The following is a 105,336-nucleotide window of genomic DNA, read 5'->3' on the forward strand; positions in this document are numbered from 1 at the left end:
AAAAACCAGCATTAGGTTTCCATTAAAAAAAGTTCAAATGCCCCGCAACAACACAAGATTTTGAGTGGTATTAATTAGCAACCCGGGTTTGAGGCATCACTGAAATGCGCATTTTTGGGGTGCTGCGAAACATGAAGGTTGGGCTCTGCAAAACTTTGGCACGGTTTGGAGTAAAAGGGAGAAGGCTGAATTCTGCGTGGTGTTACTACGATCCCTGGTTGGACATCGCAGTTACTCAGTTCGGAGGAGGGAGTGCAGCAGCAGCAAGCAAGGTTTGCGCTGGAAATGCTTGCAGAGCTTTGGCGGGGGATCCCCGATCTTGGGGTTCCAAGTTAATGCAGCAGGAAAAGCTCCCCGGGGCAAGAGCCGGCCTTGCGCGCCGCCCTCGCCCTCGCGCCTCCCGGCCTTTCCTGGGGTGCGCAGGCCGAGGGGCGGCCGGCGAGGGGCGGGCAGGAAGCAGCTGGGCAGCGGAGCTCCTCCCGGGCCGGACGGGGAGGGGCTGCGGGGACTCGGCCCGGCGCCCCGTCCGCGCCTCCAGGTGAGGCGGGTGGCCGGAGGGCTCCTCCCCGTCCCCGCTCGGCCCTTCCCGGCGCCTCGCGCGCCCCTCGCGGAAAGACTTCCTCGGGAGTAAGCCCCACCCGCCGCCGGAGTTGCTGCCGGGAGGAGGCGGCTTTCCCCTCGGCGGGGCGGGGCGCGCTTGGCGGCGAGGAGGCGGCTCCCTCGCGCTCGGGGCGCCGCTGCTGGTGCTGCTGGTTGGGCGCGCTGCTCTGCGCTCCGGGAGCTGCTGCTCGCCGACCAGAAGAGCGAGGGCGCGGCGGCGGCGGCGGCGGCGGCGGGCGAGGTTGAGGCGAGGGGCGCCGCGCCGGGTGGAGGCCGGGCGACCCGGGGCTGCTCCGAAGAGGCGGCTCTGCCGGGCGAGGTAACTCTTTCGCGGGCAGCGTCGAGGGAAAAGTCTCCCGGCGTAATGTAGGTCTCTTACTCAGCATATTTTGGAGCGCTTCTCAAGCCACGCTTGCTATATTAATGAGAAGCAGCCACATGAAAATAAATCCCCAGCGCGTCTTTTCGGGCGCCCTCCGCTCTCCATTTTCACTCCCAAGCGCAGAACCAGAAAGTTGTCATTTCTTCCATCGCACCCTCGCCTTTTGTGGAAACCTCTCTTAGCGGGGTCGCTGTCTGAGCAGACCATTGTTCCGATTTCATTTTGAACAGTCACTTTAAAAATGTGCCTTTTCCAAAATCTTTGGCACCGAGACGGTTAGTTCATTTTGGCACGCGGAGCAAGCTGCTTATTTATTGGCGGCGGTGAGGGTGAGGATAAACCTTTCTTTCCCTCATTTCAGCTTTCCCCTTGCAGCGCCCGCTTCTTGCATTGAGAATTTGCCCTTGTTTTATAGTTCTGGAAACTCTTTGCAGGAGCTCTGCTTGGGCCACGAGCAGAAATGGAAGCTGCTGGCTGGAGCTCTGTCTCTCTGTGCGCAGTTAGCTGGCTCCATGTCCTCCGAGAAATTCAAGAACTAAACCGGACAGCTGCAGAGGCAGCTTTTGTAGCTTCCGTATCAGCATGGAAAACTCTGAACAGTGTCCGCTGAACTGACCTTGTAAAAACAATTCTGCTTGTAACAACCTAATGTCCGACTGATATTCTGAAACTTGCAATAGCTTCATATTTTCGGATTTGTTATTTTATCGGGCGTTAATACTTGTAGTCTGCTCTTTGCATTTGAGACTGCCTATCCTAGAGGAAAAACTGGCTGTCAGACGAATAATTATGCCCCTGGGATAACCAGACTCCAGTTTTTGCCCATAGTTATCTCTATGGAATCTTGTAAACAAGACTCCTCCCCTCTAGTTGCCAACATGAGTAGCTAAGTGCTGGCAGGATTGGAGCCGGATCTGGGTGACTGAGAAGCAAGAGGCAGGCTTGGGTGAATCCTGAGGTATGTGGAAGTATAAAACTTCTTTTTTTAATCCCAAAGGGGCACCCCCACCCCAGAAAAATCCACCGACGACTGAGAATGCTTATGGTCTTCAGGGGCAACAAAATGTGTCATTTCTGTTGGGCAGGGGGCAGAGAAGGAAATTGCCCATTTTGAGCTCCTTATTGTGTCCTGGATAGTACTATTATTGTAGTCTAGCTGGAATCCTGAGCAAGAACACTCCTGATAGGATACTGCAGCATTTTTCTGTAGGTCCCTCTTGTGTTTCTTGATCATCTTAACTGGCAGTAGAGGTTAGTCAAGTATTTTTTAAAGCATCAATCTAATCAATATATAATATTGATTATATAAGCCACTAGAAGCAATACAATCATCAGCTGGTTTGAGACTTGCAGTTAGCTAAATGCAACAAAGTGTTTCAGTTTGGATTGCATCTGTTCGGGGTTCTAGCTCCACACCTGGTGAACATGCTCAGTCCTATTGGCTGCTTGTGTTGCTGTTTTCTCTATGGCCAAGACACATTTATGCCTGCCTCAGTTTCCCCACTGATGTTTATGGACATTTATTTCTTCCTGACATTATTTAAAAACAGCTTCTCATTGTGAACCAGGCAGCTCCCTTTCCAGACAATGAGATTCCCCCCCCCCATGGGTATCTAAATACCAAATAATATAGCTATGGTTCTCCATACTCGCATTTCAACTGCTCCATTTCATTCCCCTCACCACCCAGTTTACAGGCTGCTGCTGCTGCTTCTTTGTTTTCAACCTTCCATGCCACTGACCTGTTATGGGGCTCTTTGAGGGATTCCTCTGTTAGGTTCCCCTTCTTTTTTTATCCCCTGCACAAAATGTTCACTGCCTGTAGTGTATTTTGGTCAAGCAGCTGACAGGCATGCGAAGCCTCATAAGGAGGAGAGGGTGACTACTAATTTCCTCTTCTTGCATGCAGATCCTTGTAAACAGATATCGGGTGGGTCAAAATCTGCGTGTGTTAGAACTTATTACACATCCTGATACGAGCAGCAGTCAATGTTATGAGCTTTTTGCTCAGTAAAAACATGTACCTTGAATGAAATACATCTTGTAGTTAGTTTGCTTTTCTCTCAAAAGATAAGCATCATTTCCATATGCATTACTGTTTTATTATGTTCATGGTTAAAAAATTAAAAACAGCACACAGTGGCTATAAACTTTCTCCAATCTCTGTTATTTCTAATCTGTAGCAGAAATGGATTCCAAACAAGATCCTGCTTCAGGCATCCATTACACTCAGCTTGGAAGATCCCAACTAAATGCAGCTGCTGGTGCTGAAGGCCAAGGTGAGGGAAATCAGAAACCTTGATCGTCTTCTGGGGATTTAGTTCTTGTCTACTTAGTTCCACCTCAGTTTGCCAAACAGGCAGAAAGGGATTGTTGAGATGAACAGGATGCATGAAGCGTGAAATGGATTGTACTTGCTGTGAAATAGGGTTATGTCACTTTCTCAGGTCATCCTGGCACTCCCAAGACAGGGGGAAGCCTGGGAGGAGTGTGGCCACAGGATTGCTGAGGTGGTTGGAGTATATTTGTGGCGCAGGGGCAACTTTCCTGCTTGGAAGGAGGAAAGGCTGGCAGGGGGCTTCCTTGCCCAGCCAAAACACCCAAAGTGCCTTGGCCAAGCAGGAGCCAGCGGGATAGACCCTGCACCTCTTTCCTGTGGCTGCCATGTGCACCTCAGCCTCATGGTGGCCAAACCAGCCTGGGGAGGGACAGCTTGACACAGGTTTGGGGTGGGCTACAAAGGCCAGTCATAAATCTTGGACCGCATCAATATCATTGTTTCTCTTAATTATCCCCTCATAGTCTAATATCAAAGGTTTTTATCATGTTTCTTAGAATGGAAAAGTTGCTCTGAATTTGGGGTGTCAAGGGAGGCAGTGGTCCACCCCCCCCCCAGAAGTATTCATGCTCAGATTCCACTCACCCAAATGTCTCTCCCTGCCCTCCCGAGCAGCCTGGGTGGCATATGGCAAGACTGCTGTGGGTTGCTGGTTCAAGTCCTGCTGAGGGAGACTTTACCCTTGGGGACCTGTATCTGGTCTGGTCATCCTAATCCAACAGCTGTGGGAAAACGTGGCAAGTGTAGACCTGATCATCACAGTTGCTAGGAGTCCCATTAAAGCTACTCTATTCTGAGATTGCTAAAATAATAAATTAATATTTCTGGATGGCAACTGTTGAAAGCGTGGATCTTGGTCTAATCTACTCTTCAGTGTCCATCAATGCAGGCATTTGATGTGCTTATAAAGTCTTCAAATTGTTTGAAAGTTTTGCTTGCATTGGGTCTTGCTAGAAAGTGGATAACTTAAAATTACTAAAAAAGGCATCTGGAGCGACACAGAAGGGTCCTGTCAGATTCACCCAGTTACCTGATCTGCACCATGAACGACACACTGGATTAATCTTTAGACTGTTTGCTAGGTTTCAACCAGAGATTTGGGAAAGAAAGTTACAGTGGTGCCTCGCAAGACGAAAAGAATCCATTCCGCGGGTCTTTTCGTCTTGCGGTTTTTTCGTCTTGCGAAGCAAGCCCATTAGCGGATTAGCGCTATTAGCGCTATTGACATTTTAAGGGCTAAAAATGGCTTTTTAACGCTTGGGAGATTAGCGGTTTTGCTGCTAAAATGCTTTTAGCAGCTTAGCGATTCAAAATAAGGGGTTTTGGAGCGGGGGGAAAAATCAAATTTTTTCGTCATTTTTCGTCTTGCGAAGCAAGCCCATAGGGAAATTCGTCTTGCGAAGCGCCTCTGCAGACGGAAAACCCTTTCGTCTTGCGGGTTTTCCGTCTTGCGAGGCATTCGTCTTGCGGGGCACCACTGTAGTTGGATGTAGAGTTGCCTCCTGCCAGATGGTTTATTTGTGAAAGAAGGAAAGAGTGCGCCTGTACAACACAATGAAGATTGACTAGTTCCTGTATTGTCATTGTTTACTTATACAGTGGTACCTCTAGTTACGGACTCGACCCGTTCCGGGGCGCCGTTCATGCCCCGAAAAGTTTGTAACTAGAGCGCCGCTTCTGTGCACATGCGTGGCACGATAGAGCGCTTCTGCGCACGCATGCGGGGTGAAACCCGGAAGTATACACTTCCAGGTTTGCCGCATTCACAAGCCGAAAAGACGCAAAATGAACCTAACGCAACACGAGGTATGACTGTATATTGATTAGGTGAATACATCGAAACAGGGCCCTGTCCTGGTTTCTGATCCATAATTGACTTCTGACTTCTGCTCAATGATTGAAACTAAGATCTTCACGTCAAATCTTACTATGGACTAACATGAATTTATCTCTACTCATAAACTCTTATCTTTAATACTGTAACAAATTATTGTGTTATACATATCTTTATGAGTTTGAGTTTGTAATCTCTGTTTGAGTTTGTAATCCTTGTCAGAATACATACTTTTGAACGGATTAGTTTTTGTTACAATTGGCTATTAATTTGCGAGCAGGGACCACTCCCACTATTGAAACTTAAATTGGCCAGAGTTCTTGGTGTGCTTTTTTCTTGTACAGTGGTGCCTCGCAAGACGAAAAGAATCCGTTCCGTGAGTCTCTTCGTCTAGCGGTTTTTTCGTCTTGCGAAGCAACCCCATTAGCGGATTAGCGCTATTAGCGGTTTAGCGGCTATTAAAGGCTTAAGGGATTAGCGGATTAGCTGCTAAAAGGCTATTAGCAGCTAAGTGCCTTAGAAAAAGGGGGTGGGGAGCGGAAAAAACCACCCAGGAATCGCAAGACATTTTCGTCTTGAGAAGAAAGCCCATAGCAAATTCGTTTTGCGAAGCACCTCCAAACGGAAAACCCTTTCGTCTAGCGAGTTTTCCGTCTTGCGAGGCATTCGTCTTGCGGGGCACCACTGTATATTGATTAGGGCTGAAGATCTCCTTTCGTGCTTAAAAATACTCTGTGTGTTGGATCCAGGGTTTCCCATCTGTAAACAAAATGCCTTCAGTTCATGGAAGGCCCCCAGATCCAGTGGAGGAAGTGATTTTTGCCGCATTTCCCCTTTCCTGCCTGCCATCTTACAACCCTTTGGAGGAGATTTTCTTGGGGCTGCGGGGAGATGGATGAATCGCCTCCTCTGTGAGCGGAATTGTGATGATTCCAAATCTGGATCAAACTCTATGTAAATGACTTTCATTGTTCTCTGAATAATTGGTGCCACATAAAAAAAAAAATCAAATTATCCTTTGTAACATGTCTTTTTTATTTCATTCTTGTGAAGTGTCAAGTGATTTGGCCCTTTTATTCCTCCACCTACATATCTTAAATGTGCTTCTTATTACTGTCACTGTGGGCGTAGAAATGTCATCCCCTTGGCACTTAGTGTGCCTGATAGCTTTTAGTTGAGGTGTGACTAACCCTCCAGTGATCACAGATGCTTGCGTAGCAATATCTCAGAATTCTTTCAGTGACTCTTGCTTCCGTGTAACACATTTAGAGTGGGATTTTAAGGATGCCAAAACACCTGTGGATACTTTCCTCCTGACACAAACATAACAAAATCCCATTCTCTAGTGGGATGGCATGTTTGTCATTGCTGCTGAAAACTGAATATAAGATGTTAATAATACTGTGTGGATTTCTCTCTTCGCTCTCAGTATTGCTGACCAGTAGATACATCTACTTTGCTTATTGAATCTTTAGTTAAGTAGCTTTCTTTTTTCGCATTTTCATAATTACAGCAAAATCAACTGCATTTCTTGTTTAGTCTAGTAAATAGCTAATCTCTTCATCATTTTTAGGGGAGAGAACACATTTATTGCATGTGCTGACTCCTACTTTGCAGAGGATTATTTATGTATTTGTTTATTTGAGGGATGCTGAAAGACATTGCCAAAAGCAGGTGGGATATGGAACCTGGCTCCAGAGACAACGACACTTTTGCGGCAGTTTCTTACTTCCTGATTAGAGAGAGACCTGAAGGAGCTGAGCAACAAAAAACACTTTTTTTTTTACCCCAGTGGGGATAAAATAATAATAATAACAATTTATTATTTATACCCTGCCCATCTGGCTAGGTTTCCCCAGCCACTCTGGGTGGTGTCCAACAAAATATTAAAATACAGTGGTCTGATAAACATTAAAAGCTTCCCTAAACAGGGCTGCCTTCAGATGTCTTCTAAAAGTCTGGTAGTTGTTCTTCTCTTTGACATCTGATGGGAGGGCGTTCCACAGGGCGGGCGCCACTACCGAGAAGGCCCTCTGCCTGGTTCCCTGTAACCTGGCTTCTTGCAGTGAGGGATCCGCCAGAAGGCCCTTGGAGCTGGACCTCAGTGTCCGGGCTGAACGATGGGGGTGGTGGAGCAACAACTTGGAGGGGGGGTTGAGTTTGAGCAAGTGGCTACTCTCCTCCCTCTAAGGCAGGCATGGGCAAACTCAGCCCTCCAGGTGGTTTGGGACTACAATTCCCATCATCCCTGACCACTGGTCTTGTTAGCTAGGGATCATGGGAGTTGTAGTCCCAAAAACGTCTGGAGGGCCAAGTTTGTCCATGCCTGCTCTAAGGGTATCTCTAAATGGAGCAGTGCCCTGGATGGCCACGAAATTTTACAGTGTCCCCTGAAACCTGTTTGCTGGTGGTAATGGAGCATGACTCTCCTTCCACAGAACTGGCAGGCCCAAAAAGAATTTGAGGTAGTGTTGTTCTACTTAACTCTTGCAAATGGTATATCTTTCAAGGGTCTTTGGGAGGGGGGCCTGAAAGAAGTAGCAGTGGAACCTTGCACCCTCTTTATTCTGTGGTGGCCAGACATCTGACCATGCAAGAAGTAAGCGAGTGTCCCAGCATCTCAGATCCGTGGTGTGTCTACTGTGGGCTTTAGCAGGTGCCCATCATACTAACCCTGGTGACATTCGTTTGGGTACAAGTTGCAGTGTAAGCACAGATAATTCTAATCAGGATTTATCAAAGCTGTTTGATCAGTGTAGTTTAAGAATGGAACGGGACTTGATACGTAGGATGCGGCCTGGTCCCTCCATGTGTAGCAGAATATTTATTCAGCCACAGAACTCACTTCAAGGAGTATAAATAGACTCTGGAGAAGCTAAGAGTCTGTCCTTGTTAGATGAAATATCTACCAGTGATTCGAAAGCAGAAGTTTCTATGTTAATTGCAAAGGGCTTGAGGGCCCGAATAGCCGGTGTGATGAAGGCATGTCTGCCACTAATAATGAAAGCTTTGCACCTACTTCCCTGTTGTAATGCCTGCTGGAACTCAGGGATTTTCCTCCACCTTGTTGGTTGCTGCTGTTGGAGGCTGAGGAAATGCCCTCTTTCCAGCTGTTTCACCCCTTACTATTTTTTCAAAAAAAATGCTTGGGAATTATAAACCACTGAGCCTTGGGCTTGCCAATTGGAAGGTCTGTGGTTCGAATCCCCGTGACGGGGTGAGCTCTCGTTCGGTCCTGGCTCCTGCCAACGTAGCAGTTCGAAAGCACGTCAAAGTGCAAGTAGATAAATAGGTGGGAAGGTAAACGGCGTTTCCGTGCGCTGCTCTGGTTCGCCAGAAGCGGCTTAGTCATGCTTGGCCACATGACCCAGAAAAACTGTCTGCGGACAAACGTCGGCTCCCTCGGCCAGTAAAGCGAGATGAGCGCCGCAACCCCAGAGTCGTTCACAACTGGACTTAACTGTCAGGGGTCCTTTACCTTTTTAATTAGATAATCTGTTTGAAAATAACTTCTGCATAAAAATGTGATAGTACTGCTTAGTTTTCCTGAAATTGTCAGAGCTGCTGCTAATAAGGGGACTAGCCATAGAACCAAGTGAGAAAAAGATGAGGACGTCTGATGGACTTGCTTCAGATTGAAGAGTTTCTTCATCGTCCACTAAATTGCAGGAAGGTGTATTTCAAAGAGTTAAGAAGAAATTCTGCAGCCGGTTTCTTCCCTTCCAAGAATTAAGAAGGTGACCTTTGTAAAGTATGTGCTTGTTTTGAAGACCGGCCGTGCATTTGCATGAGTCAGAGCTTTTTGAAAGGCCCAGTTTCATGCTGAACATAAACTTATCATCCAAACAAAGATGAATTGGCTTCCAGAGGAGATGGAGGAAGAGAGAAAATGAAAATATACAAGCAGCTATGGTGGTCCTGAGACACAGTTTTTCAGCGCGTTGCACTGTTCTTACGAAAACAAACCATGGCACTTTCTGGCCTAGAGAGAAAGTCGAAATGGTGACTCGCTGCTGTTCCAGTGTAGCAGAGCTAGTACTATACAGTGGTGCCTCAGGTTAAGAACTTTGCTTCAGGTTGAGAACAGAAATCGTGCTCCGGCGGTGTGGCAGCTTCGGAAGGCCCCATTAGCTAAAGTGGTGCTTCAGGTTAAGAATAGTTTCAGGTTAAGAACGGACCTCCAGAACGAATTAAGTTCTTAACCAGAGGTACCACTGTATCCACAGATCCACACCATCCCTTTAAAGCACTTAGACCACTTTAACAGTCATGGCTTCTCCCATAGGATCCCGGAGAGATTCTTAATGGTGCTGTCCACACAGAGCTAAAATTCCCAGCACCGTTGACAAACTACAGCTTCCAGGATTCTGCATAAATCTTAAAGTGCCACAAGAGTATTTTAAATATGTCACAAGATATAGGACATAAATATACAATTTGAGGATTGGGAAAAGTTGTGGAAGGTGGATTTGAAATTTACAGATTGTTCTCTCTTGAAAGAAAACTATATGAAAATGATCTATAGATGTTATATCACAGCAGTACAAATGGGGAAAATGTACAAAACTGGGTCAAATACATGTTGAAAATGGAAAGGAAAAAAAGGTACTTTGTACCATATGTGTTGGGAATGTAGAGAAGTTAAAAAAATTGGGAGATGATACATAACAAATTGAAAAAAATGTTTAAAATGACATTTGTAAAGAAACCAGAAGCGTTTTTGTTAGGGATTTTAGGACGAAACCTGCCAAGAAAAACAAATAATCTATTTATGTATGCAACAATAGCGGCAAGAGTCTTGTTAGTACAAGGATGGAAGAATGAGGAAACCCCAACGAAGAACAATGGCAAGAAAAACCGATGAGTTATGCGGAGTTGGCAAAGTTGACATATAAATTACGTGAGAAAGGCAATCGTGACTTCAAGGAAGAATGGGATCTTTTTACAAACTATCTAAAAAAACAACAAAATGATTTTGACTCCTTGGCAGGTTTTGAATAAACAACCACAAATTTATTAGTAGAATATATGACAGATAAGGCAAAGATATGTACAATTTTTAACATGCAGAGAATATGTTCAAACAAATCAGAGTGGGGAGCTGAGGGAAGTCTTTAGCGGATGGGAGAGGGAGGGGGGAATAAAGGGGGGGGAGTACCGGGGTTTTTTTTGCTCTATAAGACTCACTTCTTCACTTCTAAAAAGTAAGGGGAAATGTGTGTGCGTCTTATGTAGCAAATGCAGGCTGCGCAGCTATCCCAGAAGCCAGAACAGCAAGAGGGATTGCTGCTTTCACTGCGCAGCGATCCCTCTTGCTGTTCTGGCTTCTGAGATTCAGAATATTTTTTTTTCTTGTTTTCCTCCTCCAAAAACTAGGTGCGTCTTGTGGTCTGGTGCGTTTAATAGAGCAAAAATACAGTAATTGGTTATTTTGATTGATAATTTGTTTTGTTAATAAAAATATATATTTTTTAAAAAGAGTATTTTAAATATGTGGTGTGCCTGTGACCAAGATCCGGTTTGGGTTAACAAATTTATTACTAATGCCAGGCGCAGCATCATTGTTTGTAAAGACTCTTTCTTGCAGCTGGAGATTTGACTTGCATTCCTGAAAAACTGAATTTCAAGCGTCAGTGAGTACATGATCTGCTCAAGCTGTGCAGGTGGCCCGGTGGTGGTAGATGGGGCCAGTCTCAATGCTCCTTTAGTAAACGCAAGTCTTTCTTTGCCTGCCTTCTGTAGAGACTGTGATGGAGGAACCAGAGGAGCTCTTTGAAGAACTTCTGGAAAGAGCAAAAGCTGGGGAACCTAAAGCACAGACAGAGGTAATTTTTCATGGTTGTCACTTTCCTGTATTTTTGTTGTTGTCGTTTAGTCATGTCCGACTCTTCGTGACCCCCTGGACCAGAGCACGCCAAGCACTTCTGTCTTCCATTGCCTCCCGCAGTTTGGTCAAACTCATGCTGGTAGCTTCGAATACACTATCCAACCATCTCGTCCTCTGTCGTCCCCTTCTCCTTGCGCCCTCCATCTTTCCCAACATCAGGGTCTTTTCCAGGGAGTCTTCTCTTCTCATGAGGTGGCCAAAGTATTGGAGCCTCAGCTTCACGATCTGTCCTTCCAGTGAGCACTCAGGGTTGATTTCCTTCAGAATGGATAGGTTTGATCTTCTTGCAGTCCATGGGACTCTCAAGAGTCTCCTGCAGCACCATAATTCAAAAGCATCAATTCTTCAGCGATCAGCCTTCTTTATGGTCCAGCTCTCACTTCCATACATCACTGCTGGGAAAACCATAGCTTTTACTATACGGACCTTTGTTGGCAAGGTGATGTCTCTATTTTTTAAGATGCTGTCTAGGTTTGTCATTGCTTTCCTCCCAAGAAGCAGGCGTCTCTTAATTTCGTGGCTGCTGTCACCATCTGCAGTGATCATGGAGCCCAAGAAAGTAAAATCTCTCACTGCCTCCATTTCTTCCCCTTCTATTTGCCAGGAGGTGATGGGACCAGTGGCCATGATCTTCGTTTTTTTGATGTTGAGCTTCAGACCATATTTTGCGCTCTCCTCTTTCACCCTCAATAAAAGGTTCTTTAATTCCTCCTCAGTTTCTGCCATCAAGGTTGTGTCAACTGCATATCCGAGGTTATTGATATTTCTTCCGGCAATCTTAATTCCAGTTTGGGATTCATCCAGCCCAGCCTTTCGCATGATGAATTCTGCATATAAGTTAAATAGGCAGGGAGACAAAATACAGCCTTGTCGTACTCCTTTCCCAATTTTGAACCAATCAGTTGTTCCATATCCAGTTCTAACTTTCCTGTATAGCTCTCTTTAAATAGTGCTGGATGCCCTAATTAACGACTAATTAATTGTTTAAAGTATTATGCTGTAGTTGTAACTTCATAGGATTATAAATGGCGTTGCGCTGAATTTTCAGAGATTCCATTTTTACTACAGAAGCTTGCAGTTTGGGAAGATGTGAAACACAGGAGGGAAAACATCCGTTACAGCCGTGGGGTAACACTAGTCTCCCCCCCCCCCCCCACTGCCCAAGTGAGGGCTGACCAGGACTTCATCCTGTCTTTGACTTAGAGCAACATATTTGGTCACTCTTACCCATCTGTGTTGGGACGCGGGTGGCACTGTGGGTAAAAGCCTCAGCGCCTAGGGCTTGCCGATCGAAAGGTCGGCGGTTCGAATCCCCGCGGCGGGGTGCGCTGCCGCTGTTCGGTCCCAGCGCCTGCCAACCTAGCAGTTTTAAAGCACTCCCAGGTGCAAGTAGATAAAGAGGGACCGCTTACCAGCGGGAAGGTAAACGGCGTTTCCGTGTGTGGCTCTGGCTCGACAGAGCAGCTTCGTCACGCTGGCCACGTGACCCGGAAGTGTCTCCGGACAGAGCTGGCCCCCGGCCTCTTAAGTGAGATGGGCGCACAACCCTAGAGTCTGTCAAGACTGGCCCGTACGGGCAGGGGTACCTTTACCTTTACCTTTACCCATCTGTGTTACGTAAAACATCAGAATAGATGTCAGCCGGGTTCATTTTGAAAGGAATCCTTGGTTCGCTGGTACTTTTCTTTCAATATGAAGTATGCTATGGAATATGGCTGTTCATAAGGCGAACCCTGATTTGGACGCAGAAGAGAATTGTAGGATCATAGAGTTGTAGTGGTGGAAGAAACCCTATTTAAATTAAAACAAAAAATAAAAATCTTTTTTCTATGTTTGTATAGGTGGGGAAGCATTACCTGAAGCTTGCAGAAGACCAGGATGAGGAGCTGAACAGTTGCAGTGGGGTGGAGTGGTTGATCCTTGCTGCCAAGCAGGGACGAAGGGAAGCTGTTAAACTGCTGAGGAGATGTTTAGCGGAAAGAAGAGGTATACATCCCTCCTGGTCCTTGACAATTAACACCTCCATTGTGAATTTCAAGAAACTTCTGTTGAGCTACCTCAAGGATAAGCATGTTAGAAAAATCTCAAGATTTATTTTTATTCTATTTAGTTTTATAATATTTATCCTGTGTGCTATGATCCTCCTTTCTAGGTGGAATCTACACACATTTTTAAAATGCTGTGAAAATGCTTTTTTAAAAAAAAGTTTTGAATTTTCCATAGCTCGCCATCGCCATCTAATGTTACATTTGTATATTGCACTTTACAACACACTTAAAACGTTGAGCGCTGAGTCCCTAGTCCCTGTTCAGCGGTCTAGCAGCTTCGTTTTGAACTTGTTGGAGCATGTGGGTTTTCATCAAAAGCAAAACCCAGCAAAAATGCACGGCAGCCATCTAAGCCTGCAAATTACTAGACAGAGTTTGAGTAACTGAGGTTATTCAGTCTTTCCACAGTTAGTATATTAGCCTTGGCTAACAAAGGGCAATCCATAACACTGAAGCCACTTGATCCTTTAGCAACAGTTATAGATCCATGAGCTTTCCCAAGCTGCACTCCCCGTGGTTATGGTGGAGTGAAGCCATTTGCACAAGTCATTGAACAACATATTCCTGAATAGACGAACCACCCTCCATCAGTACCCTCATGGAATGAGTTTCCAGTTTTTGGGCTTCCTCTAGTCCAGGGGAAAATGTGTGTGGCTGGTGGTTTGCTTGGCTACATTTTTGTTCTTTGTGCGCAGCCACTCACAAGGGGAAGATGAGATTCTTATATTCTAAGAATCTGCAGTTTTGTATACACCTTTAAAGGCCAGATGAGCAGTATGCAGAGGATTACTTAGTATTTACCAACAGAAAGAAAATAATTAGGTTTTTTTTTTTAATGGCATAAGGTTGGAGAAGGGTTTTTGGTCTTGGCTACAATGAGAACCAGAAAGTGCATGTGATTTTTGCAACTCCATTTGCCTAGCTCTCATGATCAGACTTGGCATCAGCCCCGTGTCATGATCAGGCAAAATTCACTTCTCTACTCATCAACAAAACTCTTTTGGGTATGTAATTCATTAAGAAGAGTCTTTGTTCCAAAGGGTATGTAGAGATGCCTTCTGTAAAATACAGTGTGAATTAAGGAGTTGCCTACTTACTTTAGCTATGTAAGATGTGAATTTAGAGTCTATGCGAGTAACCTAACTCTGGTTTGAAATGTGAGTTAGTTTTTGCAAGCACTTTGATATCTTTTGAAGTGACAAATTATTAAAAGGTGTCAACTCTTCCCTCAGCCTAGAAGGTGGGATAATCGTACCCAATTCATTTTTTTCTTTACTTGAGGCATCACTTCAGAGAATGAACAAGAAGTGAAGAAATTATCATCAGAGACTGATTTAGAAAGAGCCGTGAGAAAGGCTGCATTAGTCATGTACTGGAAACTCAACCCAAAGAAGAAAAAGCAGTTGGCTGTTTCAGAACTGTTAGAAAACGTTGGCCAAGTTGACAGTGAAGGTTTGTATCCAATATAATATAAAAGATGTACTGAACGTGAGTAATTCTTCCAAAATTAGAATGGTGTAATTAAACCTTTGCTGTAGGGAAAATTGCTTAGGAGAAAAATTTTTTGCAGTGATAGTCATAGGTATTATTTCATTAAAACATGCAAGCGAAAGAGCACATGAACTCCACTGTGCTTTCTGAGAATGTAAAGTGTCTGGAAACAATAGTACCTTATCTATTATGGCCATAAGAAACAGTCTTTAAACTGAGTAAGACCATGATCCATCTAGCCTAGTATTTTCGCCCCTGTCTGGCGGACTCCTCCAGATTCTCAAGAAGAGACAGGTCCTTCCCAGTCCTATTTCCCAAGAACTGGAGATGCCCAGGAATCATAAGAATTAGTTGATTGATCTGTTAGGTAAATTACATATTCTTTTTCATTAATTGGGATATTATTATTTTTTAAAACCCTATTATTTTTAACCCAAACCCTTATAAAACTGCAGGTAGCATGCTTAGGCACAGTATTTTATTTCTGATGCGTTACTGTAATATAAAGTGGCCCTCAAAGTTAAAGTGACAGTCTTTAGTTTTTCACACTATCTTCGCTCTCTTTGATTTCTCAAAAATTGCTCCTTCCTATGGCAAAAAGGTTTCCATCTAAACAAGAGGCATTTTGGATAATTAATCAACTTTACATTCTAATCCATTGAAAGCTGTTTATTGAATCAGCCTTTACATTGCTTTTTTAAAACATGGGGGCCACAGCTATTTTGAAAGAGCAGATTCCTATGCTACACAATTGACTGATGCAGTATGTATATCATTTGGGTGAGTTTCTCTTTCTTTGAATTTTCCCACTGATGCTGTGTGAAATACCTTGAACAAACAGGTGGCGAGGAACAGACTGGCGGCCCAGTTCCAAAAGCCGTACAGAAGCAAAGAAGGATGCTGGAACGGCTGGTGAGCAGCGAATGTAAGGAAGCATTTCTTCTGTTAAAATTGGACCTTATACATGGTTTGGGCTAATTCTTTTATCAGTTACCTTGTGAGAAAGATGTTGGAGATCATGTCCTCAGAATGTTTTTGGTTGGGCTCAGGATGCGGTTTTCTAACGGTCAGTGGCGTAGCGTGGGGGGTGCAGGGGGGCCCGGCCGCACCGGGCGCAATATCTGGGGGTTAGGGTTAGGGGGCGCAAATCCACGGGTTAGGGGGCGCAAATTACTTCGCTTGCCCCGGGTGCTGACAACCCACGCTACGCCACTGCTAACGGTTGCCCTCCAGTGTCCTGCTGCGCTGCTCCAAATTGTTGTCCTTCACGTTTGAGTCTTTTCCAAAGTGGGGAAGCAAAAACTTCCCATAAAGAGCCAGCAGTGTTCAGCTGGTGTGTGTGTGGGGGACTTTGTTGGGGGAATTGATGCACGGTCGCTGAGTGACCTTTGACCATTCACACTCTCATCATCATCATCATCATCATCATCATCATTATAAACTTTATGGCACTGGCATGGCATCATTCACAAAGGGAAGAAAAAGAAAAGCAACAAAAACCATAAAAACACCAGGCACTGCAAATACAATAAACCATGATCACGTCTCCTAGAAGTTATTTGTTGCATACGATAGAATAGCAGGGGGATCTCAGGTAGAATATGCCACCTTACCGGGAAGAATGGCAGATGAAACTGATGGACTACATGGAAATGGCGGAAATGACTGGCAGAATCCGAGACCAGGGAGAAGAGTCGATGGAAGAAGATTGGAAAAAATTCTGTAAAGTATATTTACAGAAAAATTGCAAAATTAATGAATGTTAGAAGTATATTGGAATGAAGTTATATGGTTTTAGCAGAAGGGTTATTAAGAATTATATGAATATTAAGTGTTAATGTGTTAAATTGGAAAATTGAAAGTTAAATTGTGTTATGATAAATTACAGAACAAAAATTGAAGAAGAGGGAAAGGATTTGTTGAACTAGATAATTTGAACTAGAATACAAAAAAGGGAGGTGCGAGGAAGTTGAGGAAATAAGCTAATGAAAGATTTGGATATAAAAATTTGGATGTGTGTTTTTGTTCTTTTTTCTTATGTTGTATTGCTGTATTGTTGTTTTTTTTTATTGTTGATGTATTGTTTGTTGAATTCATGTATTGTCTTTTTTCATTGTTTTTCTTTTTATAATTATAAAATATCTAATAAATTTTATTTAAAAAAATAAATAGAATATGCCGGCTTAAATGTTCGAATCACCTGCATCATAACCTTACCTCTCAGGGTTCTTATGGGGGAAACCTCAGGTGCTTTGCTTCTTGAAGGAAGGGCAGAAGGCAGAGGGGGCCTTGTGTCCATACATTGAGGCAGAGGATGGGCAAATAGCTTCTTTTGAGTATCTGAATTGACCTGCCACTTACCCCCTCAGGGGGTTGTATGCTGCTAAAGCAGGGGATGTCATGCTTATTGAGCAGTGCACAGTTGCCCTTTTCCAGCCGTTTAAGGGTTTGGATAATCATCGGGGCCCACCAATAGCATCCTTAAGCCTCTGGGAAAGGGCCACCTCCACCTTAAAGGGGGAGGTGAACCTTTTCTCTTAGCCTTTTTTATTCCAAGTGTCAAGACAGCTGTTGCTCAATATTTTCCACCATAACTGTTAAGTTTGAAGTTACAATTCTTTTTCTTTTTTCATAAAGTCATTATTCCTAAACTTAGTTTTATACATTCTCCCAATTTGCCTGACAAGAAAGGCATAATTACTAGTCTGAAACTTCCTTGGATTATCACTTGGATCCTAAATGTAAACAACAACAACAAAAAAACAGACAAGAACTAAAAAGACTAAGATCCTATTTATTTCTCAGGATGTTTAAAGGGCTAGTTCATTCAGAGTTCCTGAAATCCACTTTTTAAAAATAAAGGCATAGCAGTATTTTAATTATCTGTTTGGAACTTGGGAGTCACGAGCTCATCTTCATTTAGTTTAGTCATTGGCCATGATGACTGAAACTGATGGAAGCTGGAGTCCAAGATCTGGAGGATCACAGCTTCCCCATCTTTGGTTGATGAGATCAGCAGTTCAGGCCCATCGTTCAGGATTTGCATTTACTGGTGTATGTGACTGGCTGCCTTTGCAGAGTTTCATTTTGCTCTTCATCCTTCGATCGCCATGATAATTCTGAATATTTTCTAGAATTTTATTTCCTCCACAGGCCCCTGCGGCAGTCATACAGTTGAATAGGCTTAAAGTTGCATAGTTAAGGACATTATAATCTTGAACTCATGACTTCAATGGGAGAGTCAAAAGGAACAGAGTTTTGCCACGGTTAAAATGTTGATATCGGAACCAACTTTAAATCTAGTCTTGTTGGTTTGTATGTGTTGTCACTGGTTAATAATCCACCGTTAACCATTTTCTCTCAAGAAAAATCCCTCCAAAAAATGTTTTAGTAATGCGTTTTGTGTTTACAACTTTCAGCTAAGAATTATATTGCCTTGGATGACTTTGTTGAAATCACCAAAAAGTATGCAAAAGGCATCATCCCAACCAACCTTCTGATGCAGGATGACGATGATGATGAACTGGCAGGAAAGAGTCCAGAAGACCTTCCTCTTCGACTCAAGGTGAAATTTTGTTTAAGAATAAGTGAGGAAGGCCAAGGTTCTAAAGTGTGAAAATTGAATGTAGCCTCATTTTTTCCTTTCCTTTCAGTTGCTCTGTGTGTGTGTGTGTGTGTAACAAGAATACTTGTTGTAAAAAGCTTTAGCAGGTCCATTTCTACACTTTCCATTCTCCTTTTGAAGAGGTTGCTTTTCTACTGGCAGCCGAAATTCTGTGTCTCATCTGTTTCCCACTACTGTATAGACTTACAGTGGTACCTTGGGTTAAGTACTTAATTTGTTCCGGAGGTCCGTACTTAACCTGAAACTGTTCTTAACATGAAGCATCACTTTAGCTAATGGGGCCTGCTGCTGCTGCGCCGCTGGAGCACAATTTCTGTTCTCATCCTGAAGCAAAGTTCTTAACCTGAAGCAATATTTCTGGATTAGCGGAGTCTGTAACCTGAAGCGTATGTAACCCGAGGTACCACTGTAATTGATAAACTCATATAATCTGCCTCTGGTTTCTTTACACTCTCTTTCGTTTTCTCTATATAGATTCTCTATCACCTGGTCCTTGTCAGGCATTTGAGTGTTGGGTTTTTAAAAATTCCTTTAATTTGCAAACCTCTGCATATGTGGGGAGCCCCCCTTCCCCAGTGTGTAGAACACAGGTTGCCTCTGCAAAAAGATATATTTTTAAAAGGACTCATTTCACTTCCATCTCGTATGTACTTGGATCACCTGAGTTCACCATTTCAATGGGATGAAATGGTGACAGGTTTTGCAGTGTCTGTGGGCACTAGTTGAGAGCCCAACACAATGGCTATCACAATCAGCTTGTTTGTTAAAAAGAAGAAGAAGCTTCTGAAACAGCTGATCAGGTTTGGCTTGATTGTCCATTCTGTCCAGGGGACATGGGGTGATACGTGATGCTACAAAAGAGTTGTTGCGTGAACTGCATTTTCTTTCTTTCCAGGTGATAAAGTTTCCACTTCATGCCATTATGGAAATCAAAGAGCACCTTATAGATCTTGCATCTAAAGCAGGAATGCATTGGCTGTCCACTATTATCCCAACACACCACTTCAATGCTCTCATATTCTTCTTCATCATCAGTAACCTGACCATTGACTTCTTTGCATTTTTTATCCCACTAGTTATCTTCTATCTGTCCTTCATTTCTATGGTGATTTGCACCCTGAAAGTCTTTCAAGATAGCAAAGCCTGGGAAAACTTCCGCACCCTCACTGACTTGCTCCTTCGCTTTGAACCCAACCTAGATGTTGAGGAAGCGGAAGTGAATTTTGGCTGGAACCACTTAGAGCCCTACCTTTACTTCCTCCTCTCGGTGTTCTTTGTCATTTTCTCCTTCCCTGTAGCTAGTAAGGACTGGATACCCTGCTCAGAGTTGGCCACTATCTCTGTTTTCTTCATGGTGACAAGTTACATGAGTTTGGGCACAAGCGCCGAGCCCTACACACGAAGAGCGTTACTCACGGAGGTCGCGGCAGGTTCCCTCTCCTTATTGCCGGTTATACCTGTTCATTTGGGCCATTTGAAGCTATTGGGGAAAACCTTTTACAGCATTCCTGTTGGCCACTTCTTTGTCCTGAACGTGAGCGTTCCTTGCCTTTTGTTTTTGTATTTGTTTTATCTCTTCTTCAGAATGGCACAGATGAGGAATTTCAAAGGCACCTATTGCTACCTGGTTCCTTATTTAGTGTGTTTCATGTGGTGTGAACTGTCAGTGGTGATTTTGAAAGAATCCTCTGGCATTGGGCTAATTCGTGCCTCCGTTGGCTACTTCCTTTTCCTCTTTGCTCTTCCTGTTCTCATGGTAGGCATTGCACTGATGTGCCTCGTCCACTTTATAAAATGGTTCATAACATTAGAGCTCATGAAGATTGTGGTAACTCTTCTGTTGTGTGCTGTTCCGTTGCTTTTCCGATGGTGGACAAAGGCCAGCATCTCTGTGGTTGAAATTGTGAAATCCCTAACAAAGAGTTCTATAGTTAAGCTTATTTTGGTGTGGATTACTGCCATAGTGTTGTTCTGTTGGTTTTATGTGTACCGCTCAGAGGGGATGAAAGTGTATAACTCTACCTTGACGTGGAATCAGTATGGGTTCTTGTGTGGTCCCCGGGCTTGGAAGGAAACTAACATGGCGCGCACCCAAATCTTATGTAGTCATCTGGAGGGCCATAGAGTGACTTGGACGGGAAGGTTCAAATACGTGAGAGTTACCGACATCGACAATAGTGCAGAATCGGCAGTAAACATGCTTCCTTTTTTTATTGGTGACTGGCTGAGATGCTTGTACGGTGAAACATACCCAGCATGTGATCCCCAAAATGTAACCCTGGAAGAGGAGGAACTCTGTCGTCTAAAGTATCTGACGAAACACGACTGCCACATGAAAAGGTTTGACCGCTATAAATTTGAAATAACAGTAGGCATGCCTTTCAACGGAAGCAAGGTTATGGAAGAGGACGATGTGACCAAAGATATTGTGCTGAAGGCAAGCAACGAGTTTAAGAAAGTGTTATTGAACTTGAGGCAAGGAAGTGTCATTGAGTTCAGTACCATCCTAGAAGGCCGTCTTGGCAGCAAATGGCCTGTTTTTGAGCTGAAAGCCATTTCTTGCTTGAATTGCATGTCTAAACTTTCTCCCGCAGGAAGGCATGTGAAACTAGAGCATGACTGGCGAAGCACTGTCCAGAAAGCTCTCAGATTTGCCTTTGATTTTTTCTTCTCCCCATTTTTGTCAGTTGCATGCTGAATTTTAATTGTCATATCTACACAACCAAAGATTTGGCTTAAAAACAAGTTATAAAAATGTTTCAAAGGAATGAAATTAGTTTTGAGTACAATGCACAATGCCATCTTAGTAATTTCTGTGCTGGACATGTCTGTATGTGAAAAACATTATTTGCCTATTAAAAGCATGAACAGTGTTTCCTACAAGAGCTGATTTTTAACATCAGTCGGAGATATTAAAGCACTTTATTTAGATAATTCACTCTTCCACTCTCCTATACTTAAAGCTGACTTCATGGGTGACAACTGTCTAGTGCCAGTTATGTAGTGATTCATACAAAAATATTAACTGTTCTATGAGATAGAAATCGTGTATTCGGTGTTGGAGAATGACAGACTTTTAAATCAGTCATCAGTTTTGCTGAAAGTATTCTTGAACAGAAAAGTACTTGAGTGATCATGGTGGAAAGTCTGAATGGCTACTGTGTCGGGATCTGCACTGAAGCTGGAAATGGACATCTGTCTAATGGTCTGTATATATGAATACAAACACTAAATTAAACAAGGATTCAAAATCTGCATTATAAAGATTTGTAGTCTTATTTGAATACGCTTTTGTCTCACACACGCCTACCTACCATTCTAGATTTTACACCACTTTTACTTAATAAGCGCAGCATCCCAGACTATATGTCCAATAATGGACTACTCTAGAGGCCTGCACCCTCCCTTCTTATTGCCTTCAAGTATGAACTAATGGGAACTTCCTTCCTGCTCTGTGCGAACTTCTTGAATATGCCAAAAGGAAATCCACAATTAGAGGGCAACTCCACAGATTGGGATAGCAGTGTGGCCACGCCCAGCATTTTAAATTGTGCTTCAAGAAATATGGCACCTGTCCTTTACCCAAAACCATTTCTGCTGCCATTTTCCAAGTAAAGGATTGGGGGGGGGTGTTCTTTCGGCCGGTGGGGACAGATGAGAAGAAGCTGGTGGAGAGCATAATTATTAAATTTGGAAGTGTCTTGCGTGTGTGAGTACAACTTCTTGGTTCCTTACATACTTCTGAATAGAATAGGGTTGATCTTGTCGTTAAATGTACATTTTAAGTGCTTTGATAACAATAATTGAATCAAAGGTGCAATTATTTGATTTAAAGGAGTAAAGGAGCAACTGCTGGAGTAGAATTAAGCACAGCTCAGCTTTTTAAAGAAAGTGTTTATTGAAAAAGCCAGTATCAACATATTTATATATATGTTCCAACAACAGTCAGCTAATTTGTGCAACACAAGAATACAGCCATGAAGCTTTCCAACTAACTGGATTTACCAACTGTATCATTATTTACCTTCTTAAGTTCAAAACCAAAGCAAAAAGATGTTCTTCATGGATTTGGAATGAGTGACATTCATTTCTTACATTCACAAAATTAGATTATAATGGTGATATCGGGAGACCCAGATAGATCACTACTGTCTTGAGTTTAGTTCCTCCTTTTTAACAGAAAACTTTGTATTAATGTGGCCTGAAAACCCATTTTATGTAGTTAGAAAGATTTTATAGAATCCCTGCATAAACCAGTTCGGTAGTTGATGAATAAGATAATAGAATTGAAACTGGGGAAAAGAGTGTGAAGAACAATTGCATCATTGGTTACTGCCAGACAGTGCCCCCGCCACCCCACCCCCCCAAAATACAATTTTTAGACATAAAATTCCAGTGTGCAGTTATCATTTTTTAAATCACTCTGATTAATGAATAAAGCCAAAAGGGTTTTTTTTGTTAAAAAAAGAAAAATGGTTATTTGGCTTTAACAAGAATTCTATACAGTATTCATATTCCTAAAAGTTTTTACAAGAAGACTGGATTGTTCAAATTTCAATTAGAATACAGTGTACGTAAATACTGCCAGTGTCTCGTAGAGTATGCAGTAGCTTTATAAACATTCATTCCCAGGTAAAATTACTGTATACATTTCATACTGTATGTGGATTATTGGAATTGATGCTTCTGTACACAATGTCCAGCATCAAGAAAATGGCAGGTGTCCTTCATTTCATGTAGTGTTAACAAAGCTTCTGATTAAAATCATGGTGTCACAGAATCCGTTTGGATTCACTTTCTCCCCTTCTCTTTCCCCGCCCCCCTCCAAATCAAAGTGCAAAGGCATGCAAGTTTCTTTATGACGCCCTCCTCTCATTTATCGAAAGGTCTATGCAGAATAGTGCAAAATTAATTAACAGCAGAGGGATCTTGAGAAAGGCAGCCTGGCCAGTTAGGTGATTGTGCTTTCCTCCATTTCAGTCAGGCCAAGAAATAACTTGGAGATGGTTGACATGAGACAACTCACCCTTGCAGGTTTCATTGAGCATGCTGCAGGTTTTTAAATCTCCACATTTGGTGTCCAAGGGGCTAGCATTGCCGACTCAGTGAGTTCTGGTAGGAAGAGCCGAGTTCTGACGGAAGAGAGATTTAAATGGCTGCGTTGTGACATTAATTGGGATAGTCATTTATTTGTTTTGTGTATCCTAGGTGAGCTAGTGCCTGGCCCTTTTACTTTCTGAACTTTCAGAGTGAACCTTTCAGATGTAACAATGGCAGCTATTTTGAAAAGTCATTAGATAGCTGTTATCATCCTATTCTACCCACCTTACTCAAATTGAGCGGAAAATAGATCTCCTTAAAGAATAATTGCCAGTCCCTCCATAAACCTACTCTGGTATTGCATAGTGGGGGAGTGCTGCAGATTGAAAGAGTCATGCAGCAGTTTTGCTTGACAGGCTGCAGGTGGTCCTCTGCTTTGTGTGTCTCCTTAATGGTCCCACCCCCTTAGCTGATACCTTATGATAGGGCCAACCATGCGGTCCTTAGTCTAAAAGCCTTCTTATCTACCTTTGATCTCCGCCACATCTCTTTCTGCTTGCATATGTGCTGTTAGCTGCCCTGGCCCAAGCAGTGGCTTCCTGCAAGGTTTCCTTATGCCCCAGATTCTGGCTTAAGGCATCTTTGGGGCCATTTCTGTGCTTCAGTAACCCCTTGCTCTTGGAACTACAACTGTGTTAGTGGGCTAACGCAAAAAATATAAAAACTGGGATTAAAGCCCTCCCCCACAAGGGGGATATCCTTTAAAAAAAATCACGGAGGACCTTGAACTACGTAGGTGTCTGATTCTTGTGGGCAGTCTTTTAGAAACAATATAAAATAATTAGTGATGAGTGGGACACAGGGCCCTTCTTAACAGAATTTATTTTGAAACATATCTGCAGCAATTGCAATAAATTAAAACATTTGAGTGGTTGTCTCAAGGGGTGGTAGGGGTAGTTAAAAGGGCAAATCCATCTCCATCACACCTGCAGACACTTAATGGGGAGTAAGACCCATTGAATTCAGTGATGTTTGCTTCCAAGTAAAAGGGTTAGCATCACATCTCAAACAGCGACCACACCTGTCACCTCTTGGACGGCTGTTTACAAAGAGGAATCCTAGTGCATTTCAGAGTTCATTTTGTCCTGAAATATGTACAGATTGTTTGTAGCTGCGATAGCAATGATGTTCTCTGTTGGGTGCCATGCCGTGTGCAAGATCTTCTTGGTAAAGTCCAAGCTGTCAACGCTGATGTCGTCTTTCCTCCTCTTGCCTCCAACACACACTCGCCGAGGTTTGAGAATTGCTCGGGGTTTGCTACTCTCTCGGGAGGCCTCCAACGTAACATCGCGCTTCGTGTTCCGGTCAAACATTCGGAAGAAATTGTTATATGCTCCTGTCATAATGACACTGCAGAGGAAGGAAAACAGGGAGAACGTTACGAAGGGCACAATCCAGTGGGGAAGGCCTCTGCGCAGGAGCCACTGAAATCAGTGTTGGAATTATTTTTAAGATCATTCGAAGATGGTTTTCATTCTTTTATCCATGTTTGTTGCCCTAAGCTCCTTTGAGAGGCAGGGTGGGGGATATAAAATCAATAACTATATGAATAGATAATATGTGGAGGTTTTTTTTTGCTTTGCAGCGCCACTCTTCCTGCCCCCACCCTCCACTGAAGGGAGCAGCAATATATTTCGGACTTTCCAAACATCTCTTAGAGCATGAAATGTTCCTCTTCATATTCTAGCACATCAGAGAAGCCTTTCCCCTATAATGGTGTTCTTGACTGGCTCATCTTATCAAAGTAGCATTGTATGGTAAACAAGACAGTTGGGTGGCTATATTACCTGTCAGATCCATTCCACGCACATTCAAACTTGTCAAAGATGCAATCGTTTTCATAAAGGGAACACAGCTTGCTTCTAAGGTAGTCATGAACCTGTTTTGTGAGCAAAAAGCAGGTTAGACCTTTTCTTTTTCCATTTGCCCTCAAAGAACACCAGTGCCAACAGCTCTTGGTGGAATCAGCTTTTTAAATGTTGCCTGTACACAAGCATTGATAATAAAATTAAGAGAACAGAACATCTTTCTTGAAGTAGCTTTACTGATGGATCATGTTAAGAGATCCAGACATATCTCTCAACCTGCTTTGGCCCCGCTATTAGGACTTACATATGCTTTCATCATTCAGCTTTGGTCTTCCAGGCTGGCTGCAGCCCTGAACTGGAGCATTAGTCTTAGGGCCTGGGGACTAACTGCATAAGAACGTTTGTTGCAAGTCCCATTTGTAAATAAATAGTGAACGTGAAGAAGACTCTCCCTTACCTACAGTGATCCTCTGACCCCTAAAAAAAAAATTTATTTTGAGCACAATGGAGCCAAAGTCAATCCCACTGAGTTAGATGGGACAAAATTATATATGTGATTAAGCACTTGGGGGCCTGATCCTATACATGTCTGCTCAGAAGAAGGACCCATTGAGTTCAATGGGGCCTGCTCCCAGGCAATTGATACGATTATCTTAGTTTTAGAGACTGTGAGCTTATTTCTGTTTTGAAGCAATGGCCCTAGCAGCAAACCTGACATTGCTGATTAATTTATTTTGTTTAAGTTCCTAGCTGTGCTATTGCTAATTCCAAACGAGCTTTTCTCTTCAACATTTAAAATGAATTTCTTTTAAAAACAAGGAGGGCACATTTTGGATAATTTTTAAAGACTCTTCATAGATTTACAGACCTAAATTAATATTTTAATCTTTGAACCAACTTTCCATTATTTGAGGAAAAATTGCACATAACTTAAACCAGTACTACATAAAAAAAGCCAGATCCCATATCTTTTCTGAACTATATTTAATTTATTTGGGATGTGACACTAGTTTCCCTGAAAGAGACTTCTGTAATAAGCTGAATTACACAGCTCAATGTCCTTGCCATCCCTGCTTCAGAGGTGAAATTGGAAGAGGCCTGTGCTCAGTTTCAATGCAATGGCACAACCCTATACTCCTGTTAGGTGGGGTTTACTCCTAGGAAAGTGGCTACAGGATTTCAGCCCAAATTCCTAGGGAAAGGGGCAATGTGAAGTGCAGTTTCCACTGCAGATTGCTGGTGCTTGTTTCAGTAGCCATGTAGCCACACACAACACTCACAATAGCAGCTCTGCACTTCCACTAGTCACATGCCTAGAAAGCAGTCTTCCATTTGCCCTGCTGCTTTCCCCGGGAAAACCTGCTCTTTACTGCTGAATCAGAACAAACATTAATCTGCAGGAAACCCAATGGACGTTTGCTCCACTTCAGCAGTAAAGAGCAGGTTTCCTCCAAGGGGAAGTGGTAGGACAAGCAAAAGTGTGGATGAGCCCAAAGCCCCTATTGCTTGCATGGTTCTCAAAGAGCTTCTATATATTTTAAGCCCTACCGGCATGTTTCCAGGCTTGCCTTAACAGGAGAGAGGAGACTGAAGTAAGTTAGCATCCCTGGGAGCTGAAGGACATCACAGGTGCAGTTTAAACAGCAACAGCAACAAAGAGGCATTAGGTTTAGGATTAAAAAGATAGTATTGGATATATGATGGAGTTTAATGACAGGCACATTCACAACTCCTACCCATGTTCCAGAGGATTCACTTGCATGGGAGTGATGGGAAAATTGCAAAATCTGTCAGTTAGCTTTCCTTCTCAGTGGCTCTGAATCATTATAAATTCTTTATGTAACCCCCTTCTGTTTATTTAACGGTTTATATAGCAGTTGTAGCTACTTACTTTTAAGTAATGTCAGAAGAAGCGCTGACTTTTGGCCCTGGAAGAGTTTACTGCTACCACATCCCTTGCTTTAAAAATATTGTCCTACTTGTCAAAGGTAATCCAGTCTCCTCTGTATCACAGAGTTTGAGAAGATTTTATCCCAGACTGCCATTTATTAGACCATCATGGTCTAATAGAAACAACAAACACTTACCTGGTATATCTCTACTGGCACTGTTTCCATGTTCAGATCCCAAACCTTGACAGTGAGGTAATCTCTTGCTAGCATATATCGCCCACTGTGGCTAAATTTGACATCAGACACAGAAGAAATAATTTCGGAGAAAAACGAGCGGCTACTGGGGTCTTCAGGCTCTTCAAAAACTGATGAAGTGAAACAAAGAGAAAAATATGCCTATTAAGAAGTACACAGCACTTATTTTGCCATGGCATTTTCAAATTGATCAGAATATTACATTGTAATTTCTTATCTGATTTTAAAAATCTGTTATCCACCTTGAACTTCTAAAAAGAAAAGGCACAATAAAGGTCTTTTTAAAATGTATTTTTAATAGCTGGCTCAAATAACAAACACAGCTCTGTTAACTCAAACTAAAACAAGACATATATCTATAGGATTGTCCTGTTAATGTAAAACTGATTTAATGTTTAAAATGCTAACATTTCACACAGTGCCTCCAAGGTGCCTAATCACTGCCTAGGTTCTGGTTTTTTATTATTTGTTTAATTGCAAAGTAACTCAGACCAGTTTACAAAATGATAAATCATTAAAACCAGAACCCTAATTTAAAACATACAAAAGTTAAAATATCAAAATAGATTAAAATTACCCCAACTTTCTAAGCACCTGCTTTGGCTTGTCTAGACAAGAATGTTTTTAGCAGGCGCTGAAAAAGAGTTCATTGAAGGCTCCTGCTTGGTATCAATAGGCAGGGAGTTCCGCAGTGTAGGTGCTGCCATTAAACAAGTACAGTGGTGCCCCGCAAGACGAATGCCTCGCAAGACGGAAAACCCGCAAGACGAAAGGGTTTTCCGTCTGCAGAGGCGCTTCGCAGGACGAATTTCCCTATGGGCTTGCTTCGCAAGACGAAAAATGACGAAAAAAATTGAATTTTTTTTTTGCTCCAAAACCCCTTATTTTGAATCGCTAAGCTGCTAAAAGCATTTTAGCAGCAAAACCGCTAATCCCCCACCCCTTAAAATGCCGTTTTTAGCCCTTAAATTGCCAATAGCGCTAATAGCGCTACTCCGTCAATGGGCTTGCTTCACAAGACGAAAAAACCGCAAGACGAAAAGACCCGCGGAACGGATTCTTTTCGTCTTGCGAGGCACCACTGTACTTACAAAGGCAGAAAGTGTATTATGAGGCACCTGTAGAAGTGCCATTTTCTCCAGTCAAATTGGTCAAGTGGGTACATGTGAGGGAAAGCAATCTTTTAGGTAAACTGACCCAAGTTGTTAAGGGCTTTATATACTAACAGTAAAACCTTGAACTTGGCCCAGTAGCAAATGGGCAGATCTTTGAACATGGATGTTACATGCTGGAGAGGCCCCACTCCTGTCAGCAATCATGCTGCAGCATTCTGCACTCACTGCAGCCTCCAGATCAAGCGCAAGGGAAGCCCCACATAGAACGCATTGCAGGAACCCCAGTCTTGAAGTAACCAGCGCATGGACTACTGCGGCAAGGCTTTCCTGGTCCAGGAATGGCCGTAGCTGTCAAACCAGCTGCTGCTGGTCCAAGGCACTTCCAGCCACCGAGGCTCCCTGAGCCTCCAGGGGTGGAGCTGGACTGTCAGGAGTGCATGCAGGAGCCAGGCCCTGTGAGTGGTAGGGCTTTGCAGGACTGGGGCTTTCCTAAGTTTGTTCTCAAGAGGCAAGGCGTGGCTGCACAGGTGAGGCTGATTGGTAACTCACAGCACCTGGTAGCAAGAGCTGGGGAGGGATAGAAGGTCAGCATTGCGCTTTGGCTCTTTGCCACAGTAACACGCTTCCTGCCTTGCCACATTTGGCTTCTTGACTCCTTGCTTCCGGATCCTCGGACCCTTGGCTTCTGGACTCCCGGCTCTCTGACCCTTGGCTTCCTGACTCCTGGCTTCCAGACTCTCATTCCTCCTCCCACCCCGCCGTCTTGCCCCCGGTCCCAACGTCCTCCGCCAGGACTTCGACTGCCCGTAAACCGGACCATGACATGGACCCAGAAGCACTCCCAACTGCAAAGCTGCTCCTTCAGTGGGAGTGCAATTCCATCCAGGGTAGGTAATGGGCCAATTTCTCGGAGATGGGAGCTACTCGCCCACCGTGCCTCCATCATGCCAGGATTCAAGCTCAGCTTGTGTTCCTTGTCCATTTCACCCCTGTGCCCATCGGGGGGGTGGGGGTCAGATCTGACATGACACAAGGGCTTTCAGGCAGCCCACACACTCCAAGGTGAGCCTCTAGTTTCCTGGGTTGCTTGAACTAAGCATGATTCAACTCCCACTCATCATGCTGAGAAAAGTCCCGCCTATAGCCAATGCAGGATTTACCGTATTTTTCGCTCTATAAGACACACTTTTTCCCTCCTAAAAAGTAAAGGGAAATGTGTGTGTCTTATAAAGCGAATGCAGGCTTAGCAGATATCCCAGAAGCCAGAACAGCAAGCAGGATCACTGTGCAGTGATCCCTCTTGCTGTTCTGGCTTCTGGGATTCAGAATATTTTTATTGTTTTCTTCCTCCAAAAACTAGGTGCGTCTTATGGTCTGGTGCGTCTTATAGGGTGAAAAATACGGTAAACCTGTCCTCTTGCCCCAGTGATGTTGGCTGTTGGGCAGGTGGCTGTGGCGAGGGGGGGGGGCGGAATGGTCATGGCGCTTATTAGTGAGCCATCTCTACTACTGAGCGCATAAACAAAAACCTCCACGTTCAAGTCTGCCATATGCAGACGTCAACGTTTTTTTAATGAAAATCTCACTCGGTAACTTACGTTTAAAATGCTTGTCACAGAGCGCTGATGCCCTCATGTCACAAAGTCTCAAAGACCCTTTGCTACTGCTGTAAACAAAGAGATTGCAGTGGTGAGGATGGAATTCTGATGCAGTAATAACTTCTGTCAAATCCTCCATGTTGGCTGGCTTTATATCTACAATGTCTGAGTGGAAATATTTAGTAAGGAACATGTTCAGAGACAAACTTATCCTCCACCATCTTTTCATGTATGCTACATTACTGATTTCTCATTGGAAACGCTACTGAATTACAGCCAGGATGCTAAAAATACCTTTTATTAGCTAATCATATCGGCTATGTACATTTTATTAGTCAAAACCGCTTGTTCTGCTAAGCTGTTGAGGATGCAATTGATACAGTTATGGGACTGACAGTGAAATCTGAGAGTTTGAAAAAAATCTCCATTAAAACCCATTAAAAAGAGGAGGAAAACTGGGCCTTTTATGCATCAAGTATTGCCTTGGCAACCAGGCTGAAATGCACCCCTCCAATGTTCAGATAAATATGATTTTGTCTGTGAAGTAGTGATCCAAGTTCTGTTTGGGGATTTTGAAGTCCACAAGCAGCCTTTTTGAAAGAACTCCTGGGCTGATTCAGACTCAGCTCACAATCAGCAGGAACCTCCTACCAGTGCCGTAGGCGCCAGCACTCATCCCATTATTTGCTAATATCTGCCATTATCTGTGTGTGAGAATGAGAAGAACTATCATTGCACTTTGTCATAACCTTTTGCTACTGCTTTGAGCTTCAACATCCTTGAGAAATGTAGTTTTTCAAACATTATGGGTCCTTAATAAGGCCACATCAGCAACCTATTTTGTATTTTTGTAGGGATTTAATTCATTGACCAATTTAGTTATATCTTTCTAACCTTAATCCAGTTTATAGCACCTGCCAGGAGAAAGCGACATTACCTCTTCTGCTGGCCTAGACTTCTAGAGAGAATTGCTGATTTGTTACTTTGGCCATAACCATCAGACACTATCTACTAGATATTTTAGAAAATAGTTTGTCTGCTTGGTTGTATTCTCTGCCTCTTGAGATATTGCCACCAAATTTGTCTTGGGGGTTCCCAGAGTGGAGGCAATGATCTTTGCTGATGCTTGGACACCAGGCACCATTTTGAATCAAGATGGCAGACCAAAATGTGAGTTTGGTGGGACTTTACCTGTTTTCTACCACAGCATAGGTTTGACCTTCTCTCTATATCATCATCAAACTTGGAACAAGGGTTCCCAAGGTAACGTGGCAGACTTTGTCACCATTTGGACACTGGATGTCATTTTTAATCAAGATGGTGGACCTAAACATCATTTTGGCATGGCTGCCCATTTTTTTTATACAAGGTCAGCTGCTTCTTGAGATATTATCCACTGCTAGCTAAATTCTGGGGGAAATGGAATGGTGTTTTATGAGATGGGGAGGGTGTCACCATAAGCAGTGCCATGAGGTGTACTGAGACTGCGGCCTTGGTGGCAGGCTCCTAGGGTGGCACTGCCACTGTCTCATGACTTTGGGCTCCTGCCACTTACCATGGCAGAGCCTCCTGCTCCTCCATTGTGGTGGCTGTGCTCTGCCACAATGGCCAAGTCCTCCTGTGCTGTCCTGGAGGTGGCCAGGGGAAGCCCTGGCGTGCTGGCGGCAGCTGGGGGCCATGGCCTTGGTTGGGCAGCAGAGGAGGCAGCAGGCACCCATTTGTGGCAAGCAGCGGGTGCCTGGTGGTGGCAGGGGGCAAAAATCAAGAGGGGGGACAGGGGGAAGCACTGGTGATTTTGCCTCTAGTGTCAAAATCTCTTGAGCTGGCCCTGACAAGAGGGTTAGTAGTGAAAAAGACTTGATATCTCATTGTACTTTCCAGCAGAGAGTGGATATTCAGTTGGGGTCAGGGGTGCCAATGGGGGCGGGGAGCTAAGGGCCCCCCAAATTTTCAAGGATGGGGCCGGGCCCCCTCAAAATTTCATGGCAGCTGTGCGCACACACCGTGTGATGCTCTTGTGTGTGAGTGACGTCAGGATGCCCTGCAGCATGTGCGCACAGAGGATGCACATAGCACGGCCCTGCTCCCTTCAGTCACGGGGGGGTGCTTGAGTGGGGTGGCAATGCAGAAGTCTCCAGGTGTCGTCAGTGTCAGGGAAGAGTGTTTGTTTGCTTAGTACATTAGTTACAAACCAGCCAGAGACTGAGATGTCGGAAATGCATTGAAACAAAAAACTGTAGTAGCTGACTAGTGCACGTAACCATGAGAAAGGATACTGAAGCTTCGATCTGTAATTCCTAAATGCCAGAGATTAATCCTAAGATCATCTGCTGACATGTATGTCTCACAGTCACTGTTGACAGAAATTGAATTGACATGATAGGTGTGGCCGTTAGCAAAAATTCTTCTGGGGCTGACTTCTACCATCAAGTCCGTGGGTTTCAGTACAGGCACCTACATAAAAAAGTAATGAATAAATGTATTTTAAACAGCATTTCAAACTTGGAGCTGTTCATAGATTTGTGAATTGTAAGTTGAACTTGGTATATTTAAAAACATTTGTCACTATTTGAGAACTTCTCAAAACATACATACAAGACAATATTACACAATACATAAAGCTTTTTTTTAAAAAAAAAAATCCAAGTATGAACATGCGTTTGAATCACAATGCCAATTGTATTTAGCTTGCTCAAATGAACAAGTCACCTTGACAAACCTTTACATTTGGTTCAAGAATTCTCACTTGGATTTTTTTTCACTGCAGTTGTAAACAACTTGACGGGATATAAAGGTAAAAGTAAAGGGACCCCTGACCATTAGGTACAGTCGTGACCGACTCTTGGGTTGTGGCGCTCATCTCGCTTTACTGGCCAAGGGAGCCGGCGTACAGCTTCCGGGTCATGTGGCCAGCAGGACTAAGCCACTTCTGGTGAACCAGAGCAGCGCACGGAAACGCCGTTTACCTTCCTGCTGGAATGGTACCTATCTATATACTTGCACTTTGACGTGCTTTCGAACTGCTAGGTGGGCAGGAGCAGGGACCGAGCAATGGGAGCTCACCCCGTTGCGGGGATTCGAACCGCTGACCTTCTGATCAGCAAGTCCTAGGCTCTGTGGTTTAACCCACAGCGCCACCCGCATATTCCTCAGATAATGAGTAAATTACTACGTTGTATATTGGCTACCCACTACATTGCAACACAAGACAACAATTTCTTCAGTAATGCAATAAATACTGTACTATGTCTGTTTCTTACAGGAATATGACGACACCTGCTAGTCAAATCTGTGGAAAGCAACTGTTGAAATCTTAATTCTGTAAAAACTTTTCTCAGTTGTTGGTAGGTAATGTTAGAGAAATATCTCTGAATTTGATGGCCCTTTTTTAATGGCAACATACCATTGAGAGGAGTGGTTTTTATGAAGGTCATTAATCACTTCCTTATCCCGGGATAAACTGAATTTTCTAATTCTCTCAATACATGTTCATTTTGCCCTGACAGATCTTCGCCTATCCCCCCACAATCTCACTTGTTCACCCCAACTCTCCTTTGGGGGTCTTGAGTTGCCCATTTCATTCAGTCTGCACCAATACTGGATCAACCTGCTATAACTCCTGATTCAGTAGAGGACACAGCGGTCTCTGCTCCCAAAGCTGCTGGTGTATTCAGGATTAAAGGAAGTAGTTTTCTCAAGAACCCATTCTGAAGTATTTCTAGTGAAGTCCATCTTGGACCAAAACACCTTTGAGCAACTGCTTTTCCTACAAATATATTTTAGAACAGACTCCACCAATCGGCCGCCTTTAGAAATAAAAGCTGTTAACATCCATTGTGTAGTTCTGCATACCGTCATTTTGACTGCTTATATAAAAGAGCTACACTGCTCAACAGCAGAGACATCCACGGTGCACTTATGCTTTCTGTGTCCTTTCACAAAAACAACTATATCAGATTTCCGGTAATCAATGCTAAGATGTCCTTTATTGCAAAAGAGCTTAGTTAGCATGCGTCACAATCCTATCTAACTGACCGACAGCAGAACTACATACCATATTTTTCTGTGTATTAGACGAGGTTTTAAGACTCAAACACCGTGTAAAAAAACTGGGGTCATCCAATACACGGATAGTGGCACACGCCAGCCAGCCAGTTGGCAGGAACGCAACTTCCCCCGATGCCACTGGGAAACGATCTAGGGAGTGTTTTCTGCCCGCAGCTGCATGGGGGGAGAAGCTCAACAACTTTGGGCCACCCCCCCCTCAATTTCTTAAAATTGAGTCCCCCCAAATAGACGAAAAAGTATAGTAACTCATGTACATAAAGTTTGGAACCGTGCTTGTTTTAAGGGAGGGGTAATTAATCAGAAATGCATCCTTGCTAGACTCCCTGACAAATATTCTTATCTTCCATAAGATGCCCATTTAAACCCACTAATATATGGGTAACATTATTCTGATGGAGTTTTTGAATTCACCAAAGCTATTTTCCGTCAAAATCGGTAATAACAAGCTTCTCCCAAAGGCTCCTGTTTTCTGAGTTGAAAGCCTATAAAGTCTATAAGTCTATAAAGTCTATAAAGGCGGAAATAATTTTTAATATTATTGGCTTGCTCAGAAGGTATCTGGAGAACAGTTTAGAAGGTACATCTAGCAGGTTATTGGTCTGTTGTTACCTTTTTAAAAGACTAGAACAACAAAACTAGATGACTAGCCTGGAATTAAAATGCCTGTTGAGTTAATGTAACCCTGTTCCATAGGAAGGTCAAGAATAGGGGAATAGACATTCGAGGGTTCTCCAAAACCCTTACTACAATGCAGAAACCATTCATGTGGGGAGATCGAGGCCTCCTTTATGGTTCTCCCTTCACCCTCTCCTACAGCCATAAGTCTCCAAAATTTGGCTTCATTACTTAGGGTCTGCCACAAACTTTTCCACTCTTTCATGTAAAATGCCAGCTTCCTTTGAATGTTCCAATCTTGCTTCCCTAATCTGCCTGGATTTTATCTTTCCCCCATTCCTGTGCTTCTTATCATAGCATATGGCTGATGGGTAAGTGTCTTTATTTACTCTCCAAACATTGGTTATGTGTGGCCTTAAATTAGACTATCTCCTGTTAATTTTTTACAACCCTTCATCTTCCAGGCATTGGAGCCTAAGATGGCACCTAAGACGTACGTTTTACTAATAGAACAGACTCAAACTGCCTGGTTCATCTCTGTCTGTACAGGTTCCTCAGTTGGCTTTAGACACAGGAAATGGTAACATCCAGGGACTACTGGGAACCATGAGAAATTTGACACCCTTAGTTCCCAGCTTCCCTGGCTGCTGTTGTACATTCAAATGCCTATTCCCATGTTGTTGTGTTGCATTTCAAGTGTTTTCCATTGTTTGAAGCTACGCAGCACATAAAATATTAGAACATCACAAGTTGTTCTTTCAGTGAAGAAAACAACTCTCCATCTACCCACCTGAAGTGATGTCACCGTAGACAGATCTTTCAGCTTCCCCTCTTCATCCTTTAAATTGTACCCCTCAGGTTTCTTATCTCGTTCAGTGATCTTCCACAGTTTAATAGTTTTATCTTTTAAAGAAAGACATCAGCACTGTTATGAGAAGTAACTGTCACATTTTTCCTCATTTTAAAGTATTATTATTATTATTATTATTATTATTATTATTATTATTTTATACCCCACCCATCTGGCTGGGTTTCTCTAGCCAGTCTGGGTGGCTTCCAACAAAATATTAAAATACAATAATTAATCAAATATTAAAAGCTTCTCTAAACCACTGTATAAGAAGTGTTTGTTCTACAAAAGGAACAACATGCAGATTGTATGTACAGTGGTGCCCCGCAAGACAAATGCCTCGCAAGACGGAAAACCCGCTAGACGAAAGGGTTTTCCGTTTTGGAGGTGCTTCGCAAAACGAATTTCCTATGGGCTTGCTTCGCAAGACGAAAATGTCTTGCGATTCCTGGGTTTTTTTTCCCGCTCCCCACCCCCTTTTTCTAAGGCACTAAGCTGCTAATAGCCTTTTAGCAGCTAATCCACTAATCCCTTAAGCCTTTAATAGCCGCTAATAGCCGCCAAACCGCTAATAGCGCTAATCGGGTTGCTTTGCAAAACAAAAAAACCGCTAGACGAAGAGACTCACGGAACGGATTCTTTTCGTCTTGCGAGGCACCACTGTATTAGTTTAGACACATGGACTGCTGCTCCCCATACAGCAGAAGGCACCTCTCAATGGAATTGGGGAGGGGGCATGGTTCATTCTTCCCCTGTGCATTCCCCAGATCTGCTCCAGATGGTTTCCCATGTCTTCCATCTTTTAATATTACACACACTGTTAATGTAGTCAATTGTGCTGTTTGCCAAACTTTTTATTTATTCATTCTTAATTTGTTTTTATCACTTCCCAAATTGTTTGGTATAACCAATGTAGCCACTATTAGGAAACAGGAAGAGATTATACAATTTATTTCTGCACAATCATTTTGTGACTGGCTCCACTGCCATATTATGACTGGTTCTGCCCATGTGCCACTGTTTTAATAGCGGGCCTCAGTAATTTTCAATGAGCCCCAGGGTTCTAAATTTTAAAAATCTTGAGCTAGGGCAGGGGTTAGCAAACTTTTTCAGCAGGGGGCCGGTACACTGTCCCTCAGACCTGGGGGGGGGGGGGTGGACTATTTTTTGGGGGGGGAGGATGAATGAATTCCTATGCCCCACAAATAACCCAGAGATGCATTTTAAATAAAAACACACATTCCGCTCATGTAAAAACACCAGGCAGGCCCCACAAGTAACCCAGAGATGCATTTTAAATAAAAGGACACATTCTACACATAAAAACACACATTCCGCTCATGTAAAAACACCAGGCAGGCCCCACAAGTAACCCAGAGATGCATTTTAAATAAAAGGACACATTCTACACATGTAAAAACACGCTGATTCCTGGACCGTCCGTAGGCTGGATTGAGAAGGCGATCGGGGGGCCGTATGCGGCCCCTCAGCCCTAGTTTGCCTACCCATGAGATAGGGCAACTGTTCCTGCATCCTCTTATCAGCAGCAAACATTTCTGAGCACTTCTCAGAAATTCTCACTTTATATAAAGCACATCCCAAGTTAATCTACACACTTTTGATCCATTTCCTTGCCTCACCCGTAGCCTGACTCCTCTTTAGACCTTGGTGCTACACCGTGGAACCTTGGTTTTCAAACGTAATCCGTTCCAGAAGTCCATTCAACTTCTGAAACGTTTGAAAACCAAGGATCAAAGGGCTGTCAGCAAGTTTAATGGGGAAAATTGAGAAACGGGCCTTGGAAGCCGTTTGACTTCTAAGGCGTATTTGAAAATGGAAGCATTCACTTCCAGGTTTTGGGCATTCAGCTTCCGAAATGTTCAGCTGCCGAGACATTTGAAAACCAAGGTTTGACTGTACGTGCAAAGGTCTAACAGATGGCATCTGTTATTGTGGCAAGCGGCTTCCATGTTCCCAGCTCAAACTCACATGTGTTTCAGTGGGTGCTTGAAAGAGCTCCTCTTTAATTTGGGGAGGGACGCTGCCTGCTGAGTCCATGAAAAGAGGGGGGGGGGTAACTCCCCACCATCCCTAGCCATTCACCATACTGGCTGGAGGTGATGGGACCTAGAGTCCAAGAGCAGCTGGAGGGCCATAGGTTCCTCATCCTGGGCTTAAATAACCCATGATATTTATGTTATGTTATGTTGGTAAGTGTGCATCAAAATGGAACATTATAGGGGGCCTAACAGTATGGGGAAAAGGAATGGCAGATGAAGCTGATGGACTACATGGAAATGGCGGAAATGACTGGCAGAATCCGAGACCAGGGAGAAGAATCGATGGAAGAAGATTGGAAAAAATTTAAAGTATATTTACAGAAATATTGCAAAATTAATGAATGTTAGAAGAATACTGGAATGAAGTTATATGGTTTTAGCAGAAATGTGATAAAGAATTAAGCAAAAACTGATTGTTAATGGGCTAAAGTGGAAAATTTAAAGTTAGATTAGGTTTAGACAAACTATAGAACAAAAAATTGAGAAAGAGGGAAGGGATTTGCTGAATTGGCTAATTTGAACTAGAATACAAAAAAGGGAGGTGTGAGGAAGTCGAGGAAACAAGTAAATGAAAGATAATGATATGGAATTTGGATGTGTTCTCCTTTTTCTTTTTATTATGCTATTTTGATGTATTGTTCTTTTTTCTTTTTCTTTTTTTCTTATTTTTGATGTATTGTTTGTTAACAAATTGTAAACAATTTTTCATTGTTTCTGTTTTCTTTTACACTTTTTTTCTGTAACTAAAAAACTTTTAATAAATATATATATTAAAAAAAACAGTATGGGGAAAAGATGGCTCCACAGGTACATGAGGGCTGCCCACCCAGTGGCGGAGGAACCCTCTCCGGCACCCGGGGCAGGGCGAACCGCCTGGTGACACACGCACTACGTCCGTATGGACTGCGCATGTGCAGCGACCGTACGGGCTGCCACACGTGCGCACTCCTGCCGTACAGGCTGCCACTTGCACAGCGACCGTATGGGCTGCCACGTGAGCGGCATCCCGTATGGAGTGCACACATGCGGCATCACGTATGGACGCTGTGCCAGAGGCAGCCCATACTGACGACGCATGAGAGCGGCGCTCATACTGACTGCTCGCCCTCAGCTGCTCTACAGCTGGGGGGGATGCAGGGGCCATCTTGTCACCCCCCCCCCGAGTAGCACCCGGGGGTACATGCCCCCCACTTCGTACGCCCCTGTGCCCACCTTTACTCCCATAAAGTGAAGACACATCATAACCTGCTGCCACTTCCAAGGTTCTTTTTTACACTAAAAATGTATATTCAAAATTAGATGTAATTCATCAAATTTTCAGCTGAAGCCCATCTGCCAGAGACAAGGAAAAACTGTGAATCCTGTATTGTTCCTGCTGTCTTACCATTTGTGGACAGAAGAGAGTGGGCTGCATTCTGTTGCGGCAACCACTTTATCTTGTTTATTTTTTCCTCTATTTCCAAGCTCTTCAGATAGTCAAACTCTGGTTCGTGACTCTGGAAGGTGCTGTAAACATTGTATTCACCTTGGCTATAAGGCTCATTTTTACTCTGTGAAGAACATAGGACAAACAAAAAATGAACTGTTGACCTCAGACCTTATCTGATCTTTCCAGTTGACTTGATCCAAATAAACCATATGTTCCACGGCAACCAAGAAGGAAGGGAGCCTATATACTTACCATTACAGCAACAGGTCGGGCCATGGCTTTCGCTGGGCATCTGCTTTCAGAACGCAGGATTTCCATTTGGTTCTGATACCTGATAGCCACTGCTAGATCTGCCCTCCATGACCTTATATAATAATTTCTTTTTAATCTAAACTAGTGACCACCTGCCCTTGTGGTGGTGGTGCATTCTGCAAGGTAATTTGTTATGTGGAAAAGTACAGGTTGGCATTCAGCTATGCTGTACTCAAAGCAAACCCACTGAAATCAATGAGCATGACTAAGTTATGTGTATTCTGAGTAAAACTTAGTTGAATATCACCCACTCTCTTGTCTGTTCTCAGCCTATTGCAAATCAATTTATTTGCACAAAGCTTCTACAAGAGAAGGAGAAAATTCCTCTTTCCACCATTCTGAATGTTGCCTTGTAGCATCACCTAGCTGCACCAGGGAGAATTACTGCTACTGGAAAAGCCAATATTATCTAACTTTGAGAGGACAAACCAAATTTTAAAAATACAAGGCACCAATCCCTTCCAAGCCTTAGCTTAGAATCATAGAATCATAGAGTTGGAATAGACCACAAGGGCCATCGAGTCCAACCCCCTGCCAAGCAGGAAACACCATCAGAGCACTCCTGACATATGGTTGTCAAGCCTCTGCTTAAAGACCTCCAAAATAGAATCATAGAATCATAGAGTTGGAAGAGACCACAAGGGCCATCGAGTCCAACCCCCTGCCAAGCAGGAAGCTTCACTGTTTCTAAACCTAGGGCTTAACATAGTTTTTCTTTCCAACAATCGCAAACAATCTTTTCGGAAAGTTTCGATTTGAACTACAAATAAGAACCTTTACATGTAACCATTACATTATCAAGCATGCATCCAAGCACGACAAAAATAGCCAGTGTGCAATTAAAATAAGCCCAGAACAGTCACATCTATTGTCCTGCAAACAACAGGGGAATAGCAGCTTGTGCATCATGATGTTTTTAAAAAATATTCACAGGGTGCTTGCCGTCAGCAGCTTAATTTGCAAACAGGTGCTTGGTAAAGAGGGTTTTTGTAGATATCAGATTTTCGTAGACGTGTGTGTGCGCACGCACGCACAGATGAGCTGGCATTTTGTTGCCAGTGACATCGTGAAGATGCTGCAAAAAAGAACTTGCAAAAGCAAGGCGCACCAATGCCACAATAAACACTCTGGGCAGGCGTCCAGAGCTAGAGTAGCTTTGGAGAATACTGTGTCAGCATTTTGTGTGTGTGCACAGGGCTTGTGGATCAGGACATGGAAGCTAATAATATGGTGAAACAGAGGGTGGGGTTATTTGCTGTTGAATACTGTAGTAAGAAACATTCCTTCAACAATCAGAACACCTTTTTAAAAATTCATACCTCTGCCTCCCTTTGGAATATAACAACTCGACCTCCTTTATCCCCTGTTGCCAGCAACTCTCCTGTGTGGTTGAACTCAACAGTTGAAATAATGTCAGCTGTGAAAGAAAAAGTAGAAAAATCAAATTACAGAAAAAACTGCCCATCCAAAATACCAAATATTTCACAATGAGTTACTTGGGGTTTTTCTTTTCCTGAGCCCCACCTTCATTCCACCACAAGAGAACTTTAGCATTTTAAGCCACAGAGTTACAGACCTGGTGGGTACCTCAAATGCCATCTTGTCCAACCCCCTGCCAATGCAGGAAATCCCCAACAGCACGCCTGATTGGTGGCTATTTGACCTTTATGTAAAAACCTCTAGTGAAGAAAAGCCCAGCACCTGTTCCATTTTGAACAGCTCACACTGTCATGCAGCTCTTCATGGAGTTCTGTCAGGAAGTAATGCTTTTTGTCATTTAATCCATTGGTTCAAGTGATATCCTCTGGAGCAACAGATAACATATTTGCTTCATCCTCTATGTATCTGTAGTATGTCAAGTATTTGAAGATGGCTATCTTATTAGGGATAGGATGGCGCTGTGGCTTAAACCACACGGGTGGCGCTGTGGGTTAAACCACAGAGCCTAGGACTTGCTGATCAGAAGGTCGGTGGTTCGAATCCCCGCAACGGGGTGAGCTCCCGTTGCTCAGTCCCTGCTCCTGCCAACCTAGCTGTTCAAAAGCACGTCAAAGTGCAAGTAGATAAATAGGTACCGCTCCGGCGGAAAGGTAAACGGCGTTTCCGTGCGCTGCTCTGGTTCACCAGAAGCGGCTTAGTCATGCTGGCCACATGACCCAGAAGCTGTACGCTGGCTCCCTCGGCCAGTAAAGCGAGATGAGAGCCGCAACCCCAGAGTCAGTCACGACTGGACCTAATGATCAGGGGTCCCTTTACCTTTACCTATCCTATTACCTCTTAATTGTTGGTATCTATCTTGAGAGATAATGGAGTACGCCTCTGGGGGTCAAACCTCTGCATTAGCAGGCACCAAAGAGACCTCCTTCATTCTAAATACAGTATATTCACTTCTTTCGGCCTCTTTTAATAGGACCTTGCCATATTTGGACACATTCCAGTTTGCATCATATCCTTCTTAAACTACGGTGCCCAGAAGGAGGCACAATATTCTAGGTGAGGTCTGACCAAAGCAGAATAGAGTGGTACTTACTATGATCTCTAATTCTGTTAATGGAGCCTAGAATTGCTTGAACCTTTTAAGCCACCAGATCACACAGCTGATTCATGTTTAGCTTGTTGTTTTCTAAAACACTGACATCCTTTTGACTTGTGCTGCTGAGAAGCCAGATGTCACCCATCTAGAAACCAGTTCATTAAATACAGGCCACTAAATGGTAACAGGAACTAAACCACCAACATACTCCTCCATATCAAGCTCCCTGACTATTCAGAGCACTAAAAAGGTCAAATATTTTCACTCACTTGCTATGAATACTCTAGCTATAGGGGAATAATTTTTAATCTATTTGTAACTGATGGAGAATACTTTATATGCTATACAACACAAGAACAGTGCAAATTATTCTGAATTTAATTATCTGAATAGTATTCCACCTTCACTTAATTGCACAGCCACTTTCATTATTTTTTATCGCTTCTGACACCCATTGGCACAACCCCCAATGATCCTTGAGAGTAATTGGATCAAGAGGAGGTGAAGTTCTGATGAAGCGCATTAAGAGATGATGGTTATAAAACAGCTTGGACCCAGATGCTGACACGACATCACCAAAAGCTAATTAGCACATCTAAATTCATACGATCGTGATTTCAATATTAAAGAAATATGTACACATAAAATGAGTAGAGGAATAAAGGCAAAAACATCAAACACAGCTACTTTGCATCTATTAAAATACTTTTTATTAATTTTTCCAACTCTGAACAACAAAACTACAAACTACCTGTGTCCTGCCCAAAGAAATAAACATAATCACTCCCAAGCACAGCAAAATACTTATACTGTAAACCGTTAAAGAGATCATATTGAAGAAGGGTATCTTCTTCAAAGAGGACACTGAGAGCGAGAACAATGGATCAAATGATCACTAAAGTTGACATAACTAATAAACTGAAACCAAGTGTCCTGAAATCTACATCTTTGGATTTTATCTCCATGCCTTCTTACATTGCATAGTCAGTTTTTCATCAAATGCTAGTGGCCATATTCAGGAGCAACACCTGTGGGTAGAAAGTTTGCGCACGTCCTTCCAATTGAGCACTATTTCCATGAGCACTACTACCATTAATTTGAATAGATGATCCTTCTATCTCAGCATAGTATGAGTTCCAGCTTGGAAATAAGCGTTAAGGCAAGATCTTTCTCTGCTTGTATAGCAATGGCATAAATGTCATCCTAGGCTATTTATTTTCTGGATTACTGGACAATAAAGGGGCTGCTTTTATGGATTAGTGAAGTATTTTATTACTATTGTTCAACACTTTACAGGCCAATGGTATCAGTAAAATAAATAATAAACATTCTCAAAATATATGTTCCCGATGCTACAAACAGTCACTTTTGCTAATCTGGACTGTGCTAGGCCTGCCAAACTGCCAGCTACAGCAAACGTCAGGAAGCAGGAGAGCAGCCATGATGGACGTCCATGGAGGAGAGGTTCAGTGCTCGACCACCTTTGTGTGGGCCTGTGGAAACGACTGTTGACTCTCAGTAACAGTCACATGAGACCCTGGCAACTTGGATGGCAATAAGATTAATGCAGTGGTGTAGCGTGGGTTGCCAGCACCCGGGGCAAGGCAAGTAATTTGCACCCCCTAACCCGTGGATTTGCGCCCCCTAACCCTAACCCCCAGATGTTGCGCTGGGGGCGGCCGGCCCCCCCCTGCACCCCCCACGCTACGCCACTGGATTAATGACAGCATCATACCATCACTGTAACCTTTTGAAAAGATGCTAAAGAACAGGAAGAGAAGAACGATAGTGTCACACTGGATATGAAATTATAAAGACTGTTAAAGTTTCAAATGAATGTACCAGAATGTATCCCAGTTACACTGATGGTAGTCAGCCACAGTCTACTACTTAAATGGACTAGCCTATATACCATAAGTACTGAAACTTATGTGAAATATAGGAGATTTCACCCTCCTGGTCCTGATCAATATAAAAGGTGTTCAAGTCATAATTCTCTCCATCTCTCCAGCTCTGCTTCAAGTGCTTTCAGCCACCTGATGGCCACAGGACCCTGGCTCACAGTACTTGGAGTGGTAACTACTGGGGCTGAATTTATGACAGCGCTATTGCAGCAATTCTTTCCAGCAGGTGCCCCAGATTCTGAGCTTTTTTAAAAAACGTATCTCGGGTCCTTCTAGAAAGTTATGAAGCATAATGCACAGGCCAGCTTCTAGCAATTTCTGGGAGATACCTCAGACTGACGACTCCTGCCTTTCAGTGTTTTTAGCCAATAGGTGAAGTTAGAACTGTGATTTGTTTGTTTGTTTCATAAAATTTATACATCGCTTGCTTGTTAAAAAACCACAAAGTATTCTTGTACTTGCGACATTTTTCCACCTTCCCAGCATCAAGCAGTTGGTCCCTTACCTTTCCCGCCCCGACCTGGCCACAGTGATCCATGCGGCGGTCATCTCCAGGCTTGACTACTGTAATTTGCTCTACGTGGGGCTGCCCTTGAAGCTGTCCCAGAAACTCCAGCGGGTGCAGAATGCTGCAGCGAGGCTCCTCACGGGGTCTCTGCCATGGGAGCATATTCACCCAGTGCTTTTCAAGCTGCACTGGCTCCCGGTGGAGTACAGGGTCAGATTTAAGGTGCTGCTTTTGACCTTTAAAGCCCTTCACGGCCTAGGACCCTCGTACCTACGGGACTGCCTGTTCTGGTATGCCCCACGGAGAGCCTCAGGGTCCATAAATAACAACACCCTAGTGGTCCCAGGCCCTAAGGAAGTTAGATTGGCTTCAACCAGAGCCAGGGCCTTTTCAACACTGGCTCCAGCCTGGTGGAACGCTCTGCCTCATGAGACCAGGGCCCTGCGGGATCTGATTTCTTTCCGCAGGGCCAGTAAGACAGAGTTGTTCCGCCTGGCCTTTGGCTTGGAGCCAATTTGATTCCCTCCCTCCCTCTCTTTCTTTTTTCTTTTCCTTCTCCTCCTGCAATGAGGCTACATTTTAATATTTTAATGTTGTTGTATTTTAATTTTGTTTCTAAGTTGTAATCATTCAGCTTGTTTTTATTATTGCTTGTAAGCCGCTCTGAACCCGGCCTTGGCTGGGAAGGGTGAGGTATAAATAAAAAATTATTATTATTATTATTACTTTATTTTGAAAAATAAACTACTACGTTCTGCAAGACAGGTGTCCCGTTTTACTTGTACTATATAGCCACATCGATTCTTTTTCAGTTAACATCATTCTGATTCCCAAAGTAATGGGCTGATGTTTTTATTTCAGTAACAAAAAGTGATATGCCGCACACAAGTATTTTGGGTTTCTCAAGTGAAAATGAATGAGGAGGCTGGTTGGTCTGAACAGGCACACTGCCATAGCAACCAATCAGCGGCCCAGCTACCACATGCCTGAATCACAGCTTTATTGCACCAAAGCCAGCAGTGACTGATGCCAATGAGATTATACAAAAAAGTCAGTATTAGAATTGAAGGATAATGGCTTAGCTATTGGTTTTGTGTCCTGTGGTTTTTCTTTATAGCCTGAAAAGTATGCCAGGTAAACCTGTGGTTATGTCCATGGATTCCACAGAAGCATGTATGTAATTTCTTCTTTAATTTCTGCTAATTTAAATGTGGGGACGCGGGTGGCGCTGTGGGCTAAAGCCTCAGTGCCTAGGGCTTGCTGATCGAAGGTCGGCGGTTCGAATCCCCGCGGTGGGGTGCGCTCCCGCTGTTCGGTCCCAGCGCCTGCCAACCTAGCAGTTCGAAAGCACTCCCGGGTGCAAGTGGATAAATAGGGACCGCTTACTAGCGGGAAGGTAAACGGCGTTTCCGTGTGTGGCTCTGGCTCGCCAGAGCAGTGATGTCACGCTGGCCACGTGACCCGGAAGTGTCTTCGGAAAGCGCTGGCCCTTGGCCTCTTTGAGTGAGATGGGCGCACAACCCTAGAGTCTGTCAAGACTGGCCCGTACGGGCAGGGGTACCTTTACCTTTTTAATTTAAATGTATCCCTGTTGTGTTTCATGACTCCCCTGATTTTGTATGTGAGCTGGAACTGGTCTATGACCGAAATAATAAATTCATTCATTCAATTTCTTTTTTAATATCTAGCTTGAATATCATAGAACCAGGGTCCGCAACGCAGCACCTAGATGCCCCAGGACCTGCTGCTCCCTCAGTGAGGTGGCCCAGCTTTCAAATTATCGGAATTTGGTTAGTTAAGGGGAAAATAGGTCTAAAAATAGAGAATCCTTGGATGCCCAAATACAGGTTTGGGGCTTTTGCTTTGTTGAAATCAGTCTCTTCACTGAAACAATACATCTTCCTTCTCTTGATAGAAAAATTGGGAATTCTGCCTTCTGTATGGTTGGACTGTAGCTTAAGAACACGAGAAGACCCTGCTGGATCAGGCCAGTGACCCATCTAGTCCAACATCATCTTCTCACAGTGGCCGGGCAGGTGCCTATGAGAAGCCCATGAAGAGGACCTCAGCACACTCTCTCCTGTTTCCAGCAGCTGGTACTCAGAGGCACTGCTGTCTCCAACACAGCCCTTGTGGCTAACAGCCCTCGGTAGTCTTGTCGAGAACCAGTGTGGTGTAGTGGTTAAGAGCGGTAGACTCATAATCTGGTGAACCGGGTTCGCTTCCCCGCTCCTCCACATGCAGCTGCTGGGTGCCCTTGGGCCAGTCACACTTCTCTGAAGTCTCTCAGCCCCACTCACCTCACAGAGTGTTTGTTGTGGGGAAGGAAGGGAAAGGAGATTGTTAGCCGCTTTGAGACTCCTTTGGGTAGTGATAAAGCGGGATATCAAATCCAAAGTCTTCTTCTTCTTGTCTTCCATGAATTTGTTGCTTTTAAAGACATCTGAGTTGGTGGCCTTCACTGCCTCTTGTGGGAGCTAATTCTATAATTTAACTATGTGTTGTGTTAAAAGGTACTTTCTTTTTTCTGTCTTGAATCTTCCAACATTCAGCTTCACTGGACGTACCTCGGTTCTAGCATCGTGAGAGAGAGTGAAAAACTGTTCTCTCTCCACTTCCTCCCCACCATGCATGATTTTATACACTTCTGTCATTTTGTCTCTTACTCTTTTGTCTAAACTAAAAAGCCCAAAATGTTGTAACCATCCCTCATAAGGAAGCTGCTCCATCCCTTTGATCAGTTGGGTTGCTCTGTTTCGAAACTTGTCCAACTCTGCAACACCCTTTTTGATACGAGTCACTAGAACTGAACAAGACTTTAATTTGTCCAATTTGTCCAAAGGAACAAAAAGGAACTGGGCTAACTGCCCACCATGTTGACTGGGAGCGGCCGCCGGGACCACATAACACTGGTTCTGAGAGATCTGCATTGGCTCCCAGTACGTTTCCAAGCACAATTCAAAGTGTTGGTGCTGACCTTTAAAGCCCTAAACGGCCTCGGTCCTGTATACCTGAAGGAGCATCTCCACCCCCATCGTTCAGCCCGGACACTGAGATCCAGCGCCGAGGGCCTTCTGGTGGTTCCCTCATTGCAAGAAGTAAGGTTACAGGGAACCAGACAGAGGGCCTTCTCGGTAGTGGTGCCCACCCTGTGGAACACCCTCCCTTCAGATGTGAAGGAAATAAGTAGCTATCCTATCTTTAAAAGACGTCTGAAGGCAGCCCTGTTTAGGGAAGTTTTTAATATTTAACGCTGTATTGTTTTTAATACTTGATTGGGAACCGCCCAGAGTGGCTGGGGAAACTCGGCCAGATGGTTGGGGTATAAATAATAAATTATTATTATTATTATTATTATTATTATTATTATTATTATTATTATTATTATTATTATCATGTCTCGCTGAGGATCACAAGTCTCCAAGACAAAATCCAACCTTCTATGTATGTCTGCCCAATCATAACTTTTCAGGTTTTATAGCCTGACAAGACATTATAGCATCACTTCAATTAGCTCGGGGTTATTATTTCTCTCGGAGAAGCTGAAACAAAATGCACCCAACAAGTCACCTCTCTTTCACGCTCACAAAAGCACACTTGCACACAGATTTATCAGAGCTGTTCAACCACCCAAATAAACTAATAATACCCATACTTCCTGCATTACAGATGTTCATCACTACAGAATCTATGTCAACAGTGTGATGGCTTCTTTACACAACATGATTAATTTCCAAGACTCCTGGGTAGATCTCTAATGCAAGAGATATCAAAGCAGCAAATGCTAAATGCTGGTATTAGCCGAACTCTTTTTTGTGTGCTTTGTTTTTGCATCAGTCGTCTCTGCTAAGATTTATTGAGCCCTTACGGAAGTATACAGGATCTGCAAGCAATCATTATGCACTTGGTATATTGCCACTTTGCAACCGCTATCTTTGCTCGGTATAATAGATTACATTAATGCTGAGTTACTTGCCATAATCTGAAGACTGCACACACAGAATAAGGAAGGGAAACATGGTGCATAACACAATACATGAAAACAGCCAAAACCTAGAAGAAGACTTTCAGTCTGTGCAACACTCAGTGGACACAGGGAGCCTAACAGAAACGTCAAAGGAACTCGCTACAGGCTGTACCATCAGAATTCAGGCTGGGTATCTTCCTTGCCTACGAAAACAAGGGATTCCAAGCTGTTTAAGCCACATCTCCTTGTTGGACTGCCTTAGCTCCCTCACAGGCCAGCCTTGGAATGGTGACCTCCACCCACGAAACACAGCACACCTACGGCTATCTTTTATGAAAGGGGCAAGTGCTGTAGTGCCGTTGTGGACTAAAACTCTCATCAGTCCTGACTATTGGCTAGCTAGGGTGGATGGGAGCTGCAGTCCAAAGCACCCTGGTAGGCACCATGCATGCTGCCCATGCTTAAGGAACAAAAACCTACCCTTGACAAAGTGATTTGTTTAAAGCAAACGGAGTTTCCAAGATGCCCCACCAGATATTTGGACTACAACTCCCAGCCGCAGAAGACTGTCACCTCATAATACCAAAGACCTTGAACACCAATGCGCTCAAGGAAAGATTAACATGAGTAAACATAATTGTGTACAGTGCATATAGACAACTTATTAAATGTTAATTAATCACCTCCCACATATATGTCTCAAGGTGACATATGCAATATGATAAAATCAGTTAAAAACCAGCACAGAAAATAACGGCAAATGAATTTTAAAAAGAAAAAAAATGTGACACTCATGCCAGAGACCTATTCATCCAGTTGGGAAATATCATTGGGAACAAAAATGAATTCAGATGTTTTCCAAAAATGCAGAGAGTGGGCCCCTGTTGTATCTCGACAGGGATGCTGTTTCACAGAATGGGCAGCCACATCAAAAGCCCTGCTCCGAGATACTGTGGAGGATTCTGATCTCTTTGGAACTGCTAGGAGAAAAATCTCCCAGGGGCTGCTGTGATCTGCTGGGTATATAATAGATAAGGCAGTCCCTCATGTAACCTGGTCCTAAGCTGAATGGGACTTTATGGGATAGTACCAATAGCTTAAACCTGACCTGACACCTGACCAGTAGCATATTGGCAGCCAGTGTAAGTCCCCAATTAAGATGCTGTATGCTGGGAGTAGTTTCAGCAGCGTAGCTAGCTGCATGGGTGCCTGGGGCAGAGCGCCCACCCTGCAGCTGGGGGCGGAGCGAGTCACCCATGGGGTGGGGCAAGCTGCCCATGGGGGTGGGGCAAGCCAAGGCAGGGCTGCATGGAGCCTCTCCACAACCTCTCCCTCGGCTGTAGGGTGGCTGAGGCGGTGGGCAGATGCAAGCCCTGACACGCGTGGCTCAGGCACACTGCAGGCCCCACGGTGTGGCACCCAGTGCCCCCCGCCTCACCTAGCTATGCCTCTGGATTAGGCAGATTCATGGAGGAGAGGGCTGTCGAAGGCTACTAGCCATAAAGGCTGTGCTGTGCTTGCAAAGTTGGAGGAAGCAATGCTTCTGGAAACTACTTGAGGGGAGAGGGCTCCTGCAGTGGTGTAGGTGGGGGTGGGAGTTATTTTTTCTCCAAAAACACATATTTTTGCCATTTTGTCACCCCCTCAGTGATGACACCAGGGGCAGCCTGCACCCACCGCACCCCCCTTCCTACGCCACTGAGTAGTTTGTTCGCCCCTTCCAGGTAACCTATGTTCTGCACTCGCTACACCCGCTAGACGAACCTCCAGGGTAGCTCCACATAGAGCACATTGCAGTGATCCAGCCTTGAGGATTTATGCAAACCCGCAGGTTCTTCCTCAGAAGAGATGCTTAGTTAGCACTATTGAGCATATATGCACAATAATGGAATTTGGAATTTGCCCAACATCACTTACTGGCAGCTATAATGCAAGATAGTGAGGAGACAAAAGCCCAGGCTAGCTGCAAGCAAGCTGCACTCAGAGAGTGAGTGCAACTCTTCTGCAGCCCATACAATAAGTGTCAATTAATATTGTTCTTCCCCCACGATTTGTAGCCCAGCAGCAAAAGGCTTTGACTATACAGTGGTGCCCCGCAAGACGAATGCCTCGCAAGACGGAAAACCCGCTAGACGAAAGGGTTTTCCATTTTTCAATGCGCTTCGCAGGACGAATTTCTCTATGGGCTTGCTTCGCAAGACGAAAATGTCTTGCGATTCTTGCGATTTTTTTTCGCTCCCCACCCCCTTTTTCTAAGGCACTAAGCTGCTAATAGCCTTTTAGCAGCTAATCCGCTAATCCCTTAAGCCTTTAATAGCCGCTAATAGCCACTAAACCACTAATAGCGCTAATCCGCTAATGGGCTTGCTTCGCAAGACGAAAAAACCGCTAGACGAAGAGACTCGCGGAACGGATTCTTTTCGTCTTGTGAGGCACCAGTGTACTGTCACCATAAGCCAAGCCCATTACGTCGCTCACAGGGCCAGCCCAAGACATTTTGGCATCTGAGGCGAATCACAAAATGGCGCTCTCCCCCTGCCAGGGAAGAAGGGAGGAGCGAAGCTCTACATTGGGAGCAAGCAGGGAATAAAGATCTTCTACGTGTGATGCATTCCTCGGAGGCCAGATCTGCTGCCTCTGTGGATCCTGCTGCCCGAGGTGGTCACCTCACCTTGCCTCATGGGAGGGCCGGCCCTCCTCTCATCCAAGTGGATGAGTGTCCACGGAATACTAACACATTGGGCAGCTTCATGAGTCACTGGCATGCAGGCCACTGACTGGACAGACATAGAGACTGACCTTCCCACTCACCTCCAGAGGTGCTCTCTTCAGAAGAGGGTTCAGACACATTGGCATGGCAGTGTGGGGAAGGTTGCATGGCTGCCGCCGCCCATGCTATGCCAGTCCTGTGGAGAAATAGAGGACTTCAATTTCCAGTGCTGCCAGTTCAGCACCTGTCAGGTTACATGTGCAGAAAAAGAAAACAAACAAAATTCTCTAGCCCCATCTTCATTAGGAACAACGATGAAGAGCCCTTAACTTCATATGCACTGCTCTTTTTTTGAACAATATTTAGGCAAAATATTTGCAAACACCATTATTTTAAAGAATTGAGTTTGTAACATGTGTTTGCAAAGGATGTGTTGGGGGAAACTGTTTGCAATAAGGAAAATGGCATTTTGTGCCTTTCCCCTTCCCTAAAATATTTCTTATGGGATGAACTCTTTCAGTAAAATCTTTTGATGAGGATATGTATATCCTCATATAATATATATATATATGGTTTTCTAAGAACAAAGAACAAATGTGACCAGCTTAATCCTCACATTTCTACATGAACCTCAGCTGTGACTTGCCTCTTCAGAAAGCAGATTTGACCCATTAATGTGCCATGTTTGCTAGCGTGACTTACTTGTTTTTGATACTGACTCTCCTGTAATGAGGAGATGCAGGGCATACTCTAAGGCAGGCATGGCCAAACCTGGCCCTCCAGATGTTTTGGGACTACAACTCCCATCATCCCTAGTTAACAGGACCAGTGGTCAGGGATGATGGGAGTTGTAGTCCCAAAACATCTGGAGGGCCAGATTTGGCCATGCTTGCTCTAAGGAGATAAAACCCAAGTTTTCTGGTCCCACGTTCTACTTGAGGCCTTTAAATGTGTGGTTGTTACATCAAAAGAGTTCTGGTGGATCAGACAGGGGCACCACCTTGTCTGGCCTCCTTTTTCCGAGAGAGCTGCCTACACAAAAGGAAACAAATGCCCTGCCCTGTTCTCTGTTTCTAGCATGTGCTGTTCAGCCTTTTAACACCACGCCTCTTTAATAATCTCCCTTTCAAGTCTTCTAACCTAGAGGCTGTCAGCACATCCTGTGGCTGTGGCAGTGGATCTGGTAAGTCAATTATACATTACATAAAATTCACCGCCACAGGATGTGGTGGCCCCTGGCTTTAAAAGAGAATGAGACAACTCATGAGCCTTCCTTGATTATTTAATATTTTATAGACCGCATTCCTATGGTCCCTGGAAGAGTGTCCCAGGGGGTCATTGAATGCTCAAGACCTGCCTCTCTGAGAGGGTGATCTGAAAGTGTAGGGTCTCTCCCCACTGCCTCAGATACCTCAGTGGCCCTTGCCTCACTAACACCAGAGCTCTGACATCAATAGAAACAAAAGCTGAGCGTCTCAGGAAGTGTATTAGGGGGGACGGTTTGAATCTGAAGGATCCAAAACCTCCCCACTCAACCCAGCACGCTCTCAAAACCGGGGCAAATATATACAAGCCCAGGATATGGCATATATATTTTGGAAACCATGGGAGAGAGACATTCCTAAAGAAAACAACAACAGGGCAGTTCCACACTAAACATTTAAAGCACATGTAATACACATGGATAGTACATGACTCCCCCCCCCCCCAATATAATCCTGGCAGTGGCATTGCGTGGGTTGTCAGCACCCGGGGCAAGGCAAGTAATTTGCGCCCCCCCCCCGCTGCACTGTCCCTCCCCCAGATAGTCCCTCGCTCTCTCTCCACACTGCATCGCACGCCTGGCACCCTCCCCTCCACAGTGGGCGGCGACCCGGCGGCTCGGATCGGATTCGCACAGCCAGCACTGCAGTGAGAGAGAGAGTGAGCCAGGTAGGGGCAGAGAGCTGCGAGTGCGAGTGCCCCCCCCAGATGTTGCGCCCGGTGCGGCCGGGCCCCCCTGCACCCCCCACGCTACGCCACTGAATCCTGGGGACTGTAGTTTGTTAAGGATACTGAATTGTAGCTCTGCAGGGGAGAACTACAATTCCCAGGATTCTTTGGCAGAAGTTGTGTGCTTTAAGTGTGTGGTATGATCTGCCCCCCGAAAGAAATAAAATAAGGGGAAATGCCATTCCTCCTTTCCTTCCACCTTGCGCCTGGCAAGGGTTTGCATCGTCCCCTGGGAGGATTGCTCTGCCAACTAATTGATGTATTCCAAGCCCTCTCCCACAATAATTCAGTTCCAACCTCAACAAAATAAATGGTGTTGCTTCTAAAAGTCTTCAAAGATCATGCAAAAGTGCACTTAGGTCTATGGGAAATCTTCCAATTATAATTTCCCTGTAACAGTCTAAGTGCAAATTAATCTAAAATGCCTTGTGTATTGCACTAGAAATTAGTCCATCAGAAGTCCAAAGTGATTTCCTCCATGATCCCAATGAGAATGTTCAGCTCTTGTAATCCACATCCTCTGTTTTATTTCAACATTTAATTCGTATGCTATGTTTAAGCCTGCAAATCAGGGGTGGGGAACCTTAGTCAGGGGACTGAATTCAACCCTCCAGGCCTTTCTAGGCCACAACCCCCCTGCCCAAGCCACACCCTTCGCCAGTCCTGTTCCACACCCTCCTTAGAAGAAAGAAGATTCCACCTAAACATTAGGAAGAACGTCCTGACAGTAAGAGCTGTTTGACAGTGGAATTTGCTGCCAAGGAGTGTGGTGGAGTCTCCTTCGTTGGAGGTCTTTAAGCAGAGGCTTGACAACCACATGTCAGGAGTGCTCTGATGGTGTTTCCTGCTTGGCAGGGGATTGGACTCGATGGCCCTTGTGGTCTCTTCCAACTCTATGATTCTATGATTCTATGATAGATTCACCCCCCCCCCCAATTTGGACTGTGTCTTTGAATGCCTCTTCCTTGCCTGCACAAAGATGGGGAACAGTGGGTGGGTGTGGCCCTGTGACTTTTGCATGGGTGAAATGTTGCCTGCTGTACATCCATTGATCCCCTGGCTGTTGCCCCTGCTTACCTCTTACCACCCCCACCCCCTGAGCATGCAGCCCTCAGATTGGAAAATGTTTCCCACCCATGCTGTAAAAAAAAAAAATGATACAAGACAGCTAGAAGCTGTCCTCAAGCAACAAAGTCTGATAACTCCTATCGTTACACACATTTTTGTTTATCTCTTGCATGTTTGCATGTATCTCTCAAGGATTTCTAGAAATAACACAGTACTGATAGTTTCTGGCAATATGCTGGCAACTGAATCACAAGGTGTGCTGCTATGTCATCTAGAAGCTCAAATAACACAGGCAACTTTCAAAGCACCTCAAACATTAATATTCTTCAGTGAGGGCAGTTTGCATACTGAGGTGCGAACCAGTTAGGGTGGCATAGACACATGGGTGTATTGAGCCTTAGGTATCAATTATGCACTCGGTTATCTTACACAGAGTTTTTACTAATCCTGTGCAGATGACTACAGTGTGGCTGTTATGTACTGAAGTTCTCACCCTGAGCCAGCAGGGGGATACTGTAGATAGTTATGCAAATGAAGGGTTGAAAGTGACGTTCAGTGATTGGATAGTTTTAGAAAGTTGCTACTGTAACGTTGTACTGGAGCTCTATATAAGCAGGCCGACTGAGGAGCCCTTCAGCTCAGTTCTGTTCTGGTCTCTGAATAAACAAGAGCTGTTTGAAGAATCGCTGTGTCGTCTGATATGTTCACCCACAACTTAACAGTGGCCATCTTCAATATGTGGAAGATGAAGCATGATTATTCACCAGCCATTGTTCAGAGCTCCTTCACAGTGCCTTTGCACACTTCTACTCAGATTACACAGACACAGCCTACAGTTTGTGTGCATGAAGTCTGTCTGCAGGAGACCTGGACAATGTATGAAGTTTGGGAGCAGGTCCAGGAGTTGCAACCGTGTAGTAGAAAAACAAAATATATGTTTTCAGATTATTTGCAACAAGTGGTAATGCCATCCGGAGTGCCTATTTCTATCTCTGGCTGGTTTGCTGCCTCCATTGCCCCTTAGACGATTACTTGGTCAATGTGCTCTATACTCTGGTGACATCCAGATTGGAGTATTGTAATGCACTGCCCTTGAACACAATTCAGAAACTTCCTGTGGTGAAAAATGTAGCAGGCAGGCTGAAGGGGGAGATGACTTCAACCAGTCACTTTTGCTTCAGACAAGAATGGAATCTGAAAGTAGCAGTTTCCTATACTAATAGTTTAGGGACTTTTACCATCTTGTAACCAAGCTACATTTTACAGCCTGCAGAACTTTGCTTACTGCTGTATGGGAAAGTATGTGAATATGATCTTTGGGGAGTTTGTAAGTAAACTATTTTATAACTTACCAAATGTGTGGTCTTCTTCTATGCTAGGGGAAGAAGGAAATTTGGAAGTAGATTTTAATGTGGAATACTTTGGAATTAACTGAAAGGGGCACCTTTTAAGGATTTAAAGCCTGTATTTCCACACTTCTATTTACCGGTAGTTCATGTTTTGCCAAAGAGCACAGGAGCTGACTAATGAGTTCTTTGTCATGTGACTGTGTGTTATTGTATTGGGAGATATTTAGTAGGGCAGTTCTGGAGTTGCTTCTATTACCTGTTTTGTTATTTTGCAGATCTATTGTAAAACTGATATCCTGAAGGATTGAATTTTGGAGCATTCCCACCATATGTGGAGTTATGTGCCCTTGGTGGTGCAGCCTCCCCAGCACCTAGGTGAAGTTCCTGGATGTATCATCGCTAGCTTACATGGTGTTAGGTATCACCTGTAGATGTCTTTATATTGTTAACCATGCCATGTTCTTCAGATGAAGGGCAGTATAGAAATTTAATTAATTAATTGCACTTTCATCCAGTATTTTCTGTTTCACTGCAACTGGTATATTTTGTTCAAGTCTTTCTTCCAGTTCGTTGCTGATGAGGAAATAAACATATTTTTTACATATATTATACAATACACGTATATCCCTCTACTATTTATATACAAATCAGTTGCCTTCCTTTCAAAGTTAATGACGTTCCAGATGGATAGCTCTGTTAGTCTTTTGCAGCAAAGAATCTTATGGAATTTTAAACACAAATTAAATGCAGTGGCTAATGGCCTTTCAAAAACCATCTACAGTTGCATGTCTACTCAGAAGTAAGTCCCAATGAATTAAATTGGGTTTACTACCAGATAGGGATAGAAGGATCTGTCAATTTCTGCTCTCAATTTCTCTTTCCCATTTTTCAAATCTTAAATTCAGTTTTCCTTATTTCTGCAACCATTTATTAATTTTTTAAAATCCTAATGAAATGCCTTCCTCATTTTAGAGTGAATTTCTCCTAAGAACACATTTTTGTAATGCAGTTTTGACTAATGTGCACATTTTTGCAAGTGTTTTCTACCTTTATAATGCATTTTGTACCTTGTTTACACTAATATATTCAAGTTTATGTACACGTTTACCTAATTTGTGATTTTTTGTAAATACTGGTTGGTTGGAAAACTGCACTGCAAAATTCAGGTACTGTAAGTGCAAAAACGGCTATGTTTCACTTCTCATGTTGTTTTGGAAACTGCAAATTTGACAAATTCAGCTTAATTTAACTCTCAACTGAATCAAATTTCTTCCCCAGCCGCACCAGCTTGATTTTACACACTGACCGACCTTATTTCTCTCACTCAGGCATTAAGGAAGGATGTTTCCTTGTCATAGCTGTCAACTTTTCCCTTTTCTTGCGAGGAATCCTATTCAGAATAAGGGAATTTCCCTTAAAAAAGGGGAAACATTGACAGCTATGTTCCTTGTACGTTGATAACTTATAGTATGTGAATTGCCTTTTTCATTTTCATTTTTTTGAAAGATGAGACATGGAATAAGTTATGTGATACACCCAGTAGTGATGGATTTTCTTTTTATGAGTTTAATAAAAGACAGTCATTTCTAATTTTTCTACCATAAAATATTCAGTATTATTCAACCATATTTCACAGTCACAGACTGAATTGACAACTTGTCTGTCTTCCTCTAATTTCTTTATCCATCCTGAAGGAGACCCGGTTATCAAAGAAAAATATTCTAGATGACTATGATACAAAACGTAAGTGTTCCCTTTCAGAATGATGTGATGACAAAAATCCCCTGCAGTGGAGCAACAGGAAGTGTTCTGCGTGAACTGTGTGTTATTTCGTTTTGCATTATTCAATGCTTTTGATCTGCCAGTTTCAATTACAAAGAGATTAGCATTTTAGACAAGATAATGACCTCACCCTTCAGATGTAGCAACTGGTGTGATTTCAACAATATAGTTCAATGCTTCACACTTTCTTGAGCCACCACCTGTCTAGGTTGATGCTATTAGGTCTCATTTGATAGTGAGAGATTTGGAGATTGCTCTGCTTACAAATACGCGAGCAGAACCAGGGCTGAGCCAATACATTTTGCTGCCTAAAACAAAGGACAAGATGGCACACCTCCCAGTTTTAAATACAGAGGCAGATCAATCTGACAGTTGAATATAATTTCAATTTCACCACACTTGAGATCAGCAAGTTAACCTAGGGACACAGGGCAGGTTGTGTGGCACACCCATGACTATCTTCCAACAGAGGGAAATGGCCAGGGGCCCCAGGAGGAATGGAGGCCCAGCATCCACCACAAGATCCGCCCTCCCCAGCATTCAGCACTCGAAGAGGCTGCCCCAGTCTTCGTAATTGTAGGGCCATAGCTGAGCACACCAGAGTGGAAGCAATTGCATTCTAAAAGCAGATGCAAAATTGCATCAGATTCCCCAATTGTGCGTGGGATCCTTAGCCAAACCCCGACTGCTTCCAGTCCAGATAAAACCAAGCTCTAAAATGCCCCACTCTCTGTCTTTTAATTCACACTGCAAACCCTTCCACTAGTTGAAAGGTGGCATCTTCTAAAGGGACTTTCAGTCATTCGGGAAACAACAACGGATAATCCCTATTAGCAAGAAATGAAAGATAGCAGCCAGAAATCTGAAGGGCTTTTTTTCCCTGGCGGTGCTCAATGGTACACCGTACTGGCACCTCCCCCCCCCCCAAAAAAATATTGTGCTGTAGGGCCACCACCTTCCATTCTTTGGCTGGGGCAAACCATAGAGGTGAGCATGGGCAGTGTGGCTGGAAGAAGGGGAAGGGAGAAGGAAAAAGGGAGAATGCTGGGCGGGTGTGAACAGCAGATGGAGCAAGATGGGGGGAAGGTTAAGGAAGGGGGAGGGGCATGCAAAGTGGGAGGGGCGGGAGAGAGAGAGAGAGAGAGAGAGAGAGAGAGAGAGAGAGAGAAGGGGGGTGGAGAGGATCATGGCAAATACTGGCACCTTTTTTCCTAGAAAAAAGCAGTGCTTAACATCATGTACTCAACACAGTATGTACCGTATATACTCGAGTATAAGCCGACTTTTTCAGCACATTTTGTATGCTGAAAAAGCCCCCCTCGGCTTATACTTGAGTGAGGTGGGCGGTGGCGGAGGGACGAGTGCCTTTGCCTCTGTCGGCGGCGGAGGAATGAGCAGCCCAAAAGCAGCCCTTTCGGGTTGCTTGTTCTTCCTCCGCTGCTGCCACTACCACCAGGTTTGTGGTGTGGTGAAGCAGCTTATACTCAAGTCAATAAGTTTTCCCGTTTTTTTGGGCTAAAATTGGGTGCCTCGGCTTATATTTGCGTCGGCTTATACTCGGGTATATACGGTACTTGTTATCTGAACCTTGGAAACTCCAGTAATATGGTAGGCCTGCATAAGCACACTACTCTGCCCCAACACTAGGAATTATCCTAATATTGTATCTGGCTTGAGTGGATCACACGCGCCACCTTGCCCCCGCGATTGAGCATGCTGCACAATGTCAGCACGCCCCGGGCCGGGCTCTCATGACATCAGCACACCCCAGTGTCCAATCCTCGTTCAAAGCCAACAAACTTTTCTCTATCCACTTCCTCTATGCCACGCATAATTTTATAAACTTCTATCATGTCATCTCTTCCTTGCCTATTCTCCAAACTAAAACATCCCGAATGATGCAACCTTTCCTCACAGGAGTCCTTCCATTCCCTTGATCATCTGGGTTGCCCTTTTCTGAACCTTTTTCAACTCTGCCTGAAATATACTCGGAGTCGAGTGTGGATTTCATGCTCTTTATTCAGCTCATAGTAGTGAGGAGGAATCCTTTTTGATGTGAACCATACATATTACATGAAGGTCCAGCTATGCAAACACTTGTTATATGAACTTTCCGTTATCTGCACGTGAAGGATCTTTACTCTAAGGTCACTAAATGAATGTCTGGTTCAAATATCTGAACGGAAGGACCTTCATGTATACAGATGCAGCAAGAAGTTGTTCAGCGCCCTGACTGAGCGCAATCTATGGAACTATGGTCGGTGAAAATAAAATGAAAGGAAAATGAAATGAAATGAAAGGATAGGAGAATCTTCTTTTAATCATTTGGGGGTTAACCATTCTGGGTTTGGGAATTCACTGGGATTTTCCCAATTAAGAATGGAAATTGTCAGCTCACCATGCAGACACTCACCTTATGAACTGTTTCTCATGAACAGATTAGGTTATACAGATTTGTATAATGCCATGGTATTGACAGACATATTTTCCATTCCTTTCCTAATGATCCCTAGCATAGAATCTGTCCTTATCACAGCTGTTGCACACTGGGTCCACATCTTCATCAAGCTATGACCTGAAGGTCTCGTACCTGATCTGGCCTGGCCTGAGCATGTATGTGAAATTAAGATTTTTTTTGTGTGTGCCAGCATGCGTCACTTTACACCTGTTTACACTGAGCTGCATTTGCCATTTTTATCACCCATTCACTCAGTTTTGGAGAGGTTCTTTGGGAGGCCTTCACAGACTCTTTTTTATTTAATTGTCATGGGCCCTGATGAGATGCCAATGTGGGGAGCTGGCTTGACCAGGACGAGGGGAGTGGGACCTGACATCTGAAGCGGGAACCTGAGAGACAGCTTTCATAGTGGCTACTCCCAGGCTCTTGAACTACATGCCAAGGGAAGGCTGTCCAGCCTCATCTGAGGCAAAAATATTTTTTCATCCAAACAGGCTCTTTTGTCTCATAAGGCAACTTCCGTGGTACCTCGCAAGACGAATGCCTCGCAAGACGAAAAACTCGCAAGACGAAAGAGTTTTTTGTTTTTTGAGTTGCTTCGCAAGACGAATTTCCCTATGGGCTTGCTTCGCAAGACGAAAACGTCTTGCACCTTTTTCTTAAAACCGTCAATGCGTTCCGATGGAAAACCATCAATGCATTTCCTATGGGAAACCATGCTTCACAAGACGAAAAATTCACAAGACGAAAAAACTCGCAGAACGAATTAATTTCGTCTTGCGAGGCACCACTGTTGTTGGAATCATGCTGCCATTGGTTTGGCTGCTGTCTGTACTGGTTTGACTGATTTTATTGATGTGAGATTAACCTGCCTTGTTTTCATGATTTGATTCATTTTATTTTGTATTTTTCTTTGCATTACTTCTGCTAGCTACCTTGAACACCACTTGGTAGCAACAAAACAAAGTAGTGCCTTCCCTCAAGTCCCATCCTAGCCAGAAGCATATTATGTTGTGATACTGAATTCAGTTGATACTACAGATACTCAACAGGGCTTCAATCTCCTTTGCTTATTGCCTGGTCAGGTGATCTACTAGGGTAACGATGGTCCACTGGGGTAACAAAAATCAGAGTAAAAGCCAAACTGGAATGGATCTGAATTAGGGCTGCTATAAATCTTGGAATTGGGCTGCGAAATGGCATTCGGGCAGATTTTTGCTGAATCTGCAAAATGTCCAGGAAAACCCAGACGTATGGCAAGTAGGGCGATTTTTGTTTAATTTTTTTTTTAATGTGGCAACCCTATCTAAATAACCAGTTTCACCAAACTATTGCTGAAGTTGTGACTCATCCACAAACGACAATCAAATCCCAGATGGCAGATATTTTTTCAGTGATCGACCTGGCACTAATATGCAGCACCCCATTAATCCATTGTGGTTTAAGGCTTGCTGAGGAAATTTCCAATGCAGTCCAGTTCTTTCAGTAGACCCTTGAGAAGAAAACCAGGGTCATCTTGTTTGAAAAAGTTGAGGAACACTGCTTTGGAACTGACACTGTATCTAGAGTGAAGTTGGCATTTATCACTCAGCATTTTTAAAAATTCCCATGTTTGGCTTCAGTGGATACGTTAGGTACATAATTACAGGGAAATAAGTTTCCATAAATATCCTCAATCATTATCTACAATTATACCCTTTCCCAGTGCTTTGGCTGTACATGGCACCATTGTCTGATATTCTTTTGGCACTAGGTGCATAACTTCTTAATTGCCCAGACTTTAGAGCCATTATATGTTATTTTTCAATCTGCATTGCTATTTACTGAATTATAATGTTTTATTTTATCATATTTATTTTTCTTTGATAGTGCTTCAAACTTCTTTGCTAGACCTCTTGGAGTATTATTTCTGAACAAAGAGCAGTACATCAAATAAATAAAATAATCCCTAGTAAGTTTGGGCATAGCATTAATTCCTAAAATGTGAGATATATTCTATTAAGAAAAGTCTGCAGGAATCTATGTTTTTTTCCCCAGGAAAGGCCCCCCGCCCGACCCCAATGTTTTCTGATGCAACATTTTCCATGTTTTGTCTCAACAGGAATAATTCCCAAACAGGAATAATTCCCAAAGCACTCCTGTGGCAAGACTGGCCCTAAGAGTCCAATTAAGTCAGCTGATCTATATTCATAACCTAGGTACACTTTTCATCTACAGCTCCAGATAGAACTAAGAGGTAACAGAGATGCCAAACACTGATGTCTGATGGTGGATGCCCTCCATTATTTTTTCTCCTTTTCCATACAGAATACTTATGTGCACCTCAATTTATTTATTTCAGGAAGATTTCAGGTTCTCTTTAAGGGCCAAATAAGCCAAACAGTAGGTGGAGGTCACAAAATGAAAGGAAAAAAACTTGAGACATGTAAATTATTCCCAAATTAACTTCTGTTTCAGCCATCAATTTAAAGGTGCTCAGATCCCCCACCCAAACACACAATTGTGGCATGTGTGTGAAGAGATTCTACATATATATACTAATACTTTGCATATGATGTAAGCCACCCAGAGTGGCTGGGGAAACCCAGCCAGATGAGCGAGGTAATAATAATAATAATAATAATAATAATAATAATAATAATAATTGCTTGGGCCAGGGTCACCTCCACATGTAAGATTTCCATATGTGCATGTTGTAAAGCCACCTGACACATGGTGACATGGTGTGCGAGTGCGTCAGCAGTGGGGGCGATGCGGCCGCTTTGTACCATCCCCATCCCCTCTTTTATCACATGAAGGGTATTTTGCATGAACACCCCTCGTGTTAAAATAAAATAGGAAGTAATGAAGAATATGACACTTCGAACCTGTTTTGCCATGAGAAAATAACAGTTAATTTGTAGTAATATTTCTATGAACGGTATGGTGGGGGAAGGCAGCTCTACATTCCCCTTCAAGGCTACTCTAGCAGGAAAGTGACTAAAGTTTAAAAATAAATGCAACTCAAGTATTAGCCACCATGAAAGCATGAATCAGCAGTATGCTCAGCAAAATGAAAAAGAGCTATAACAATACCCATTTTCTGGGCATGAGATATTTTTAATATATAAAGATATAACTGAGCAAATTATTTTCTCCGGTGGTAATTACTGAGGACACCAAATACTGCTCTGGATCCTTGAAGAATTCAGTTTCTATTTAACCTACATCTGTCCACATGTACAAGCCTACATGGCTAAAGCGAGCACACCACAGTTGTCCCATTGCACATTTTTTGCCATCCTTCATACCCAATAAAAACGACCTTACCACCCGATTGCAAAATATGTGTAAATAATATTTAATATAAAACAAAAATTGACATGCATAGGACAAAAAGCGCACAGATGCAAGACTTCAAACAACAACTCAGAACATAAAAGCAGAAGGCCTTGGAGTCAATGCTTGTAGAAATGGCTGTTTTGACTTAATTTTTATATTGCTCCTTAAGTTCAGGCAAGTGATGGGGGTTTCTCCCAAAATTGTGTTTGTAGTTCCAGTAATAAAGCTGCTTTATACTTCTAGAAAAATGCATATCGTCAGTAATCGAGCATGGCCCAGTTGATTAAATTTATGTAAGCTGCCATCCTAGCTGAGAAAATACCACACGGAAGATGCTACAGAAACAGGCTACATGCAACACACGACAACGACATGCTTGGGAAGTTCACAACCTGATCACACAGTGACTGATAGGCATGTTGCTCAGTCGTGACCGACTGTTTTAAAACCATATTTCCAGTATTATGCTACGCAGCTATACATTGTTATGGATATAAGCCCTGCTTGCCTGTAAAATATATTTGTTCACTATAAATATTTTAGCATCCATGACGTTTACAGGAACAAGCTTTTTACATAACATTCCAGACAGAAAGTCAGAAGAGACTCAAAGGGAAGGGCTCAATTAAAAGAGATCGGGTGTAAGGTGAAGAATACATATTTCCAAAGGTGTATGGAAGCTCAGCCTATCATATTAATTGATCTCTCAAGTTATTTCCTAGGCATTCAGTTCCAGCTGCTCACATTCCTCTCAACAAGCTAATCCAAGTGCTCCATTTACTTCGGATTTTTACAGGAACCTGGCAAATTTCCTTGCATTTTAGCAAGACCAGAGAGATTTGGCTTCTTCATCTGCTAAACATAAAAATTTTGCTTTCATTATATATAACTTACCCAAACAAGTGAATACAGGTTTTGATTATAAGGCACTAGCATTCAAAAACAAAAAGATAAATTATGTCGGCATCTGCATTACCTTCAGTCACATAGTTGTGGTCTCGAAGAAAGCCATGGTTAATTTTCCGTGTGTCTGTGTCCTCGCCCATTTACAGCAGGATTACTCAGCATGCCTGTCCGCAGTGGACTGATAGAATCAGCAGAGGTCGTCACAAGAACACCATCCATGCTGCCACTGCCTAGCAGAGGCAAGAAACAGACTGTGGTATGATGTGCAGCATAATGAGAGCTTGCGATGCAGCCAAGATTTGAAGGTGAATGAGAGAAAGAAGAAGCACAAGATCGGCTCCAAAAATCAACAATGCAGAACTCAAAATGCCAGAAGGGGTCCAGATGCAAAGCAAAGAGGCCCTGCTGACATAGCTAAATTCTCTAGCCAGCTGCTCCTTAAATGAGCTCCTGTGCGCAGGCAGCTCCCAAAGCTTGCCGCTGAGAAATCTTGCAGGATGTGAAGAAAGTGGCAGGCAGCTGACTGCAGCAAATGCTGCCTGGTACTAGCTCAGTGATTGTTGCTGCAGCTACTGCTGTCATCTGCCTATGCTGCATCTGAGCAAGCCCCTCCCAGCCAGCATCTCACTATCCAACCAGGAAAGATTTGCATGGAAGTAAAACTGAAAAATGAGAATGCAGGCGAGGATTTCAGCTTGTGTGCCTGGAAACCAGGCCTTGAAATTTAAAGAAGAAAATAAAACAAAAATACTAAAATCAACCTGCTCTACATTATCCCATTCTAGGATACGATTAATCTGATCTTATTCATTATTTGTTATAGCTGTAGCAATTGCGTTCTCCTGTGCTCACGTCTTTCTTTCTGCATTATGTTGCAGTCTGGGATTTCTAAGGTAGGAGGCCCTCCCTACTTGCTTTGCCATGCTTCTTGGGAGAGAACCCTGACACTCTAGATGTTGTCGACTCCAGCTCCCATCAGCCCCGGCCAGCATAGCCAATGGTCAGGGATGGTGCAAGTCCATAAGTCCCTAGTTCATAGCATTTTCAACATCTCCAACACAGCAATGAAGATGGAACCCAAGAGAGAAAAGTTCAAATAAACAACTTCTGTATGGCCCAAGTCAGCAAAAATGGGTGGTTTTAGCAAAGGGGTGTTGCTTATAATACTCATTGTATATAGATGCATTCCACATTTTTGACATTCAGTGTGTTTCATACAATCACACAACTCAAATATCCTGAATCAGCCATATTACAAACTGAGCAAGATTATAGTTGCTGTGCACCCTGCCCCATTTATCCACCAGTTCTCTCTCGCACATCTTGCTCACCTGTAATGGGGCAAAATCAACACACAAGCAATGGAGGAAGTAGGTTGTCAGTTATCCATTCAAAGCATACCTGGAGTCCTTTCTGCAAGTGGAACAGCAAACAAAAGGACCAGCAGAGGTAAGTATTCACAAATTTTTGCTTCCCAGTTCAGTGGCAGCTTTAACATAGCTGGAGAAGTCATCAGGCTGGAGCCTGAATGAGAAATACAGAGCAAAAGATGCAGTGGATGAAGCTTCACTTGGTGCCTTTTGAAACATCGCCTTTTGAAACATCACCTTTTGAAATATCACCGTAACTTCCAAGTGAAAATCTGAATTTGAATTACACAAACACTGTCAACTTTATATGGGCAAGGAAGAGAGGTTCAACAGGTTTTAGTACTATGAGGTCTCAACTATGCTATAAATCAAGATGATTTGTCCAACCATTTAAAATTTGGACTGGATTATTTCCATGGCAAGTGCTAGAAGCTGTCTGTTAAAAAACAGTCACCTATACTTTATCCTTAAAATGCGCATTCAGTTGATCACAGCCGGTATTTGATGGCTGTGGTGGCCCTTCCCACTTAGCAGTAGCCTCAGAACCACCCAAACGAGCCCTGCTGGTCAGCTACTTGAGGCTGCAATGCAAGCTGCGAAGCATGCCTTCTGAGCTGTCCACACTGCTGCACGGTAAGCATGAATATGCACACTAACCAGAGCTTGGTCAAGTTCAAAGCAAGGCTTCTGCCAGCAAGGGAATCCCAATACCTTTTTGCACTCATAGCAAAACATGCTACTGCCACCAGTGGCGTTGCGTGGGTTGTCAGCACCCAGGGCAAGGCAAGTAATTTGCGCCCCCCGCTGCACTGTCCCTCCCCCAGATAGTCCCTCGCTCTCTCTCCGCACCGCACCGCATGCCTGGCACCCTCCCGTCCAAAGTGGGCAGCGACCTGGCGGCTCGGATCGGATTTGCACAGCCAGCACTACAGTGAGAGAGAGTGAGTGAGCCAGGTAGGGGCAGAGAGCTGCGAGTGCGAGCGCCCCCCCCCAGATGTTGCGCCCGGTGCGGCCGGCCCCCCTGCACCCCCCCCCCACGCTACGCCACTGGCTGCCACCCTTGTGATAGGAATGGGTGAGGCTCTGCAAAGGCTTCCCCTCAAGGAAAAGACCTTAGAAAGCCTCGCTGCAAGATTGGGGGGGGGGGTGGCAAAATCCACAAGGGCGTCCAGAACCCCCCCTATGGCCAATACTCAGTGAGATGGGGGCATTCCAGAGAGCTTTGGCACTGACCTCCCTCCACCTCTAGGGGCATAGCGGCACACCAGTGCCAAAACAGAGCTTCTTCCACAGCGGCAGAAGTGGTGGGGTGGGCAGGATGCCGCCTCTTGCATTTCTGCTGCCTGATGAGGCTGCTGCATCCCACCTCAGCTGTGGGCCAGCTCTGTGTGCTGCCATGTGTCTTCATAGCCCACAGCTCCTCAGAATACCAGGGAATCAAATGTGCTCCACAACGCCAGAGCAGATACTCAGGGGTGATTATGCCAACCACCCATCTCAACTAGGGCTGGCCCAAGATTTTTGGCACCTGAGGTGGACCACAAAATGGAACCGCACCACCAGGGAGGAAGGGGTGAGTGAAGATCTACTTCAGGAACAAGGGGTGGGGAGCAGTGGCGTAGCGTGGGGGGTGCAGGGGGGGCCGGCCGCACCGGGCGCAACATCTGGGGGGGGGGCGCTTGCACTGGCAGCTCTCTGCCCCTACCTGGCTCACTCACTCTCTCTCACTGCAGTGCTGGCTGTGCGAATCCGATCCGAGCCGCCGGGTCGCCGCCCACTGTGGAGGGGGGGGGGTGCCAGGCGTGCGGTGCGGTGCGGTGCGGAGCGGAGAGAGAGCGAGGGACTATCTGGGGGAGGGACAGTGCAGCGGGGGGGGCGCAAATTACTTGCCTTGCCCCGGGTTAGGGGGCACAAATTACTTGCCTTGCCCCGGGTGCTGACAACCCACGCTACGCCACTGGTGGAGAGTGAAGATCTACTTCGGGAACAAGCGCAGGGGGCGGGAGGATCTAATCAACCTTACCCAACAGTGGGAATCAAAGGCCATCATGGGCAAGGGTGCTTCTGTGAATCACGCTGGGTATGTGCAGAGCCCAGGAGATCCCAATATTTCCTCCCTAAGGGTGCAAGGAGACCATCAATGCAATTAGTGCCTCCTATTCACTGAGAGGCCACTGTGGAGGCGGCATGTAGGGGGCTGCCAAGGAAGCAGAATGTCTGGCTTCCTGGCAGCGTGTCGCAGTCATTGCTGCCACCACAGCAACAGAAGAAGGCAATGCACTCCTTGGAGGCTGGATCTGCTTCTCTTGCGGCTCTTGCTGCCTGAGGCAATTGCCTCACCTTGTCTCATGGGTGAGCGGCTTGGCCCTGATTTCAACTCACGATTCCACAGTGAGATCAGGGCTTTGACAGGATGTTCTCAGCTGTAAAACCCCCCGGAGCATCCGGGAATTGATCAGGCTCCAGGGGCAGACCATTCAAACCGGTACACCACTCTTCTAATGTGAATTACCTCCACCAACCCAAGCTTCACCAGATATTGGTCAGACTACGACCACAGGCACAGTACCGTCAGACCACAACTTGCATCACTCAGGGGAGAGATTACATTGAAGGTATGATCTGCTTGGTGTGTCAGACCGATGAACATTTGAGACAGCCACATGGTTGTCATGGAAACCACAAAGTCCCAAGCTGGCCCAACAGCAGCCTCTATATGGATGTTAGACTCATTATGAACTATTGCCCTGAGGTCCGCCAGCATAATGCTAGACATTTTATAGCGAAGGAAATGGAACTCCTATTGGTGATGCTCATGCCTTGGCTCTCCAGTATGGCCTGGTGCTGCACCAAGTAGGTCAGACCCACCCAGCTGACCCACTCAGGTCTCAGTAATACATGGCAAGTTGGCGCCTTCATCCATGATCAAAGAATGGCTGAGCATGGCCTTATTTTGTACTGACCTGGCATTACATAGTCCCACTGCCAGACCAGAGGACTTGGTGGATAAGTGCCCACTTGAGTTCTAATCAGGGAAAATAGTTTTCCTCTATCCGCTTTCTCAATGCCATGCATACTTTTATAGTGTACTATCAAGTCAGTTCTTACTCACCTTTTCTTTAAGCCAACCCTCAGCCCCCAATGTTGCAACCGCTCGTTTCTGGAGAGTTGCTCTAGCCATTGATCATTTTGCTTGGCCTTTTCTGAAGCTTTTCTAACTCTGCAATATCCTTTTTGATGTGATCAGAACCTCACTACTTTCTTTCATCTGTCCTGAAAATGCTGTGTGTGACAGCCCTGAAAAAAAGGTGAACTCCATGTTAGGGAACTTTAGGAAAGGAACTGAAAATAAAAGTACAAATATCATAATTCCGTTATACAAAACAGTGGTATGACTACATTTTTAAATAATCTGTAAACTTCTGGTAACTAAGCCTATATAAAAATATTATTGAGCTGAAAATGTGCAGGGAAGAGGAACTTCCTTATGAGGAAAGGTGAAAAGGGGATTTTTTTAGTTTAGAAAAAAGTAAGTAAAGGAGGAGGACATGATAGAGGTGTATAAGATTATGCATGATTTGAAAAAAGTTTAAAGAGAAAAGTATTTCTCCCTCTCTCATGGCACTAGACCTCATGGACATTCAGTGAAGCTGAATGCTGGAAGATAAAAGAAAATACTTATTCACAGTGCTATTTTTCTAGGGAACAAGGTGCTCGAATTCACCATAAATGACTTTCTTGTTCTCTTAAAATGGCAATGGCACCCATCTGAGAGGTGCCGGGACTGAGTTCATGTGAGTTCCCCTGGAATAAAAGCCCTGCTTCTTCACATAGCACGTAGTTATGGTAAACTATGGAACTTGCTTCGACAGAAGGCAGTGATGGATGGCTTGTAAAAGAGGATTAGACAAATTCATGGAGGAGAGGGCTATTGATGTCTATTAACTATGCTGGCTATGCTCTGCCCTCCCTCCACAACTGGAGGCAGCGATGCTTCTGCATACAAGCTGCTGGAAACCACAGGAGGGGAAAGCACTATTTGTGCTCAGGTCCTGTTTCCCACTGGGGGATCTGGTTGGCCCCTGTGAGAACAGGATGCTGGACTAGACGGGCCCCTGGCCTGTTCCAGAAGGCTCTTCTCATGTTCTTAAGGCAAACCATGAATTCCTTTTGGCATGTTTCCATCAAAGAGAATGTTCAGAACAATAAAGATGCATAAAAGTATTTAAACTCAAGATTAATAAAAATGTATGAGATTATTTTTAAGGGGGGGGGAAATCATATTTAACATAGCTCTTCGAATGTGTTTCTACAGGTGGTAGATGACTGAAGCTGCTGCCGGTTTCCTATTAATTCAGTGCTGGGAAGCAGTTTTCCATTACGCGTATCCAGAATTTTCAGGGTCACTGCAAATGAGGCAGCACGGAGGGACCGATTTACATTTCGCCCCAGGGTAGCTTTCACCATGTAGCAAATGTTCAGGTTCCTGCGAGTTCTTTCTTCAGAGTCACCAAGACTGCGCTCTTTAAACCTCCCAGACTTGGACCCTCTTGAAAGTTTACGAATAAGGGGTTTCCGCATATGAACCTCCATCTATTTATGTCACTGGTAACGCAAAAGGGAAAAAAACCCCAATGCGGAGGAGGGTGTTGCGTTCGCAAAGTAAAGGAAGGATTGGACCCTGATTAAAAACAAGACACGAGGCTTTGACCAGCAAGGCTCTCGGAGAAAGTGCGTACACCACACCCCTCGCCAGGCCATTTTATTAGCAAAAGAATCTTTTACACAGTGCTCGTAAGAACCAATCATATTTCCTCTGAGCATTTCATCAAACCCCACGTGGGGAAAAAGTTACACTACAACACTAATTAGCATGCATATATTTTGGGGTAAATATGTTGAGAACTACAAAGGGGTAGTAAATAGTTGAGAATACAAAGAAGAGCATCTGGCAACCCCGAGGTAATAAACAAGGAGTACATATGATAAGAAGGAGGGCCAGGAGGACAGTGACCATTATCCCCCTAATGTGAGATCTGTTTCCTGGCCCTAAGATTAACATCCTACATCAAGTAAACTTGCCCACTATCTTTGATGACCCAGGACGCCTGTCTAAGCAACTGGGCTGTGTACTTGACAAGAGAAATGGGCAGCAGAGGCAAAAGGGCATGGAAAGGACATGAATGTAGAATCTTATGGGATTTAATCAGAAATTATCGTCAATATATCAAACCCAGTCAACACAATGTCTTCATCGTGGACACGATGGCTTGATGTATATTTTATAACTCCTCATGGTAATCCCATCTGATCCCTACAGAGGGAGATGAATTTACGACGTGAACGAAAGAAAGAAGAAGAAGAAGGTTTCACAGTTGCGTTGACAATTCGGGCTGAGGCAAGAGGCGCTTCAGGGCTCTCGCGCCTTCGGGGAGCCTGACTCCCAGCCCGGTATCGGGCGCGGGGCGCCATTGCGACGGGCGCCCGGCGCACCTCGAGGCTTCTTCTGGCGAAGGTGTCCCGCGCCGCGTCCGCCTTCCCTCAGCCGCGCAGAGGAGGAGCCGGGGCCGCCGCCGGGCGCTGCGAGGGAGGCGCAAGTCCGCGCGCGAGGAGGAGCCGGGCGGGAAGGCGGAGGCGGCGGCGAGGATGGCGGCCCCGGGGGGCTCCCGGCGGCGCCGCGGCGGGAAGAAGCGCCCCTGACGGGACTCGCGCTATGCGCGCAGGTAAGGAAGGCGGGAGGAGCGGCCTTGGCGCTCCGGAGAGCGGAGGAGGCGCCCCCGGAAGCTGGGGACCGGCGGCAAGCGCAGCCCGCCCGCTTCCGCGCTGCTGCTCAGCGGCGACGGGGGTTGGCTGCGCTCGCAGCAGGTGCTCAGGCCGCCTCTCCCTCGGCGGCGGCGTTTCCCAGGTGCGAGCCCGGAAAGCGGCAGGCCGCGTGTGGAAGCGAGCGCGGGACGGGCGCCGGGCTCCCCTTCCCTCCGGGCGGGCGGAGCCCTTGAGCTGCGCGCCATGGCCGCTTGAAGGCGTCTCCTCACACTTGGGAAACGGCTCCTCCTCGCTCTCTCTTGGCTCGGGGAAGTTTCTTCCGCTTGTGCGAGCTGATAAGGCGAGAAGGAAGGCCGAGGGACCGACTGCAGCAGCGGGGAGATCTCCCCAGACTAGGGCGGGTGTCCGCCGCGCACACACCTAACAGCAGCTTCTCAAGCAGCAGGAGGTAGAAGGAAATCAAGGCGGAAATCAAACGCCCTGCAACTGCGGTAGATAAATTTTATGAAATAAATAAAAAATAAATTATATTGATAGCTCAACTTTTGTGACTTTTAAAAATATATATATTCCAGAAGAAGCATTCATCATCTTCAGTTTGGAGAAATGTCGTTTGGTCTTTTTAGGCATCTGTACATAAGCTTGTACAGATGGTAAGCTTGGACGCGGGTGGCGCTGTGGGTCAGCGCCTATTGCTTGCCGATCGAAAGGTTGGCGGTTCGAATCCCCGCGGCGGGGTGCGCTCCCGTTGTTCGGTCCCAGTGCCTGCCAACCTAGCAGTTCGAAAGCACATCAAAGTGCAAGTAGATAAATAGGTACCGCTCCAGCGGGAAGGTAAACGGCGTTTCCGTGTGCGGCTCTGGCTCGCCAGATGCAGCTTGTCACGCTGGCCACGTGACCCGGAAGTGTCTTCGGACAGCGCTGGCCCCCGGCCTCTTGAGTGAGATGGGCGCACAACCCTAGAGTCTGTCAAGACTGGCCCGTATGGGCAGGGGTACCTTTACCTTTTACATAAGCTTGACATTTAAACGACTGCTGTGTTCTTGACATGGGACAGTATTTGAAGGCTGTCTCTGGTGCAAAGAAAATGGGTCTCCAGTAGGGAGTACCTTAACATACTGCTACAGGATATGTACTGGATTCCTGACAACTTCCTCCTCATGACCAAAAACCTGCTTAGAGAACTGTCCTCTTGCTTATGGCTTTGCTGTAGAGCCTTGGGTTCTTCCTTTCCTGAGACTTTGGGTGATGGCAAGGAGAAGCCTCCTCTTGCTTGGGCTTACAAATCAAAGAACAGGAAACATTTCCATTAGTAAGTAGCCTTGCTTTGAGAGCTGAGAATTAGCAATCTTGTCACCAGTAACCTGAAAACCTAGCAAAGTCTGCATTGGCTTCTCATAGTTGCGGTTGCTTCTCTTGGTTTTGCCTGGAGAGGCGGGCAAGGTCTTGGAGACATCTGAGGTATGGCCCTTGTTGGCTGGTGGCACTTGGAAAGCCGGCCAGCCTGGTCAATAGGATAGCAATGCTGCTTTTTAGCGTTGGATATGTGGCTGCTGTTTTGTTGTTCAATCCCTTCTTGGTGAAGAAGAGCATTAAACCAAGATGACTTGAGCAAAGATTGGCTAGTCTAAAATTTGCCATTTGGGCATAAGGTGCTTGTGAGGGTAGTTGGTAGGCAATTTAGAGTATAGTTTTGAAGAAAGCTGCCTTTTTCAAACATGGTTTGTCAAGTCACTACAATCTGACTATTGCAACCTATATAGCCTAAAATATGAAAAAGAATTTGTTATTTACAGCTCTCAAATTCTGTACATAGAATAGCATATCTGAGGAATGTCTATGAAGTCCCTGTCAGAATCATATCCCTAGATACCTTTTTAAAAACAGAAATTAGGTCTCCCAGCCTGTCTGCAGGCCATACCCCATTCTGGCTCACTGACTTGCCACCGGCCTCTGTTCCATCCCCTCCATTGACTCTCTTGACTGGTGAGCTTTTGGCAGCTGAGAAGCAGGGCAAGTGGAGCTGTGTAGTGCCAAGAGCTTGGTTGGAAACAGGGAGTAAATGCAATGTGATAGTGCTCTCCTTTTCCTGCATCTCCAGTTTGCTGCATTTCCTTTGGCTGTGCTGAGAAAGGGGCTTTTCCTCAAGCACACAGTGAAGAAGCAAAGAAAGGAAGTCCCTTTTGTAGTGTGAAGTCTGTATGTTTTGGCTCTGACATTGCTGATATGCAACCCCTCATCCAGTACAGCCATATTAGTATTAGTATTATTATTTATACCCCACCCATCTGGCTGGATTTCCCCAGCCACTCTGGGCGGCTTGCAGCAAAATATAAAAAATAAAATAAAATTTCAAACATTAAAACCTTCCTGTGACTTCATTACTTGATAAAAGATGACTTGAGTAGCCTGGGGTCCTCAGCAGGTGTGCCCTTTGTCATCCCTGCTTCCTGATATATTTATAGAGCCACTCAGTAGCATTAGATTATGCTACATCTAAATAGTGAGAGATGCATAATGAACTTACTTATGACAGTCTCTTCCACTAACAGATCAGTGTGAGGCAATCCTGAACAAGATATACTTGCTGAGTGAATGTGTTTGCACTGCTTTTCCAACAGTAGCAAATGAATAAATAAATGCAGAGGAGCTTTAAGACTCCAACCCATCATGCAAAAGGTTTTGCTTCTGGGGTGTCTTTGTGGTTGAAAGCAGAATGGCATATTAGTACTTGCACAGTCCATAAACATGGATGTGGGATAGTGTGAAATGGGAATAAGCTAGCAAATTCTGATGGAAGGCTGCTGCTTGGATAACTGTTGCCTGTTGCCATATCTGTTTTGAAAAAATGAGGTGTGTATGACTACAGGCATAACAGGATTGTGCTTCATTGAAGTGGGAACTGGCATGAGCAAGGTGAGGGGGGAAACCAGTATTTTCCTAGAGGTGAAGAAAAATGTAATTTAGGCAGAAATAGTTTGGAGGTAAAAGTTGAGAATCTGGTGAGAACTGAATTCTGCCAGAAAATTAATTTTCAAGGAATCTGGGGAACGTGAATATGTAAAAAGAAAATAATTTTATTACAGGAAATTGTAATTGGGCTTTTATGTATAAGATCTTTGCTGAATCAGTTCAAAATTCATTTGAGTCATCAATACGGAGTCTGGAGAATTCTGCTCTAGGTAGAGGGAGATACAGAATTTCGCTGTTTGCTTGTTTGTCAGTGCTCAGGAATGTACTTCCTTGAAGTGAATGGAATCCACATTCATTCATCCACACTGTTTTAAGTGAAGATTTTATGTAATTAATATTGTAATTTTTGGCTTGTTGCTTTACTTGATGTTTCCTAACACTATTACTGTATCATGAAGCACAATAGAGGTTTAGAACCATGAGGGGATATGGCTGGACGTTAGCTGCTTCATTTACTTTAAAATGGAATGCACATGGAGGTAAATAACACAAGGTATTTGTTTTTGGCCGAGAGAAGGGTTTCCAAAATGTGAGAAAGTCAATGATGTATACAGGTGCCTCTTTGTTTTTCTTATTACATGGAGAAGAATAATCTCTCAATATCTGTGGATTTTATTTGTGATCCTCTTTGTCGGTGTGGGAAGAACCATCCTGATTTGACTACCCATATTTGACCACTGTATACTTCTTTAAAAAGTATAATTAAATCTAAAATTTCCTCCCCCTTCCTTGCAGTTTTCTTGACATAACTAAACTTGACCAACCCTGATGCCCAAATGAGGGAAGTGAGCTAGGATGACAAATTTATGACAACTGTGAAATCAAGATAGGAGTAGATTAGCTTTACAGTCATAAATGGCTTTGTGGTGAGCAATTAACCACTTCATTAACTGTGTCTTTCAGGTGTCAGAAGGCTCTTTGCTGTTTTTCCTGAAAAAGAGTAACAGGGCTACTTTCTGAAAATTCATTAGCTTTGGAAGGGAGCATGCAGGGAAATAAATTCATTTGTAAATATTGAATTAATATGAGATATGCATGTCTATTATGTGCTATGTAAAAAAATCACACCATATGTGTAAAATATAACACATATACTGCAATTCAAACTGCATATATTTTTGCACCAGTGGATGACAACAGAACACAGACTTGCGCAAAATAAAGCAGTTGCAGTGAAATTCAAATACCACATGAAAATGTAAATGATAATCAGAAGGGTTGAGGCATGTTCATACATCGCTCTTCATCAAGCAGCCTTTTCCAGCTGTAGCTTGCCCGGTGTTTCTACAAGCTCACAAGGAGGATGGAAAGCTAATGACAATATTTCCCTTTTTGTCCTTAGTTTCTGGTATTCAGAGGTATTATGTCTCTGAAAGCAGTAGATTCATTTAGTGTACATAGGTAGTAGCTGTTCATTGATACTCTATGAATTTGTCTGATCCTCTTTAAAGCCATTAATATAGTGGTCATTGCCACAGCTTGTGAATTCATTCTATAAGACGTGAGGAGAAATAACATGTGCAGTGTTTTACAAAGTTACATTCATTCCCCTTCCTCTTGCTTCCAGAACCATGGAAAGCCGGGTTGGGGGTGCTGAAGGAAAGAGAAGAAATTCAGAGCACAGCATTCTGTGGTGGTGTAGCAAATAAAAGGTAAAGGCATTTGGTGTTTGGTGCCCAGGCCTTAGCTCTGATTTATACTAACTTAGGCAAGTTGCCTGTCTCCATCTTAGTCCAGCATTTTATCAGCAGCCAGTTAAATGTCTCTAGGAAGCTTACAAGCAAAGCATGAGAGCAACTGCAGTCTCCTGACTCCTAAGAGGAACTTTGTGTGGGTGAGACTGAGGGATTGAATAGCTTGGCAGGATAAGTGTGACTTGGACAAGCCCCACATTTTGGAAGCACCATCTGCCACTGCATTAATACTTAAACCATGAGCACTGTAGATTGGAATCAGTGTTCCAGCTTTTACAAAATACAGCCCCAGATTATAGATGGATAGGTGATATACCTACGGGACCACCTCTCCCGATATGCCCCATGGAGACCCTCAAGGTCCATAAATAGCAACACCCTAGTGGTCCCGGGTCCTAAGGAAGTTAGATTAGCTTCAACCAGAGCCAGGGCCTTTTCAACACTGGCTCCGGCCTGGTGGAACTCTCTGCCTCATGAGACCAGGGCCCTGCAGGATCTGATTTCTTTCCACAGGGTCTGTAAGACAGAGTTGTTCCGCCTGGCCTTTGGCTTGGAGCCAATTTGATTCCCTCCCCCTCTTTCTTTTTTCCTTTCTCCTCCTGTGACGAGGCTGAATTTTAATATTTTAATGTTTCAATATTTCAATGTTGTATTTTAATCTTGTTTTTAAGTTGTATTCAACTTGTTTTTATTATTGCTTGTTAGCCGCCCTGAGCCCGGCCTTGGCTGGGGAGGGCGGGGTATAAATAAAAATTATTATTATTATTATTATTATTATTATTATTATCCATAAACTTGGGCAAAGGGTGGCATGAAAAGAACACTCTATTTCTCTGTTTTGGTGTCTGTTGTTAAGCCACCATTTTTGTCATTAACTGGAGTGCCATAGCATTATCATTGTATAAATTTTCCATGTGGATGTGGAGAAAGAGGTTGTTGTGCCCACAAGTGGGGTAAACCAGTGAATCTTTATATGGTACGGATCCTTGAGACTATAATAAATAATACACGAGACGCTACATATGAATTGATTTTTAAATAGTTTTTTAATTTCAAATACTGAGCAACACTGGACCAACTTTTTGGCAGAAATGTTCCTGGAGATAATACTGCCTTTTGATAAGGGTTTCTGCTCTATTCATGGAGGTTTTACTTGAGGGCTTTCATTGCTAGTTGTTGGGCAAATAGTCCCTTTGTTAGATCATTACGAGAAAGCTAGAGCTTGCAGATTAAATTGTGGATGTATTCTGACTGTGGCAAATGTTGAAAGAGCAAGAAGAACTGGGTGGGGCTGGCTCATGTAGAACAGCACCAAGAAATTATTATATACCGTATTTTTCGCTCTATAAGACGCACCAGACCACAAGACGCACCTAGTTTTTGGAGGGGGAAAACAAGAAAAAAAATATTCTGAATCTCAGAAGCCAGAACAGCAAGAGGGATTGCTGCGCAGTGAAAGCAGCAATCCCTCTTGCTGTTCTGGCTTCTGGGATAGCTGCGCAGCCTGCATTCGCTCCATAAGACGCACAAACATTTCCCCTTACTTTTTAGGAGGGAAGAAGTGAGTCTTATAGAGCAAAAAATACGGTACTTTCACTGAGTAGTAGACACCAATGAAAAACATCTTTTTCATAGGACACCATGTTAAATATAATATACAGACAAAGAAACAAGTGAGCAAAGCTTGTAGGTAGAGTGTCAGGAGGACTAAAGCATAGAATGAGGCTTGGTGTGTGAGAGATGCTCATAAGACGACTGATTTTTTTTACTGTGTTCAACACAAGAGAAAGAACAAGGAAATAGTAGCTTTGCTGGAGAAATGTGATACAAGGTGCGTTTTCCGCCCTGGGCTCTTTTGGGAGGAAGGGTGGGGTAGAAATGTAATGAATAAACTAACGAATAATAACTTTTACTGTGCCTCAGTTTTCTCCCACAAGGTTAACCCGGCGAAAATATAGCAAATTGACAAGGGAGAGTGCTGCAATCCAAGTTGGGTAAAGCAGTATGGGAGCAGCTAGCAGCCTCTCTAAATGAATCCAGGGCTTGACAATTACTCAAGGAACTAAAGCTGTAATCTCAAAAGCCTCTGTCCATTCAGGTTTTCAGAATTGTTAGAGAACAAGAGAAGTAGAGGCAAGCTAATCCCTCCCGCTACAAAGAGAGGGAAAGAGGACCTAGGCAACTGCTGTGTCAATAGCATAATGTCAATAATGTCAATAGTTGGAAATGTTCTTGCTAATCTGATAACCCTGGTAGTCTTTACTTGGACTTTGTCATTTTAAGGCATTGTGCAACTGTACTCATTATATTGCCTATTTTATGGTTTTGTTTTTCACCTTCAAATTTTAATCTGCTGTTATAATTCTTCTCTCTGTTTTATGTACATCATAAAATGAAGTTTTAAAAACTTTGAAAAAAGAAAGAAAGCTGGACTCAGAAAAGTACATGCATTACAAAGAGCTGGCTAGGGTTTCTCAACAATAATTTATGCCTGAGTAACTGTATCTTCTTTTTAAATATAATTACTAGCCCGGGTAGCTAAGGAGAATGCTGTAGATATGGTATACCTTGTGAAAAGTCTTCTTACCCACCCATACTATTCTTTATGAGCTGGCAAAATGTGGGCAAGCTTGTGCTATTGTTAAGTAAATTTGCAGCTGTTTGGTAAGCTATGGTAAGCTGTTTGGTAAGAGTGCCTGTAATGGTTCTAGGGGTTGCTCGTGCGTAAGTTGCCGTTACTCCTGGCTAGGTTGCCTGGTTGAACCCTTTCTGTCTGAACAGCCTCAAGTTCCGTGGCTGCCTCAGTCGCTGGCAGAATCCGTCAGTGGGCGTTTCTTAAACCTCTTCCAGCATAGAAGCTGTTTGACGCCCAGTCTCCTCCCCCTTTGCCTGCGCAAAGTGGGTGTGGGCAGCGGAGTACTCGTGCCCTCTCCGCTGGTCTCCGGCGAAGAGTCCTGGAGCCACCTCTCTGATTCCCCCATCTGCCCCCCTTCTCCACTGGTGTTACGCTGATTTCCTTCCCCAGCGGATGGGCTACCTCTCTTCCTACTGGGACCCTCTCCGCCATCCCTCTGGAGCCTCCTCTCCGCCTCCAGCTCCGATGGCAGTTCCCTGACAGTGCTCATCTGTGGTGAGAATTGACAAGTTGAGTGCCATAGTCTTGGGCTCAGTGGCTTTCAACATAGTCAATAAATGACATGGATGAAGGAGTAGAGGGGATCCTTATCAAATCTGCAAGTGACATCAAACTGGTAGAGCTACCTAACAACCTTAAAGACAGAAACAAAATTTCAGAATTATCACGATGGGATGGAGAACTGTGCCAAAAGTAAAGATTGGTCTAACAGATTATATAAAGTTCTGCATTTGATTAGGCAGAATCAGGTGGATAAATGTTGAGTGGAATATACTGAGCTTTATTTACAACAGTGCATGTGGGAAGAGGTTTTAGTACACCACAAGTTAAAGGTGAGTCACCAGGGCAATATGATAGCTAAGAAAGTTAATGTAACTCTGTGCTTCATCAACAGAATTATAGCTACCAAATCTTTAGAAGTAATGGCACCCTTTTATTCTGCTTTGGTCAGATCTCACCTAGAATTCTGTGCCCAAACTCGATACCATAGTTTAAGACGGATACCAGTGCGGGGGCACTGGAAAGTGTCTGGAGGAGTGTGACAAGGTTGCTGAAGGCCCTGGAAAGATTAAAGGAGTTGGATACATTTGGCCTAAAAAGAAATGAAGAGGCAATTTGATAGCTATCTTTCAACATTTGAAGGTGTTATGAGTTTAGATGTGTGTGTGTCAATGTGTTAAACTGGGTGTTAGCCCTCTCTAATCCCAGGATCCAGAAATGTTTAAATCTGTTCAAGCCAAGCTTGCTTCCTGGCGAATGATCGCCTGGCCCTTAAGGGAGCAAACGATTAAGGGGCTCTGTGCGAGGCAGCAAATAGGTGGGGGGGGGCCCTCCCACAACAGACAAAGCTGAATTTGACATGGCGTTTTGGGGCTGTGATGTGAACTTAGAAATAAAGCAGCAAGCAGAAGAGAAAATCAGAGAGCAGGGTTTGATGTCTGAATCATAGAATCATAGAGTTGGAAGAGACCACAAGGGTCATCGAGTCCAACCCCCTGCCAAGCAGGAAACACCATCAGAGCACTCCTGACATATGGTTGTCAAGCCTCTGCTTAAAGACCTCCAAAGAAGGAGACTCCACCACACTCCTTGGCAGCAAATTCCACTGTCGAACAGCTCTTACTGTCAGGAAGTTCTTCCTAATGTTTAGGTGGAATCTTCTTTCTTGTAGTTTGTATCCATTGCTCCGTGTCCGCTTCTCTGGAGCAGCAGAAAACAACCTTTCTCCCTCCTCTATGTGACATCCTTTTATATATTTGAACATGGCTATCATATCACCCCTTAACCTCCTCTTCTCCAGGCTAAACATGCCCAGCTCCCTTAGCCGATCCTCATAAGGCATTGTTTCCAGGCCTTTGACCATTTTGGTTGCCCTCCTCTGTACACGTTCTAGTTTGTCAGTGTCCTTCTTGAACTGTGGTGCCCAGAACTGTTTGAATCCAAGGCTGTGGCGACAGGAGTTAATGCTGCGAGCCCCTCCACTGTAGGCTCAGATTGTATATGTATAAATAAACCATATATCATAAAGGCACCACAGTCTCCTCTGTGCCTCATTTCAAAGGAACTGGTTCAAATGTCAGGAGAACAAATTTTGACTAAATATTAGAAAAATCTTCATGTGTGTATGAGCAGTTTGACAGTGAGACAGAGTGCCCTGGAAAGTTGTGAACTTTTTGTTTGTCAGGTGGTCATGCAGCCTGCAGTTTAAAACCTTTGAGGTGGATGCAGTACCAGCAAATTACTTGCACTGACTAGATTGGCCTTGAAGCCCCTTCCAACCTTGTGATTCTATAGCCTAGAATAGCTTCCCTCAACCTGGTGCCTAGCAGAGATGTTTTGAATATCAGCTCCCGTTAGCCCCCAGTCAACACAGCCAATTGGTCAGGTATGGTGAGAGTTGTTTAGGCTCATCTTCAGCTAGGGAATGAGGGATATTTTCTTTATAATAACCTGCACTGGTTTTCTGCAAATCAAGTCTCTTTGCTCTTTCTTGTAGAGAAAACGTTTTGTCCACATAAAGGATTTAAGATCCAGTTTTAGCACTTCTCAGTATTTTCAGAGTCAGTAACAATCAAGTGCTTCATAGAGATCATTAAGTTCTTGATGACAGTGAGTATGGAAATTGTGCATCGTGGGAAATGCTAATGATTAATTGGTATATAAATGCCTTAAATAAATAATTGAAAAGAGTAGTGTACAGTATTAGAGAAAATCTTGATTGAGCATTCATATCGTAGAGTGGCTGTTAGCTCTAGAAGAGAAATTAACTCTCAGTGTAGATTAGCTGGTGGGGGATACAATTTTATGGATGTGTGGTTCCCTTTTCTTACTTATTTTAACTCATAGGGAGGGGCTTTTACTAGTTCTGCAGTTACAGGTGGGTAGCCGTATTGGTCGTATAGGAGGGCCGTATAGGAGGGACGCGGGTGGCGCTGTGGGTAAAAGCCTCAGCGCCTAGGGCTTGCCGATCAAAAGGTCGGCGGTTCGAATCCCCGCGGTGGGGTGAGCGCCCGTTGTTCGGTCCCAGCGCCTGCCAACCTAGCAGTTTGAAAGCACTCCTGGGTGCAAGTAGATAAATAGGGACCGCTTACTAGCGGGAAGTTAAACGGTGTTTCTGTGTGCGGCTCTGGCTCGCCAGAGCAGCGATGTCACGCTGGCCACGTGACCCGGAAGTGTCTTCGGACAGCGCTGGCCCCCGGCCTCTTGAGTGAGATGGGCGCACAACCCTAGAGTCTGTCAAGACTGGCCCGTATGGACAGGGGTACCTTTACCTTTACCTTTTAGCCGTATTGGTCTGCCATAGTCGAAACAAAATAAAAAAAATCCTTCCAGTAGCACCTTAGAGACCAACTAAGTTAGTTATTGGTATGAGCTTTTGTGTGCATGCAAGGTATCTGAAGAAGTGTGCATGCACACGAAAGCTCATACCAATAAAAACTTAGTTGGTCTCGCTAAGGTGCTACTGGAAGGAATTTTTTTATTTAGTTCTTCAGTGATTATTTTGGAGGGATTCTGTTGTATATAGGTACTTTGGCTGTCATTATACTTGATAATCTGTCTTGATGTGATTTGACCTTATCTATGTATCTAATCTTCAAATCCCGCACCAGTGCTGGTTGTTTTTTATGCTGTGAAACTTGTTAATAACAATACAGTGGTACCTCAGGTTACATACACTTCAGGTTACAGACTCCGCTAACCCAGAAATAGTACCTTGGGTTTAGAACTTTGCTTCAGGATGAGAACAGAAATCGTGCTCCGGCGGTGCGGCGGCAGCGGGAGGCCCCATTAGCTATAGTGGTGCTTCAGGTTAAGAACAGTTTCAGGTTAAGAACAGACCTCCAGAACGAATTAAGTTCTTAACCCGAGGTACCACTGTAGAATTTATGAAGAGTTGCTGTTTGGGCATATTGAAGTAAACTGCTCTTTTGGTAGATTAATTATATTTTGCTATGTTATTATTTGCATATGAATTGTTATTTCTTTGCTGCACTGATATGTTGAGGACATTTGTGTGACACTTAGAATTGTAGAGTTGGAACCCCAGGGTCTGTTGGTGAGAGAGGGGGAATTTAGTTTTAATTAAGTTACTTTATTTTTTACAGTGGTTCTATGCACAGTAAGCCCACAACTTAAGCACATTTTACTTGTGTGCATTCAGCTTTTTCATACTTGGAAAAATAAATAAATAAAAAGGGGATGGGCGCCCAGGAAAAATGACTTTGGCAATCCCACCCGCCAATAAACCCAATGTGTTTTGACTATACACAATCTTGGCTTTAGGCACGATCCCCAGAACATAAACCCTGGGAAAGTTGCAGGCATGCTTTGTTTGTTTGTTTAGTGGGGGAAGTATAATGAATGAATGAAATTGCATTAGAGTCCTTAATTCAACAGATAACTTACTCTGCTTCTGTATTTACTTATTATTGGAAACCTAATAATTCATATATATATATATATATATATATATATATATATATGATGCTGAAGAGCAATCAGTGTTCATAATTCTGAGCTTCTGAGTTGCAGCGTTTTTTTCTCAACCAGGATGATAAAAGAAATAGTAAAGGTAAAGGTACCCCTGCCTGTACGGGCCAGTCGTGTCCGACTCTAGGGTTCTGCGCTCATCTCACTTAAGAGGCCGGGAGCCAGCGCTGTCCGGAGACACTTCCGGGTCACGTGGCCAGCGTGACGAAGCTGCTCTGGCGAGCCAGCGCAGCACACGGAAACACCCTTTACCTTCCCGCTATAAAGCGGTCCCTATTTATCTACTTGCACTTAAGAGTGCTTTCGAACTGCTAGGTGGGCAGGAGCTGGGACTGAACGATGGGAGCTCACCCCGCTGCGGGGATTCGAACCGCTGACCATGCGATCGACAAGTCCTAGGCACTGAGGTTTTACCCATAGCGCCACCCGCGTCCCATTAAAAGAAATAGGGGAAAGAATATTTCTAAAGGGGTATAGCATTAAACCATGGGTATCGCCAGGATTTTTATTGGGGGAGGGCAGGACTTTTCTTAGAGCGGACAGCACAGATGTGATTGGTCAGTTGGTTAAGTATGTCTATTGTTTTACTTGATCTGGGGACGGGGCCGCTCCCCCCCTTGGCTATACCCCGCCTTGACTACACCCATGCATTAAACCAGGGGTCAGCAACCTTTTTCAGCCGTGGGCCGGTCCACCGTCCCTCAGACCATGTTGTGGGCCAGCTATATTTTGAAGAAAAACGAATTCCTATGCCCCACAAATAACTCAGAGATGCATTTTAAATAAAAGGACACATTCTACTCATGTAAAAACACGCTGATTCCCGGACGGTCCATGGGCTGGATTGAGAAGGCAATTTGAGCCGCATCCAGCCCCTGAGCCTTAGGTTACCTACCCTTGCATTAAACCCTTGTAGGCAGCTAGTTTTCAGTCTTAAGATGGCAATAGATGGACCTATTGCAGAGCAGACCGATTAGATCATAATTGTGTCTTGTTAAAAGAGATCATACAGAGTCAGGCAAGGGCAGAGAAGCAATGAAGACTGCATTTGGAAATACTGTGTGCATTTCTAGTTCCCCTTTTCAGCTCTGGTCAGTTGTCTGTCTTTCCGAAGTGCATAAATAAACTGGGACTTTCTGCTTTGTCGTTTTTTTAAAATAGACTGCAAACTTCCTGGAATTTCTGACTCGTTTTGACACCAAGCATGTACTCTGCTACCAGCAGAAGAATTTGTGTGCCGCTCAGCAGCTGAAAGCACACTTCTGCAACTGGAACAATAAACCCACTGAAAGCAAAAATAAAAATAAAAATTTGAAGACGAATGCCATGTTGTCATGGTTTTTGATATGTGGCACACACTTAAACATTGTCTACCCAGAAGTAACTCTAATTGAATTAAGTGGGGCTTACTCCCAGATAGCTGGGCCTGATGGAGGTCATAGGAGTGTGGAAAAGTCATTCTGGTTTTCTCCCCTCTTTCCTCTCTTGCAAAGATATTGTGGAACGTTAAGCATTGCAGTTTTACACCTAAGTTAACTGAAAGTGTCCTGCTTTGGTTCAGAAGAGGTCGAATCTTCCACGGATTGGATGCCTCTATTTTCATTGAAAGGCTGGAGGGTGTGAGATTCTACTGTGTCGGTTTATACAGTAACTATACATTACTCAGAAGCAGACCACACTGAATTCCATGGGAATTGCTCCACGATAACTATGCACAGCCTCGTAGCCTGAATTGGTTAGCCTTAAAGGTGCCACTCAGGACATCTTTACAGGGCCTCCCCATAAACTTCCACTTATGGGAAACAGATTTATTTTGGCTAAGATACCTTGGGTTAGAGTCACCCTCCTCAGATGCACCATTCTTGGTAATCCATAAAAGCTTATGCAGTAATACATTTTCTAGCCTTTAAAGTGCTACTGGACTCTTGTTTGTTTCTGCTGTAAACTAGCACTAGTGGGCTACCCCTTTGATTGAAAGTGTACCAGAAACCAAAACAAAATGGAGCAGGGTGTGTACTGACTGTGCAGTATGAGGAGGGCGAGTGAAGGAGATTATGGTTTGTTTTAGGCAATCCCTGCCCCCACTGTTTGGTGAGAATGAATGCTGGCTTTTGGTTCCGGGTCCACAGGAAAGACTTCCCTCCCTTGCTTTTTGTTTGCCATCTTTGCTTCCCCCCTCCACCCCATCACTGTTCTTGAAACTTTCCTTTTGCTGCTAAATCCTATGCTTGTTTACTCAGAAGTAAGCACTTCATTCAGGGAGGCTTGTTCTTTGGTAATGTCTACAGTTGCAGTCTCTATATTGGGATGGGGCAGGGGGTACTCTTTATCACTAGGGTGGGAAGTTTATTAGGCCCTTTGTTAACAGTATTCTGTAGCATCTTGTAAGCGCCAGCACTCTGAACTATGCTTGGAAAGAAACCAGAATTCAGTGGAGCTTTTAAGTACAGTGGTACATCGGGTTACAGACGCTTTAGGTTACAGACTCCGCTAACCCAAAAATAGTACCTCGGGTTAAGGACTTTGCTTCAGGATGAGAACAGAAATCACGCGGCGGCAGCGGGAGGCCCCATTAGCTAAAGTGGTGCTTCAGGTTAAGAACAGTTTCAGGTTAAGAACGGACCTCCGGAACGAATTAAGTTCTTAACCCGAGGTACCACTGTATTGGCAAAATGGTTCTCAGTACTCAATTCCAGTTACTAGTGTGCTGTCTTTGTATGGAAGCTAACACAGTTTTACAACACACTGCAGCAGTCTAAGCTAGACTAGTTTCTCTGTTTCCAGAAAATAGATCAGTGTTTGTAGGCTGTATCAAATTAGATAATGCATTACATGTAAATTGGTGTTGGTGTATGTTAATGAAATGATATCTCTAATGTGCTCATTTTGTAAATTTCAGAACAATGACTTCGGAAGAGACATTGTGGCCTGTCCCAATGAAAGCTATTGGAGCACAGAACCTACTGACAATGCCTGGAGGTGTTACCAAGTCAGGATACCTGCACAAAAAAGGAGGAACTCAGTTCCAGCTCTTAAAATGTAAGTTGGAAAACAAGGATGTGCCAACCTCAAATGCTTTCATTCCAAACTGTGATAAAGTACAGTGGTGCTCCGCAAGACGAATGCCTCGCAAGACGGAAAACCCGCTAGACGAAAGGGTTTTCCGTTTTGGAGGTGCTTCGCAGGACGAATTTCTCTATGGGCTTGCTTCGCAAGACGAAAATGTCTTGCGATTCTTGCGATTTTTTCCCGCTCCCCACCCCCTTTTTCTAAGGCACTAAGCTGCTAATAGCCTTTTAGCAGCTAATCCGCTAATCCCTTAAGCCTTTAATAGCCGCTAAACCGCTAATAGCGCTAATCCGCTAATAGGATTGCTTCGTAAGACGAAAAAACCGCTAGACGAAGAGACTCGCGGAACGGATTCTTTTCGTCTTGCGAGGCACCACTGTATGTGCTTATATTTGTACGGAGGCTATATCTGCACTAGGTCAAAGTGGACTAGACTTAATTTTACTGGCATGCCTTATTTCACTATCTGTTTTTAGTGCAGTAAATGTACACTCACCCCCACATCCTATTGCTGAGCTTTTGTTGCAGCTGTGTAGAATGTGGTTGAGTCATCAGCCAATGAAGTCTTGGGCAGATGTAACACCAGCTCCCTGCAAAATAGGGTTTGCAAACCAGGTACATGTGTTAGTAGCATGTCCCTTTTCAGGCACAAATGTCCCCTTCCTTTCCCTAGTTGGCCTTATGGCTACTTCTGCACTGAATCTGATGCTAACTAGATTCTTGTTTAAGCAGTTTCCAGGGTGGAAAGGAGGGGGGGAGCATGTGTTTCAGGGGCAGGTATCTGACTTGCAAAACCATTCACAAGGAGCCAGGATTGTGTTTTCACTAACTTTTATAAAATACTACTTTGCCCCACGTAGGGAGTATTTGGGATGGGGCGGGGGAAAACCGCTGGCATCCCCTAGCATTGTGATAGGCATCTGGGAATGCTATAGATCCGAAGTCCATCAGTGTTGATGCAAGCAAGTACATTTTTTTGGTAATCTAATAATAAATGAAGTCCCTTCCCCTCCCCTTCTTTCCATTTCCTTGATATCGGTCCAGGGCCACTGAGGTTTGTGATTATCCATAAGGGATGTATTTACTACTTTAAGAGCAGCACTTCGGCAGCTCCTCAGGGTGCCTTCTCACTGAAGGGCTATAATAGGTAAGTGGAAATATAGTTTATCCTATTGCAGTATTTCATCATGATAGAAATGAAGTTTTTCTCCCTACCTTATGATACTAGAACTCTTGGGGCCATCCAGTGAACGTTGGAAGATTCAGGAGAGTCAAACTACTTTTTCACGTAGCCCATAGCTAAATTATGGAATATGCTCCCATAAGATGCAGTGACGGCCATCAGCATGGATGACTTTAAAAGAGCATTAGTCATATTCATGGAGCATCTGTCTATCAATGCATTTTAATTGTTGAATTTGCTTTGGGAGCTGCCTAGAGAGCTTATGGTATGGAGTAGCTATATAATAAATTCAATTAATAATGCATGAATTAGCTTAGCAATACAAGGTTATTTGTGTTCTCACCAGCATGGTTTTATGAATTGTTGTTGTAATTATTTACATATATTTAAGCCTGAATATAGTTCCCACAGTGTGGCTTGTTTTGCATTTGCATTTTGTTTTACGCTTGTGTAGTACTTGCCTATTTCGGAGAATGCTTCATGCTGCTGATGAAGTCGGCTGTAGTCCACAAAGAAGCATGCCATGATAAATGTATTTTAAGGTGGTTGCAAGGCTCTTGGCTGCAACAATTAACATGGCTACCCCTTTGGAAGCTATTTCATGTGGTCCTCCTAATTTGTGGAGGTTGTTTCCACCTGTAGTTTAGTAGGGTTACATTTTTGTGGCTCTTTTAGACAAAGCAGTACAGATGTTGTGTTGTACATTGATTTGGTTGGTCTTTGGGACAGAAAAGTCTATATGCAATTGTAGTATGTCAATTTTGCTATCTTTATAAACATGATTTTACCTTAAAAATAATTTCATTGTTACATAGGGTTATGCGGGCAGCAGAAGAAACAACATCAAACAATGTATTTCCTTTCAAGTTGGTTCACATTAGCAAAAAGCATAGGACCTGGTTTTTTTCTGCCGCCTCTGAAGATGAAAGAAAGGTGAAATAAAATTTATTATCTAAATAAGATATCTGAAAGGCAATCAACGCTATGTTCCTAGCCATGTCTACCACTACTGTAGTGGCAAATTAAGAAGTTTAGGGTCCCTTCATGATGGTCACAGTTATGCCCCCTCACAGCCATAATTATATACTAATAATTGTGAAAAGCAGAGTGATATACTTTTAATTTTATTTTTCATTTTTACTATTTTAATTCTTTATAGGTGAAATAGTAAGGATAGTATGTTTCCTAATGGCCCAGTAAAAAAACAAAAAGCCCTACATTTCAATATTCTACTCCAACAGCAGACCCACTGGGATAAATAACATGATTTTTAAATGTATAGAATAATTGTTTTTTATTATTAATAATTTAATTGTGCTAAAATTATTGTTAATTTTATACTCCTCTTTCATAATTTTTAAATAAATGCCTTTATGCAAGATCTGTTTGTTTTGTATGGATACTGACCCCCCCCTCACCCTATGCTCCTTCCCCACAAGCAAGCAAAGGCCTGCAATCCTATTCCCACTTAAAGGTAAAGGGACCCCTGACCATTAGGTCCAGTCGTGACTGACTCTGGGGTTGCGGCGCTCATCTCGCTTTATTGGCCGAGGGAGTGAGGATACAGCTTCTGGGTCATGTGGCCAGCAGTAAATACAAAGAGACTTAATTCTGAGTAGTCATGTAGACCACTGTATTGCATGTTAACTATATGGTGAACTCTTAGAGGCTGCCTGGACTTCAGCTGCCTATTACGTAGCAGCATTTGCAAAAAATACTTTTAGAGATTACCTTACCTCAAACAAAACCACCTGAGGTGATTGAGGGAAGGGCAAAAGTTGGTCTTTAGAACTACTGAGATTCGAAAGACTAGAAAATGAAACAGAAGCAGGAAGGAAAAATGCACTAGAGCGGAGGGGAAAGCAGTAGCTCTTTAGGATCCCAGTAGGGTGTCCAAATAACTCACTTATCAGTTCTAACTTCACTCATTGGCTAAAAACACTGAAAGATGGGAGTAGCCAGGCTGGCATATGCCACAGAAATTGCTTAGAAAGGTGCCTGCATGTTTTTCTTCATCACTTTCCTTCTAGTAGGGTGAGAGGTTTTCTGCTTCCTTTTTAAAAAATGAAAGCTTAGGGTCTGTGCTGCATTGCAGGCATGGGCCATAGTGCAGTTGTATCATTCGTACTATTAAAAATCTGGCCGTGGGGTGAGGTTGGCCCATGTGAGATTACTCCCCTGTATAAATCTTGTATAATAGTGGCTTTGAAAATACAAATTAGTTAATAGAAGAAGAAGAAGAAGAAGAAGAGTTTGGTTTTGATATCCCGCCTTTCACTCCCCTTCAGGAGTCTCAAAGCGGCTAACATTCTCCTTTCCCTTCCTCCCCCACAACAAACACTCTGTGAGGTGAGTGGGGCTGAGAGACTTCAGAGAAGTGTGACTGGCCCAAGGTCACCCAGCAGCTGCATGTGGAGGAGCGGAGACGCAAACCCGGTTCACCAGATTACGAGACTACCGCTCTTAACCACTACACCACATAGAATGTTACATGCTTCATAGCTGTTTGTGTAGTTATATCTTGGAAACATACCTGTTTCAAAATGCTCGGTGCTTACAAATCCCACCAAATAAATGTATCATTTGTCTTTCAGGACTGGATGGCCTCACTTAGAAGAGAAATAGATCACTACCATGAGAAGAAGGAAACTGTTACTGACTTAAGGTCAGCACATGCTGGCACAGGCAACATGGCAGAAGAATGACAAGGAACTTGCCTTAAGCTGCTTTCCTCAATCTGGTGCTTTCAGAAGCTTTGGGCCAACTCCTTTTTTCTCAGACCATTGGCCATGCTAGCTGGGGCTGATCTGAGTTGCATTCCAAAACATCTGGAGGGTGCCACACGGGCTACCCCTAAAGTAGGGAGAATAATACATACATACATACATACATACATACATACCTTCCTTTTTAATTATTGGTACCCTGGCCATCTGACTGGGTTGCCCCAGCCACACTGGGCGGCTTCCAACATATATAAAAACATAATAAAACAGTACACATGAAAAAGCTTCCCTATACAGGGCTGCCTTCAGCTGTCTTCTAAAGGTTATATAATTACTCATCTCCTTGACATCTGGTGGGAGGGCGTTCCACAGGGTTGGAGAAGGCTGCTATAAAGTCTAAAATAAGAATGTTGCCTGTTAATACAATATCATTTTGTCAGTAACATAAGATATAAATAGTTTCCCAGTTACTTTGTATTTCCACAATCAATGTGCTCTAGTTTTTCTCTTCCCATAAGTCCAATGTACAAGTGTCATCTCTAAAACTTCTCTCTTGCTCTCTCTAGTGATTCTGGTTCAGATGTTGACAGTTTCTATGGCTCAGTAGAACGACCCGTTAATATACACTACTCTCAACATTCAATGGAAAATTCAGGTAAGAAGATAATTTAGAAGTTCCCTTTTCATAAAGGTGATGCAGCTGGTAGACATTTTTCCTGTGGAGTGAGGCAGAGGGAAGAAGCTTTCCAGTGGCTGGGCCAGATCCTAGGTTCCCCAACAGGGCTACTTTGACAGGTGGGTTGGCCTGGCCACCATCAATCACCTGACTTCACCTTGGATCTTCCTCTGCAGCACAGCTAGGATTCAAATGCTGCTTTTGCAGTCGCTGCTGGTCAGTTGACAGGTGATGACTTCAAGCTCCGCATTATGGAGTTCCCAACATGGAACTCTCTAACACAGCCAATCCCCACAGGCTTCTTTCACTGGCGATCAGCTGATTGACTGTGGCAGCAAGCCTCTCCTGCCAAGGAACAAACGGGAGCACACGTTAAGTCTCCTGATCATTTGTTGGCAGCCACACTCCTTAGGCACAGCTGCCACCTGTACTTCCACAGACAGCAACGAGTGCAGGAAAACCTCCGAAGTGAATGATGCCCTTTGTGGGAAGGCAACCCTATCCAAATCAGGTTTGACTTAACGGTTGTATTCCACCTTTCCAACAACAATGTTGAGCTCGAAGCTGCTCACAGTAATAGCAATCACGTTTTAAATTAGCAATTGTTACAATCACTATAACCGTATCAAAAACACGATAGCATATAAATAAGGCAGAAAACAAACCATAAAAACAAACTGTTAATGCACTTTAATATGAACTCGTAGTGATTCAAAAAAATATCAGAAATGGCACCAGCTCTGGGGCAGTTGATATATTCTCTCTGGGAAGGGAGAATTCACTTTCCCAGGCAGCTAGTTTTTCTTAGGTTTTAGTCTCCACTTCTGTTTCACCCTCAAATAAAGAAACTGATCAAATAAAGAAATGATGTTGAACGTAAAAGGTTATTAGCAATAAAGTGGAGAAGAAGTAAGAAAATTCAAAGGTTAAAAGGTGTAAAACTAAAAGGCTTAATTTGTAAAGATACTAAGAAGATTAAGATATATTAAGGTATTAAGATTAAGATAAAGATTAAGTTAAGATAGAGGGAAGGGATTTGCTGATCAAATATATGAACTGGAATACAGTGAAGGGAGGTGTGGGGAAGTCTGGGAAATAAGTAAATGCAAGGAATACTATGAAAATGGAATTGTTTTTATTTGTTTTTCCTTCTCTTCTCTTTTGTGTTGTTCTTTTTGTCGCTTTGTATTTTTGTATTTCTGTATTTTTCTGTTGTTTTTTCTTTTCTTTTTTTCTTTTTTGTAAAAACTTTAATAAAAAATATTATTAAAAAAAACAAATAAAGAAACGATGTTGTTTTTGGAAGGGTGGGGCAACAGGTTCCAAAGAAGATCCAGATTGTCTATATCTTTTCTCCACGTGAGAAGCTTAGGAGCATCCTTTCCACAGTCCCTTTGGACTGGCTTCCTTCTCTCCTCCCAGGTGCACAAACCCAGGCAAAGAGCCCTAGAGCTCTTGCCCTTTGGCTCACCCCAGAGAACCTGTACCACTGCCAAGGCAGGAACTCTTAAAGGTACATGGAGGGAAAGAGAACAGACAGGGTCCCTAATTAGTAGCAAAGCTCAATGTGAATGTATCATGGCTGTCCCTAACATGGTGAACGTCATGTTATGGATCATTAAGAAACAAGTTGAAAATGAAAAATCATAGCATTGTTATACAAATCTATAGTGAGACCACACTTGGAATACTGTGCCAGCTCACCTGGAAAACAGGTACTATAGAGCTGGAAAAGGTTTAGGAAATGACAGCCAAAACGATCAAGTAACTAGAGCTCCTATGAGGAAAGGTTGCAAAATCTGGGGCTTTTTAGTTTAGAAAAAGGCGTTCAAGAGGCGTTCAAGATTATGACTGTTGTGGAGAAAGTGAGGAGAGAGAAGCTTTTCTCCATCTCTCATAACACTCTCATAACCTGGGGTCATCCAATGAAGAATGTTGGAAGATTCAGGACAGGCAAAAGAAAAGGCACATAGTTTAAACTGTGGAATTCTACAAGAAGCAGTGATGGTGGTCACCAATGTGGATGGCTTCAAAAGACGGCTAGGCAAATTCCTGAAGGATAAGGCTATGCTGCACTTCCACTGGCGGAGGATGCATATTTCTGGCCACCACAAGTCAGGAGAGCACTGTTGTAATTGGCCCCTTGTGGAATTCCAGTTGCCCGCTGTGAGAATAAGAATCTGGACTAGATGGGCCCTTGTCTTGATCCAGCAGGGCTTCTCTTCTGTCTTTATGTTGGTTGCTTGCCTTTTAAAGGGGCACTGCAGTTTTACCATCCCCAAAGCAAGTTTTGAGAGGCCATGTATAAAGATGTGAGCAGGCTTTGTGTCATTTCCAGCCCAATCATGTTTTCCTCTGGCTGGGCAAGCTGCTGCAGAGCCCCTGACATGTACTGTCAAGTAACTTTGCTGTGCTATTTAATGCATTACCTTGATTTTCAGATTATGACCAGGATGAAGATGATGAATATTTACAGCCAGATAACTCAGATGCTATAAAGTGTGAAGGTATGTAGAACTAGGAAGTTACATCTCCACAGAAACCAGATTGATGATTTTCAGAAATCTGACCAGCCTGTAACTAATTAGTGCAATTTGTTGGTGCAAAGCTTGAAATAAATGAAGAGATTTATTGGTACTTGGTAACAGGAGAAAAACCTTGAGGGTTTAATGAAAACAATATCTATAGCAGGAATGGCTAAAGTTACATTCACCATTGGTAAACCATTTGGCACCCACAGTCCAGCAATAATAATAATAGTAATAATAGTAATAATAGTAATAATAATAATAATAATAATAATAATAATTTATTTGTACCCCGCCCACTCTGGGCAGCTTCCATAGAAACAAAAAATACAGTAAAATATCACAGATTAAAAACTTCCCTGAACAGGGCTGCCTTAAGATGTCTTCTAAATGTCAGGTAGTTATTTATCGCTTTGACATCTGATGGGAGGGCGTTCCACAGGGCGGGCGCCACTACCGAGAAGGCCCTCTGCCTGGTTCCCTGTAGCTTTGCTTCTCGCAATGAGGGAACCGCCAGAAGGCCCTTGGCACTGGACCTCAGTGCCCGGGCAGAACGATAGGGGTGGAGACGCTCCTTCAGGTATACTGGGCTGAGGCCGTTTAGGGCTTTAAAGGTCAACACCAGCACTTTGAATTGTGCTCGGAAACGTACTGGGAGCCAATGTAGGTCTTTCAAGACCGGTGTTATATGGTCTCGGCGGCCGCTCCCAGTCACCAGTCTAGCTGCCGCATTCTGGATTAGTTGTAGTTTCCGGGTCACCTTCAAAGGTAGCCCCACGTAGAGCGCATTGCAGTAGTCCAAGCGGGAGATAACCAGAGCATGCACCACTCTGGTGAGACAGTCCGCAGGCAGATAGGGTCTCAGCCTGCGTACCAGGTGGAGTTGGTAGACAGCTGCCCTGGACACCGAATTGACCTGCGCTCCAAGGACAGCTGTGAGTCCAAAATGACTCCCAGGCTGCGTACCTGGTCCTTCAGGGGCACAGTTACCCTATTCAGGACCAAGGAGTGTGTGTGGAAAGTGGGTGTGACTACCCTAGACTTTCACATGTGCACACTTGCATGAACACATAGCTCCTCATTCTCAGTGTATCACCGCCTCCCGGCCTATCAAATGGGCCAATTCCCATACCTATCAGGACACTGGGTTGGGTAGACAGATTTCAAACTCTCTACCTATCTTAGCATTGTCTACTCTAAACTTTTGCTTTCTGCTGCCACTGATAAAAATCAGGTTAGCATGCCAGAGAAATGTTGATTCTAGTTGGGAGGAAGGCACACAGGAAGAGTCACCTCATGCACCTTCCTCTTTGTGTAAATCATGCCGCACTCAGCCTGCCAAACTGAGGTGAGCTAAGAGAAGTGCTGTGTCTCCCTTCTGGTGAGGAGAGGAGTCTACCCTTCTCCATTCCAGCAATGCTCTACTTTAAAGGGCGATCTCAAAGGATGAGAATGTGCGTGCAGTTTGTAAGTGACCACCGCTGCAGGTGGCCCTCAGGTGCTCACCTCTGTGCTGAAGAAATACATTACTTAAAAAAAAAAAAAAATCCAAATAGAGTGGTGCCTCGCAAGACGAAATTAATCCGTTCTGCGAGTTTCTTCGTCTAGCGGTTTTTTCGTCTTGCGAAGCAACCCTATTAGCGGCTTAGCGGATTAGCGCTATTAGCGGTTTAGCGGCTATTAAAGGCTTAAGGGATTAGCGGATTAGCTGCTAAAAGGCTATTAGTGGGTTAGCAGCTTAGAAAAAGGGGGTGGGGAGCGAAAAAAAATCTCAAGACTCGCAAGACATTTTCGTCTTGCGAAGCAAGCCCATAGCGAAATTCGTCCTGCGAAGCGCATTGAAAAATGGAAAACCCTTTCGTCTAGCGGGTTTTCCGTCTTGCAAGGCATTTGTCTTGCGGGGCACCACTGTATAAACAAGGAAAAGAAATGATTAACAACACGAACAATGCAGCTGCAACTTACATTAAGCATATAATGCTTATACAGTGGTACCTTTCGAACATAATCCGTTCCAGAAGACTGAGTTCTGAAACTTTTGAAAACTGAAAACTCAGTAGTCGACAGCTAGGCCTCAGGATCTTGCACTCAGCAGAAGCCGCGTGGCATGTTCGACTTCCGAGGCACGTTCGAAAGCCGAAGCATTTACTTCTGGGTTTAGGGCATTCAAAAACTGAAATGTTCGTCAACAGAGACATTCAAAAATCGAGGTACCACTGTATAAGCAATCTCAGTTCCCAGCTACACCTGCCACTCTCTAGGCATGCTGCCTTCTATTGTAAGTAATATATTGAGATAAGCTAGATCCTGCTTCTGAATTAAACTAGGTTTCCCAATTAGTCAATCTCACAACCCTTTTAAAAGAACAAGTAACTTTCCAAGTCTCCTCAAATGTGACTTGCAACATCTGTGTTGAAGTCTTGATCACTAAAATCTCAAATTGTACCTCTGTCACTCATTCTTCCCACAAAATATAACTTTGGGATACATCCTGAAGTGTCTTTCCTTGCATACCAGATAATGGTTTGGTAACTGATGAGACTCAAAATGAGCACTTGGACTAGAGATGTGGCCTGCTGAGTGATGGCCAGATCTGGACCATGTCCCTTCCTTCTCTGTCACTCCCAGGGTCTGTGACTTACTCTAAATTACATACTAAATGGACTGTAATGCCACTAACGTCTTGAATACAGTTTTTAAAGTGGTTGTTGTCACTTGTTCTAATTTCTGCATCCCTGTCCTCTATTTGTGCCTCGTGGCATTTCCCCCTCTCTCCCATCTACAATTTAAATGACCTTTAAATAAATTTGTCAGATTCTCCTCTGAGTAGAAGACACTTCCATTTAAATGACGGGCTTGTTCTGCTTCTTTTTTACACAGATCATGTGGTATCTCCACCAGTGTACCCGCCTCCTCCGGTTCCATCGCCGGGAAAAGCTTTCTTTCCAGAGACAAAAGCACACTCGTTCTCTGGCAGGTGTGGCGTGCCGGTGCTTCCAGCGCCCTCCCTGAAAAAAAGCTTAACGGATGTGAGGCCTGAAGTCCTCTTAAGCAGGAGAGGAGAATTCCCTTTTCAGTGCCAAGCAGAGCATGATGTGAGACCCCACCCAGCACGTCATCAAATCACTAACCAGGGTCCACCAGTGCCTCCTATTCCTCTGGCCAAAAAGCCCACCTACCTCACAGAGAGTTGCTCTTCCTCAGGTATACGTCTGCCACTGACCTGCACTTTACGTACTGCTGAAGAGAATCAGAGGTTTAAAGAGAAAAAACTTCCTGCGCCTCCTTCATTGCCAAGCACCAAGCCCAAATTACCACAGTATCTTGTGACTCCACTGGTAAATACCCAGGCACCAAGGAAACCTGGACTTTTGACACCAAAAGTACCAGCTAAGCCTCAAGTGCCTTGTGAGAAACCACGGGTGCCTGTTTCTAAACCAGAGAATCCTTTGCCTCCACAGTAAGTTGGAAAACAATTGTGTATTGATCATGTTGGAGATTCTGATGTTAATTCAATTATGTGGTAGTAATTCATTTGCCATTCCCCCAAATCCTTGCCTTGGAATGGAAAGCTGCCAGAGCAGTCTTGCAAACAATTTGCTGAGTTACCAACCTACAAATAATGCACACAGTCTGCTTATAGATAAACGTGTGAATAGAAAAAAAACACCTTTTAAAAGCCCCTTATAACCTCCGATTTTAGTGGTGGGGGGGAATGGATTAAAAAACTAAGTTGTCCCAGGAATGCAAAATTTAAAAACACAACACAAAGGGAAAACATTTGTGAATTTTTTTTCTTACTATTTTTTCTGTTGATGTAACATCAGAGGTGGCAGAAGAACATAAATTTTTTAAGCCCCTGCTTGCTGCTGCTGCTGCTGCTGCTTCACAGATTCTAACAAATGGCAAAATACTGCACAGTTTTTCCAGGCTGCTGACTAAACCCCTGTCTTGGTTGGCTGAATTCGATTCCTGATTGATTGGTGACTGTATTTGTGGTCCCCTAATCCTAATTAATGGGATGCGGGTGGCGCTGTGGTCTAAACCACTGAGCCTAGGGCTTGCCGATCGGAAGGTCGGTGGTTTGAATCACCACGACGGGGTGACCTCCCGTTGCTTGGTCCCAGCTCCTGCCAACCTAGCAGTTCAAAAGCACGTCAAAGTGCTAGTAGATAAATAGGTACCACTCTGGCGGGAAGTTAAATGGTGTTTCCGTGCACTGCTCTGGTTTCGCCAGAAGCAGCTTAGTCATGCTGGCCACATGACCCAGAAAAACTGTCTGCGGCTCCCTCGGCCAATAAAGCGAGATGAGCACCTTAACCCCAGAGTCGTTCGTAACTGGACTTAACTGTCAGGGGTCCTTTACCTTTAATGCTAATTAAACATCTGGAATGGCTTTAGATAGTTAGCTTTCAGACATTGTTCCCAGGCATTCTAGAGTCCCTTGGAAGTTTTACTGGGAGTCTCTCAATGGAAGATCAACAATGGTGAGCAAAGCGACTTGTCTGCTTTTGCCAATTTTTGCCTGCTGTGTGCAGCCACAAGTGTTACATGTGTATTTATTGGTTGCATTGCGTTATTCAATTCATATGCTTCAGTTATGAAGACTCAGTAGATCTATCCCAGGCTCAGTTCATATGAAGCACTGGGCATATGTGAATCTCCTTACGTAATCTGTTAACAATGTAATATTTCCTTTCTAATTTCAGTTTAGACTCTGCTTCTCCTAGAAGATCTTCTCCAGATGGACAAAGTTTCCGAGTTGCCTCATTTGAGAATCCACTATTGCCTTCAAAACCAGACTTATCTGGAGAAGAGTCCGATGGTGACTATGAAAAGGTAAGGCAGCTCATTCCGTAAGATTGCTCTGCTTTATACAGTCATAGAATCATAGAATCATAGAATCATAGAGTTGGAAGAGACCACAAGGGCCATCGAGTCCAACCCCCTGCCAAGCAGGAAACACCATCAGAGCACTCCTGACATATGGTTGTCAAGCCTCTGCTTAAAGACCTCCAAAGAAGGAGACTCCACCACACTCCTTGGCAGCAAATTCCACTGTTGAACAGCTCTTACTGTCAGGAAGTCCTATCCTGTTGGCTAGTACCAGAACCCTGATATACCTTGTATTTGGAATTGATGGGCAAATCATCTAATGATCTTTAAACAAGCAGAACGGCTTCATATGTTACTGAGTGGCTACAGCAAAGGCACTTGTAAAGTAGGAGTATACACTAAATTCACATGCAGCTCACCATGACATTGCCTTTGCATCAAAAAAATGCAGTGGTATTATTTATTATTATTTATTAAATTCATATGCCACCCTTCATCTGAAGATCACAGGGCAGTTTACAGTCTAAAGTTGTTGGACACCCGACTCCCACCAGCCCCAGCCAGGATAGCCAGTGGTCAAGGATGATGGGAGGTGTAATCCAGAAACATCTGGAAAATCGTTGCGGTAGGAATGTTGTAATGTGTGTCACAGTATTCAAGTATGTAGTCCATAGTGTTTGAAAATGTGGGCTTGTACTTGCAGCAAGTACAGTGGTACCCCGCAAGACGAATGCCTCGGAAGTCGAAAAACCCGCTAGACGAAAGGGTTTTTCGTTTTCTGAGGTGCTTCGCAAGACGGATTTTCCAAAGGTCTTGCTTCGCTAGACGAAACAGCCCTGCCTCTCCTGTCATGGCGATGGTCGCACGCTCGCTTCCCCGCTCCTCCGGCTCCCTCCCACCTTCCTGCTGACGGCTCCTCCGGCTCCCTCCCACCTTCCGGCCGACCTTCCGGCTGCCTCGCGCCGCTGCCCACCGCCCTCGCGCGCTCCCCTCAGGAGCCGTTGCCGCCAGCAGCCAGCGTTGCAGCCGGAGTTGCGCTCCTGAGCCCCGCCGCCCTCCAGCAGCCGCGTTGCGCGGTATCCACAAGGTGAGTCCAAGGACCAGCTGCGGCAGCTGCCCTGCTTCTCCCCACCCCTCCCCGCCGTGGTGCTTCGCAAGACGAAAAAACTCGCTCTACGAAAAAACTCGTGGAACGAATTAATTTCGTCTTGCGAGGAACCACTGTAGCAGATTAGGACAAGAAAGTAATTGCAAGTGTAAGTAGTGGCAAATGGCTTATGACCGCCACCGTTGACCTGAAGGGTATGGCTGGCTAGCCATCTCTCAGGCTTTGAGTCCACAGCCTCAAGCCCCTTAAAGATCCAGAAGGTAAGCAGGGAGCCCACCCTTACGCATCCTGGACAATACATCCTACCAATGCAAACCAAGTCCGGTTGTGAACCGTTGCCACATGATAAGCCCCACTCAAGGGTGGGGGAAAGCCAAGCATTTGGTAGATGTGTTGATTCCGTAAGTGGCTGCAGACAGAGTCTCGTGGTGATTACAGTCCTAAGAGACACGGAGGAGGGACAGAGTTTGGCAGCAGCAGCCCCAAGCCCATGCTTGGTGGCACCTCACCCTCCCGCAAGCCTGGCACAAAGAGGGCACTCTGCCAGGTTCTTATTGAGTGCTAAGTCAAGTTACAGAATTGTTGGTACTGCGGCATCTGCCTTTTATTATCTTAGGGGCAGTATTCTGCATTTCCTGTAATTTGGCATTGGAGACATATAGTAATAAAAAACTTGGGTTGATGAACTGCCAACTCATAATTCAGCTCTCTTAATGTTGCCCTGATGTCACATATGCTTCCCTATGTGTGTGATTTGGGCTTGATCCACAGATGGGTGTGGTCACGTGTGATCATAAAGTTGCTTTTGATAGGCATTTACCTATTGTACCCTTTTTATTCTTTTGGCTTGACAACCCTTTTTTTCATACAGGTTGAGCTGCCTTATTCAGTATTTGTGAACACCTCTGAATCCCTTGAAGTTGAAAGGTAAAATACATTTATTGCAAGCTGTTGTGGTATGTCGATATTTCCTAGTGCCTGCTGCAAAAACCAGTCAGAAAAAGGGATGGAAAACTGAGGGGAAATAGCTGCTGGAAAAGGGCTGAAAACCAGAATTCTCAGCACTTGATACGTACTGATATGTACTATTGTAATATTGATTATTGGGTGCCGAGAGCTTTGAAGATGGGATCCTGTGGCAACTTATGATTAGATTAGGTTGCTCTCATTGATGTGCAGTATGATTCTGTTTTCCATAATGGGCATGTTGTGGTTTCCTCAAATATCTGTGTTCTGAGTGGCTATGCAAATCTTTAACCTGTTCTGAAAATGAGTGCTGTTGCTGAGAATTCATTTGGCAGATTTGTTGCGATTGCCATATTGAAGCTTGTTTTTGTTGTTTCAAAAAAGTAACAATTCAGTATTTTCCTACAATTTTAGGATGTTCAGATCAGAAAATCCCACAGGACACCCGAAAAGCGGATTATTCTGTATTAGGAATTCATCCACAAATCCTGGCAAGGTAATAAACCAAATTGTAATAATTTTGTTAGCAATATACCAACTGGGAAGATGTTTGGGACATGGTTGTTGTTGTAAGGTGTTTATCTTGATTTTTCCCTCCTCCTTTAAGGTATTGGTTGTATGGGATGAATCTATTGGGAAAGTGAGAAACTACAGAATCTTTCAACAGGTGGGTAAAAACATGGTTTGCAACTATTCCCTTCTATTTTATGTGTTTGATTAAAATAATATTCACTGTGCTTCTAAACTAATCTTCCTCCACAGAATTTGGATTACAGTAGTACCTTGGTTTTCAAACGTAATCCATTCTGGAACACCGTTGGACTTCCGAAACGTTTGAAAACTGAAGCATGCATTTCTGGAAGCATTTACATGCAAAAAACTCAATATGGAAGTCATGTGGCACGTTTGGCTTCCAAAAAGTGTTAGAAAACAAAGCAGTTACTTCCGGGTTTTCGGTGTTTGAAAACCAAAACGTTTGACTTCCAAGGCGCTCGAAAACCAAGGTACCACTGTATAAGGAGATGTAGAAGGACCTCATCTGATTTTTCAGATTTAGGTCTTCGTATGTTTGAAAGGAAAGGGACGTGGGTGGCGCTGTGGTCTAAACCACTGAGCCTCTTGGGCTTGCTGATCAGAAGGTTGGCAGTTCGAATCATGGGCTTGCCGATCAGAAGGTCGGTGGTTCGAATCTCCGCGTCCTCTTGCTTGGTCCCAGCTCCTGCCAACCTAGCAGTTCAAAAGCATGCCAAAAAGTGCAAGTAGATAAATAGGTACTGCTCCGGTGGGAAGGTAAACGGCGTTTCCGTGCACTGCTCTGGTTTCTGTGTTCCGTTGCACCAGAAGCAGCTTAGTCATGCTGGCCACATGACCTGGAAAAACTGTCTGCGGACAAACGCCGGCTTCCTTCGCCTGTAAAGCAAGATGAGCGCCGCAACCCCAGAGTTGTCTGCGACTGGACTTAACTTTAAGAGGGCCTTTACCTTTTTTATGTTTGAAGGGAGGAAATACAGTATAGTGGTGCCCCGCAAGACGAATGCCTCGCAAGACGGAAAACCCGCTAGACGAAAGGGTTTTCCGTTTTGGAGGTGCTTCGCAAAACGAATTTCCTATGGGCTTGCTTCGCAAGACGAAAATGTCTTGCGAGTTCCTGTAGTGTTTTTTTCCTCCCCCCCCCCTTTTCCCCAAGCCGCTAAGCCGCTTATCAGCTGATCCGCTAAGCCGCTTATCAGCTGATCCGCTAAGCCGCTAATAGCGCTAATCCGCAAAGGGGCTTGCTTCGCAAGACAAAAAATAACGCAAGTCGAAGAGACTCGCGGAACGGATTCTTTTCGTCTTGCGAGGCACCACTGTATTCTGATCTGAACATTAACCAGAATTAGGCTTGCAAACATTATGGAGTTTAGCCAATTTGTTATGTTTTGCAGTATGTCAAAGTTGCTCTGAGTTGTATGTCTGTTGTATTGTCATAGAATGTTCCTGCGGTGGTCAGTGACTTCAGATGTCCATTTTACTTCCGTAACAGGACTCAAAGTTTTACCTGGAGGCAGATGTTGTGTTTCTAAGCCTGGGAAGTCTGGTTGAGCACTACGGCAGCCATGTCTTGCCCAGCCACCGTAATCTGGTCCTCAAATTTCCTTACGGCTATTCTGGACCCAGGTGACAGACCTACCTAATCCACTCTCGCTCTAACACCAAGCACAGTTACGGAATCCTAGGACACAACTGTTGACCTTCCTCATTAATGAATGGTTATAGACTGATATCCCTTCCCCCCCTCCCCCTGTGCTTTTCATAAAGAGTCTGGACCAATTTCAGAAGAGGGCTGAAGACACCTCCTAACTTGAATGGGTCATATGGACAACTAACAGAGCTACTAAGAGACATGTCTAGAAGCAAAGTACTAATGGCTTCTTGCTATGTGTTTTCCTGGCTGGTTTTTGACTCATCACTGGTGCTTGACAAAGTTTTTAAATAGTTTATAATTTAGCTATAAATAACACAAAACTCCACCATAATACAAACCATGCATGAATGTGCTTTGTCACTTTTGCTTTGTCACAATTGTGATATTTTAAGGGCATTTGGACCCCCTAGGCCTCTAGACCCTCACTATAATTGTCAAAGTAAGCACCAGTCTCTCTCACTCTTACACGCATCACACAATATTGTTGTATTTTGCTCTGCTTAATGAGTTACAAAGCACCTCTGTGCAAGGGTAACTGTGTGAAAATTCAGCTGACACCAAATTGTAATTTTGGAAAAATCTACCAGGAATATTGACGTATATGCACTTTTTGATATTATCACCAAATAATTAAGTTAAAGAAATGTGTTGACCATATGATTAACCATAAGTATTAACCCAATGAATAAATAGAATGGCAACTTGTTTTTAACATGCAAATTAATGTGAAAAATAAGGGTTTTTAATGTCCTATATTTCATTATTTTTATATTGTAAGAACTATACCAACAAACTATGGCTCTTATGAAAGAAGAACTCTCCTGAACAGGGTTTATATAAAGATTTCTCAATCTGTGATTTGTATTGATACATTTGTGATGGTTCCTGTATAATTATTTGGTTCAATATTAAGTCAACAGTGCCATACTACATCTTTCACAATGTATTCATTAGAAATTTGCTGTGCAAGAGACATGTGTGCCATGTATGTCTTGAAGGCAAGGCCTTTCTGTGGAAGTTGTGTCGTATCAAGGTAAGGGAGACTTTCTGCACCAAGTGCTGAATGCAGATGCTTCAAAGATGCTTATAACCAAATCGGTGCATCAGACTGAATAAATGGTTCAAGTCATGGTCATATAGAACAAGCATGAGTTACTTAACATAGATAGTAGTTATGTGTACACAAACCACATATGCACCAAACTTTAATTTAATCCTGTTCAGGTATAAAGAAAATACTGTTGTATGCTATTCCTATATAAAATATTCAGGAAACACATTTTTTTCCTTTTTGAAGAAAGTCTTTGGAAATCTTCAACCCAAGGGAGCACAGCTACCTAAACACTGGGTATAGAACCTTGTGGCATCTTTAAAGACCAGCATATTAATTGTAGCACCAGTGGCTGCTGTTCCCACTCACTTTGCTCACAAACTGCCTATGTCCCAGAATAGCCACCCACTCCTAGCTTATTCCTTGCCATCCCCACCCCTTACAGCTTGCCAACTCCCCTAACCCCTTAGATCTCACCAAGCCTCCCACCCACCCCACAATAGGCAAAGGATGAAGGACCTTTGGCAGGACAAATAGGACAGGTGGGTGGAACAAGCCACCTGTCAAACATATGACAGCATGATTAGGAGAGCTTTAAACTGAATCCTCAGGATGAGGGAGACAATATTTCAGAGGATGGGGACACCAAGTACTGGGAATAATAACTTCATTGATGGACAGGAAACTGGGGTGGTGCTGCAGGAACCTGCTAATATACAAGAAAAAACCAGTAATGAAGCAGCTGGAGGGAATGGCTTATGGTTACAGTTGCCTCTATATTAGTGCACAGAGCATAGGAAATAAACAAGATGAACTTGAGCTCTTAATACAGGATGTCAAACATGATATAGTAGGCATTATGGAAACCTGGTGGCATGAAACTCATGACTGGAATGTGGTAACAGACATATAACCTATTCAAAAGGAATAGACCAAACAGGAAAGGAGAAGTATTAGCATTAGTTTACAATGAAAAGGAAGTGTTGGCTTGATGTTTGAAGTCATGTGGAAATAGTTGAGACACATTCTAGAGAACCAATATCCAAAACAAATGGATTACGTATAGGTATTTTACAGTCTTAAATATTAGTTGCCCTGTTCAAAAACTGCATGTCAGGTGCTTTTAAAACAAAACCAGCAACCTCCTCCTCATGTGTGGTGTCTTTGCCACCCACTGCCACAATGGCAGCCACCCCAGTCCATCAGTCCACCAACAGTCCATGGTTATTGAGATACTGTGGACAGTTGTGGATTCCACTTCCATTCTCAGTCCTGGATGCCAGACAGATGCTGTGAAAAATTTGTCGGAAGCCACTGGTACCTTATATCCTTTAAGACCCTGTCCATTTCCATTGGGTAATAATCAAGACAATGTATACTCACCATCCACTGAAATTTTGAATTGGCAAGAAAGAAAACACTTTAAACACTTTAAAAAAACACTAAAACAATGACTAATGTGTTGTGAGTGAACTAACGAACTGCAATTCTGGTTAGATTTGGTAGTTCCTACTACTCAGCCAGCATAGCATCCTTTGTTCTGCCTAAAGTGTTCTGCTCATTATGACAATTGCTACTTTTTCTTTGGTTCTTTGTTGTACTACCCACATCTTGGGGCTGCCCTTGAAGACAACTCAGGAACTTCAATTGTTCCAAAATGCACCGGCCAGATTAGTGGCTGGGCCTTCATATAAAGGTAAAGGGACCCCTGACCGTTAGGTCCAGTCACGGACGACTCTGGGGTTGCGGCGCTCATCTCGCATTATTGGGCGAGAGAGCTGACGCACAGCTTCCGGGTCATGTGGCCAGCAGGACTAAGCCGCTTCTGGTGAAGCAGAGCAGTGCACGGAAATGCCATTTACCTTCCTGCCAGAGCAGTACCTATTTATCTACTTGCACTTTGACGTGCTTTTGAACTGCTAGGTGGGCAGGAGCAGGGATTGAGCAACAGGAGCTCACCCCGTTGTGGGGATTCGAACTGCCGACCTTCTGATTGGCGAGCTCTTGGCTCTGTGGTTTAGACCACAGTGCCACCCGTGGGGCTTCATACAGATATAACTCCTGTTTTAAACAGCTGCACTGGTTGCCAGTTTGTTTCTAGGCCCAATTCAAGGTGCTTATGTTGGTGTTTAAAGCCCTGAATGACTCAAGCCCCACATACCTGAAAGTCCACCGCCTCTTGGATGTTAAGATCAATAGCCAGGGACCTCCTGGTAGTTCCTCTGCACTCATAAATGCAATGGGGTGGCGGCGGCTTGGGTTTGGGCCTTCTCTGCA

At 43.9% G+C, this 105,336-nt stretch overlaps 3 protein-coding genes across 13 annotated transcripts; 2 read left to right on the forward strand and 1 right to left on the reverse strand.

Moving 5' to 3' along the window:
* The first annotated feature begins 470 nt into the window (after window positions 1-470).
* On the forward strand, window positions 471-21,469 carry WFS1 (wolframin ER transmembrane glycoprotein). Of its 5 annotated transcripts, none has more exons than XM_083398964.1 (8): window positions 471-919; window positions 3,166-3,261; window positions 10,897-10,979; window positions 12,883-13,027; window positions 14,371-14,541; window positions 15,422-15,505; window positions 18,000-18,145; window positions 19,101-21,469. In XM_083398964.1, exons 2-8 carry the CDS (start codon window positions 3,171-3,173, stop codon window positions 20,901-20,903), a joined length of 2,523 nt encoding a protein of 840 aa, XP_083255090.1. In that variant the 5' UTR covers window positions 471-919; window positions 3,166-3,170; the 3' UTR covers window positions 20,904-21,469. The 5 variants fall into 5 exon arrangements, with proteins under 5 accessions (XP_083255090.1, XP_083255092.1, XP_083255091.1 ...); XM_083398966.1 differs by having other exon boundaries at window positions 487-919; window positions 3,169-3,261; XM_083398965.1 differs by having other exon boundaries at window positions 491-966.
* Window positions 21,470-22,084: 615 nt separating this feature from the next.
* Window positions 22,085-71,283, reverse strand: PPP2R2C (protein phosphatase 2 regulatory subunit Bgamma). 4 transcript variants are annotated; one of them, XM_083399091.1, is made up of 12 exons: window positions 71,208-71,283; window positions 68,288-68,472; window positions 65,207-65,329; window positions 63,876-64,035; window positions 40,627-40,724; window positions 38,951-39,116; window positions 35,447-35,559; window positions 32,250-32,427; window positions 29,974-30,138; window positions 27,201-27,370; window positions 25,093-25,184; window positions 22,085-24,655 (listed from the first exon to the last, which is right to left on the reverse strand). In XM_083399091.1, exons 4-12 carry the CDS (start codon window positions 63,943-63,945, stop codon window positions 24,364-24,366), a joined length of 1,344 nt encoding a protein of 447 aa, XP_083255217.1. In that variant the 5' UTR covers window positions 63,946-64,035; window positions 65,207-65,329; window positions 68,288-68,472; window positions 71,208-71,283; the 3' UTR covers window positions 22,085-24,363. The 4 variants fall into 4 exon arrangements, with proteins under 4 accessions (XP_083255217.1, XP_083255219.1, XP_083255216.1 ...); XM_083399093.1 differs by lacking the exons at window positions 65,207-65,329; window positions 68,288-68,472; window positions 71,208-71,283 and adding an exon at window positions 51,031-51,114 and having other exon boundaries at window positions 63,876-64,834; XM_083399090.1 differs by lacking the exons at window positions 65,207-65,329; window positions 68,288-68,472; window positions 71,208-71,283 and adding an exon at window positions 51,019-51,125 and having other exon boundaries at window positions 63,876-64,828.
* SH3BP2 (SH3 domain binding protein 2) lies at window positions 70,762-102,864 on the forward strand. 4 transcript variants are annotated; one of them, XM_083399043.1, is made up of 13 exons: window positions 70,762-70,898; window positions 85,631-85,770; window positions 86,845-86,947; window positions 87,799-87,916; window positions 89,578-89,648; window positions 90,276-90,364; window positions 92,827-92,892; window positions 95,794-96,373; window positions 97,623-97,752; window positions 99,729-99,784; window positions 100,238-100,319; window positions 100,431-100,490; window positions 101,847-102,864. In XM_083399043.1, exons 2-13 carry the CDS (start codon window positions 85,635-85,637, stop codon window positions 101,982-101,984), a joined length of 1,629 nt encoding a protein of 542 aa, XP_083255169.1. In that variant the 5' UTR covers window positions 70,762-70,898; window positions 85,631-85,634; the 3' UTR covers window positions 101,985-102,864. The 4 variants fall into 4 exon arrangements, with proteins under 4 accessions (XP_083255169.1, XP_083255171.1, XP_083255170.1 ...); XM_083399045.1 differs by having other exon boundaries at window positions 70,812-71,429; XM_083399044.1 differs by lacking the exon at window positions 70,762-70,898 and adding an exon at window positions 72,145-72,250.
* The last annotated feature ends 2,472 nt before the right edge of the window (window positions 102,865-105,336 follow it).

The sequence above is a fragment of the Podarcis tiliguerta genome (genome assembly GCF_965153285.1).
Source record: "Podarcis tiliguerta genome assembly, chromosome: 9".
Lineage (NCBI taxonomy): Eukaryota > Metazoa > Chordata > Lepidosauria > Squamata > Lacertidae > Podarcis > Podarcis tiliguerta.

Excerpts from the sequence above, each read along its gene's own strand:
- SH3BP2 (XM_083399043.1), top strand. The coding sequence starts at position 85,635 with ATGACTTCGGAAGAGACATTGTGGCCTGTCCCAATGAAAGCTATTGGA. Across the intron at positions 90,365-92,826 it reads ACATTCAATGGAAAATTCAG|ATTATGACCAGGATGAAGAT; the intron begins GTAAGAAGATAA and ends CTTGATTTTCAG. Across the intron at positions 96,374-97,622 it reads GAGAATCCTTTGCCTCCACA|TTTAGACTCTGCTTCTCCTA; the intron begins GTAAGTTGGAAA and ends TTCTAATTTCAG.
- WFS1 (XM_083398964.1), top strand. The coding sequence starts at position 3,171 with ATGGATTCCAAACAAGATCCTGCTTCAGGCATCCATTACACTCAGCTT. Across the intron at positions 10,980-12,882 it reads AACCTAAAGCACAGACAGAG|GTGGGGAAGCATTACCTGAA; the intron begins GTAATTTTTCAT and ends ATGTTTGTATAG. Across the intron at positions 15,506-17,999 it reads ACGGCTGGTGAGCAGCGAAT|CTAAGAATTATATTGCCTTG; the intron begins GTAAGGAAGCAT and ends TACAACTTTCAG.
- PPP2R2C (XM_083399093.1), bottom strand. The coding sequence starts at position 63,945 with ATGGGCGAGGACACAGACACACGGAAAATTAACCATGGCTTTCTTCGA. Across the intron at positions 30,139-32,249 it reads AATTACAGATCGAAGCTTCA|ACATTGTAGATATAAAGCCA; the intron begins GTATCCTTTCTC and ends ATTTCCACTCAG. Across the intron at positions 27,371-29,973 it reads CTGTGACAAGCATTTTAAAC|TTTTTGAAGAGCCTGAAGAC; the intron begins GTAAGTTACCGA and ends TCACTTCATCAG.